This window comes from Vipera berus (genome assembly GCF_964194415.1).
Source record: "Vipera berus genome assembly, chromosome: 3".
Taxonomy (NCBI): domain Eukaryota; kingdom Metazoa; phylum Chordata; class Lepidosauria; order Squamata; family Viperidae; genus Vipera; species Vipera berus.
In genome coordinates this window covers 125,619,780-125,741,675 of record NC_138204.1, presented here as the reverse complement: position 1 = coordinate 125,741,675, position 121,896 = coordinate 125,619,780, and the positions used below count along the sequence as shown (strand labels likewise).

Genomic DNA, 121,896 nt, shown 5'->3' with positions numbered 1-121,896 from the left:
GAGTTAGAGAGATAGAGATAGAGATAGACAGAAAGACAGACAGACAGGTAGAATGGAGAGCATTTGCCTATAAAATCACGAAGAGTCAGACATGACTAAATGGTAAAAACAACAATAAATAAATAAATGATAGAGATAGAGGGATGGATAGACACAGAAAGACTACTGATGTGATTCTTTACAACAGGGGTGTCAAACTCAATTTCATTGAGGGCTGCATCAGCACAGTGGCGTAGCGTTGGGGGTGCAGGGGGGGGCCGGCCGCACCGGGCGCAACATCTGGGGGGGTGCGCTCGACGGCGCCGGGATCCGGCAGGGCGGAGGCACCGGAGCCCCAGCCGGGAAGGGCCTGACGCCCCACGGTGCGCCACACACACACACACACAAACACACAACCACACAGCGTGACTCCTCCTTCGGGCCGCTCCGCCTTCGCTCCGGCGCTGGACGGAAGCCTTCTCACCCTCCTCCCCCCCCCGCAAAGGAGAAGGCGGCTCCTGAGCGTGCACAGAGCGCGGCCCTCCTGCAAGCCCGGGGCTCCGCTGCGGAGGCTCTCCCAAGGCGCTCCCGGGGTTGCCAAAGGCGGGGGGGGCACGGCGGGGCTTGAAAGAGGGTGGATTTCCCGCGGGGGGAGGATCGCTGCAGCGTCTCTCCGGGGGTCCCTGCTCTGGAACGAAAGCTGCGTCGGCAGGTTGCCGATCCAACCATGCATGCAGACTTTGGAGGCGAGAGGACGTGGTCGGGTGCGTGTGCGTGTGTGTGTGTGTTTGTGGGCGCGCCCGTGCTGTCTCTGTTCTGCAAAAGGCGCTTTTTTAAAAATAAAAAAATAAAAAAATAAATAAATCCTGTCCTGCTGGAATGCAGAAAAGCAGCCCTCGCCCCCCCCCCATTAAAAGCTTGAACTCTTCTTCTGCCTTCAATCTCAGTTTCTGGAGCGCGAACAGGATTAAAAGACAAGGATGCGTTCGATTGGCTCAAGAGTGTGTGAATTTGACCGGACCCGGTGCGGGGAAAACGAGCGCTCAGATGCCGCCTTCCCCAAATTGGCCATAAACTGGGATTCGTTTCATGTCATTCAACCGGGGCTTCGTGAACGTCACAGAAACACACATTAACTGTGTCAAAACATTTCTCTCTCCAAACTCCCAAGCTACAGACTTTCCCTTTTATTTAAAGGGGGTTTGTTTGTTTTTTTAAAAAAAAACTGTTTTATTTAATAAACAGCGGTTTATTTAAAGACCACATTCACACAGCACCCTAATGGCAAACCAAACGTATCATTGGGGTGACATGACAGCAAAGAATGGTGTGTGTGTGTGTGTGTGAACTTATACATCCAAAGCACCAGAAGGCAGGACAAGAAACAATAGATGGAAACTAATCAAGGAGAGAAACATCCTGTAATTAAGGAGAAACTTCCTGACAGTGAGGACAATTAATTAACCAGTGGAACAGCTTGCCACCAGAAATCGTGGCTGCTCCATCACTGGAAGTTTTTAAGAGGAGACTACTCAAATTGTATAGGGTCTCCTGCTTGAGCAGGGGGTTGGACTAGAAGACCTCCAAGGTCCCTTCCAACTCTCTTATTGTTATGGATGTGGATAAAGGTACAAAGAGAAGGAATGATAGTACCTCACTCGGAAACTCAGTTAAAGTTCCCAACTTTCTCCCTTCTGTCTGCTCCTACGTCTTCGGCACCCAGCCTGGTGCTGACTTTGAATGACTGAAACTTTTGCTGGCAGGATGCTAAACCAACAGGTAAAGCTCAATTCCCTTACGTCAGACTGACTGGCAGTCAGGTAACAACTGCAGCCGCCGCACCTGCGGCTGCTTGCTGCTGCTGCTCCTCCTCCTCCTCCTGCTGTATTGACTCTCTGCGGCCACTCGGTTCCCCCTGCAGGAGGCGATCGGGACCACTCCCCCCCCCGACACACGTCGCCAGCAGCGAGAGTTTCCAGCCAGGCCGGCGAATCTTTGGGGTGAGGTGCCAAAGAGAAGGAGGCGGTTTGGCTTGGATAAGCAGCGTCTGGGCAGAAAATAGGTCGGGCGCCGCAGCAAGTATGAATTCCTGGGGTTCAGCCTAAGCAGGCAAAGCTGCAGGGTGGGTTGGTTGGCTTTTCTGGCTTTGGAATAACCTTGGGAAGCTGAGGCATTGTAAGTTGGAAGTCATTGTTTGTCGCCTAACATGTTGGGTCAACCCCACGCCACATGCTAAGCCATAAACCGTGATTGGTATCCAGGGTTTAGGACAAGATGGAGAAAACTAGCCAATTGTGGGATCATAAATCTTGATGAAGCCCATCATCGCTCCATGTGATGTATGCACTCAATCTACAAACGTAGTCCAAGCCTATTCACATCTGTTGTAAGGTCATTCTCTCGTGGGGTTTATCCTGACGTCCACTAAGAGTGGAACAAACATGCCCCATTAACCATTTTCAACGCCATGTCCTCTCTTTGTCTCATCCTAAATCACAGCTGAGGCACCTTAAAGTTGCCTTGTTTCAGTTTTAAACTAGCATTTTCCCTCTTCTCCAGAGACCCTTTTTTGCCTTGAACCTAACTCAGGGGTAGGCAACCTTGGCTCTTTTATGACTCATGGACTTCAACTCCCAGAATTCCTGAGCTAGTGGAAGAGACTCGAGTGCTAAAATCCACAGGTTAGGGGGCGCAAATTACTTGCCTTGCCCCGGGTGCTGACAACCCACGCTACGCCACTGCATCAGCATTGCGGTGTCCCTCAGGGGGCCAGGTGGGTATGGCCAGGGTGGGTGTGGCCTACTGGGTGGGCGTGGCTAGAGTGCGTATGGCCTACTGGATGGGCATGGCCAGCTCTACATAGTTTGCATCAAGGGTGCCTATGGAGGCCTGGGCAGGAGTCGGACAGATCTGAGGGTCTCTGGCAGAAGGAGGTTATCTGGGCCAGGGCTAAGGCAATGGGGGCCGTTCCCTCACTGTTTCCAGGATGGCTTCGCGGGCCACATGAAACCACTTCGCGGGCCGCATCCGGCCTCCGGGCCTTATGTTTGACATGTCTGCTTTACAATATCCCATCTTATCATATTATTGATGTTCAGTGGAATACCTTACTGTCCTACCTTGTGTTGTTGCCAATTTTTGGAGAACAACTGTCCAAAGAGCTGGAGATCATGCAACAAGGAGAAAATAGAATGTAGGAGTTTAATATCTGTACAAAATTAGGAACTCTGCAAATATATGTTATCAGCGAAGGGGCAGGAGCTGAAACAGCTTCTCCTGCACAATAGTAAGAGACATAGGAGTGTCCCTCCTCCCCATATCTGTAACTATTTCATCTTGTGTTCATTTAAACATAATTACATAGGGCAATGTTTATTCTATCACAGTTCTTATTTTGATTTGCTTGCTTCTACTTCCATAATCTCAAACATAACAGGTCATTAGAACAATAGAGACATCAAAGTTATTCTTATGCAGGTAATTTTATACTTCATATAGACACTAAGGCTCCATTTATCCCTGCAGTTCATCAAAAGCTATCTTAGAGCGACTCTAAGAATATTTCAGGCATATTTCCAACATTTTACCCCATCAAATGGAGTAATACATTTTTATTTCATTACATGAAATAAATACCATGTATTATTTCTCTGAGGTTTTGATTAATTGAACAGAGCTGCCAGTTTTTCAATTATTGCTATGAAGTATGCCACATTCACTCCGTCTGCTTCCTAATTGCAGGATTCATACTCTATTTCCAGCTCTGCAATCCCCGTCTGCTGCTGCTTACGTTGAACCTGCCATGTCCTTGCATCATTAACTCTATCGAAGTTTAAATAATGCTGCAGTGCTTTGCCACATTTTGTGCCAGCACAGTCATGTATGTAAACATAAGTCTCTTTTCCTGTAGCTTTATTTTACTGTGGCTAAAAAAATCATCAGATTTTAATACTATTAATAAATCATTTCATTTATGTTCATTCATATTTGTAGATATAGGTTTATAACAAGAAGGGATTATAAAATCTGCCAGGTTCAAAATAAATTCAAATATTAAAATTCATCTCCCATGCTGCTTTCACTTTCAATATTGCCCCATATTACGTTTCAGGCATCCATTTAACAAGAAAGAGAAGAAAGAAAGTAGGAAAGCAAGAAAGAGAAAGAAAGAAAGAAAGAAAGAAAGAAAGAAAGAAAGAAAGAAAGAAAGAAAGAAAGAAAGAAAGAAAGAAAGAAAGAAAGAAAGAAAGAAAGAAAGAAAGGAGGGAGGGAGGAAGGGAGGGAGGGAGGGAGGGAGGGAGGAAGGAGGCTGACTTTAAAGTAGACTACTCTTCAACATTTGAAAAACAAGTATCTATCAGTTTTGTTTGAAGCCACATACTTGTCTGGATCCTTAATATTGTGTGATATTTATTGAGATCATTAAGAGATGATCTCTAAATGCTGCAATATAACATTAAGGAGAATTAGAATGGACACCAAGCCTGAATGGATGAAACATCTCTTAATAGGGATTATTAGATTACCAGGACTTCTTTATAAGCATTATTTTACCTTCTTGGTGTGTTTCTAGATTGACTAGAGAAATCTGCATAAATTCATTATGTACCTTATTGGAAAAATAAAATCAGTACAGTTGTTTTTCTATTTCCAACAATCTTAAACAAGACATACCTTCAGGGTTACAGAATATAAGGAAATGACTTTCCCCTACATCAAGACAAGAACAAACTTAACAACTTTAAGATTGTTTTATGAAAGGTCATAAAATGGGGCAATATTCACTTAACAACTGTCTTGCTTAGCAACAGAAATTTTGGGATCAATTGTGATCGTGGCTAGCTAGGGAATTCTGGGAGCTGAAGTCCACAAATCTTAAAGTTGCTAAGGTTGGACACCTCTGCCTTAAAAGGACTGAAGGAAAAGTCAATGTGGGTTTACTGTAGGGACACCTGTGCATCAGCCTAGAAATTCTACAACTGGTTGTAATGTCCAAAAGACATAATTTCTCTACATAAACTGATACATTGTATATCTGCATGAGCGATACTGGCATTTCTGCAAAAATCATTTATAAAAAATCAAGCTATTGCTAGCTTTCTATTTATTTTGGCAGAACACTGTTTTATTTTTACTACAACACATTCTGCTTTATAGGAAAAGGCATCCAGCAGAATTATGTGTATAACTTGCATCTATCACCTCTTAACTTTTGAGCTTTGGCCATGAAGAGAGAATAAACTTTCAAACCCAGCATTCTGATGTTATTCTTTCCCTAGCAATAAATGAAATGTCTTGTAATTTATTTATTTCAATTGAGGCATTTTATCATAGAGTCAGACTCATAAATTCAGTGGTAGGTATTCTGCTTCTCTGCAGAAGTAAAATACTGTGGTTTCTTAAAAGCCAATCCATTACATTTTCAAGATATTTAATAAACACTGCTATGATCATACATTTTCAAATATCATAAATCTTTTAAGCACAGGAATAGACTCTGTGAAAAAGAGAGAGTAATGCAGGCTCTAGTTCCCCCCATCTTGCAGATATCTTGGACTTAGTCGATCATTTCCAAACCAGGACCCTCTTCATCTTTTGCTAGAATAGATCAACATATATAGAGGGCCCCAGATTGAAGAATGCTGGATAACAAGAAAGTCAGAAAGCCTGAACATAAACAAAATCACATGACACCTAAATTCTAAGTGGCATAAAATTTCACACTTTGTAAATCTGGTGGAGGAGAACTAGAGAAGAATGAATTAATGTAGAAACTCATCATCTATATAGGTTAAATCCATGTACTATGGCAGGGGTAGGCAACCTTGGCTCTTTTATGACTCGTGGACTTCAACTCCCTGAATTCCTGAGCCAACATGGCTCAGCTTGGAAACCTCTCCTTTTCCCCTCAGCGTGGCTGGCTCAAGAATTCTGGAAGTTGAAGTCCACAAGTCATAAAAGAGCCAAGGTTGCCTACCCCTGTATTATGGCATTAACCTCCATCTATAGGTTAACTCCATGTATTACGTTGTTATGTGAGCTACTATAAACCAACAGCTTTTTAATGCTATTCCTTTTGGTAATGTGTGGGCAGCTGTATTATGGAGAAGAGCATACAGCTTCCAGACTTGTTTCAGAACAGGAGATATGATTTCATGTGCTTCATACCCTCCTCCATAGGTGAATCTATTGTTTTCAATAGAATGGCTATGGTAATCTAGAAGGAGGGCTAATATAAATTCAGGGCACCATTGATAGAAGTAAAGGAAAGGTCTTCAAAATTTAATGTTGAAAGAGAAATTTAAAATTGAATTTGCTGCAATGGGAACTTACTGCCTGGACAAACAAGCTTACCAAAAACTATAATGGTTGGGAAACAGGAAAGGATAGCATAAAGGCAGGATGTAAGATAAATATGTAGGCAAAAATTAGCTGGGTCTTAGAGTGGGAAAGGAAGAAGACAAGCTATAAAAACATATGTAAGAGGAAATGGCTAGCCAGGAAAACTTAACTAAACTGAAAAACAGGAAAGAACCTATTGTTCTAAGGGGCCCAGAACTCAAAACCAACAATTGAATATGTCTAATATTTTATATTATTAATGTACATGTGATGTATGATAAGAGTGTAACCTCATAGTACCTCAGCCAATGGGGAAAGAGGAGGGATGTGGTGGCTGGGACAGGGCTGTATAAAGAAGGGAATATTCTGGGTTAAAACTTTGGAGAGAACCAAGCTTTGATATCTTCTCTCCCCGCTTATTGCAATAAACGAAACAAAAGGCCTTCACTGTGTCTTGGCTGGTTATTGGTCAGGTGAGCTTGCCTCTGGTCACGAAAGAAAGTGGTCAGGAGCCCACAACACCATGAATGGATCAACAGGCAACTCAGCAGAACATGAGTTATTGATATCCTCCAAGAAGGATCATATTAACCACTAGATCAAACTGGCTCTAAAGTCATCCTTTGCAGTTGGAGTGTTCAAGTCCTCTTTTCCATTTTAGGAGTACAACAAGCTATAGCAGTTTTGCTGTGGCTGCTGTCAATTTCAGCAACTTTTTAGTCAATGTCACAGTCATGGGATCCCTGGAAAGTGCAATCAGCCTAGCATGTACTCATTTAGACTCATGGACATTCATGGACACCTGATCTCTGTCCCCTGGTTCCTCAGCACTATCTTCCACGACTATTCTATTTCAGGTAATGGGGAAAATCCAATTCTTCCCACCTGGGCTCTTCTCCTGTACTTGGCTCAGCTTGAACTGTGCTCTCTTTGAAGGCACCCAAGCCAAACACTTGCATAAAACCAAAGCAAGTTTTGACAAGCAAACCTTGTCTCAGCCTACCTTAAATAGAATGCTGGATCTTTTTTGCTGGTTGATTATGTTGGGGAGGGGGAAAATAAAGCCCTAGGAACTGACCTTGAAGTGTCCTATAGCTAAAGGAAGCACCTGTGACAGGACAAAGAACACCAATGAGGGCAATAAACTTTATAGTTCTCTGAAAGGACTGGTGGATAGAATTTTAATTCAAGTCTAAGCTAAGAGCCTAAGCATCACAACTGGTAACCATTGATAGTAAGTAGCAGCCACTGAAAATGGTATCCTTCATGGTATTTATGATAAAGGGCAATTGGACCTGTAAAATGCTTATATAGGAATTTCTGTATGGGAAGCTCATAGGAATCCTGAGAATAAAGATGATGGCAAGAGATGGTGGCATCTAGGCATAAAAAAAGCACATTGGACACTCAGGGAATTGACTCTTATTTTCCTTAATGTCATATTAAGCCTATCCACATTTTATTTCTTACAACTGGGTATTATGTCACTTACACAGAGTGACATAGTTGTTAAAATAGTTTTAGTATCTCCTGCAAAAGTAATTTTGTTTGTGGAATGTCCTGGAGGAATAAGAGCAATTTGCACTGATTATGAGTCATAGTTGGAGGCCAGAGAAGGCTCTGATTCATGTGGGATTACTGAATTACCAAACTGATAGATTCAAATTGGACTGTTGTTGTATAATAATGTGAGATAGATCATCTCACAAAAGGGATACTGTTACAATATGCATTATAACATAACCTATGAAGTGTTTGCTTAGACCAGGCTGAAGAGCTGTCTTCCAGTACATTGCTCAGCGTAATCAGACCTCTTGGAGAAGTTCAAAGTCAAGAATAAAGGCATTTTTTCCTACTATATGGCCTCACATTCACAGGTACACTACTTCTGAACATATAGATGATCCATTTAGATATTATAGCTAATAGATCTCTCAACAAATATGAATAGATAACAGATCTCTCAAAAATTATGCATTTTCTGAAGAACTCAGCAGACCTTAGCCAAAAAAGCCAAAATGAGGCTTTATTGTACAATTATCTTTCTCCAGTTGAAGAATTCTAATAGGGCAGCCGGAATCGCATCATTTTCTCTTGTAACTTTCCCATATTTTACCATGTTCCTGTCTATTTTCATTGAAAAAGAAAAAAATAGCTTTTTATAATACTTTTTGCTAGTAGCACTAAAAAGTCCTATATCTGGAAATACTTTCAGGTGTATTTTCTTCCTTCTCCTGATAAATAGAAATAAATACTGGGTTATTGTTATGTCTTGAACAAACTGACCACCAAATTTCTTATTGATTTTATCACAGATTTACATTCATTTTGCCAAGGTTTGTGGGTTTTTTATTATTTTCCTCATTTGGCAAAGCTTACCTAAAAACTAATATATTTTTCTTGGCAGCTATTTAGCCAAACTAGTATTTATTCAGCTCATTCATACTTTGGTTATTTCCACACTACTAACTTACAGCATCTATAGAGCATCACCCAGCCATCGTTACAATGATATAAACCTAGTTTCATTACCGTTGTTGCTGTTGTTGTTGTCAGTTGCGAAGTCGTGTCCGACCCATCGCGACCCCATGGACAACGTTCCTCCAGGCCTTCCTGTCCTCTACCATCTTCTGGAGTCCATTTAGGCTCACGCCTACTGCTTCAGTGACTCCATCCAGCCACCATTAGGTAAAAGTAAAGGTTCCCCCGCACATGCGTGCTAATCGTTTCCGACTCTAGGGGCTGGTGCTCATCTCCGTTTCAAAGCCGAAGAGCCAGTGCTTGTCCGAGGACGTCTCCGTGGTCATGTGGCCGGCATGACTAGACGCCAAAGGCGCATGGAACGCTGTTACCTTCCCACCGTAGTGGTCCCTATTTTTCTACTTGCATTTTTACGTGCTTTCGAACTGCTAGGTTGACAGAAGCTGGGACGAGTAACAGGCGCTCAGTCTGTTACGCGGCACTCGGGATTCGACCCGCCAAACTGCCGACTTTCTGATCGACAAGCTCAGCACAAATATGGTTGGATGATTCTAGAAGATGCTACAAGTTCCTACTGAAGAAATGTCTTTCTAATAAGTAAAATATATGCTAGGACTGGACTACTGTGTGAAGATATAGGAAGACACCTCCCCCCAAATCCAGCAGCACATAAAGCAGTTGCAAAACAGTGGATCAACTTAGGCCTATGATTTTTTTTATTTTTTATTTTATTTTAATTCCATTTATATCCCGCCCTTCTCCGAAGACTCAGGGCGGCTTACAAGCTTAGCAGTAGCCTTCATTCTATGTATCTGCTATGATCCCCCTTTCCTTCTATCCTCTTCCTTCCTGAAGAAAGTAAGTTGCCTAACTGTTGCGTATCCAAACTTTTAATGAAGGAAAATTGAGACAGAAAGGATACCAAGACAGTGTCTGAAATGTAGTGAGGGAAGGGAAAAAGGGGGGGGGGGCAGAAAGAGAAATCAGGAGATGGGAATTATAGACGGGGTGCTTATGTATGCCAAGAAATCTAAGCATTGCAGAAATTTTGCCAAGACACTTTCAACTTTGGCAGCACTAATGAATACCCTAGAATTCTGGTGGTCCTCTTTCTTCTTTCTACTAATCCTGTCGTTAAAAAAAAAGGCTAAATCTGATTTCGTTGAACTTTGGGATCAGTTTTTCATGCCTCTATAGTTCAGCTTTCGTTGTATTGTATCACTGAACCAAGTGATTCTACAACCATTATATTACCATAACGCAGGGGTGCCCAATCCCCAGGTCCACTACGGGGCCTTGAGTCCTTTGAAACTGGGCAGCGGAAGTGGTGGATGAGCGCAGGCATGTGTGTGCCCTTCCCCACTTGTGCAAGCAGCCAGCAAGTGTGGGCACCCACGCTTCATTTGCATGAGCAGTAGGCAAGCAGGAGGGCACACACTCCATTTATGGGAGTAGGTGTGCATGCCTGCCACTCGTGCAGAACCATCCCTTCTCACTGCCTCATCCCCAGCCAGTCTGCAAAGCCAGAAAGGTTGGGGAACTTTGCCATGAGGTAATTTTGGCCGCAACTTAATATTAAATTGTTCTGTGCCATCTTGTCAACTCAACAACACTTCAACTGTTTTTTTCTCAAATTATGTAAATGGGGTCCAGTGACCTAAATGTACATTCAGTCAATGTGAATTCAACCGAAATCATCCATAATCACATTTTCTCTTTTGGTTACTTCCAGATTTGGGACTACAGTATAAATCCATTTTGATGTGATCTTTGATTCAGAGAACAATAATGTATCTCCAGGACTATAACATTCTATGACATTCAGTTAGTGTAATTCTGTCAGTGAATGTGTTCTTCCTGTCATTTTGGTTTATTAAATTCAATAGTCTCTTTCAGACACAGAACGTGGCAGTAAATTACCAATTGTTATCAACAACATAAATGCCTACACTTGGAAGGAGATATTTGCCAGACTACTATCAGACATAGTTATTCAGTCTTGTTAATGTTTCTTTGCTTGCTTTCTTTTCCCTTTTTCTTTTCTGTTTAAAAGGTCTTTATGTAACAGGTTTACTATCAGCATCATTTTTCCTCCATGCTAGTTAATTACTATCAGTGAATGTTTCAAATTTCCCTGCTTTAAGGGGCATATGATAAAGTCATTATGATAATACTGACAGAGATAATAATGTACAATTCTCTCTAGATACAGATTTATGAGATGAAGTAGACTGATAGGAGAACCATTATTGGGCAGCAATTTCCTGTATTACAGTTATCAGGTTCCCCCAACATTTTCTGATACTTCAACAATGCTATTATAATAATACCGAATAGGAGCTCTGGAGCAATCTTTGGTGCCATCTGCAGTATGTTGCCTGGAATTTCAAACTTTTATTGAAACTGCTACAAATAAAAAACCCATTAATTAAATGTTCTTTGTGTTTTCTTACTTTATCTGTTTCATTTGTCTCTCCCACCAGAGGCAAAAACATTAAAACAAACAAAATTTTACTATTGCAATTTCTGAATTTTTCTATTTACTAATAATTTTTTCACCTTGAAACACACACGCAGAACTTGCAAATGCTTTAATGAACTGAAAAGTAATGCCCCATGCATGCTTTCAAGCACTGAGAAGCTACATCATTGTTTTCTTGCCATTATGATATGTTATAGATGCCACTGCCTGTGGGAAACCATAGAGCAATAGCCTGGGTATCAACTAGCCCCTAGCACAATTTTCTAAATGTGGCCAAATAGAAGAGAATAGGCACACTCTCAAACAGTGTTTCTGGGTCCTATCCGCCAAACATTCCAAAAGCAAAGCATTGTGGTGTCAAAGCATGCTGAGTGGTCCTGGAAAATTAGTGGGGCACATTGTTCTGTATTATTATTTTTTTACTATGAGTAATGTGTTGCTTCTTATTGGAAACTGGAATGTAAAAGAAATAAACTTGAGAAGGAAAACAGTTGTACTGTATAGCCTAGGAAATTGAAACAAAGCAGGAGAACAACTTACACATTTCTGTCAAATCCATTATTTCTATATTGCTAACACAGTTTCTCAACAATCAAAAGGATACCTATATACACGGATAAACACAGAAGTCAAACTGACTATATTATTGGTACAAGGAAGTAGAAGAATTCAATTGTAACACCAAAGATGGAGGCAGGGGCTAACTCTACAACAGATTGTGCACTATTCACGTGCAAGTTCTAGGTTGAGCTACAATGGAAGAAGAAAGCCTGACTGTTTTCATGTTGCAATGTTGAGCACATCTATTGTTGTGATTCAGGATCAGCCTGTGGGTTCAGCAGTTGGGTCGGACGACTCAGAGGAGGAGGAGGGGGGTGTTGAAGAGCTTGCTGATGATGGCCTTGAGGATCCGCAGAGCCCTCAGCCAGGCCCCTCCCACCTGGTCGCGACAGAGACCCAGCTGTGTGAGCCTGACAGCGTGGATGAAGATGACCCACAGCTGGCCCTGTTCAAGGACACCTGACACAGGAGGCAGTCAATCAGGAGTAAACAGAGGAAGGCAATGGGGCACCTCAGAAGGAGGCAGAGAGAAGCCACGCCCTGAACTGTATAAAAGGGGAATGCGTGGGAGGGCTGGTTTGCTGAAGGCAACCGCTTGAATAGTTCCTGTTTCCTAGCTCCTGTTTCATGGTTGGTGTCTTGTTTTGCTCTGTTTTATGTTAATAAATTTGGCAGGCTTTATTCCAGCCTCTTGCCGTTTGTAAAGGGGTTGTCCCTGCTTTTTCTGCAGGGCCGGTAGCAGGCTGGTACAGAACATCTATATACATCTATAAAACACTCATATCTATTTGTAATTTTCAATTGGGTGAAATAGTGCATCATAGGGCAACAAGTTTTGAATTGACGTATCTCAAATGAACTAAATCACAGAATACCACCAAATCCATGACCCAGGACTACTGTGGAAATGAAATTCGAGACGTTGTGGTCACTTCAGCACCACCACATTGCTGTTGCTTCAGTATCGCCATGCTGCCACAGTCAACAATAGTCACATCATCCTCATTTCCAACAGTCCCCAACAGGCAGATTTAGTTTTCAAAAATTAAGCCATCCTATGGTTTATTCTGAATATATACTCTTTTTCCCCAAGAAATACCTAGTATCTCTGATCATGTGCAAAGTATCATTCTTTTAGTTACCAATATTACCATGGTATCAGACTGATAACTGCTATGTGGCAAGGCATATCTGCCCAATTTTTATTTCCAGGCTAGCGTATCCAGATAATTTGTTTTTAAAAAATGAGGAATCATTGCACCAGAAGATATTATTGTATGTCAGATCTTAAAAACAAATGCACAATATACACACCTTAAGAAATTTTTAAGTGAAGGTAAAAGAATGCAAAAATTTGTCTATAATTCAATAGTAAAAAAAGGCTTGACAATCCTGGCAAAATTACATACATCAGATCATGAAGAGTTGGAAGTAGACTGAACAACTGAATAACAATTTAATAAATTTTTGTAACAAACCTTCAGTTTCCAAAATACATTGGTTTCTCCCAAAATTCCTAAACACAGCTTGAATCTTTGAATGGGTAGATTCACCTTATGATTAAGCATCTTACACTTATCAAGAAACCCAGTTATAAAGATATTGTAAAAGATTCTGAAAGATGTGCATTTCCCCCCAGATCTTTTATTCTGCTAAAGGCAAAGTTTAAAGAGTTGGACTGGGCAATAACCTGACCATTTTTTAATTTAGCAAATTAAAAATAAGTCACAGAATACTTTTAACATCTAATTTACCAGGCAGTCAAAGAGCAACAAATTTCTGTAACTGTTGCCAACCTATGGGGCATACTATGGGTCCTTGATCATCGCAAAGTTCAATGATATGAGGCTTCCCAAGGGGTATCTCATATTATTTAGATCTCAGGATAGAAAAGGATCATGGTATGCCTGATTTCTAAAAATGTGCAAGATAGGGAAAAAAACAAGGTTCAGGTGGTCAGAAGGACACAATCACAATTCACTTCTCGATTGCTAATTGCTAACTCAGGTGCAAGAAGTAAGTACAAATGCTCAGAAAGATAACGCCTAATTGGTCTTGAAAAAAACACAGGTACCAATCAAGATAAATAAACTCTTCTCTTGATTCCAGCTGTTAGTCATTATTCATCTAAGCACAGTTTGCTGTGAACTATTGTGGTCCCAAAAACCAATGCAATATTTTTATAATGAAGAAGAGTGTTAGAGGAATCTTCTGATTCCTCTAATTCTTCTTCATTATAGAAATATTCTATGGTTTTATTGCAGCTTTCACATACAAGATGGAATTATTGGGAATGAAGCTGAAAAAACAAGGTGTGGGCAAAAATAAAAGCACTCCACTCCTATTTATGGAATTCCTTTCAAATTTCTGGAAAAAATGCAAGTAGACTGGATTTGGAGACATTGGGTGTGAGCATTCTGGAAGCATGGCTTGTATCCACCCCTTAAATTCTTCCACAGAGTCATTTCAAAAGCCTTTCTTCAACATACCTTCAAATATATTATTTTGCTTGCACAAAACATATGCATTGCAATGTATGAATCCTCACAAATTAAGGCAAATGTACATGCTCCAAGATAATGTTGTAGGGTCCAATCTGAGTCTGTCACAGGGACCACTTGAGAGAGAGAAGTTCCCTGAGGGTGGGCTGCAGCACAAACCAGAAAGTTTGAAAGTGTAAGGTTTTCCACTTAGCCTCACAATTGTCCCAGTGTTACTCAGGAATTTAAGAGCCAAAGAAACTCCTGGGCCGAGGTTTCAGCAAGCAGACAACTTTTATTTTGATCAAAATAGAGTTGGGTGACCTCATCTCTCTTCCTGGCTGACAGAGAGATGAAGGCAACAACCAGGAAAGATGTCTTCCACCTTTTATACCTTTCCAGAACAAAAAGATCAGGTCTTGGTACCAGGCATAAGATAGCACAAAAAATAATAATTCCTAGATGATGACTTATACACAGCAACCCAGGCTCCATCCGCAACTCCTTCCCCCCCCTCCCTTTACCGTGCTCTTTTCATGTAATCAATCACCTGTACCTAAAGCATGAAACAGTTGCTTTTATATAACTAATTGCCCAATATAAAACACCTACAAAGCTGCTTGCACACAAACAAAGATCAATATTACTAATATCAAGCTTAAGCATAATAAAATCCCTTCAAAAGAATAAACCTCTGGACCCAGCGACTGACTCAGATTGGATCCTGTATGAATTACGCCTGTGATTTTGTTTTGCTAAGGGTGGCCCTACAGTTTCGGTTAAAACGTACTGTCTTGCTCTGTGCTTAATGAATGAATCCAAAGCAAAATCTGTAAATCAGTTCAGAATGGGTATTACCACAGTATCTTTATTAGGCCAATCCAAAGATCACAAAACATTTGCAAGGTATTGAGATCCCCGAACTCTTCATCAAGCACGGGGAGTTTTAAAAAATGCTGAGAGCAAGGAGAGAGGAAGGGGGAAAAAACTGCACCGTTGATATCCGTATCTAACGCGCAGTCTTCCATGCCTGCTCGGGTTTCGTCTCTGCTTTTCGTTTGAAATTATTTCTCCTCCTCTAGATTGCCTCGGTATTCTTTGTCCCCTTCGCACCCCTCGTAGCAGAACATGACGTCTGTCGCTACTGGCTTTTTGTAGACTCAGGTTCCCGTTCAGATATGGTTAAAAAGTTCGCTTTTGTTTGATGCAGTTCCAGATTTCTCTTATTCTTGGCTGGAAATTGCACCTGACCCTCGAGAAGCATGGCAAGAGTCATATTCCCAAACATAGGGAACTTTAAAATTTAAAAATTACATTTACATGTGATTATAATTAAATGCAAAAGTTAAATTTTCTTCACTGGTCGTATTTCCATCCTGCTATCCGTTTGCAAAAACCAGCATGATCTGCAAGCTGCGAGAGTTTGCCACTTAGTAGAAACCCCCACTAACACCACCCATTGTGAAAACCCGCGTCTTACATTCAGCCCTAGATTTGAGAAAGAGAAAGTCAAGGTTGCATGGAAGGCTGGGAGTTGCAGTCCGCCGATTTGGCTGCAGGCACTTTTTTTTTTCCTTTTTCTCAGGCACTGCGCGGAACAGCTAATCGCAGCGGCGCGAAGGGTCTTTCTTCCCTCTTGCGTCGCACTGGCTTTTCGGGGAGGTTTCGCTACAATATTCTTGCTGGTACCGCCGTTGCCGTCACCGCCCGAGGCTTGCAACGGGCGACGGATGGGCCGCTTCCGCTGCATTGGGAATCATGATGCCCGGGGAGACCCCGCCGGCCGCCAACATGGCAGCGATCGCGGCGGCCACGGCCTGCGACAACTGCGGAACCCTTCAGCAGGTAGAGCTCTTAATTTGACTTTGCCTTTTGCAGCCCGTCGTGCTGGGGGCGTATTTACCGAATGAGGCAGACCTGGTTTAAGACGGCCTTATTCAGGGGTCTTCAAACTTGGCCCTTTTATGACTTGTGGACTTCAACTCCCAGAATTCCTCAGCCAGCTTTGCTGGCTGAGGAATTCTGGGAGTTGAAGTCCACAAGTCATAAAAGGGCCAAGTTTGAAGACCCCTGGCCTTATTGAATGAATACTCTAAAATGGTATTTTAGGGAAGGAGTGAAGTGCGCGGGGAGCAAATTCGTGTGATGAATGATTTGGTTTTCCTGGGCTCCCTTGAAGTTCCCAAACACCTTTGCATCTTCCAGCCTGGGGCCAGCTGTCCACTCACTGTCCTCTGTCCAGACATTTTTAACAGAATAACAAGAGTTGGAAGGGACTTTGGAGGTCTTCTAGTCCAACCCCGTGCTCTAGCAGGAAACTATATACCTTTTCAGACATACGGTTGTCCTATCTCTTATTAAAAACCTCCAGCGTTGGAGCACCCACCGCTTTTGGAGGCAGGTTGTTCCACTGATTAATTGTTCGAACTGTCAGGAAATTTCTCCTTAGTTCTAAGTTGCTTCTTTCCTTGATTGGTTTCCATCCGTTGCTTCTGGTTCACCCTTCAGGTGCTTTGGAGAATAGGTTAATTCCCCTCTTCTTTATGGCAGCCCCTTAGATATTGGAATACTGCTGTTCTGTCACCCCTAGTCATTCTCTTCATTAAAGAAGACATACCCAATTCCAGCCATCATTCTTAATATGTTTTAGACTCCAGTCCCCTAATTTTCTTTGTTGCACTTTTCTACACTTTTTAGAGTCTCAGAATTTTTTTTTTACATTGTGGCAAACAAAACTGGATGCAATATTCCAAGTATGGTCTTACCAAGGCATTATAAAGTGGTATTAACACTCACATAACCTTGCTACTATCCCTCTGTTGATGCAGACTAGGACTGCACTAGCTTTTTTGGCAGCTGCAGCACACTGCTAGCTCATATTTATTTATTTATTTATTTATTTATTTATTTAGATTTATATACTGCCCTTTCCCGAAGGACTCAGGGCGGTTTACAGGATATTTAAAAGAAAATCAATACAAAAGTTAAAACAAATTTTAAAAGATTAAATGAAACCCTGAGAGAAAATAAAAAGCCCAGTTAAAATTAAAAATTAAAAATTCTTAGCCTGGGCCAGAGAGCTCGAAGAGCCAGGTCTTCAGGTCCCGGCAGAATGAACGGAGGTCGGGGGCAGTCCTAAGCTCCACGGGCAGCTGTTTCCAAAGGGCAGGCGCGCCCACTGAGAAGGCCCTACCCCTGGGTGTTACCCGCCGGCAATCCTGTGGGAGCGCACTGGACGAAGGGAGCTTGATGCTGGCAGCAGGTGTTCCCTCAAATATCTCGGACCCTCACCATTTAGGGCTTTATAGGTCATCACCAGCACCTTGAATCTCACCCGAAGGGCAACCGGAAGCCAATGCAGCTCGCGGAGTAGAGGTGATTGCTCACTAGGACACTAAGATCCCTCTCACAGTTACTACTATTGAGCCAAGTACCACCTATTCTGTACTTGTGCATTCGGTTTTTCTTGACTAAACGTAAAACCTTACATTTCTCTACATTGAATTTCATTTTGTTAGATAGGTCCCAGTGTACAGGTCTGTCAAGATCCTTCTATATCTCTGTATCTTAAGCTTATCAATTTTTGATTGTTTTCTGATCTCAAGAATGCACTGATAGTTGCCCTTGTTGGATTGTGCTGAAATTTTTCGCTTGAAGTTCCTTGGAAATGTCATTTGCCTTTAAAGCCACACAAATTTCCACATATTCATTGTTGTCCTAGTATTTTGAAGGTTTTGCCAATTTAGAACAATTTAAATAATTCTAGTTGTAAATTATGTTATCCAATCTTAGAGGCAGAATGTGTATTTCAGCATTATTGTATAAGATTAAGATCTGAAGTCACCTCAGAAAAAAAGTATGTGTAATGTAACCAAGGAATAATCTATTTATATTGCTCTTTTCAGTATGATTTTCCTTTCCTGTGCTTTCTTGAGAGTAAGCTCCCTTGCCAGATTTCTATCTGATTTAATATAATGTAAATGGAATTGTACAGTAGTCTATAACTTTTACTCATTAACCTATCCCTACTGCTTTTAATAAACAATGTATCCTTAAAATATTAGAATTCATTTTTTTCAAGTGACATTGATGTCCAAATGATAAGATTGGATTCCATCATGAAGAAGTTTCATGAGTTTTACAATGGATGCTGTTCTATAAACTAAGGACAACTAAACTAAAGAAAACAGAACTGGTTCATATTCATAAAGTGTTTTTTCATCTTAAAAAGTTTTCAAAATACCGAGACAATCATTTCTTAATTATATATTTTGCTTTCATTTATTTACTTTGATGTCTATTTCTGACCAATAAATTGTTTAGAAGCTCAAACATATCTTTTTAGATGAATATTTTTTTATCCTTTCTCATTGTACTCTTCATTCTTTTTACCTTAGTCTTTGACTTTCACTTTTCCATATCATCATAAAATAATGTTCTTTCTTAAAATTATTATTAGCTTGCTTGTAGTGCTATTTATTAATTTTCTTTATCAATTTAGACCAGGGGTCGGCAACCTAAAAAAGGAAAAGAGCCACTGGGAACCGGTTCCATCACAAATTTTAAAAAGTGGGAGCCGCGTGTGTGTGTCCATGCACGCGCATGCGCAAAAAAACGTTTTGCGCATGCGCGGACGCACGCGGTTGCCATTTTTTTAAAGTGAGATGGAACCGGTTCCCGGTTGCCCGACGGCGACGGCCCGTCTGCAAAGCTGCCGCTTTCGGCAGCTTTGCAGACGGGCCATGGCAGCTTCCTCAAAGAGTGGCGCCGCTGCCCGTTCGCGCGGAGGTACGCGCGCACCTCTCCAAAGGTTTGGGGAGGTGCGTGCGCACCTCCGGTCGTTCGGAGAGGTGCACGCGCACCTCTCGGAATGGGCAGGGGCGCCGCTCTTTGAGAAAGCTGCTGTGGCCCGTCTGCAAAGCTGCCGCTTTCGGCAGCTTTGCAGACGGGCCGCGGCAGCTTCCTCAAAGAGCGGCGCCACTGCCCGTTCGCGCGGAGGTACGCGCGCACCTCTCCAAAGGTTTGGGGGGGTGCACGCGCACCTCCACCCATTCGGGGAGGTGCGCGCGCACCTCTCCAAACGGGCGGTGCCACTCTCCATTTGGAGAGGTGCGCGCGCACCACTGCCCGTTCGAAGAGGTGCGCGCGCACCGGGCGGCTGGGAGCCGCGGGTTGCCGACCCGTGATTTAGACCTTCAAGTGAAACTCTTACTCAGCAGAATTCTGTCCCTTTCTCTCTCTTTCTCTCTCTCTCTCTCTCTCTCTCACTCACTCACTCTCACTCTCTCTTCCCTACAATAAGGGTTTAATAAGTATATTGTGGTCCAGAAGCTGACTTAAATTCTGTGTGATCTTTGATTTTTACTAAAGTGCTTATTATTTACTCATGCTACATTTACAAAAGTGCATTTTCAGCTTTTCATTCTGGTTAAGGCTTTATAATTCTACTCTAGCATTCCTTGAAAGTAGTCTATAGAAATTGTAGCAATGCACCTGCTAATCTCTACAGTACTCCACTGATTTTTCACATGGTTATTGTAGGCTAATATGATGCTTGATGAATGGAAGCAAAATGTAAAAAATTAATACCATTGAAAGTAGCTTTGCTCAATATTAGATGACACAAGTGTTTTGTTTATGATTCCTCATTCACCCAAGCACATTCTATTTTACTATTAAAAATACTTAGGTCAGTTTGCCAGATAAACTGAAACAGTTGTCTTTATAGTATCTTTGCACATAATTTTTACAACGTTACAAATCCACTGAATATTGAGTAACCTGTCTTGCTCACAGAATCTTAGGCCAAACAAGTTGTAAAAGGGATTCGGCCACTTCCTAACAATTTCAATAAAGCAGTCTTGTTTAGGGGCAATTCATCCTTGTTACAACCAAGTTCAACCTGGTTATTTAGAAGCCAGCTAAACCTAAGTATTGAACTTGATTTGTAGTAGAATCCTTATCTATATTTCCTAGAATCTGAAAAATAGGCTTCTGGAGTAGGCACCTCTCTGAGCTTTCTCCATTGATTCTGGTGTTTGGATTTACATGAAAACATTGTATTAGATGGACCTAAAGCAAAAGGGTTTCCGTTTACAAGTTGAATTATGATTCCCCATCCCAGTAAGCATTATTAGGGATTCAGTACACTGCTTGCACCTTCTCATTGGTGGAATATAGGAAACAGTACAATGACTTGCAAAGTAATCCATAGATTGGAGATCTTAGCTTGCATAGAAGTGTGCTTGTGGTAAAAGTAGTATTTGGTTATGTTTGTGGAATGTGAATCAAATCTAATAGTATTGCTCTTACCAAATAATTGCCCTTACCATTAGCAGGGAATACTGTATTACTTTGACTGGCAAAGTGGTGAGACCCCTCCTCAAGAAGCCTGCCCTGGACCCGGCTGTTTTAAATAACTATTGTCCAGTCTCCAACTTTCGCTTTTTGGCGAAGGTTGTTGAGAGTGTGGTGGCGCATCAGCTTCCTCTGTTCCTGGAGGAAACTGATTATCTGGACCCGTACCAATCGGGTTTCAGGCCCGGATACAGCACGGAGACGGCATTGGTCGCGCTGGTGAATGATCTCTGGAGGGCTCGGGACAGGGGTTGTTCCTCTGTCCTGGTCCTATTAGTTCTCTCAGCGGCTTTTGATACCATCGACCATGGTATCCTACTGCGGCGTCTCAGGGCGTTGGGAGTGGGAGGCACCGTTTTACGGTGGTTCTCCTATCTCCTGGGCCGTTCGCAGTTGGTGTTGACGGGAGGGCAGAGATCCGCCCCGAGGCCTCTCATTTGTGGAGTTCCTCAGGGGTCGGTTCTCTCGCCCCGCCTGTTCAACATCTATATGAAGCCGCTGGGTGAGATCATTCGTGGTTTCGGGGTGGGGTATCATCAGTACGCTGATGATACCCAACTTTTTCTTTCCACCCCGAACCAACCCAGCGATGCCCTCGCCGTGATGTCCCGTTGCCTGGAGGCGGTCCAGATCTGGATGGGGAGAAACAGGTTTCATCTCAATCCCGCCAAGACTGAGTGGCTGTGCATATCGGCATCTCGGGTCAACCAGACTATTCCATCTCTAACGATGGGGGGTGAGGTGTTACCCCCCGTTGATAGGGCTCGCAACTTGGGCGTCCTCCTGGATTCACGACTCAATTTTGAAGACCATATACAGTAGGAGCCGTGACCAGGGGGGCTTTTGCCCAGGTTCGCCTGGTGCGCCAGTTGCGACCCTATCTGAACCGAGATGCCCTATGCACAGTCAATCATGCGCTCGTGAGCTCCCATTTAGACTACTGCAACGCTCTCTACATGGGGCTGTCCTTGAGGACCACTCGGAGGCTTCAGCTGGTGCAGAATGCGGCCGCGCGAGTTGTGATGGGGGTTTCCCGATACTCCCATGTAACACCTCTACTCCGCGAGCTGCATTGGCTCCCGGTTGCCCTCCGGGTGAGATTCAAAGTGCTGGTGATGACCTATAAAGCCCTAAATGGCTTGGGTCCGGGATATCTGAGGGAACACCTGCTGCCGGCATCAAGCTCCCTTCGTCCAGTGCGCTTCCACAGGGAGGGTCTTCTCAGGGTGCCACCGGTAAGAGATTGCCGGCGGACGACACCCAGGGATAGGGCCTTCTCAGTGGGTGCGCCTGCCCTTTGGAACCAGCTGCCAGTGGAGCTGAGGACTGCCCCCGACCTCCGTTCATTCCGCCGGGACCTGAAGACCTGGCTCTTCGAGCTCTCTGGCCCAGGCTGAGAATTCTAATTTTAGCTTTAATCTTAATTTTAACTGGGGTTTTACTTATGCAGGGACGAATATAATTTTTTAAATCTGTTTTTAACTTTTGTATCTTTGTTTTTTAATCACCCTGTAAACCGCCCTGAGTCCTTCGGGAAAGGGCGGTATATAAATGTAATAAAATAAATAAATTAAATAAATAAATCCAAACTTCAGTTTTTCTGTAGAGGTGCTTCCAAGTTGAAATGATTAGCAATGATAACACCATTGCCCAGGGCAGGGGTAGGCAACGTTGGCTCTTTTATGACTCGTGGACTTCAACTCCCAGAATTCCTGAGCCAGCATGGCTCAGCTTGGAAACCTCTCCCTTTCCCCTCAGCATGGCTGGCTCAGGAATTCTGGGAGTTGAAGTCCACCAGTCATAAAAGAGCCAAGGTTGCCTACCCCTGGCCCAGGGGATACCCAGTTGGGAACTCTTTTCATGTTCCTATTAATGAGTCCACTGAAGTGGTAGCTATTTATCTACTCACTTTTGCATGCTAGGTTAGAAGGAGCTAGAGCAAATAACAGGAGCTCACTTCGCCACACAGCAACACTTGGGTCTCGAACCTGGGTTTGCAGATTGTCAGCCCAGCATTCTAACCATGTGAACTACTGCGTTCCTAAGCATTAAGTAAAAGTTGATCAGAACGATAATGGGTCAGTAAAGTTTGATATTTCACTTCTGATTATCACTATGGTACATGAAAGACTGTAACTTTGAATATCAAAATGATAAATTCCTGACAGGATTTAGTGAGAAAAATGAACAAAAGTAAAATAGTTAAAATAGATTAGAAAATAGATAAGTTGTGTATCTGATACTTAGGGAGTGATGATTACTAAATGGAGGTAGTCTTAAGATTATAGAGTTGAATGCATGTAAAGAAGTAAATGTGGGTTTAATTACGAAAGGACAAAGTCAGAAGATAAGTGATGTCATGGTTTTAGTTCATAGGAAAGGAGAAATCTATAAGATGGCAATAGTTTTATGTTATGCTGCAGTGAATTGGTAGTAGCGGAAGCTACGAATTTGGGGGAAACTATGCACCGCCCCGAGTCCCTCGGGAGAAGGGCGGTTTATAAAAACAAATAAATAAATAAATAAATAAATAAACATTGTAAATGAATGTGATCAAGGGGGAAAAAATATAAACAGAAAAAGTGATTGCGTCATTTGGAGAAAAACTTAAGAATGAAATGTAACTGGCGAATAACTGCTTAGTTTTAAAAAGGCCTGTTTGTTTGGAATATATGGTTTAACCATAAATCTGTTTATAGATAAATATTTGTTCTTATCCTTTCTTCCCTGTATTGACATTTAGCCCCTTCCTCCTCTCTTGAAAATAGACTGCAGGGCACGGATGTCAAACTTGTGACATCACGTGATGTGTCGTGACGTATCACGACTTTTTGCCCATTGCCAGCAATGGGGTGGGCACGGTTTTGGCGTGACGCATCTGGCCCAGAGGCCAGCAGTTTGACACCCCTGCTGTAGGGGTTATGTTGGCCTTTGGAAGTAAGCTGTTACAAAATGACAGGGTAGTGACTCAAAAGGCCTGTCCCATAACTCCTCTGCTTTATTATTGTGTGTGTGGGGGGGGACTAATACTCCATCCTCGTGTCATTGTATCTTGGGCGCTTGGCAACTGGCTTGCATTTAGATCAGTTACACCGTCCCACAGACACAAGACTGCAATTTGCAACATTTTTTGCCATTTTTCTGCCCGTTGTGTATGCTGGATTTGCTGAACAACCTCATGGTTCACTTAAAGTCCATGTACATTGTATTTTATTTTATAAACTAATAAAAAAAAACTTTGCAAGCATCAAAAAAATAGTTGCAAAGTCAAATCAGATCGCATGGTGACTTGCATAATGACCGCAACTACAAAAATTACAACTTACAACTACCAAAATTCTGGGCTCAATTGTGGTTTTAAGTTGAGAACTACCTAAATATACAAGTACTGGGAGATTAATATCTTCCAGCAGTAGCATCAAAGATGAAATCCAGCACTAAACCTGAAATTTACCGTGGCTTTTATGCTCCTCCAATCAAAAATAACTTTGAACAATTACAGTGAGATCTAGAAAGTCAAGAATTGATAATGCTGAACAATAGGGTGGATAACATATCAGCAGTATACTCAGCCTGTCTGCACAAGCCAGTTTCAAATAAAGTTACTCACATCCAGTCATGTCAAGAACAGGGCACCTGATAACTATCTCCCATAATACTTGTCCCAAGTTCTTTTATACTATATCCAATTTGGTGGGTTCAAGACACCAGAAGAGCTAATCACAACCCACGTTCCTAGACAACACACACAAGCACTCACATAACTATTGGTATTTTTCATTCTTCCCCACTGCTACTACAACTTCTGCTACTCTGCCTACTACTCCTTGTGAGTAGTGCTAGAGAAAAACACCCCTTTCTAGCTGCTTTAGACTGTTTTACTTTTTTACACACTCCTCCCTTTCTCTCCCCCACACACTCAATTATTTCACAGCAAAGCTTTTATGATTAACCTTGCCATGCTGTCCTTGGGGACAGGGCTTAAAGAGAAGGGAAGAAAGCAACAGCACAGATGCTGGCAATTTTCTGGGCAACCTGTTCTCAAATTACTATAGCCTCCACCATCCCAGCATTACATCAAAGCTGCTAAACTACCAAAAGTGAGACAGATGTCAGATATGGCACTTCTTTATTCTTGCCCAAACAGTTCTCGATTACACGTGCAAAATCTTCATAATGATCCCTAAGCAAGTATTTTGAACAAGGTTTTATTACACATGAATTCACTAAAAGCGGCCTGAGGCCAAATACTGGGAATTCGGCTTCCCGTATTCTAGGAGGCAGGTGTACTAAAAGATGGGATAAGTAACAGCCAATATTCTGTAATCTGACCCCCGTCATACCTCCTCCTTCCTATTACTATAGTAATAAACCTTCCCATATCATTTTTTTTCTTCCTGAGCACTTAATCCTCCCCTCACAATCCAACTGGGATTGATTACTATGAGAATGGAGTCCTTAAGCATGTGTAGGAAAGTAAGAAGAAATAGGATGAACAGTAAATGGATGCTGAATGACTGAAAATGCTGAATAGAGAAGTCAATAACTAGTGTGAAAGAAGTACATCGAGGTGATTTGGTAATATAGAGAGAATGAACAAGGATTAAATTACAAAATAAATAGATGAAGAAAGAATGAATGAAAGAACCAAGAAGAGACCAGGAAAGTTGTGGTGATAGATAGTTTTAGAAAAAGAGCTCACACTTGTTCACAAATTCATTCATGTTTCTTCTATAGCAGACATGTCAAACTCACGACGTCACGGGACGTCGCGCAACAAATCGGGACAGTTTTGCCATTGCCGTCAGTGGGGTGGGTGTGGCTTCTGGATGACGTATCCGGCCCATGGGCCAGGAGTTTGACACCCCTGTCCTATAGCATTTTTTGGTTTAGTTTACCTTATTTTTCTAATATAATCTTACCTATAATGGTGTTAAATCTTTCTAGCTTTTCTTTATAAAATTACTGCAGCAGATTAAAACTTGCTGTGGATTAAAGCAGCCCATCAAGGTCTGAAACACTTCCTCTAAATCATTTTCAAAGTGTGACAGCTCTAATAAATATTCTTAATAATTTGTCATCTTTTTTTTGCAGAATTTGAATGAATATATTGCTGCCTTAATAGCTTTAAAACAAAAAATAATTGATGCTGAGTAAGTACCTTTTCATCCATTTTTGCAAGCGTTCATTTATTTTTGTAGTCCTAAACCATTTATTGAATATAATTAGGGACTAGATGGGAGGCTAGGAGTATGTGACAGTACAAATAAATTGGGCATGATGTGCATAAGGAGTCTAACATGGAATATAATCCACGCTATAATCTATAAGGTTCTGGTAAAATACTTTGGGGTATATCTTTAATACAGTTTGGGAGTTCTGTTATGTCGAACACTACTGTGGAAGATGGTATGGCAAAGATGTCAACCTGGTATACTTTGCCACTATGATAATGTTTTTCACATGGAATACCTGTGACTTTTCAAAAAGTGTTTGGAAACACTTTCACAGGAATTACTCATTGGAAATCATTTTATAAAGGTAAAGGTAAAGGTTCCCCCGCACATGCATGCTAGTCGTTTCCGACTCAAGGGGCCGGTGCTCATCTCCGTTTCAAAGCCAAAGTCCCATTTTATACCAACCACTAATTGACTTTCACTGAAATCATTTACTTTCAAGCACAACTGATGTGCTGGTTTTCCCCTCCTGAGGCCTAAAACATAAGTAGGCAACTTTTTGTCAATCATGGGATAGAACGGTGCTCATCTCTGTTTCAAAGCCGAAGAGCCAGCGCTTGTCCGAGGACGTCTCTGTGGTCATGTGGCCGGCATGACTAGATGCCAAAGGCGCACGGAACGCTGTTACCTTCCCACCGTAGTGGTCCCTATTTTTCTGCTTGCATTTTTACGTGTTTTCGAACTGCTAGGTTGGCAGAAGCTGGGACGAGTAACAGGCGCTCACTCTGCTACGCAGCACTCGGGATTCGACCCACCAAACTGCCGACCATCTGATCGACAAGCTCAGCGTCCTAACCCACTGAGCCACCGCGTCCCATATATGTGTGTGTGTGTGTATAAATATGTATGTGTATATGTGTGTGTGTGTGTGTGTGTGTGTGTGGCGTCCTGTCTCATCACAGATTAAAAAAAGTAAAAAACAGTAATACAAAAACAATCAGAAGTATTAGAATTATGATTGATTGAAAGGCAAGGAGAGGCACAGATATTAACCTCAGCAGAGCCACCTCAACAATAATGATATGTAGGTAGGTAGATAGTAGGGAGGGAGGGAGATGTTATGAGCATAGTATGTGCTCACTTAAGCACGTGGGGAGCAGTTCCCCACAATTGTGTGGCTCACCCCTCTACTGTTTACAGCCCTTGATATACTTTTCTGGAGGCAGTGTAGTCAACAGGGTGAAACAGATCCACATCCCCACTTTGGGGGATACATTTATGAAAACAAAAATGTGTTCTGTGAGAAATCAGATCTCAGATATTGTGTAAAAGATCTTACATTTGCTCAGAAGGAAAAGAGAATGCCTTCCTTTGTCTTCTTCTAAATATAAGAGAACATTTCCTGTAACCATCAGACACAACCATCAGACACAATTCAAGGTATTCAGTTTAGATTTTGGTCTCTATGAGTTATTTTTTTCCCCTTTGCCAGTCAGCACTCTGTCTTGTTTGTTTGTTTGTCATGTGTGGACTTTCATCTAATCCTTCTCCTGTTCTTTTCTTACAGCCACGTACTCGCAGAATACCAACAAAAGTGCAATGATATCCTTTTTTGCATTAAAAAAAAACCCCGCAGGGCCTTGCTTTATTATTGGAAATCTGAATTCTAGCATTTTCAACAGTGGCGTCGGAAGCTTCTAATAAGCAATGAGCAGTATTTTGATGCAATACTGAAGTGCATATACTATGCGTTTTATTTATTCACTATGTATTTTATTCAGACTTCTGAAATCTTGCTGGTGTAATCTGCCTGGGCTTTGATTGCCCAGAGTTGCATCAGGGAGCAGCAGCCACAACAACTTTAGTAGAAAGCATAGGCCTTGTTTCCATGACAATGAGAGTGTGTGGTGTTTCTGTGGGGAGGGGGTATTTGATACAAGGCATCCATAAAGTGAGAGCCCCTAATTATTGTAGTGTTCTGGCTCTTCAGTCATCAAGCTAGATGATGACTCCAAGATCACTTTTTAAAAAACATTGAATGCTGATACTTTTATACCAAATTTAAAATGCAGGTCTGCTAGTACAAAAGCAGGGATTAAGGGAAATAACCCACCCTTTATCCATTCACAAATCCATGAATCACTAATAGATATCCAGATGTCGGCCAAAAGTCCCTGAAGGGATTTCAGAATTTTATAAATAAACGTTGAACCTAATCAAACCAGTCAACTTTGATGGCTTCTAACAGTCATGATCCTTAATTCATTCTGTACTGTCATAGGATTTAATCTCCCTTCAATTTTTCTCTCTCCCATTTCTTTTAAGATTTTAACAACCTTTAACAACCTTCATTTCTTAATTCAGGCATCACCCCAAGTTTCTCATTATGTTTTCTCTCTCATTATTATGGATTCACACTTTCAAGAAACCTGTTCTCTTTTAAGAGAATTTATTTTTTCCCCTTTTCCCTGCTCTAGCATATGTAGCAAAGATAATTCTGTATGTCCTGTTTTCTTTAATAAGTCAGCACAGCTTCAGTTTGCTAAAAGGTAAGAATTTATTCTAGTTCAATTTCCCATTGTTCGGAGTTGTATGAATTTCTGGGTATTAATAGTTGTATGTTAAATTTGAATTTACCAATAAAGAATTAAAAGAAGACCGGGAAAAACAATAATTGTTATAGTGTGACTCTTGCCCAAGCAAAACAGCATGACAAAATACCATGTCATAGCATGACAATCATGTCATAGCATGACAATTAATCTTTGAATATAGTGTAGGATATTCTGGCTTATTGCTTCTTTGGGCCTTTGACAAAACAAATGCACAAAACAGAATTTCAGTTGAGTTTTAAGTTTTGTTTTGTTTTGTTTTTTTCCTAATATTTTTAAAGCCATGTTTTCTTTCTGTAAAGTTTTCTGTGTCCCTTTCAGAGAAAACAGTACACTTCATCACCAAGTGGAACAAATGTTCCAGAAAATATCACCTATGAAAAAGTGTCAAGAAGAACTGGGATCTGTAAAAGCAGAGCTGGAAGAGAAAAAGGTAGCTTTCTCTTTTTGAAACAGAGATCCATATTATTTAGAGGCACTGCATTTTTGTTTGTTCTTTTAAAAATTGTAACAGACTGTGATTTGTACCTGGAAATCTATGCATAAAGTTTTGGTTAAAAAAAATACTTAGGAATTTGTATCCCTTGGTACCATAGGTAAGTCATGTTTAGTAAGGAAGACTAGGACTTTTTTTTAAAAAAAATCCCATTTATATCCCGCCCTTCTCCGAAGACTCAGGGCGGCTTACAATCTAAAGCACAAATCAATGTGCTTAGCAATAGCCTTCATTCTATGTATATGCCTGCTTATTAGGGCTTTCACACACACACCCCCAAGCGGCATTATTACAAAGTCAGCTTAATTGACCCCAACAATCTGGGTCCTCATTTTACCTACCTCGGAAGGATGGAAGGCTGAGTTAACCTTGAGCCTGGTGGGACTCGAACCTGCACTAATTGCAGGCAGCTGGTGTTACTTAAGGAGGCATTAGCCCACTGCTCCACCAACTACTAGGAATTGGGCGGCTAATATATCTAAAATATTTGCTATTCAATGACCAGCGAAACTCTGGGATTTGTTTGAAATAAAACGCCGTCTTCCAGGTGACCATTTCCTACAACTCCAGCCCCCCCCCAACCCGGCTTTGGAAAAAAGATTTGGGAATCCCGAGGGAGAAGGAGACGCGAGGGAGGGAAGCTCACAGTTTCTGGCTGAGTCCCGCTTGGCTGCTAGGCTGGAAGTCGCTGACAATGATGCCCAGCTGCCGGATGTTTTCCACAAACTTTTCCAAGTGCTCCTCCAGCGAGTCGAACTTCTCCGCCATCCCTCGGAACCAGAGAGAGCAAGTTGAAGCCCCTCCGCGACAACCCCTTTCGCTACACCGGGCTCTGCGTTGCTAAAGAGCGCGGCCATCAACGTTTATCTACCATTTCCTCTTCCGGCTCAAGGAAGGCCTGTCTTTTTTTTTTTCCCTCTTCTTCTGTTTCTTTGAATGGACTATAACAGGATTCGAAAGCAGATGTTGTAGACTCCGCCCATACAAGAAAGACAACCTTCGCCTGCCCTCATGCGCATGCGTAGTTCCGTCTCCTGTTTAGTTCTCCGTTTGGGGGACCTGGAGCTTGCCTTCTGGTTTCGGTCGGGCGAATTAAGGACTCAGTCAAGAAAGTTATACAGTAGAGTCTCTTTCTCAGCTAAAGCCGTTGTATGATTGACAAGCACAAATGGGGTGTGAAACTTTTACAGGAAAAAGGAAATCATAGGCAAATGTATGTGTTTGCTATACATGACTCTGGGTATGTCTATCAGAAAAACACACCATAAAAGTTCTATCCCTTGACCCATGCAGTTATTTTAGTGGACCCTCTTGAAAAAGTACCAAAACAAAATAACTTTTCAGGGTTCTTGACTTTATTATGAAACAATTAGAAAGGTCCTCAAACATGCTGGGATTTGATGGCTCAGTATGTCTATTTGTACAGTATATGTGGAATAGTCTTCCATAAATATTTGGGATGTTCTTAAAGACACTGCCTGTTGATATCACAAAAGAAGGCTTTTGTTTACCTACCTCGGAAGGATGGAAGGCTGAGTCAACCTTGAGCCTGGTGGGATGCGAACCTGCACTAATTGCAGGCAGCTGGTGTTACTTAAGGAGGCATTAGCCCACTGCTCCACCAAGGCTTGAAAAATTAGCTTGCACTCATCTGTTGGCTAGCAGCTTTAAATTATAAATCTGTAATTATGACTGTATATTATTTGTATCGTCTCATGCCTAGTACATTGTTGGACTTCTGGTGAGGAACATACAGGCTATTCCATGAGGACTGTTACCAGTGAACATTAGTGAGTGGATGGTTGACTTTAGTCATGGATTTTTACTTCATTAGCAGTTCCACAGGCCTCCTTTTGCCCCATCCTTAAATGTAGCACAAACACTTCAATGCTTTTGGGATGCACATTGACAAACTAATATGGGTCACCATAGGCACCAAATAAAAAAATAAACATGTTAATTAATGCCTTTGGCTGATTATTATACAGTAATGGGAGGTTTTGCAGGGCCATGGTATTAATTAATAAACATAGATGAATTGTCCAAAAGATACATGAACACAGAAACTTCCATCTATATAGATCAACAATGTATTCCTATCGTCTTTTTTTAGAGTTCACTTAAGATATACCAAGAGACTCATCTGGAATATGTTCGAGTGAGAGAAGAAATGGATAAAAGTGACAGTGTGTGAGTCATTATAATGGAACTAACTAATGGATGTAGACTGCATTTGCCTTCTTTTTAATTAAAACATTCAAATAATCATCCAAGGTCTTCCTATAATTTTAGAGGTAAAAAGAAAGACAGACACAGAGAGAGTGAGAGAGATAAGGATCTTTGGGCAAAGCGGGTTATTAACTTCCTTGGCAGATTAGATAGAGGGAAGGTTAATATTCTTTCACATTAGCAAGACCAGAATATATTCCAATTTTTTATAGAAAAAGAAATGCAATTCCTATAAAGGGAAGCATAGCACTTAGGGAACTATTCCATGCAAAATGGAGACTTTCTGATGACTCATTCCCTTTTTGCGTAGATTTCCTCCTCTTCTGTGATGATAGTGTAACCAAATAGTTTTTGCTTGGTGAGAGAAGTAGATTTAACTCTGTACCCTCCACTAGTTCAGAGAAGCAAATATCTCAGGCTGGTTGCCAACCAGGTTAGCAAGTTTTCTCCTCAATTTTCCTTCCTGTTTCTCTTGATGAGTTTATTGTATGCTGTGAGCAGTCTTTAATAGGGATGTGCAAAATATTTGAAAGGGGACCTCAATAAAGCATGCTAACACATGCAAATCATCTGTCCTTGAAGTGTGTCTCTGAGCATGCACAGACAACACTTCCAGTAGTACCACCAGAGTAACAAAGTGAGTATGCATATGCAAGACATGCAGATAGCTCAGAGTAGCTTTTGAAAATTTTCAAATGACGTGGCCGCTTTGCTGCTAAAAGAATAGGTACTTCACTCATCCTTACAGAACAACACCCCCTTTTTAATGGTTCCGCAAATCCAGTTGTTGTTATCCATAAAGACTGTGGGCAGCCAACAGCTCACCATAAAACTAACCAAATTGTGAAATAGAATTAAATCTAAAATGCAACAAAAAATTATATTGAAGAAGTTCTTTGCTCATTTTCCACATATGTATTTTAAAATGTTTATTTTATACTTTCAGGAAGAAAAAATTAGAAATGAAAGTGAAAAAGCTTGAAGGTATTTTAGTCTTTATTATTGTTGTGGGGTTATGTTTCATAATCACAACACAAATGTACAATTGGGAAAAGATATTTGAATACACAAAAAGAGATTTTGGCCATAAAATTGAACTTGCTTCTCAAACTGTCATCTCATCTTCATCCCTGTAAACTAGGTAAATATATTTAATGCAATGCCATGCACTATATAGAGGGTTAAAGCATCCATTTACTAATGTTATCCATTGTCTTAATTATCAACATTAATAAAGGAAAAACATGGAAAGCTAAAAAGCTCTTATATTCTTTGGGAAGAAGAAAGTGGAACATTATCTCACTGCTTTGTCTCTGGCAAAAAACTGAAGCATTGCCATAGATAGCTGCAAAGACAAATCCACAACAATTGTCTTCAACTTAGTTCTTCCTTCTTTACTTTAAATTGAAAAAGTAGGTATGAAATAAGGTGGGATTCACTGTAACCCAGTGTGTCCCATATCTGGGCAAATTATCCAAAATCAGATAAAAGGTTTTTTTTCTTTAATGACACACGAACCAATTACCCAAACACCACAAAATATTTAAATTAACTTAAAGTGTTTTGCCTGCATTGAGGAAAAAAAACAACTTTCTGATAAATGGTTTTGGGTAATAAAGAAAAAAGTTTGGGAAACACTCCTTTAACCCACATGTAAGGAAATAAATTTAAATGGTCTAGAAGTCATAAAAGAGAATTCCCTTTTTGTGGAGTTCTTGGTATTCTCTAAACTTGGTTATTTGCTTGCAGACATTTCATTACCTAATTAACTAACATCAGTGCGAGTACATGTAGGGTTTGCTCCCTGTTTATACACAGTAGCTTCCCCTGCCAACAATACCCTAATCAAGGTACAAGCAGAAAAACCACACCCCCATCCAAACTCGTTGTGAGAACCCATTGGGTTCAAGAGTAGGAGATCAGGCGACGCACCCCTTAAAAGATAGATGGCTGCAGCAGGAAGTGCCAAGGCAATGCCCAAACTTACAGGGTGAAGCCAAGGTGTGAAGAAGGTTTCTGGGTGATGAGGTTTGAAAACCTCTAGTTGTGTGGTTCAGCCAAGCCACTGTGAGCAGTAATTTCAAATTGGGTTATCCCTGGAGATCCAGTACAGAGTCTGGATACTAAATGCTTTTTTTCTCTGGTACATATTTGGAAAGCATCATTACTTTTATGTGGAAACAGATTGCAATATTTGCAGAACTTAAATTAATAACCGTTAGTAATTAATTTTGTGTATATGTCAGCAGACATTTAACACCAAATTTCAGGTTCATTTATTTGTAATTCAGCTCCTATTCACCGAGTGTCTTGCATGCAATACATATCTGCTTGAAAGTTAAGGAGCAAACTAAGATTGTTTACCAAGTTCCATTTATGCTGTTGAGAAACCGCAAGGTGCTTGAGATTGAACTTACAACAATTATGACAGTGCTGAAAAAGGAAGTTTATGACAGTCCTTAAACTTGTGGCCCTTGTCACGTCCCCGTGACCAGGTGATTGCAATTCAGGCCCTTGACAACTGTCACAGCTGGCTTCCAAGAAGCAAAGTCATTGGGGAAGCCAGCAGGAATTCACAGATCATAGTTACATGATCTTGCATTTAATGACTGCAGTGATTTGCTTAACAATCACAGCCAGTAGGTCATGCACAGTCACATGGTGCTTGCTTTACGACCGAATCACTTAACAACAGAGTTGCTGGTCCCAATTGTGGTCACTAGATATTTGCATATTTGAGTTATATTTTAATGAATTTGATTAGGTAGTGACTAACCTGAAATCTCAATCTACATATTGCATTCTGAAAATGTATAATGTAAACATTATGACCAATATTTGTATTTTATGGTCTGTCAGGAAACTTTGAAGAAGTGATGTACAAGAAATATTCTGGATATGTATTTTGCATATTTATCATATATAACCTTTTATATGGAAGCGGTTTCTTTCAGATACTTTTATTCACTAAGAATTATTTTGTTTAGTGAGACCACCAAAAAGGCATTCCAAGCACATGCAGTTTTTTGTTTATACATTTGGAGAAAAGCTGTGGAACTGGTGTCTGCTGTTCATGTTTTACTGTGACTCTAACAAAGCAAAACTGTACACACATCCAGTGTGATGAAATCCTAATGAAATACATACTGGTACAGAGCTCAGTGTTGCAAACCGTGAATAAATATTAGAAGGCTAAACCAAAGCGAAAGGTACTAACATCCAGGTGCACTGATAGACTGTTGCCATAATTTTGAAAGCCGTCTCTGTTGTTTAATGCATTTTTATTACTTTGTGTTCCTTAAATGAAGAAGCTGCAGCAAAGCAGACTCAGGAATTTAAGCAACTGAAAGCAGAGAAGAAAGTACTCGAGAAGGAATTGAAGAAGGCACAGGTAACTTTTTAAAGCAATAATTTACATGTACAGTTTTCTTTTTTTTTTAAAAAAAAAAGACTAAAGTTTGTAGTATTGTTAAGTTGTAAGTAGTCACTTAATGTGACAGGGGGATTTAAGGTGTTCTAAGATAAGGAATGAATGTTGTCAGGAGTCATTTGAGACATAAGGTTTTTGTACCCTCTTGGGCACAATTCCCAGAACTGAAGGACACCTTCCATTGCTCCTCACATTTGTATTAGCCGTGCATATTATTTTGATAAGTTGACTAATGCAAGAAGGGGACTGAAAGTGCGGAACTGAACTGTTGGATTTATAGCTTCTTATTTTTGCGGTCAGTGTGGCAAGAGAAATACCATCTGCAGAAATGATGGTCATTCCAACTAACTGCTTTGTGATGATAATGGTAATACTTGAAACAATATCCAGGATGCAGGGTACCCTTGTGTGCATGGAGGGGAGAGGTTTGCCCCAACCACAGCCTTAAATTTGGAGGGGCAAAGGAAGAAGCAAAATGCATGACAAACTAGAGGGAGGTGGGAGCCAAAGACCAGGGTCGCAAACACCAACTGTTTAACCATTTAAACAATTGTAAGAATAAATTGTCCTAAACTGGATGTTTCCAATCTGATATTATTCGTGTAAAGGAGCATTCTTTTAACACAATGTTTCCCAGATATGTTGTGATTACAACTCCCAGAATTCCTTCCCAGCATAGCTTATTGCCATTCTGGTGGAAATTCTGAGAAGTATATTTCAAAGGCATCTGAAGACTGACAAAGGCCACTTTGATGTTTTTAAGTAGTTCACGGGGAAAACAAAATAGGACATCGTTTTCAGCGTCACTACTGCAGATTGTGTACGTCCATTAGTTTAAATTGCTTTTCTCCCCTTTTTTTTGATTAATAGGAAAAGATCGATGGCTTCCCTAACACAAAGCAAAAGAAAGGTGACCTTTTTGTGATTTGTTCCTCTTTTGGTGGGGGAGGGAGGAGATACTTTATTTTGATTCGCAGTTTAAATTTTTAATCTGATGTAGCTGGTTCTCTTTCCTCTCAGTGTTGAAAAATGCAGAGACCCAGAGCGAGAGTGAGAATTTGGTAGCAAATGTCGACAAAGGTTAGTATATGTAAGTCTTGCATATATTGCCGTTGATTATTCTTCTGTTCTTTGGTAACTGGTATAGTTGGATTATTCAGTAGAACAGGGGTGTCAAACTCAATTTCATTGAGGGCCGCATCAGCATTGCGGTTGCCCTCAGGGGGCCAGGTGGGTATGGCCAGGGTGGGTGTGGCCTACTGGGGTGGGTGTGGCTAGAGTGCATATGGCCTACTGGGTGGGCGTGGCCAGCTCTACATCGTTCGCATCAAGGGTGCCTATGGGGGCCTGGGCAGGAGTGGGACAGATCTGAGGGTCTCTGGCAGAAGGAGGGTCTCTGGGCCAGGGCCAAGGCAGTGGGGGCCGTTCCCTCACTGTTTCCAGGATGGCTTCGCGGGCCACATGAAACCACTTCGCGGGCCGCATCCGGCCCCCGGGCCTTGTGTTTGACATGTCTGCAGTAGAAGGTTTTGATGCTTTGGTATGTATGGATTGTCAGGTTTTCAGTCAGCCTATATATTTACGCTCTCCAGACACTTAATCCCCTTATTTAGGAGACAGTCTCTTTATCACAGGCATGATGAAACCATTAACACACAGAGATGATTTGCTCAGAACACAAATCTTTCTGATCCACAGAGTGAATGCTAGGGCCTTTCCTCCCAGTTTTCAAACTCCGTGGTTACTTAGCCATTTTCCTGATGACCCTTGAAATCACCTAACCTATGATGATATAGTGGTTCTCTTTAGCATGAGAACCATTGGTTCCTGCCTGGCCAGATTAATTCTTTGCAGGAGGAGCACAAATTGGAGATTTCTCCAAAGGCTGCAAAGGATTCCTTGACGTAACATTTATTGTGTATTCCACCACAATGTTGAAATTATTGAAACATTGAGAGAGAGATGCAGGATAAAAAGATTGTCCCACTGTTCACCTGAAAGCAAGAGCACAAGTGTACAGATTGTGAAGATAATGAAGAGTTCAAAGCATTGGAACAGAAAGAGAAATCAGTACTTTACCCCATTTTAGAAAAAAAAACACCAGTGTAATGGTAGAGAACTGGATGATATCGTAAATAACAAGCATAGCAAAGAAGCAAAGTTTGGAGATTGGTTATGAAGCTAGTGGAGAAATTTGGGAAGGAAGAATGTAAGGAAGTGGAAGATAGAAATTATTTGGTGTTTTAGGAATGAAATCATTGGTCCTATCAACTTTTCACACAAAATCAGTTATTTGAGATTTTTAACAAGTGGCAATGTGATGATTGGACATTCTATGCTGAGTTTGCTCTGTTTGAATTTAACAAATTAATAAAAAAAATGTCTGCGAGAGGCAGCAAGCTATAGAATTAATTAAAAATAATAAAACTATTTGAGGATTAATTTCTTGCCTTTTATAAGTGCAAATCATTACCTATGAAAGCAAACACATAAAAGCTGCCAGTTTTTAAAAATTCTGCTAGCGCATCTACCAAAACAAGTATCTTTTATGTACATGATAATGTCAGAGAGGGAAGATGAAGGAAAATGTGCTCTTTCAAATGCTTTCCTGCTTAGTCAACTTAAAAAGTGATTTTTTTTCCTTATCCCAGGTGATATGTTTTAAATTTATGTGTTTTTTTATATGCAGGTAGTACAGAACATAGTAATTTGAATGCTAAGGGGGGGGAAATTATATTTTGTTAACATTTTTGGGTTCGTTATTTAATTAATGAAGAGACTAGCAGAAATTACAAGGAAATGATGCAATTTAAATTGATGTGTTTGACTTCTTGGTATTGTTTATCATACCAATAGCCTGAATTCTCTAAGGAGGTGCAAAACTCAGGAGAGTTGTAGGAAAGGAAAGAGAGTCTTATGACTTAACACTTAGATAAAACCAAAATTATACAGGAATATGTGTGTGTGTGTAATTATATATATATGTATGTATGTATGTATATGATTGAATTCTGATTTTGTGTTTAAATATTTATTTTGATATCTATTTTGGACTTCTCTAGGATCTCTTAATTAAGTCTTATTATGTTCTGCAAACAGATCTATATTCCACGATGCTATCGCTAATGGAAATCTCTTGTTTCTTATACCCATCTTCATTGCTGATTAAACTGTGTAAAAGAAAAACAATATTTTATTTGTGACAATGACTTTTATATCTCCATCAATTATATATGCAAGACAGTTCAGTAGAAAGAACTCAGTGGAGTCCAGGATATCTATGATTTTCCATTCTTTTTGTTAATGTGTTGTACTTTAGGCCTTGGGCATTGACTTTTTGATGACCAACATCTTTTTTTTTCCAAACTTCAAAAAGTGGCTTTCCTGAATTGTGTATATTCTACACATACGCCCCTTGTCTGGCGTATTTACTGTATAACTTAACATTTTGAAGATATGCTTCATATTTTTGTTTAGAGACACAGCACAATTATCCCCCTGAATTTTTCTTTTTATCTATGTCTTGGATTGCCTATATGCCATGTCCCAGCACATCAAACCACATGTAAACATTATAATGATGTGGATTTCTTTTACAGAAAAAATTAAATTTCTGTTGGAAGAGCTTTGGCAGTGTATAGAAAGCTCTACAGGAAAAAAACAGATCAACAAATGTGAGCATGCATTAGGTGAGATCAAATAACAGTGTTTTAAAGGAAATTTAAAGTAACTTAAAAAAAACTTCTCATTTTTAATCTTAAGTAACACTCACTCTTTTTTTCCCTCCCTCTCTAATTGCTGGTTTTCATGTTCCTTCAGAAACACGTGGAAAGTCAAGTAAGTAATTTCCAAATGTATTTATTTATTATTAAAGAAACCTATATAGCCTCCCAACTCAAACACAGCTTAGAGTAAGAGACTAAAATGCAATATTCTCCCTGTTCATTTTTACATTTGTTTATCTGTTTCCTTTGCCTTTGTCTGACCTTCTTCTGTCTTCCCTTCTTTCTCTCCAACCTACTCATCTTTGTGTTTTGTTCTTTCCATGTATTTGGTATCAGTTTTTCATTGTGTGCCAGTCATGTGTATCTGTGTCTGACTGCATTGTAATCTGCCCCTCTTTCTTTGTCTGAAAGAGAAAAGCAGAGACAGAAATAAAAGAAAATACGGCCACCCTCCCTTAAGAATATGGGATTATGCCAAGATACCCTTTGAACATGCCCTACATACCCACAGTTCCCCCCCACAGCTATCAATAGTTAAGAAAGATCAGCACTTACACACTCTTCCTTGTCACTTCTGGGAGAAACAATCATATTAAAGGATTCCATCCTACTTGGTTAGAGTTCTTTTGATCTGTGGAGATAGAACTCTGGAGTAGAGATAATAATAATGTGATCCTCAGGCTTGATCTCTGCAGAAATGGGATTTTATTTTGTTTACAGTCAAAAATGCCTCTTTGCTCGAAGGATGTTTTCTAGTGAGCTTGTATATTGCAGTAGCTTTATAGTGCTACTATAGTGTGCATATGTTAACATGAGACAGGCTCCCCAGTGTGGGAGGAATGGGCAGTCCTTTCATTTTTCTTCACAGGAGTAAGGAGTGGGAAATGAAAGAGTTTATTTGGAGACAACACAGGAATGCTTCCTTCTATAGGTGACACTAACCTTAACATCTACTCCTATATATAATTTGCTCTTGGAATTCAAAGGGGGAAGGGAAGGGAAATACCTTTTAGCTAACAGTCTTTAACAACTGGCACAAATTATTTTGAAAAGTATCTTTGTGCTATCTTAAACTTCCAGGGAATGGAAATAAAATGCATCACAGAATTATTATTATTTTTGGTCTTCTAGAAAGAGGGCAGAATCCTGAAAAAGCGAAGAAATCTGAAGGAGCATGGATTTCTGTTTTTTCATCAGAGCCCTCTACAGTGCGAACATCCCCAGCATCACTGAAGATACAGGTGGACAAAAAAAATGCTGGAAATAGTCACCCAATAGAAAACAAATTTATGGAGACTACTAAAGCAAACAACCGTGATGTTTCTGATGAAAACAGATGTCTCGACGGTTTTGCTGAAGCAGATTTTGCAACAAGTAACATGGAACTTCTCAGCAAGGAGCAGGAAGAGTTTGGTGAAAGTCTGCAAGATGTTTTGAAATGGATTAGTCCTCTTCCTCCTCTATTGTCACCCTTACAGTTTTCACCTGCTACTACTCCAGTAAGTTCCAAAAGGGGAATGAAATTAAATATTTAACTTATTTAACTTCAGAAATCATGTCAAGACTGCTCTGGTTGGAGATAATTGTTGACTAAAAGTAACATGAAAAAGACATTGATGTCTCCGATGAGCTTCTAGCCAGCAGTTGTAAAGAAGAAGTAAAGAAGTTTTATAAGTTTCAAGAATGAACTTCTTTCTTGGGGGAAAAAAATCTTTTTCAAAGACAAGAATTTTAGAATTTGAATAGATACTTTTTTATGGAAATAAGTGATGAAATTGATACAACAGAATTAGTGTATGTGGAACAAAACATATTTCAGTTATATCATTTGCAACTATCCAAGCAAAATTTGTTGACATGTGGCTAGATTGTTTCAGAGAACTCCAAAATGTTCCTTTTTTTCTATGGACTCTGCTGAAATTCTCCCAGATTATGTTACTCAGGAGGCAGATCATATTTTCCAAAATAAAATGTTGTTCCATCAGAAATGGTTTAAAGTATTTTGGACACAATATTCCAGATGAAATAAGCCTGTTCCAGTGCTATATCAGCCCGGAATATTTCTAAGCAATTCTGATATTTAAGCAATATACTTTTCAGGCTAATTTTTGTAGCAACTATACATTATTTATTTATTTATTTATTTATTTATTTATTTTTTATTTATTTATTTATTAAATTTTTATACCGCCCTTCTCCCGAAGGACTCAGGGTGGTGTACAGGGCAATAAGTATTAAAAGACAAAATACAAAAGTTAAAAAACAATTAAATGTTATGCCCGATATATACAATAATTAAAAATCATATTTAAACCCCAACCCCATCAAACCAGGCCAGATTGCTCAAATAAATAAGTTTTTAGATCCCGCCGGAAGGAGCGAAGGTCGGGGGCCATCCGGAGCTCAACCGGCAAGCGGTTCCACAGGTCTGGCGTGCCCACAGAGAACGCTCTCCCCCTGGGGGCCACCAGTCGACATTCTTTGATCGGAGGCACCCTGAGGAGGCCCTCTCTGTGGGAGCGCACTGGACGGAGGGAAGTTGACGCCGGCAGCAGGTGTTGCCGTAGGTAATCCAGACCCATGCCATGTAGGGCTTTGTAAGTCATTACCAACACCTTGAATCTCACCCGGAGGGCAACCGGCAGCCAATTATTACTACATTAATATTTACATTTTTTTTCTCTTTAAGGACACTTTATTTGGAGACATCACAGACTCCAGTGATGATGAAATGGAGCAGAATGCACAAACACTTGAAAATATTATAGACAAATATGATGAGGACAAACCAGCACCTAAAACTTTGCATTTGACAGAATTTTGCTCACAAGTTTTAAAAAAGACTCATCTACAGGTATCACATGAAAGATCAAAAAAAATAGAAAATGAAGCATCAGTGCTTTCATCTGACTCTATGCTCAGAGCATCAGAGTACCTTAATGAGAACAATGCTAAATCAAAGACTGAAGAAAAGCACCTAAAAGAAGATTCTGACTTTGAACAAGTACACACAGCCTCTGAAATAATATCTCCCAGTACAGAGAAACTCAGTGAAAACATGATTAGCAAAATAGAAACAGAAGGGCAAATCGTCATTGGACATGTGCTGGAAGAAACTAATGATTTCATTCAAAAGGAGGAAAAGAAAATGTTAATTGAAACAGAAGATGATTGGAGTCAAGAACCCAAAGGCAGTGAAGAACAGCAAACCAAAGAACCGATTTTAACTGCTGAAAAAACACCAGTGGCTTCTAAACAGACAAAGGATCCTTCTAATGGTAAAGAAGGAAGAGTGATGGAAAGTGTTTTTGAGGACCTCCAGACAGAATCTTACTCAGGAAAAGCGAGCCTACTCTGTGAAAAGCACATCGAACATATAACAGTAAAAGAACAAAATGCGACAACTGAAAGAAATAATGAACCATTAATAGAGGGGAAAAAGAATGACAGTAATTCTGAATTCCTCCCCGAAACAAATCTTTGTGAAAGAGTCCAGCAACCAGCTGCCACCGTAACATGTACAGAATCTATTGAAAAGAACATTGATTCTTCGGAACCTCATTCTGAAGCTGAGATACGCAACCAACAAAATGGAAGCGAGGTAAATGGAAAGAATGAACAGGTTTTGAGATCAAATTCAGATATTGCAACATTAATTGAGGATTTGAAACAATCATATCATGGCAGCAAAATAATTAAGGCCATGAATGATAGTCCCAGAGAAAATGTGTCTGATGGAGCTAGTGAGGGAACAAAGTTAAAAGATTTACCAAAGGAGGGACAATTAGAATGGTTACTTGATGAGAAAAAATCTATTAAATCACCACAAGGGGAATTAACTTGCAAAAGCAATACCAACAAGTTGCCAACCCAAGCCTCTACTGCTGAAGACTCTTCATTGACATCTGAGGGAATTATTGAAGCAAGTCAGGTGTCCTTTGAATTACACAATGTCACTGAAAATGCTTCACAAGTGGGGCATGTTGAAAATGCAAACATTACACCCAAGAACATGTCCACAGTAGAAAGAATTGGGAACAGTTTAAATAGTAACATGGAAGAATTAAATCTGCTAAGAAAAAGGCTCACAGATATAAATTGTGAAGCAAGGAAACTCACTGAAATGGAAACTGTACAATCTCTTAAAGCAGGATTATGTGAAAAGGATTCACCTACTTTAATGCATGGACATTCACAAATTGAAAAAAATAGTGCAATGATCATAAATGAGCTACCTGATACAAAAAAGTATGCCAAGGAAGAAAAAGGGCTGAATTATGATTTTTCTGCATCAAATGAAGTAGCTTCAGTACAGAACATGAGCAGTGATACAGTTCAACCGATGCAAAATGTGTCACAAAGAAAAAATGGAGAAATTGAATCAGCCTTTTCTGTTGTTAAGACAGGTGATTCTGAGGCAAATATGGGATCTGTGGATGTTGCTCTTTCCTCCCCTGACAAGGAAAATGCTGATTACATTGATCAACATAATTCTGAGGAAAATTGGAAGGATAAAAAGTCAAAAACTGTGGAATCTGAGGGAGACAAGCTGTGGAATCTGAGAGATATAAACTGTGATTATCACAATCCTAGTAATAAGAAAGATGAAATAGACTTTGAACAAGACAGAAATCATGACACTTTCAACAAGCCCCAGGCATTAATTACTATTAAAAGTTGCAGTAGAGAAAATTCTGAAATGCTGTCTTCTGATACATATTGTTCAAACAATATTAACAGCGCAGATACTTCTACAGAAAACAAATTACTGCTGAATCATGAGGAACTTCTTATTCTCAGGGATCAGAGTTTAGACACACGGTCAAGAAATGATACTGTGAAAAATATCAATGAAAAAACAGCTAAGAAAGCAGATACTGTATCGAGTACCGAAATAAAGTCTAGAGGAATAGATGAAATAAGTATGTTAGAAAATTCTGTTTCAGTGGGAAATTCCTCTGTCTCAGATTCATCAGAGGAAGAATTTCATCCATTAAGAAAAGTGAATTTCACAAAAACACACCCAGGGTGTGCAGTGTCCAGAGGTATACCTTGTTCAACCAAAAACAGTGAAGATAGTCTTCCACCCAGTATGACTTCTTCAGATGACACCAGACATGAGATGTTCCCTGTGGTCAAAGGAGAGGAATTCTCTAAAGATAGAAAAGCTGAAATAGGTGACACTGGCTCCTCTACAAATGAAGTGATTGAAAAGACATGGGAACATTCGTATGCATCAATGTGGCGCTGCACTAATGAAAATACAACCTTAAAAATAGAAGCATCCACAGCAATAGAAAAGTTAGAAGAGAACCAAGCAGAAGGAAATGCTTCAGTAATTACTTTATTGCCAAGTCAGGATTTATATAACAAGAAAGCTATCTCTGGGAAGTCATCTGTGCGTGATCCAGATGTTAATGATGACACAGTTGTACTGCATACAAAATACCCTAATGATAGACAAGTCGACTCTTATTTACTTGTAGAAAAATCCATCGTGGAACTAAAATGGAGCGTTTCCACTTCAGAATCCAGCTCAGGTACAGACCAAAGTTGCATCGTGGCTTGTCACATTGATGATGGTAGTGATACATCCCATTACAAGAGGCATGATATAAATAATGATAAAGGAAGTGTTGCATCTAAGACCAACAGGACATCCATATCACCTATCTCTGAGTCTTCCAACTCTAGTAATAAACTACAAAAAGTGGTATCGGAAAAATTGGACCTGCCAGTTGTTTCTGCAAAGAATAGAGAAGAGCAGACATTCAGCACTTCAGAGCCTGTCATGATTAAAGCAAAGGAAGAGGTTAATGATAGTGATGGTGGCCATTTCCAGAGCATATCTATCTGTAAGAGAAAAAGGGAAAATCAGCCCACCCTACCAGCTGAAACCATTCTAGCTAATGTAGATACTTCTACACCAACTATGTATTATCCAAAAACTTTATCAAAAATTATGCAAGAGATGGGTCCACCGTTACCTCCATTGCTTCCACCTTTGCTAGCTACCCCTCCAAGAACTGCTCAGCGCATTTCCCCTGTAACATCAATTTCAAGCCAATCTTCCTTACCATCTCCACTTGATGAATTGATTTCTCCTTTACATAAAACCCCAGTTCCTCCTCTAACATCAACACTGTCAGAGACCCCAAAATGCAAGTCTTCATCATCATCGTCATCTTCTACTTTGTCACCCTCTGAAATGTCAATAGGTCAGAGAAGTTTATCATCCCCTCTTCGGTTTTGTTCCAACACTCCTAAACATGCCCTTCCCGTTCCAGGTAGACTGCCTTCATCTGCACCTAGTAATTCTGTTCCATCTGTGCCTCAGGAAAACTCAGTGAAAATTTTGGACAGTATGTATCCAGAATTATCTGCTCGGGCAAGAACACTCAATATCCTGAAAGGTAACATTCAGTTTAATAGGTCATCTTCTGTAGATGGGAAGGGTAGCCATCAAATCGGTGGCTTTAAAGCAATTGCTTCCACATCAACTGCTTTTGTAAAAACAAGGATCAGATTTAAATCTGATCCAGAGAAGCTGCTCTCCAATGTCAATGAGACTGGGAAAAGGAAGTTGCCATCTGTGACTATGCCAAAGAGTGTCAAAAGACCATGTTTAGATAGCAGCAGTTCATCAACACTGAACCCCTGCTCAGAAGACCTCTCAGATGGTGACCTACAGTGCATTCCTGGTGGTGACTCTCTGGACAGTGGGAATGCTACTAAGTCAACAGCTGACTATAATTCAGAATCACTTTTGGAAATGGAGAAAACAGTGGATCCTGATATGTCGGTTGCGATTCTAGCATTGGAAAAAATTTCCGAAGCTTGTTTTGACCTGTTGCCTGTTATTCGTAGCCGTGTTCTTGTTGGTAATACATCAAAAGTTCCAATAATGAGAGATGAAGAGAAAGAAGTTGTTTATGAACTTGCTGTTAAAAAGAAGGTCAGCTTTATATTTAAATGTGTGTGTGTGTGTATACACATGTTTTCATTTACTAAAGGAAATAGTGAAAAAAAACTTAAATACAGAGCCTTAGTCATGCTAAAAGAGGCATTTAAGAGCTCATTGATTTTTAATTGAAGATAAGTATTGCTTCAGTTAATGATATGGAGATTTTTTTTTAATCAGTCATAGCTACTATACATAGATATTTAGGTCCCAATGGTTCTTTTTCAAAAGGCAACTGGACTTTGTTTTTCTTCGAAGACGTTTCTTCAAGGAAGTTTCTTGGACAAGAAACGAAACATGTTCAAGGAAAAACAAAGTCCAGTTGCCTTTTGACAAATCACCTTTGGGACGACCATGACCTGGATGACTGAGAATCTCTATAGACATAGAGGTTTAGGGGTTTTGCCTAAATCAACATTTCTCTTTCTCTCATTACTACCTCAGAGAATCTATGGGTTGAGGTCCTAATCCAACATTAGCATTAGCTTGTCAATTACCTTTTTACTACAAAAGGAAATAATACTTTCTTGGAGGCACTGAGGTTATAGATGTCCCCATAAATCCAGTCTGCATTAAAGAGTGCTGTGCAGAGCAGCTTTCCGTCCATGAAAATTTCAGTTAGAGAAAGGAAGTGCTTTGCTTAAAATGCCTATCCCTCCTTTGAATATTTTGCCCTCCTTTTGGCTATATCACACGTATCAATTGTTTGAGAGCTACTGTGTAACCTAAAGGTCAAAACCTTGGTGTGGGTTATTGTTTTATAGATCTTAATTAGTTTAACTTTTTCATTTTTGTTGATGCATAGTTCTTTGGAATGTATTTTGAATGAATTCCATATTGTTTAGGTGGCAGGACTGCAGTCGTTCAATTAGACGTATGTTTCAGTTTCAGTTTCAGTTTTATTAAATTTTTATACCGCCCTTCTCCCGAGGGACTCAGGGCGGTGAACAGGGCATATGATAAAAATACAAAACTACAAAAGTTAAAATAGAATTAAATTAATGCCCAAGATAAAACAATAAAATATACAAATATTTAAAACCCAAATTAACTCCCCATCAGGCCAGGCCAGCTTGTTCAAACAGGTGGGTCTTTAACCCGCGCCGGAAGGAGCGGAGATCCGGTGCCATCCGGAGCTCCACCGGCAGTTGATTCCACAAAGCCGGGGCGCCCACAGAGAAGGCCCTCCCCCTGGGGGCCACCAGCCGGCATTCTCTGACCGGAGGCACCCTGAGGAGGCCCTCTCTGTGGGAACGCACAGGGCGGAGGGGAGTTGACGCCGGCAGCAGGTGGTCCCCGAGGTATTCCGGACCCATGCCATGTAGGGACTTAAAAACCATCACTAAGACCTTGAACCTCACCCGGAAGACAACTGGTAACCAATGTAGCTCGCGGAGCAAAGGTGTAACATGGGAGTACCGGGAAACTCCCAAGACAACTCTCGCGGCCGCATTCTGTACCAGTTGGAGCCTCCGAGTGGTCTTCAAGGGAAGCCCCATGTAGAGAGCATTACAGTAGTCAAGGCGAGAGGTCACGAGCGCATGAGTGACCGTACACAGGGCATCCCGGTCCAGATAGGGCCGCAACTGGCGCACCAGGCGAACCTGGGCGAAAGCCCCCCTAGTCACAGCTGCTACATGATCTTCCAAGGTAAGTCGTGAATCTAGGAGGACTCCCAAGTTGCGAGCCCTATCCACGGGGGGTAACAGCTCACCCCCCATAGAAAGGGATGGAACATTTTGAATGTCCCGGGATGCCGGAATGTACAGCCACTCAGTCTTGTCCGGGTTGAGTTGAAGTCTGTTCCTCCCCATCCAGACCCGAACCGCCTCCAGGCAACGGGACATCACAGCGAGGGCATCACTGGGGTGGTTTGGGGTAGAAATAAAAAGTTGGGTATCATCAGCATATTGATGATACCCAACTCCAAAACCACGAATGATCTCACCCAGCGGTTTCATGTAGATGTTGAACAGGAGAGGCGAGAGAACCGACCCCTGAGGAACTCCACAAACGAGAGACCTAGGGGCCGATCTCTGCCCCCCTGCCAACACCGACTGCGAACGTCCCAGGAGATAGGAGGAGAACCACCGAAGAACTGTGCCTCCCACTCCCAATCCCCTGAGACGCCGCAGCAGGATACCATGGTCGATGGTATCGAAAGCCGCTGAGAGGTCTAATAGGACTAGGACAGAGGAACATCCCCTATCCCGAGCCCTCCAGAGATCATTCACCAGAGCGACCAATGCCGTCTCCGTGCTGTACCCGGGCCTGAAACCCGATTGGTACGGATCCAGATAATCCGCTTCATCCAGGACCAGAGGGAGCTGATGCGCCACCACACTCTCAACAACCTTCGCAAGAAAGCGAAGGTTGGAGACTGGACGAAAGTTGTTCAACACAGCTGGGTCCAAGGCAGGCTTCTTGAGGAGGGGTCTCACCACCGCCTCCTTCAAGACGGTGGGGAAATTACCCTCACTCAAAGAAGCAGATATCACCGCCTGGAACCAGCCTCGTGTCCTCTCCCTAGCTGCATAAACCAGCCAGGAAGGGCACGGGTCCAATAAACATGTGGTGGAGCTCAGCCTCCCCATAATCCTGTCCACTTCATCAGGGGTCACAGAATCAAACTCCTCCCAGATAACATTGACAAGACCGCCCGTGTCCTGATCGTCAGACTCTGCCCAGCTGGAGTCCAAACCGGTCCGAATCCGAGCGATTTTATCCGACAGATGCTGACCAAACTCCTCGGCACGACCCTGTAAGGGATCCCCCCTCACCTCCTGATTAAGAAGTGAGCGAGTCACCCTAAACAGGGCGGCCGGGCGATTATCTGCGGACGCGATGAGGGTGGAGAAGTAATTACACCTCGCCACCCTCATCGCAGCGAGATAAGACCTAATATAGGTTCTTAACCGCAATCGGTCGGATTCGGATCGGCTGGACCTCCAGCAGCTCTCTAGGCCCCGTTTCCGACGCTTCATCTCCCGGAGCTCCGCGGAGAACCATGGAGCTCGTTGGGATCTGCACCGGGTCAGGGGCCGCAAGGGTACAACTCGGTCCAGTGCCTCAGTGGCCGCCCTTTCCCAGGCTTCCACTAAGGCATCCGCCGAGTTGTGAGCGACGGAGGCAGGTGGGGATCCCAGCGCTGCCTGGAACCCATCGGGGTCCATTAAGCGCCTGGGGCGGTACCATCTAATTGGTTCCGTATCCCCACGGCGGGGGGTGGTAAAACGGAAGACCAGCCGCAGGAGGTGATGATCCGTCCATGACAGGGGCATGATAAATGGAGAGCCCCCACCAAGATCATCCAACCATCGTCCAGATAAAAAAACTAGGTCCAGGGTGTGGCCTCCCTCATGAGTTGGTTCAGAAATTACCTGCGTCAGGTCCATGGCCGTCATGGAAGCCATGAACTCCCGAGCCAACTCAGATGACCCTCCCAGGGATGGTAGATTGAAGTCACCCAAAACTAAAAGTTTGGGGAACTCAATCACCAAACCGGAGAGGACATCGAGTAGCTCAGGCAGGGCTGCCGCTGTGTGACTAGGCGAAACGTACACCAGCAGCAAGCCCAACTGCGCCCCCGAACCAAACCTCAAAAAGAGAGACTCACACCCGACTATCTGAGGGACGGTGGTCTCCCGCGGACATAAGGTCTCCCTGATAACTACCGCCACTCCCCCGCCCCTACCTTGAGCCCGGGGCCGGTGTAACGCTCGGAAACCTGGTGGGCAAAGATCAACCAAAGGGACCCCACCCTCTGGGCCCAACCAGGTTTCGGTAATACAAGCCAGGTCCGCATGCTCACCCTCCACCAAATCCCGCACAAGGGGAGCCTTATTAACCACGGACCTGGCATTCAGGTACACCAGCCGGAGCTCAGGAGGCTGCGCATCCTCGCTCCCGGCACCTCGGGGAAGAAACAGAGGGTCGGAGCGCCTCACCGCTTGTAAACAGCGGGGACGGCCCTCCCGGTATGTGAAGGGTTTCCTACAGAATCAGATTCATAGAGCACGTAATCTAGCTTGATCTATTCTGAAAAACAGCGGCTTTTCAACCCCCCCAGGCAGAAATCACTTCTAACTGGAGATGTTTGGGAATGGACCACCCAGAGCCCCCTTCACAACATCCAGAGCCCCTCCCTGAGAAAGATGAGCGGTTAAGAAGTATGAAATATAAATCAATCAATCTTTTGCATATAATGTTTATACAGTACTACTGAGATATGGCATTCCCTAGAACCATCTCTCTTTTTTTCGGTTTCTTACTCGTATACAGTATCCCACCCATGTCCAGCACAAATTGCGTCAGTTTGGAACCAAATTATCCAGAAAGGGCTCATTTTTTTTATAATCAAAGACTTGATGTAAAAACAAGAATTAGAAGCTAAAGATCATAACGGGAATAGGAGATGATACAATAATAGCCCTTAAGTAGGCATAGCCAAAGTTCATGGGAATCATTTTTGAGGGCCTGCGGTATTTTTAGGTGAGTTGATCTTGAGCTTGAATTAAGGTTTGCCCAGCAGATTTTTTTTTTCTTCCCCTTTGGGAAATCACAGCCCCATTTCTCAATTGTTTGCCATAGTTTCTGAGGGCTGCGGGTAAAGGTTTTAAAGGGTCAAACAGTGGCACAATTTGTCAGTAGAACTAGGACACCAGTTGACCTGACAGGAACCAACTAGTGTTGAATTGCTACCCAACTCAGCCTATCAAACTTCCCTGTATAAACAGCATATCTTGTTCAATCAACCATTCAAAAAACATTTTGCAATGGTGGTGTCAATGTGATAACGGATTTTAAAAAGTTGCAATTTTCAGACAGTTATTAACCAATTCCTGAAAGGAAATAATTGATGGCCTAAAACTGACTCAGAAAAGGATGCAGTTATTTTTTTTTATTTTTTTATTTTAATTCCATTTATATCCCGCCCTTCTCCAAAGACTCAGGGCGGCTTACAAGCTTAGCAGTAGCCTTCATTCTATGTATATGCCTGCTTATTAGGGCTTTCACACACACCCCAAGCGGCATTATTACAAAGTCAGCTTAATTGCCCCCAACAAGAACTATAGCGAAAATTTATTTTATTTATTTATTTATTTATTTTATTATATTTGTATACCGCCCTTCTCCCGAGGGACTCAGGGCGGTGAACAGGGCACATATAAATAGAGAATACAAAAATTAAAAAGAATTAAATAATCACCCAGATAAGAACAATAACAGTATAAAAACCCCATTAAAAACCCTAACATCCCCCATCAGGCCAGGCCAGCTTGTTCAAATAAATGGGTCTTCAGACCGCGTCGGAAGGAGCGAAGGTCCGGTGCCATCCGGAGCTCGACCAGCAGCTGGTTCCATAAAGCCGGAGCGCCCACAGAGAAGGCCCTCCCCCTGGGGGCCACCAGCCGACATTCTCTGACCGGAGGCACCCTGAGGAGGCCCTCTCTGTGGGAACGCACAGGGCGGAGGGAAGTTGACGCCGGCAGCAGGTGATCCCTGCAGTACAGTGCCAGATATTTTATGGATTCAGTGTCACCTGACTTTCATGGATGATGTCTTTCCACAAATAGGCAATTTTAAAGCTGCCTCCAGCAATGTATAGAAAATAAGTTTGAACCTTGTCATTTAAAATACTTTCCCATCTTTGGTGCCCTGATAAAATGGAAATAGGAAGCACCAATTGCTATATTTGAAACTCATGATACTGTAATTGATAGAAGCAAAAGAAGAGGGCTACTGAATTCTGCTTATTTAAGACCCTTACATCACCCTAGATAGCGCTCAGACAGTTGACACTGGATCTAAGTAAAAAGGCAGGAGAAAAGTCCGAGCAATGGGTTCTTCCGTATTGTATTTAGTGAGAGATACAAAAGGACAGTGCAGTGCTTTGGATTCAAAGAGGAAAAGATGCTGTGGGGCACAGAGGGACATTGCTGTAGCATCTGTCAAGAACTCTTTACAGCAGCTGTATCTTTTCTCAGCACTGAGGCTATTCTTCCTTGTTTTTGATAACTTGCTAGTTCTGAAGATCATTGTGGTATCTGTTCATTTTACTATTGCTTTCTCGTTATGGTGACACTTTTTGAAATAAACTCAAAAGCACATACTGTTTTGCATTTATAGTCCTTGGCCGAGCCAGCTTTACTGGCTATTCTTAATAAGCTGAAAAAGCAGAAGGCGTCCTTGGGCCACAATTATATTCAGTCCCTTTGCAGAGTCTATGTTGGAATATGCCATCAACTTGGAGACTTAGAAAAAGCACGTCTCTTCTGCTACACTCTACTTAAGGAAGGTATAGTATAACTTGGAGTTTATATGTTCTTATAAACTACCATATATCTAGAAGATTCAGAAGCATAACCAATTAGATAACTATTGCAGTTAGAGAGCATTAAAAAAAACCTGTGAATAACACTCTTTATCCCTCCCAAACATACAGTTTACTGCTTCAGAACATTTGACTGGCATTCATTTAAAACATTCTCAACCCTGAACTATATTTTTCAGGCAGGAACAGTCTTTTGATCCTAATTGCAAACTATTAGGTTGGAATAATTTCCTACCTTTCTTCTGCTGGTTTGTTATGGGACGTGATGGGAAGTTGAGGCCATTCAGAGGTACAAACTGAGGCGCCTGCTTTTATTTATTTTAATTATTTAAATCTGGGTGAGCAACCCTTGGTGAGTTTTTTTTTAAAAAAAAATGTTTAGGCTCTGACAGCCATAGGGATAGTTGGTGGTGACTGCAAAGGATGGAGCTGGAATTTTGGCCTTTATTAAAATGTTTCAGGATTGTAGGGAAGAGGATTTGAATAGTTGCAGAGCTTAATTTACTTTATCCCTTATTTTAATAAAATGGGATTGTCGGGGGAAAAAATTAGCAGATTGATCTGGAATGCTTTAGGGACCACAGCCATTGCACTAACGGCTACAGATCACCCAGTTCTCTTTTAAACCTTCAGTTTTATGTTATCTTTTAAGGGAGGGAGGGCTGGCTGCCAACAATGTGAACAGAACCGTTTCTCTTTGAGAGTGAAGATGCTCTGTACCATTTTGGGGGAGACATCATTTGTATCATTATTATATTATTTTTTATTAAATATTTTTATCCCACCTTTTATATGTAACCCAAGATGGCAAATGTACCTAGCTTTTATGCTTAAGGGAGGCCTAGAACTCGCAGTCTCCTGGTATTAAAGGGTTTGCCCCCGCTCAGTTGGGAAGTCATTTTTTTCCCCTTTTGCTTTAATTTTTCTTTCTCCCTTCCAGATTTCCCAAGGTCTGACCAGTTGATATTGTTTATTGCAAACATATGGAGTGAAGTGTTCTCCTCTGAAAGTGTGATCAACAAAGCAATCCATTTAGTAGCTAGAAAGCGTGCAAAAGGAGATGTCTTGAAGTGCCTGAAAACCTACCTCAGTTGGGAAGAGGTACAGATATTTGATGTTTTCTTTGTGTGTAATGAAAGGACAGACTCCACTTTCATTTCTTAGTGATTATCTAAGATCGGAACCACATTTGATTTATCTTTTAAGATATAAAGGGCATTGTTGCAAACTTCTTCGATGGTCTGTTGCTCAAATACCAGTTTCTGAAAAGTAACACGAATGGACTTATCCCCCCTAAGTTAGAAATGCAGATTTGATATTTGACAAAGCATTTATCTCTATAGTACTTAATTTTTGCAGGGTTTTTGTGTGTGTTATTGTTCATTTATTGGGGGATTTTTACATGTTTTCCAAAGCAAACACAAGCATATCTTTTATCTCCTGAGGTCAGAATTCCCCAAAACTACTTCCATATATTTTTCTGTCATGGAAATTTAATTTAAGCTAAATTCATGCTTTTATTGTCTTCTAGAGTGCACCAGCAGATATTAGCATGATGATCTCCAGCCTACTTTGGGCAATACAGTTGTGTCCACAAATGGAATTTCAGCTGAGTGAAAAATATGGAGAAGATCTGAAAGAGAATATGTGGCAGTATGTGTTTGCTATTGACCTCTTATGCTCATATCAAAAGTGGTGCTGGACCCATGATAATATCATAAGGTACCGTGATTAATTTTGTATTTCTAGATACCGTACCACTCTAGAGCAGTGTTTTCAAACTTAGCAACTTTAAAACGTTTGGACTTCAGCTCCCAGAATTCCCCGTTAACTTACCTCCGTGGCCATCTTCCCACCTGTGGCAGCCAAGCAGCTAGTTGCAGATGCCAACCTTTTTATTGAAGTGAAGATGTACAAAGGCTTCGGAGGAATGTTCCCTTTATTGTGCACCTCAACAGTTCACTCCAGACCTCAAGTGGCAAACTCTTCAATTCCACTTTGCCCAATGCTAAGAATGGAAGGCCATCTACCGTTACGGCCCCAGACAACATGAACATCAGCCAGTGTAACTGACTGTATGTTAAAAGGAAGGAATGGAACAGAGAGGCTTTCTAACATCTTGGCTCTGTGTTAGATGCCTAACAGCAGGGAGGATGAAGTGAGGTGGGGGAAGGCTTACTGTTTCACGCTAGCTGTAGCTGAAATTATCTCAAGCCAAAGCTTTTTGTCTTTTTTGTCAGAAGAATTTGGCAGGCCGTGCTAGCTTTGAACAAGAATGCGCCTATAATTCTCCGTTTTGTTCCATAGCAAAGAGCTGTGGCCAATCATGGATAATTGGATAAAGAACAGGAATGGCAATGGAAGCTCTTCCTCCTCTTCGGATATAATCATTGCAACTGTGCTGAGACTGATAGGTGAGCGGGTGAGGTTTTCACTGCAGCTCTCAGGCTCTTGAACACCTTCCCCTTCTATCTACCCCTCCTTAGGAGAACTGACGAAATACCGTAATCAGCTTTAGGTGATGCTGATTTCTGTATCCTTAATACAATTTCCTAGTATTAAGGAGTAGAGGTAATAAGTCTTTTTCCCCCCTATCTTTAATAATGATAGAATGGTCCTTAGATTCCAAAGACTGAATATATTAAAGTTCACCACCACCATGTTTTTTTTGTGTGTATGTGTGTACGTGTGTGTGTACGTGTGTGTGTGTGTGTGTGTTTTAGTTGCACAGTTCTCATTGATCTTGAGGGATATCCAGGATGAGTGAACTCGGGGTTTGTGCTCAGATTTGATAGATGATACAAGTTCTGTTCCTTCCCAACAAAAGTTCCATTTTTTTTCAAAGGCAAACTAATTGCAAAAGGGCCCTCATTTGCAGAACTCCTTTCTGCCAATTCCGTTTTTTGGGAGGGTGGGGGGGTGTCTCTTTCCTCTCATTTCTTGCCTCTGACTTTCATAGCACCAAAAAGGAAGTATGTGTTCAGGAAAACATCCAAGGAGGAAAGGCAAAGCAGGTCAGTCATGAGAGGAAAAGGAAGAAATAGACCCTCATTGGATCTTCTGTGTTATATTGCATGACTGGCGCACTATTAAGCTAGCACACCTGTTCCCCTGCCATTTTCCCCGGGCAGACTCACAGCCATGTCAACACCTTATGAGCTGTAGTTTGCCTAAACAAGGGGTAGGCAACCTCGGCTCTTTTGTGACTCGTGGACTTCAACTCCCAGAATTCCTGAGCCAGCATGGCTGGCTCAGGAATTCTGGGAGTTGAAGTCCACGAGTCATAAAAGTGCCAAGGTTGCCTACGCCTGGCCTAAACTATCGGGGGGTGGGACTTGGAAATGGGACTTTTTTAAACAGAATACCATTTCAGCATCTCCTCATCTATGGTACCATGTGCGACCATTCAGTTACATAAGCCCCCAACTGCAACCTACAGCAGTATAACTACACTGTGTGCACAATTATTAGGCAAGTGAGTATTTTGACCCTATTATCGTTGTCATGCATATTTTCCGCCTCCAAGCTGTATAAACCTGAATGCTTAGTGGATATAAGCATATCAGGGGATGTGTATTTGTGTAATGAGGGAGGGTGTGGCCTAAGGAGATCAACACCCTATATCAAGGTGTGCATAATTATTAGGCGGCTTCTTTTCCTCAGGCAAAATGGGCCAAAAAAAGAGTTAACTGACTCTGAAAATTAAAAAATTGTCAGAGGGATGCAGCACTCTTGAAATTGCTAAGATATTGGGGTGTGATCACAGAACCATCAAACATTTAGTTGCAAATAGTCATCAGGGTCGCAAGAAACGTGTTGAGAAAAAAAAACACACATTAACAGCCAAAGAGTTGAGAAGAATCACAAACGTGAAGCTACCAGGAACCCATTATCCTCCAGTGCTGTCATATCAGTAACGGGCAGAGCTCCACTTCGACTCAGATGCCAGCACGGTGGAGGTGGGGTACTGATATGGGCTGGTATTATTAAAGATCAGCTAGTTGGACCTTTTCGGGTTGAAGATGGACTCAAAATCACCTCCCAAACCTGCTGCCAGTTTTTAGAAGACACTTTCTTCAAACAGTGGTACAGGAAAAAGTCTGAATCTTTGATGAAGACCATGTATTTTATGCGGGACTTTGCTCCATCGCATGCATTGAAGTACTCCACTGCATGACTAGCCAGTAAAGGCCTTAAAGATGAAATGGTAACATGGCTCTCTTCCTCACCTGACCTATTGAGAACTTGTGGGCCCTTAAATGGGAGATTTATGGTGAAGGAAAACAGTACACCTCTCTGAGCAGTATCTGGGAGGCTGTGGTTGCTGCTGCACAAAATCGTCAACAGATCAAGAAACTGATAAGACTCCATGAATGGAAGGCTTATGACTGTTATTGAAAATAAGGGTGGCTATATTGGTCACTGATTTTTTTTTAATGTCAGAAATGTTTATTTGTACATTTTGAGTTGTTGGTTTATTATTCTCACTTTAACGGATGCAAATAAACAAGTGAGATGGGCAAATTTTCATTTTTCATTTACCGTATTTTTCGGAGCATAAGACGCACTTTCCCCCCCCCAAAAGTGAGGGGGAATACGAGGGTGCGTCTTATGGTCCGAAGGTGATCGGTATGGCCAGCCCCAACCTCCGCAAGTGGAAAGCAAGGGAGATTGCCAGGAGCACAAATCAGCACGTGCTGAGAAACGCCGATCTCACGCTCCTGCAATCTCCCTCGCTCAGTTTCAGTTTCCCTTGCTACAAGAGAAAGCAGGCTGAAACGGAGCGAGGGAGATTGCCAGGAATGCGATCTCGCACTGCTGCAACCTCCCTTGTTCTCTTTCAGCCTGCTTTCTCTTGTAGCAAGGGAAACTGAAACTGCACGAGATCACGTTCCTGGCAATCTCCCTCGCTCCGTTTCAGCTTGCTTTCTGCAAGAGAAAGCCGGGCTGCAGGGCCGCCTCCGTGGGTACTGCTCTAACACAGACAGGAAAGGACAAAGAGGGAGAGAAGGAAGGAAGGAAGGGACAATGGGAGAGGGAGGGAGAGAGAAATAGAGAGAGAGAAAGATAGGGAGAGAAGGAAAAAGAAATGGAGGGAGAGAAAGGGAGAGAGAGAAGGAGAAAGAAAGGAGAGAGAAATAGAGGGAGAGAGAGGAAGGGGGAAAGGGAGAGAAAGGGAGAGGGAGAAATAGAGGGAAAGAGAAAAATAGAGAGGGAGAGAAAGGAGAAAGAAAGGGAGGGAAATAGAGGGAGAGAAAGAGGGAGAAATAGAGGAAAAGAGAAAAATAGAAAGAAGGAGAGGAAGAGAAAGGGAGAGAGAAAGAAAGGGGGAGAGAGGGAGAGAAAGAGAAGGAGAGAGAAAAATTAAATTAGTAACATGATTGTTAGTGAATCTGGTTTCCCCACTAACTTTGCTTGTCAGAAGGTTGCAAAAGGCGATCACATGACCCTGGAGCAATGTGACCATCATAAATATAAATCGATTGCCAAGCATCCAAATGTAAATCACATGACCCTGGGGATGCTGCAACGGTCATAAGTGTGAAAAATGGTCATAAGTCACTTTTTTCAGTACCATCGTAACTTTGAACAGTCACTAAGTAAATTGTTGTAAGTTGAGGACTACCTGTACTTTTTTTGGGGGGGTGTCAAGTTTTTGACACCTTGCTGGGCGACTGGTGGTACTCAGACATTGCCTTGTCCTAAAAGTGGTACAACGGATGAAAAAGTTGAAAAGCCCTGTTTTAGTATACTGATACTATTTGGTTCAGAATATTTTTTTTCTTGTTTTCCTGCTCTAAAAACTGGGTGCGTCTTATGGTCAGGTGCGTCTTATGGTCCGAAAAATACGGTAGTTGCATAATAATTCTGCACACTAATACCGTAGATTCCGGCGTATAAGACTAATTTTTAACCCATGAAAATCTTCTCAAAAGTCAGGGGTCGTCTTATACGCCGGGTGCTGAAACTTTAGGGACAGGGCTGGCTGGAAAACCTGGAGCAGATCTTCCATTTAGTCTGCGCAGGGAAAGCGGGACCAATTGGAGTAGAAGCTGCAGTCTGTGATTTTTTACAGGCTGGGGTCTGGGCTTCTTTCCTTCTAAAGTTGAAGAGCAGCTGTAGGCAGGTGGGGAATGCAAGAGCAATTTGAAAGGCAGGTGGGGAATGCATAGCAGAGCAGCAGCTTAGCTCTAATGACACATTTGACTCAGGAACTGGGCAGGCTGGCTGGAAAACCTGGAGCGGATCTCCCATTTGGTCTTTTTTTTTAATCTCATTTATATCCCACCCTTCTCCGAAGACTCAGGGCGGCTTACAATTTAAAGCACAAATCAATGTGCTTAGCAATAGCCTTCATTCTATGTATATGCCTGCCTATTAGAGCTTTCACCCCACCCACCCCCCACAAGCAGCATTATTACAAAGTCAGCTTATTGCTCCCAACAATCTGAGTCCTCATTTTACCTACCTCGGAAGGATGGAAGGCTGACTCAACCTTGAGCCTGGTGGGATGAGAACCTGCACTAATTGCAGGCAGCTGGTGTTACATAAGGCTCTGCGCAGGGAAAGCTTTAGAGTGAATTAGGAAAAGTGAAAAAGTGAATTAGGAAAATAGGAAACGGTTGCTGGAATTGGGTATGTGTAGTTTAATGAAGAGAAGGGTGAGGGATGACATGATAGCAGTGTTCCAATATCTCAGGGGCTGCCACAAAGAAGAGGGAGCCAAGCTATTCTCCAAAGCACCTGAAAGCAGGACAAGAAGCAATGGATGGAAACTACTCAAGGAGAGAAGCAACCTAGAACTAAGGAGAAACTTCCTGACAGTTAGAACAATTAACCAGTGGAACAACCTGCCTCCAGAAGTGGTGAATGCTCCAACACTGGAAGTTTTTAAGAAGAGACTGGACAGCCATTTGTCTGAAATGGTATAGGGTTTCCTGCCTTAGCAGGGGGTTGGACTAGATGACCTCCAAGGTCCCTTCCAACTTCTTCTTCTTCTTCTTCTTCTTCTTCTTCTTCTTCTTCTTCTTCTTCTTCTTCTTCTTCTTCTTCTTCTTCTTCTTCTTCTTATTATTATTATTATTATTATTATTATTATTATTATTATATTAAGTTTAATCCACTTGCACTGTTTTATGTTTACATGTTTAATGACAACAGCCTTATGTTTATAAGTGACAGTTTTCCTACTAAGTACCTGCATGTCATAAGCATTTGAATTAAAATTACCATATTAAAATCAAATCTGATGTTTTTTAATTTTTATTTGGTGTGCGTTGGAAGAGGGGTAGTCTTATACAGCGAGTATAGCCCAAACCCTATAATTTAACAAGAAATGTAGGGGGTCGTCTTATACGCCCAGTCGTCTTATACTCCGGAAAATACGGTATTTGCCCAATAATTGTGCGCACATAGATATTCTCCTAAGAAAGCCAAAACCTCACTTCTACTTCCTTAAATATTCAGGTTTGAGATTTATTAACATTTTGGATTGACCGAGAGCACTGTAGTTGTTCAATAAGAAAATTAACCCTCCAAAATACAACTTGCCTAGTAATTGTGCACACGGTGTATATAAGGCAGGTTGAGCAGATAATTGAGAAATAAATTTCAGTTACTTCTTTCTTTTGACACTTTATAGGTCGTCTAGGACAAATAGGTCTGAGAGAAGGATTTTTTCTTGCTGTGGAAAATATCAGTTCTGTTATTGGAATCTTTCTCCAGCACGCAAAAGAAAAAGGTAATAATCTTATGTATTGTAGTTAGCAAAAATGAATTGTCCATCAGCCACCCCGGTAAGTGGTTTTTCCTTTAAGTAAGGAGAATCGGAAAATGAGTTGGATTGGGATATAACAGTAGGCCTACACAAGAATCACATAGCCGGTTTGGGGGCTAGATTCTCATCTGCGCTGTGCTGAAAGCAGTGAGGGTGGCAGGTGTCTGTCTTATTTCCTGTTCAGTAGTGTTGCTCAGAAAGTTATGCCAATGTTACCTGTAACATGAATACATACAAAATGTTTGTCATAAGAAAGAATTTGGTAGGGGGAGGGCACTGTTCAAAATGGTAAAAGACAAGAAAAAAAGGCCAGCAGAGAAAATGAAAGAGAAATTAATACAGTAGGAGGCGTTGGGGTGGGGAAATGAAAAAAAAATAGTTTTAAGGAAACTTAAGAAATTGAACAGTGTTGTAGAGAGGAGAAAAATGGAAAGCTGGATAAACGAATGAATTGACAGAGGATAAAGTGAAAATGCAAATGAGGATGGTGAAACACAGCAGCAGCAAACAGCTGGTTATTCCCAGAAGACTGCTGGAGAGTGTTTACTCAATCCCACAAGCTTTCTCCAACCAGACAAGGCAGCTCAGGCTGCCATGTTTCTCTCTGGCACCAAGTAGGGACTCAAAAAAGCAAAACCAAAAATAATCTAATTGAAAAGCACATGGGCAGCTTAAAGTCAATAACCGATGGTGCATCTCCGGGGTTTAAGCTTATTGAGTCATATCATCCCAAGGCCACAAAGTGACACCAAATATACCTGCTGAAACTGGTATGTATTTAATTAGGAAACAGCAGCAAAGGAAACACAGTTCGATGTAGGGCTTAGAGAAGAAGGCTTAGAGCAGAGGTAGGCAACCTGGCTCAGGAATTCTGGGAGTTGAAGTCCATGAGTCACAAAAGAGCCAAGGTTGCCTACCCCTGGCTTAGAGCAAAGGGACAATGGGTATAGTTCTCCGAATGGAGACTGAGCTTCAGCTGCAAAAAGTTGGGCAAAGGCTCAAGTACATTAAAAATGAAATATATGTCTGCATATGATTTACCTTATTAAAATCTGGGGGAAATAATATTTCCTAACCTGTTCTAACTCTGTTCCCAGCAAGATCCAAAAAACAAAGCCTCCCAACAAGTTGTTTCCTGTTGAGTGAGGGAAGCCCTGCTTGTCCAGGGCTTTTTGCAAATGGAGTTTCTTACTAGAAGTACAAGATATAAGTTACAGTTTACAGTTACCTTTATGTATTCCAATCCAGTTGAGTGATCCTTACTGGCTTTCCTGGTGTCAATTTTATTTATTTATTTAAAAGATTTATATAGCCGTTGCATCTTACAACCAACCGTGAGCGGCTGCCAACTGAAAGCATACCAAAGATAAACACCATAATAAAACTCTAAAACTAAACACTTTCAGAACAGTAAAAACAACAAAAACCTGTCGCCAGATCATACAGTTTCTTCTCCCAGGACTTGGGGGAAGAGCCGGGTCATCAAAGCTTTACCGAAGGTGTCGCATCATGTCCTTTATACTCATTCCTTCCTAAATGAAACTTCATGTCAAAGATTTCATACCAGATTTCATTTCACACTAGGCATTTTGTATGTTGATGTGTACGGGTGTACATACACCCACACTATGGAAATATCCTCAGAGTGTGCAAAGTTCTGGTTTTTGGAACAAGGTGCAAAACTCCCTATTTTTTCTAGCACACTAAATTCCCAGCATGCGTATTAAGAGACCCAGCTCTCGGAAGAGAAGTTGGACTTGCAAGATCTTGCAAGTTACAGGATGTCCATTCTATAGTGTACAAGTAAAAAAAGGTTATCCTGAATCACCTCATTCCTCATCAGGCTTGAACGTCCCACAAGTCCTAGGATAGTGGTCCTACTTTGGAATCCTGGTAGCAGGACCAATATTTATGTGAATAATTGCATGTTGCCCCAGTGGTTTAAAATTCCTTTTGGTCAAGGTTACTATTGATTGTTATATTTCCATCTTTTCCAGATGTGGCCTGGGGTGTCCAGTTAGCAGCCACATATGCCCTCTTTGATTTGGGGCCTAGCAATCCATCAAAAATCCTGGAGGCCATCCATGCATGGAAAGCAGTAAACCCCATCGGCCTTCCCTCTGCTGTTCTAAATGGCATAACTGAAGTCAACAGTCTGCTAACGTGCACAGAAGAACGGAAGAATGTTCATTAGCATCATGTTTCCAATTGAAAATGGAGGCAGCTCCTCTGAAAGAAGTTTCTTCGAAGCAAGAGAGGCCTTTGAGAGACAGCAGAACATAGGAACTCTTTCTTAGGTGCATTCAGAACATCTTGGCCCATGTAGCGTGAAATAGGCTGCGTTGCAGATGAGTCTGTCCTTATATACTAGGAGAGAAAAGGCAAATTGTCTTGTGTACTAGCTCTCTTTAAATCGGAAAACAAAATCATTTATGGCAATAGAAGTGTTCTCTTAGATACGGTCTTCCAAATTGGGAGTCATAAGCTTTTATATGCCAAAAGGTCTCCAAATTGCCTTCATTGGAAATTAGTTGAAACCTTTTTTAAGCAAAGTGAGTTTGTCCATTTGTCCATTGATTAGCATGCTAACTTCAGAGAATTGAATATGTTAAAGAAGGCTATTCCTAATAGTGTGCACATTCGTCCCGCTTCTTTCTTTAAACGGATTCAGTAAATCCCCGGTGTTTCAAAATACCACCTATTTTCTCACTAGAAAACAGTACTGGGACAAAAGAGGGATATTTGTGCCATGGGAAGTGATGTACCTCTCAACTTTAACTACATTAAAAATAGATTTGCTTCTACTGTAAATTTCTTAATCTTGACCAAAGCATGACTTAAAAAAAAAATGCTAGCAATAGCCACCGTCCTTTTAATTATTTAAAGGAGCCATAATGTGTTTCCTGCAATATTTAACATCCACATTATATAGACGATTGAGAAGACTTCTCTATGAGAATTTGTATATATGTTATATTCAAATAATGTGTTTCACATTTCACTTTGTTCCAGTTTGGGAATTTTATTATCTGTATATAGAAATTGGAAAGAAAGACACTTGCACTATTCAATGATATTTTACTTATTTTCAGTTATATATAAAAGTATAAACTCTTTTTCCTAATAAATATGGTTTGTGTCTTTTATAGTTGCATAGTTTCCATGCCAAGTGTTGCTAGTCCTAACTGCCAAAGCATAAAATCATAAAACTACTGTCCAAATTTGAATATAGAGAGAGAACATTTCCTTTCCTGCACATGAAAAAAGTATTATTTTTGTCTCAATAAATATTTCAGTAATTGATAATGAATTACTCAATCTCTGCTTTTGAATGTACTTGAAGCATCTAACACTCAACCAATTATACATCAGTCCAAAGAATCTAATTTTTTTTAAAAAGTTAAAACTAATCGCACTGTGAATGTCAGCATCAAAAGATCATTACCGTATATACTTGAGTATAAGCCGACTCGAGTATAAGCCGAGACCCCCAATTTCACCCCAAAAAACTGAAAAAAGTTATTGACTCGAGTATAAGCCGATCCGCCGTTCTGCAAGCCTCCGCCACCGGCGGAGGCTGGATCCGCGCTCTGCAAGCCTCTGCCGCCAGCAAGGCTCGATCCGCCATTTTGCAAGCCTGAATACACAGGAATACCCTGTGTGGCCGCGGCTCTCGGGGAAGCCCTGGCTGTCCGCTTCCTCGCTCCACACTGCCATTCGGGGCCCGCGCGTTCCCCAGGCAAATCGCGGCGCCCAGCAGGCGAGGAAACACGCCTGCTCCAGTCGCCCCCCCTTCCCTCAGGAGACGCGAAGCAAGTGACCGCCCGGAGCTTACCGAGGACTTGCGCGCGGCCGAGGCTTCGGTGCTTCCAGGATCGCGCGCACCTCTCCCAAGCCGCCGCCGTCCGGAGACCTGCCGAAGTTTGGGGAGGTTTGGGGAGGTGCGCGCGCACCTCCCCAAACCTCCCCAAACGTCGGCAGGTCTCCGGACCTCCGCGCCCTGCCTGCCTGCTTCTTTCCGCAGCGAAAAGAAGCAGGCAGGCAGGGTGCGGAGGTCCGGAGACCTGCAGAGGTTTGGGGAGGCGCCCAAACCTCCCCAAACGTCGGCAGGTCTCCGGACCTCCGCGCCCTTCCGGACCTCCGCGCCCTGCCTGCCTGCCTGCTTCTTTCCGCTGCGGAAAGAAGCAGGCAGGCAGGGCGCGGAGGTCCGGAGACCTGCCGACGTTTGGGGAGGTTTGGGCGCCTCCGCAAACGTCGGCAGGTCTCCGGACCTCCGCGCCCTGCCGACGTTTGGGGAACCTCCCCAAACGTCGGCAGGTCTCCGGACGGCGGTGGCTTGGGAGAGGTGCGCGCGATCCCGGAAGCACCAAAGCCTCGGCCGCGCACAAGTCCTCGGTAAGTTTTTTTGTTGACTGGAGTATAAGCCGAAGTGGAATTTTTCAGCCCAAAAAGTGGGCTGAAAAATTCGGCTTATACTCAAGTATATACGGTAATTAGCAAATGTCCTAAGTAACCGTGTTTTAAATAAAACTATAGTGGGGAAATTGATCCTTTTTTACAATAGGATTTCAAATTAGTAGCAGCAGTAATACCACTACAGAAGGGCTAAAACTGCCTTTATGAGAATAACATTATTACCCCTTTTTCTTTATTCCTTGGTTGTTGTTGTTTTTAAAGCTGCAAGGTAGATTCATGAATCTGTGGAATAATGAGAGAAAATGTGAACAGAAGTAACGAGGAATAATTTAGGAAGTGACAAAATGCAATAAATTATTCAACATTTTGACAATGCTTTATGCTTGATCAAATACCCTTCTTTAAATGTTGTTTGGGTAGTTTGTGCAAAGGCCACCGTTCATTTATTAGTCCAGTCTAACTCAACCAGAGCCTCAAGATAGTCCATTGTGATTTATTCCTGATTCTGGAGTGCTATTTGTGAAAAATAGTTCTTAACTGAGAGGTTTCTTTTAAAATGGATTTTTCTCTTAGAACTATGCAAAGCCTTTCAATTTAGAAAGGTGGTTTGTATCTCACTGAAAATGTTCTTAGACTTTTGTGGAAGAGTCTGAATAGAATTTGAAACAAGATTGTTTTGAGCCCATAACACCTTTGGTGTAGTTTGAACAATTGCAGTATGATTGGAACAGTTCCTTTCAGTTTGAAACATACATTTCAAATATGTTTTCATACTTTTAAATTCTTTCTGTTCTTTATCAGAAAAAAAACGGTGGCAGCATTCCCTACTTGGCCGTCAGTGGGGGCAGAAGGTCTGTAGATAAACATCTCTTCATGTTCATCAGGGCTCCTGACTTCAAGTTTTCTAAGAGAGGTTGTGCAATTTTTTTTGTTTGCATAAAGAGATGGATGACAAGTGATCTCAGCATGACATCTTGCAGCCATTTCAATTCATTCCTTTTGTTTTTGTACTTTAGCAGTCCCTAGCTCAGACTGCTTCCATAACATTTCAAAAAGCTTCCCGTCAACCTTTGAGTATGCATCAGAGATTTGCTTCTGCTAACCTTTGGCTGCTCAGAGAATTTTTTATTTTTATTCTCCACTGACATGCCCCTCATCCAAAGGCAGAAATCCAAGTCCTGCGTTGGATATCTCGAGGCAAAAAAAAATCACCAATGTGTTGATCCCTGAATTCAGTTCTCTTAATCCGTTTTCTCCCCTTTCCCATCAAGGGATTTTATATAACCAAGTGGCAAGAAGTGTTTGTTGCATTTTGCAACCATAAAATGGAAAAAGTAATTCTGCAACAACTTTTATATATGTTGATACAGTTTTGATTTGATTTTGTATTCTTACATTGTTAAGCTGATTTTAAAAAATGTGAGGTACACCACTCAGAGTCATCAGCAATTGGAGTGTCCAGTAAGTCAAACATAGAAATAAATCGTACCACTGGATCAATAGGTTTTCCCCAAGAATGAATGAATGAATACCAGTGGATCGATAGTCTTGCATTAAAAAGTAACAACAAAAATGGAAGTGCAACACTACCTTACCAGGTACAATTTATGGTCCATGGCACAGAGTGAGCCATAGAAGGTGCAGGATTTTATAGCTGTATCACAGAAAGGAAGCAGATTGATTTTGCAAGTGATAATAGTTACTTAGAAACTGTTGATACAGTTTTATGGAGGAACTGCTGAGTCTGTCATTTGTACTTCTATACCAGGGGTCTTCAAACTTGGCCCTTTTATGACTTGTGGACTTCAACTCCCAGAATTCCTCTCCAGGCCCGCGTGACTGGCTGAGGAATTCTGGGAGTTGAAGTCCACAAGTCATAGAAGGGCCAAGTTTGAAGATCCCTGTTCTATACTGTCTGGTTTGTACTTCTATAACTGTCTGGTTTGGTACTGCAACTAAACGGGATAGGTACAGACTCCAAAAGATAAGACTGTAAGACTAGAAAGAACAATAGCAACCAGTCTGCCTTCCATAGAAGACCAGTATATCGCACAGGTCAGAAGGAGGTTTGAGAAGATATCTGTATACCCCTGACATCCTGGACATAAACTGTTTCAACTCCTCCCCTTGGGATGCGGATATAGGGTATTCCATGCCAAAACAACTAGACAGAAACTTTTTTTCTTTCATGACATCACTGCTGAACACTTAATTCTCACAGGGCTATCTAATGTCTACATAGTCTTGGCTGTAGTATTATTTATCCTTCTTACCTTCTTTACTCCCCTTTTTCTTGGGATGATGATAATGATTCTGTTGCTTTGCATATGCTAATCAAGGAGAGACACAACCTGGAATTAAGGAGAAACTTTCTAACAGGACAGTTAACCAGTGGAACAGCTTGCCTTCAGACATTGTGGGTTCTTCATCAGTGGAGGTTTTTAAGAAGAGACTGGACAATCACTTGTCTGAAATAGTATAGGGTTCTCTGCTTGAGCAGGGTGTTGGAGGGTTGGGCTAGAAGACCCCCAAGGTCTCTTCCACCACTATTCTGCATCATGATGATGATGATGATGCTTTGCATATAAACTAAGATCTTCAGCACCAGAGACAATTTCCCTGTGTGCCTAATCACACTTGGTCAAATACTGTAAAGTATTTGAATTTGAATTCAAAACTCACAATGGGCCTATTCCTCTCCCTGGCTTCTATCAGCTCCACAATCATACTCCTCTTTGGGCTTAGCCTGAATGGAATAATCACCCTTGAAACAGAATTTCAGCTTCCAGTCTCACTAAGTTCAAAAGAAAAGTAGAAATGAAGAAGCAGCTGAATCCTAAATTGCGAAAGTCAAGAGCATAATATAAAGATGCACAGATGCAAGGGACCTGGGAAGTGTCAGCCAAGGGAAGGTGGCCACCAGTAGGCAAACTGCTAACTGCTAACCAGTAGGCCACCAACGTGACCACCAGTAGGCAAACTGCTAAGTTTAAAATCTACAATCTTTCCAAGCCTATTTCCCAGCTAGGAGGCAGAGTTAAGAAGGAAGTAGGTAATCGGCATTATGCTGTGATGAGTATTATAACCCACAGATGCTGACCTCATGGTTGGATTTTGATTTAGATCTTTCCCTTACCTGTGTGTATGAAGTCATTGTGTGACTTAAATCATATTGCAAAGAGATGAGCAGCAAACACATTTAATAATAAACAAATAAATAAATCAACAAGTTGTAGCATTACTATGTTTCCAAGTAGGACCTACCCCAAAAATAAGCCCTAGCTTGATTTTTGGGGGTGGGCCTAATATAAGTACTACCCCAAAAATAAGTTTGGGGACAAGGCACACACCTACAAATCAAGCTAGGGCAGGGTGTGGCGATGGAGCTGCCCCACGTGCCCCACACCCACTTACCTCGCAGCCAAGCCTCTCCTTGCTGGCCCACTTCTGCAGTGTCCCCCAGCCTGTATTTCACAGTCAGGCCTTTCCGGAAGGCCTCTGCAGCCAAGAACCAAGCTATGGATTGAAACCATAGCTCAGTTATCAGCTGCAGAGGCCTTCTGGAAAGGCCTGACTGTGAAATGCAGGCCAAAGCTCCATTCTCACCTGCAGAATGAAGCTGCTCCTTCGGCGGTAGAGGAACTAGGCCAGCTGGGTGCAGCTGTCTGGGCCAGAGTGGAAAAGACACACACACAAAAAAAACCCCCCACAAACATGAAAATAAGGCCTGGTGCCTCTTGGAGGAAAAAAAATAAGGCCTGGTCTTATTTTCAGGGAAACATGATAGCATTGCTATTTATTGATTTAATAGGGTTTGATTAAGTAGATAACTTGGTAGTATTTCACCTATATTATAGATATAGAAATAAATCACCTACCATCAGAATGCTTCATTTGTTAAATGACAGGTATTGACAGCCAAGTGTGACTTGAAAGGTGCATGCCTCAATGTGCTGGACCCCAATTAGGCAATAGAGACAAGGAAGATTGTTTAATTTATGATTGAAAACGTTTCAATTATAAAGGATTCCCTTTAGCGGAAGGAACCTGGAACATGGCTTACATTTATCTTTGTAGTTTGCATGACAAAGAGACTTCAAAGTAAAAGTTGATTGGTTTAGAACAGGGGTAGGCAACCTCGGCTCTTTTATGACTCATGGACTCATGGAGTCAGCATAGCTGACTCAGGAATTTTGGGAGTTGAAGTCCATGAATCATAAAAGAGCCGAGATTGCCTACCCCTGGTTTAGAATAAATCATCTGTCCAATCCCATCATGAAAAATTCAATAATATGTAAGCATAAGGATTGGAAAGAGTGTTGTATTCTGAATAAAAGTAAAAGAAACATTTGCAAGGAGAAAAAAATTCTCAGCACTATCCCAGCGCTGGGCTCAAAAATGTTTATTTACAATGTACCAAATATTTCTGAAAGATCCTGGTTTCTAGAAGAAGGGCTTTTTACATTCTTCTTGCTTGGCCATAGCAAATGGTTTGCGGCCAATTATTAACAATACATTTTAAAAAGAAAGAAAAAGAGAAATAAGGCAAATTAAAATACAAGAAAACCCAAGTTACTTAGCCAGTGTAACAGTACTACAAAACCCATATTGTGAGTATTACAAAGTCCATTCTACATGGCCCCTCACACTTTCCAGTAGGCAATAGATAGAGCATAGAAATGTAGACTCAGACTCAGATAAAAGATTAGAGCAGGAAAGAAGAATTACAAGGAACAGCCATAAGCAATAGCACCTAGAGTTTTATACTGCTTTTACAGCTATCTCAGAGTCAGCATATTGCCCCCAACAATCTGGGTCCTCATTTTACTGACCTCAGAAGGATGGAACCTTGAACCGGTCAGGATTGAACTCCTGGCAATAGTCAGAGTTAGCCTGTGATACTGCATTCGTAACCATTGTGCCACTACAGCTCAGGCAATGAATTGCATTAAGCCAGACAGATCCTATAATCATTAGAACATCTTCCCATGCTAGACCCTCAATCAACAGCTGAGCTGCTGGTTGAGCTCAAAGACAGTAAGACCAGAGGGCTCAAGCGACAAAATAACAAAAACAAAACAATATTTAACAGTGTTATTACAAATCAGCAATGTTACTACATAGCAGCATTTGTTCAGACAAAGGCCTTGATTACAAAAACTGTAATCAAGAGATAGTCAAGCAGAATTACTTAAAACAGAAAAGATGATGGGGTGATAAATTTCTCTGTTATATATTCAAGATGGACAGTATTTAATATTTTATTGTTATGTATAGGTAGGGGTGTGGGTCTATACATATGTTGTATATAGTATGTTTTAAGTGTGTGTCATGTATGTGTTTCACTTTTGAGAGCGGGCAACTAAATTTCATTTTTGATGTGTGCCGTTGTGCCCCCAGTAAAAAATGACAATAAAGATTATCTTATCTGTGGGCTGTAAAAGCCTTAAATTGACTGATCCAATTGCGTGGCTAAGAGGTGATGCCAATGAAATGTCAAAGTAATTGCCAAGCTTCTAGTTAATAAAGATCATATATTTCATCAGCAAACAGGACATTTTCCTATATGCACTATATAAACTAGTTCACTTCCATGTTTTTCTCTCTAAACTCAGAGCCCCCAAATTTATACTTTGTACCAGCAGAGGGCACTTGTGAACTGTGTTCAGGGTTTTTGAGGGAGGAAAGGGGTCTTCCACACTGCAAAAACCCAACATAGGAAATTTAGCCAAAGGCAAGCTCATCTGATTTGTTAAGGATACAGTGTGAGAAAGAATTGAGAAATTCAAGTATGTAGCCTCATGAAAGATGCAAAAGAGAATTGGAAAAGAGAGTTCAAATAGTTACCAACCTAAAGAAAATTGGCTTTAAGTAAGATTTGATCCAAATTGTACCAAAAAAGGCAGAAAAAAACTGATTAAAATAGAGGCATGAATTTCACAGACAGGAAATAAGACCCTCCCAAAAAATGTGACAAGGGACAATGTTGCTTGAACCTGTATTTGCAGATGCTATCTTTTGATTACTTGGATCTGACACTACTCTTGAGGGTGAAGGAGTATAAGATTTGTTGAGAAAGGCGTTCTGTTTCAAGGTCATTCAATGAATGTCATGGATGAGAGAGGATTTAACTCTTGGTTGTCTATTCTCCAATCTATCATTCTAATCAATTTATTACAAATGAACCATATTTTACTGCCTTTCAGTCTGATTAGGGTGTTCCGATACTATGACTTTACAATACAATGCAGCAGAACATTGCTATTGCTATGCTTGACACTGAAAACCATCTCATCCCCAGTGAGATCTTTTTATGATTTATACACGTTTATTGTATCCATCATTTGTGCCTATTCCTGGACTGGAAGGGCTTCAGACAGTCATCTCTCAATTGGACTAGTGCAGGGGTAGGCAACCTCGGCTCTTTTATGATTCATGGACTTCAACTCCCATAGCTGGCTCAGGAATTCTGGGAGTTGAAATCCACGAGTCATAAAAGAGCCGAGGTTGCCTACCCCTGCAATAATGTAATGCATGCCACATAGGACGACCCTTGGTGATCACATGAAAGCTATAACTACTTCAGAAAGCAGCAGGCATCAGACATGGGTGTGTCATAGCTCAGGGCTTTTCAACCAGTGGTACGCGTACCACTTGTGGTACATTAAAGAGTGGCAGGTGGTATGCAGCCCTGCCTAGCCAAGCGTAGTGGGGGAGGGAAAGAGCCAGTGCAGGCAAGGACTTACTCTGAGGGAGTCCTCTGCATAGTGGCTGGAGTGAGGCAAAGGCCCCAGGCTCACTTCTGGCTCACCCTCCCCCATGAGAAAGAAGGAGAGAGGGGCGGAGACAGGAGAGGCTATAAAAGGAGGCAGTTTCGGCTGGAGAAGGAGAGAGAGAAAAAGAAGCTGCTTTGGGTGGAGGTGGAGTCAGCTTTAGCTGCACCGAAGGAGGAGGGGGGAGGGGGGAGAGATCAAGCAGGCCAAGCAGGCCGGCCATGAGCCGATCTACAACTGCTGTGGCTGGCAGCAACAAACAGGCAAGAAATGCAGCAGAGGAGGGGTTGCCCTCCAGGAGGAATGAAGAAAGGTAGCATCAGCTGGAGGTGAGGCAGAGAGGGATGGAGATGGAGAGTGGAAGGATTCTTACGGTATATGCTTTTGTGACTTTGAAGTTCTGGGATTTGTGCAATGGGAGCTATGTGTTCTTAAGGAGTGTTTGGCAATTTCTATTTGGCTGATGGCTCGTGTTAGCTTCTATTGCTCTGCTATCGTTAGCTGTAAGTTTTGCTGCAAGGGATTTTGAAATATTTTTCTCCTGAATGGATTTTGCCTGTAACATTCCTTTACTTATGAATGAAGCCATTTGGGAAGGCTGCCTTTTTTTTCTTCCTTAAGTGCTGGCTGCACTCCTTAACTTTCCTTTCTAGCCAGTAGCTAATTCTTAAAGGGGAATGTGCCTTTTTAAGCTAGTTCACTCAACAGCTTGTCTTTTCTGTCTCTGGAGGCTTTTCCTTGTTTGATGTATATATGAAAGAGAGAAAATATGGGTTTTTTTTTCCAAATTCTTCCTTCAGAAGGAGTGGGCATGAGAAAGAGGGAGGGAGGGAAGGAGGGAGGGAGGGAGGGAAGTCCCGCCTTGGCACTTGACCACCAGCAGCCCTGCCATTGACTTTGCTTGTCAAAAGGTTGCAAAAGAGGATCACATGACCCTGGGACACTGTGACCATCATAAATATGAATCAGTTGCCAAGCATCCAAATATTAATCACATGACCCTGGGCATGCTCAATGGTCATAAGTGTGAAAAATGGTCATAAGTCATTTCAGTGCAATTGCAACTTTGAACGGGGGGGGGGGGGGGGTTGGTCAAGTTTTTGACACCTTGCTAGGTGGTACACGAATATTGCCATATCCTAAAAGTGGTACAATCAGTGAAAAGGTTGAAAAGCCCTGTCATAGAGTGCACAAACATTCCTGCTGCTTCACAAACTGTATTGGTTACCTGTTGGCTTCCAAGTGGAATTCATGTTGCCTAATATCACTTTGAAAGCCCTTCATGGCATAAGATCTGGCTAACTGAGGGACCATCATGCTGGCTGGGGAATTCTGGGAGTTGAGTTCACACATCGTAAAGTTGCCGAATTTGAAAAATACAGATCTAATTGGACACAGCCATCCTTCCTGCACTTGGAAGGAGTTACAATCCTCTTACAAATCTGAATTTCCTGTTCCTTGTTGGAGAAAGGTAGCACCTTCATTAACTAATTTCTCCAATTATTACACCATTCGTTTGCTTGCTTCCCTAGTAGTTGGCAGGTGAAGTTTAAATTTTAATCAAGGCAGTTGCACATTATTGAAGAACAGTGGAGAAAATATTTGTTTTTTTAATTTATTTTTTATAAATATTTTATTAGTTTTTCTCTTACATAGATATGTTAGTTTTTTAACCAGCATGCTGTCTGGATTCAAAAGTGCTAATATATAGTCAATTCCTAATCCTTGATTCTTTCCTCTAGCCATTTGTAGAATGATCCCAGTAGTATTCTGTTTCTTCTTTATCTTTCAATCTCATCTGTCCATTTCTGCACATTCCAATATTTTTTTAATTACTTCTTCCTCTGGTGGTGCTCCTTCATTTTTCCAGTATTACGCAAAGACTATTCTTGCTGCTGTTGTGACATGTAGAACCAAATACAAACTTTGTTTATTAATCTTTTCTGGCATTATACCTAATAGAAAAAGTTCAGGATTAAATTCTATGTGTTCTCCCAACATTTTTTCTAACCAGGCATGTATCTTTTTCCAATAAGCCTTTGTTTTACCACATGTCCACCAAATATAATAATACATGCCTGAGTTATGTTTACATTTCCAACATCTATCTGACATATTTTTAAACATTTTTGCTAACCTTGCTGGTGGCAAGTGCCATCTATAAAACATTTTATATAGATTTTCTTTGTATGAAGTTGAAAATGTCAATTTATAATTTCTCTCCCATAATTTTTGCCATTTTTCTAGTTCTATATTATAACCAAAATTTTTCGCCCACCTTGTCATTCTTTCTTTGGCTTGTTCACTTTCCATCTCCAAAATTAACAAAAAATTATACATTTTTTAAAATTAATTTCTCATCAGAGGTTAATGAAGGAAATAAATAAAGGTTATTCTTTTATAAATTGTACCAAATATACCAAATGTACCACCAAGGTGTGAGGCTGTTTCCTGTCCATGAAAAGTGACTCACAAATGGCAAACAGTAAAAACAATGTATTATGACTTGCTAAAAGGTCCCCAGGACACAGGAACCTACGCCTTAAATCACTATCAGTAAGAGAGGAACGGCCCAAGGTGAAAATTACAAGTAAACAAGATAAGATAGTGCCGGATGTACGGAAATTGTCAGGATAACCCTTTAGAAATGTGAAGCAACTTCAAACAATGACTTAAGAGAATACAGGAGTTGGGAGTGATTCTTAGGTGTGGCGTATATCATGAAAGAGTATAAAATGTATAGCTTGAAAACTCCTTTTTGCACTCTTAGAACTCAATCCATTTGGGAAGGGTCTAAGAGGCCGCACTTGCAATCGCTCTTCTTTTTTATTTTCAATAAATCTTTGTTTTTGTTAACCAGACTTGTCTTTGAGTTGTGAGTATAAAATTTAGGATTTTAAATCTCACATTAACAATATCTTATCAAATACAGTTGGTTCTTTATAAAACCCATACAGTTTCACATCTTTTTCATTTCTATTTTGCATTTGTAGGTGCGGCCACCAGGACAGGTTGATACCCTGATTTTCCAGTTCTTGTCTTGATTTTAATGTCCCATCAGTATTTAGAATATCTCTATATGTCCATTTTTTTCAAAGTCTACCAAGTTTGGATGTAAAAAAGCTTCCATCATTGATAGCCACCCTGGAATTTTTACATATATTTTAGTTTTATTTTTTCCTCATACTTATTTATCAATGTCTGATATTCTTTAAAAAGAGCACTTTCCCCTCTTTATAATTGTTGTTGTTAGTTGCGAAGTGGTGTCCGACCCATTGCGACCCATGGACAACGTTCCTCCAGGCCTTCCTGTCCTCTACCATCTTCTGGAGTCCATTTAGGCTCACGCCTACTGCTTCAGTGACTCCATCCAGCCACCTCATTCTCTGTCGTTCCCTTCTTCTCTTGCCCACAACCTTGCCCTCTTTATAATTACTCACCGCTTTTAAATTTAGTCCTTCTGGGCGTCTTTACTTTTCAGCCCTTTCCCATCAGGGGATCAACATTTATAATCCTCAAGGAGAAGGAAAGAAAATTCTGGCTCACCCAGCCTCAGCACGCAGCTGAGAGTCAGCTGTTTTGCGGTGCTTCCCTTCCTGCTGGAGATGACTAGGCCTGCTTGGCTCACCCGGCAGCATTTCCTCCGCCTTTTCAGAGGGATCTTTAGTATGCTCCAATCGGCCACCACCTGATCTGAACTCCTGGAGTGTCCCTCCTTCTTCATTGCCCCTCCAGGTAACTTTCCGACCCTTTAAGGGTCGCTGGGTGAAGAGAAAACAGACTGGAAAGCTGAAGCACCGGATCTTTCCAGTCGTCCCATCAGTGACCAAACAGGAAGTCCCAGTGGAGAAAATATTTGATTAACAGGCTTTTGTTCTTACAGTATGCCAAAAAACATAATGGGAGGAAATGGAAGAAGGTTATATTTCAAAAAATCAGAATGGCTGCTAAGGAAAAAGGACCTGAACAGGCATGGCAAGCCATGCACCATTGGGGGCCACCAGCAACAACTTCATGCTGAAGCTGTCAATGAAATTGTAAGTGAAGTCACTGTCAAATTCACATTTAGCAAATCTTGCAAAACATGGAAAACATTGTAATACAATGCTTGAAACGTGATGCTTGAGATGCAATGAAATGTGGCATCGTCAAGCTTCTGTATGAAGAGAATGAAATCATTATATCAATTATAGAGAAAATTACTGTGTAGAAGCAGTGCTGGCTAAAAACTATATCTCAAGCAAGACATATCGGCAGTTCCCTGCTCTGGGCTGATTAAAAATATTTTTTTTATTTAAAAAGTTTTACAATACATTTTGACTTTAATCCCCCCCTCCCCCACCCCCACCCAACCCTCCCTATCCCTCTCCCCCATTCCCTCCTCCCCCCCCTGACTTCCCAGAGCTAAATACAGGGTATAAAATCAAAAAACAAACATAAGCACCCCTATGTTATCAGCACTAAACTATTAATTCTATCTCCCTCTAGCTCATATAAAATGAATACAAACAATATTAATATTACAAATAAAGTAAAAAAGAAAAAGAGGAAAACAGAAAAAGAGCTTTACTCAGAATAGATTTTCCTAATCCCAGTCCTTATTCATATTAATTTCAAAAAAAAAAAGAAAAAAAACTTTCACCTACTATTTACATTCTCCAACCTTTCTCTAATTTCTAAACAAATTCTCAGTTACGCGCCAAAAGCGCCTATCTTTATTAACCTTAATAATCTCCAACCAAACTAAACTATGATCAAAAATAGTTCTTGCATGTATCACGCCAAATGTCTCGCAGTTCCAAATCATCCTTAAGTTCAAATAAAAAGAGTAAAAAAAAAGGTTTAAGCAGTCTGTAAGACAACTTGTTGTTAATTAGGAGCTTGCATACCCATTCTTAGTTCAACACATACTTTTAGTCCATAACCCTAATATACTTTTCTAACAAGCAAATAACATCAATCTTAAATTGTGTTAAATATTTTAAAAAAACTTTCTTTCTCCTCTATGATAAATTTAATCCATTGACATTCTAATTTAAAAATTTAATCACCAATCTTAACGCTCCAAAGCTTTTGGAGCACGTCTGTCATGACCCCCAAAACTTCTTTGGACCGCGCCCCTCCCACAGCTTCACTGTAAATACACTTTGGAGATTCCATAACTTTCTGCTGGTCTTGCTCTTGCTCTCGTCTCGCTCTTCTTAGGGTGGCACACGTCATCCTCTGGCCTCCTGCAACATCCGATGAAACTGTATCTTGATCCCCTCCAACACCATTGTCCTCTATCTGTCTATCTGCAACATCTTGAAGCTTTCCCTCGCCGTATCCCTTTACAGCTTCCAAAAATGATAGGGGGGGTTGCTTTTAACACATTGCTATAAAAATCACGTGCCTGGGCCACAGTAACCAGACGATGTCTTTTACCTTCATGCGTCACCACCAGTCCAACTGGAATCTCCCATCTAAACTTAATATCACATTTCTTAAGTTCCTGTACTAGAAATGCAAAATCTTTCCTTCTCCTTAAAATCTTCGGAGGAATCTCTTTTAAAACCAAGACTTCTTGCTCAGCCACTACCAATTTAGTATCATAAGCAGCTTGAATGACTTCATCTCTAATTACTCTCTTTGTAAAATAGACCACCACATCTCTGGGTAACTTCCTCTGTCTTGCAATCCATGAATTTACACGAAAAACTTTGTCCATATTTCCCTCAATTTCAGATGCTGGCTGGCCCAATACCCCTTCCAGAGCCTCAGAAATCAGCTGCTTTAAATCTTCTTTACAATTCTCCTTTAAACCCCTGATTCTAATAGCATACTGCATCTGATGATACTGAACAAGGCTCAATTCTCCGTCCATTTTATCCCTTATATTTTCATTTTCTAATACCTTTGCTTCTAATATAGAGTTCTTTTGATTGAGATCCTTCACTTTTACATCCAGCTGTTGCACACATTCAGCTACAGATTCAATCATAGACAACATGTCCACCCTCATTGCTCTAAACTTCTCTTCCATCTTCTTCTCCAATATCTCCATTTTCTCCTCCATTTTCTCCTCCAGCTTTTTCAACTTTTCATCCATCATGTCAGACATCAATTGTGAATGCTTTCCAAGAGCATCTTGTAAATCCTTAAGCGTCAATGCCGGAGGAGGTGCAGAAGGAAGCAAAGCTTGCAATGAGGTCTGTTGCACCAGGGAAGACCCCGCACTCCGAAGAGCTTTAGAAGTTTTAGCCGCCATCTTCCCCCACTTTCACTTATTGCGCACTTTCACTTTAAAGCTATAAAATCCATTGAGCTAGAGAGTAAAGATAAGAGTCCACATCACCTTGACCTCCTGTACCGCTCTGCCTGCATCTTGACAATCAAAAGTATTTCCTTTTGGCAGGGGTGGTTGCTAACGCCTGGCTCTGCTCCATAAATCCCGGAGCAGGGGCGCTGCACAGCTCGGAGCAACCCAGGCTTCGGGGGGGCTCAATCCTTCAGCCGCCCAAACTCTCAGCTCAGGCGGCCCCGGAGAGCTCAACCCCTACCTGGGGCCTCACCCCCTCCTCTTCTCCCGAGGAGGGGGCTTCAAATCCATCTAAACAGCTGATCGGCGCTGTTTACGATGGAAAAACACAGCTGCGGAGCGGGCAGCCCGAAAACGGCTGTCTTCGGTGTCGCGTCGCCACCAGAAGTCCGCTGATTAAAAATATTTTATATGAAAAGAAACATATATTGCAATTGGTTTCCAAGGTCTCCCATAGTTTTTCATCACAAAAGCAGCGACCCTCAAAAACAGCTACTGAAATTGGTGAGTTTGAAACAATAATTAGCAGGCCTCTAGTGCTTTGTTCATGGTTTCAATGCCATCAAAAACATTCTAAAGAATAAAGTGAAGGACCTTCATTCTGCCTTCCTATTTCTCTTTCAACTGCAAATCAGTCTCTCTTTGCTGAATATGAGAACAGATGGTGATGATTTTGTTTAAATTGCTCGTTATAATAATGTATACTGCCAAGTTATCATTGGGGTTTGCCCCTTTGGAAGATACCAGAAGGAAATCTAATCAATCAAGTCTTTAGCTAAAATATGTGGCAGGTTTACAAGTTATATTTACATGGCATTTAACAGATTTTTTAAAAAGTGAAAAACATGAAGAAAACCAGATTTGGGTTCAGTGGACTTTCAGTAAATCCCATCACAGTGTCAGGAGCTTTCACGATACGTAGAGTGGTATCAGACCTTCAGTGAGACCATAAGTAGTGATGCAATAAGATAACATCAAGGGGATACAGGGCAACAATTTTAAAAGATGACAGCACAGAAACATCAAGCAGACCTTGAAAACTATCATGTCCAACCTCTAGTTGGCAAGTCAGAGCCTCCTCTATTCTGGCTGAAGGTTCATTGTCTCCATGTGAAGGTTTGGAATAAAGAGAACCCTAGCCCAGTGTAATGTATTCAGACCACTCTAACTATCAAGACAACTATCCCATAACTTAAGCCTCCTGGATTTAGTTTTACCTTTGTAGATGGCAGAAAGCATTTAAGGACTGCAGTCATGGCTCCTATTCTTCCTTTCCCTTCCTTCAACTTCATACTAATTCCATTGATTCTTGCTTCTAGTACTTGTTTGCCATATAATTATTCCAATTTTTCCATTATGCTTCACCCAAAATTTATCAAAGACAAATAAACTTATTGCTGTGTTAGCTCTCACCAAAATATTACAAATTAGTTGACAATATTTTCATTAATACCAAAATAAAGCTAAAGATACCTTTGACTGAAGCTTATCTGTTAGTCACTGCATAAAACTTTTTGGGATGCACTATAGAATTACTTTCCTTTTTCAGGAATGTTGGTTGACTTCTCAATCTACCCTACAACCAAGGAATTCCTTGGTAGTTTCTAATCCACATATCAAACATGATCAAGTTTTCAAACCCAAAGTCAGCCTGGTGCTGCCATCTGCTGAGGCAGGATCAACAAAATCCTTACACAGTAGTTTGTTACTTTATAATATTTTTGATTGAGCCTAAAAAAAACCCAATTGCTCAACTGTGAATTTTATGCATCATAACATCACTAGAGCGGGATAGGTGTAGGTGGGTGGGGGAGAAGGTGTCAATACAAACAGGACTGCTAATCAGCTTTCCTAAGAATTCACTACCATTATTGTGATTTAGATATTCCAAACAGATTTTTCCAGGAAGCTCAAAATTATAGCATGCAAGCAATGTGGCTCTACTTAAAAATTCTCTGAGGTCTAAAGTCTTGTACAGGTCAAGCTTATCACATCAAGAGGAGTTTCCAGTTGTGATATCTTTCTTGGGTGGGTTGTACAATCTGGCCAATTCTATCGTGGGCTCAGGAGCAACAATGACCCTGAAAGTAATGCTGAAAGAAGCATGAGGTCCTGATAAGACTGAAAGGAGAGGAATAATGGGGCAAATGAGGATTCCCTCTGCAGGTGTGAAGAAGCCCACTCAGGTAGGAATGCCTGGGTCAGAACCTCCGATTATTCTTTTCAGGAATATTTATAATGAGCTTTTTTATTTTATTTTATTTTATTTTATTTTATTTTATTTTATTTTATTTTATTTTATTTTGCTTTTAGAATAGTAACAGAAAAAGAAAGGTAACAACACACAAAGATAATTATGATGCAAATACATACATTCTCACAGAAAAAAGCAATGCTTTTTTTAAAAAAAATAAGAAGAGGGGGAAAAAGAACAAAGTATAATGCATCATAATACGCGGTGGCTCAGTGGGTTAGGACGCTGAACTTGTCGATCAGAAGGTTGGCAGTTTGGCGGGTCGAATCCCGAGTGCCGCGTAACAGAGTGAGCGCCTGTTACTCGTCCCAGCTTCTGCCAACCTAGCAGTTCGAAAGCACATAAAAATGCAAGTAGAAAAATAGGGACGACTACGGTGGGAAGGTAACAGCGTTCCGTGCGCCTTTGGCGTCTAGTCATGCCGGCCACATGACCACGGAGACGTCCTCGGACAAGCGCTGGCTCTTCGGCTTTGAAACGGAGATGAGCACCGACCCCTAGAGTCGGAAACGACTAGCACGCATGTGCAGGGGAACCTTTACCTTTACCTTTATATATGACTAATGTATATATATATCACACAGCCATATCATTTTAATTTATATAGGTTATAAGATATAATTTATATAGTTTACATATGTTATAAGATGTAATTGGTTGGAAACATGCAGAAGACACTTCCATCCTGGATAGACAATGGCTTAAAATGATGATATGTTATAAGAATGGCAAGTGAATGGTTGAAATATTAACACACTGGGATGCTGTATGCAAAACTTTGTTGGCTGAAAGTAAAAAAAATGCTTTAGAGAAACTCATTACAAAAATAAAATAGAAAGTAAAAAATCTGTATCAATACAAAATTTTAAGAAGAAGAAATTTCAACCAATATGCTTGATCAACTTAACATTTCACAGCACAGGAGCAAGAAAATGGAAGGGTTAGATAGGTCTGTTTTCTTGGCCGTACAAAACCATCATCTGGAAAAATAAAGATAAATCCTAAGGAAGAAGGCAACGAGAGGCAAGATCCTGAAGGAAAAGGACAGTTCAAAGATGACAAAGATCAGAATAGCTAGAGCAATGGTCCTTTTCCAGGGAAATTTACAACTGTGAAAACTGGACACTGAAGAACGGGCAAGAGAAAGAAGATGGATGTTTTTGAATTATATATTTGGAGAGAGTTAACAGTAGCATGAACTTGAAAGAAGGACGCATCACTCCATCCTGGAGAAAATAAAGTCTGACTATTCTCTTTGGGAATGTGATGCAAGTAAATAAAAGAGGGAACTATAATGGAAAGCTGGATGGATGAAACCAAAGAAATCACTTGAATGTCCAATAAAAGGTGTACATTTAAGGCTCTACAGGGATAGTGAGCAGTCACAGTCACCAGAGCTGAAGATAATTCAAACATGACCTTCAGAAAATTATTCGCATTCTCTATAGTGTTGGTCAGGATTTTATTTTATTTTTTACTTTAATGGTACACTGGGTAGATGAGCCCATGAAGGAGAAGAACAGCGATGGTGTAGAAAAACAAATTATTTATTTATTTATTTATTTATTAGTTTTTATAAACCGCCCTTCTCCCGAGGGACTCGGGGCGGTGTACAGAGGAAGGAAGGTATACAGATGAACAATAAAAATAATAAAAAACAATAGTGAAAACAAACTGGGTCCCCAATTAACGCTATCATGCCAGGCCGGACTGCTGGAACAAGAAAGTTTTTAAGTCGCGTCGGAAGGTACGGAGGTCGGGGGCCATCCGGATTTCGGTTGGTAAGCTGTTCCAGAGGGCTGGCGCACCCACTGAGAATGCCCTCCCCCTGGGGGCCACCAGCCGACATTCCTTGAGCGGTGGCACCCTGAGGAGGCCCTCTCTGTGGGAGCGCACAGGACGGTGGGGTGCTGACATTGGCAGAAGGTGCTCCCGTAGGTAGTCCGGACCCATGCCATGTAGGGCTTTGTATGTCATTGTTAGCACCTTGAACTTCACACGGAAGGCAACCGGAAGCCAGTGCAGCGCACAGAGGAGAGGTGTGATATGGGAGTATCGGGAGGCTCCCAAGAGTGTCCGTGCCGCTGCACTTTGCACCAGTTGAAGCTTCCGAGTGGATCTCAAGGGCAGCCCCATGTAGAGAGCGTTACAATAGTCTAGGCGAGAGGTCACAAGGGCATGGGTGACTGTACGTAAGGAATCCAGGTCCAGATAAGGCCGTAGTTGGCGAACTAGTCGAACCCGGGAGAAGGCCCCCTTGGTCACAGCTCCTATGTGGTCTTCTAGGGAGAGCTGCGAGTCTAGGAGGACACCCAGGTTGCGGGCCCTATCAACAGGGGGTAGTAACATGTCCCCGATGTTAAGCAATGGGACGTTCTGAATATCCTGGCTTGCCGGAACGTACAGCCATTCAGTCTTGTCCGGGTTCAGTTGAAGCCTGTTCCTCCCCATCCATTCCCGGACCGCTTTCAGGCAGCGGGACATCACGTCTAGGGCATCACTGATATTGTTTGGAGTTGAGATAAAAAGCTGGGTGTCATCAGCATACTGATGGTACCCTACTCCAAAACTGCGAATGATCTCACCCAGCGGTTTCATGTAGATGTTGAACAGGAGAGGCGAGAGGACCGACCCCTGAGGGACTCCGCAAGCGAGAGGCCTCGGGGTCGACCTCTGTCCCCCTGTCAGCACCGACTGCGAGCGACCCTGGAGAAAGGAGGAGAACCAACGCAGAACCGTGCCTCCCACTCCCAGTCCCCTGAGGCGTCGCAGCAAGATACCATGGTCGATGGTATCGAAAGCCGCCGAGAGGTCTAATAAGACTAGGACAGAGGAATGGCCCCTGTCCCGGGCTCTCCAGAGATCATTCATCAGAGCGACCAATGCTGTCTCCGTGCTGTAGCCTGGCCTGAAACCCGATTGGTACGGGTCTAGATAAACCGCTTCATCCAGGATCTGAGGAAGTTGGTGCGCCACCACACTCTCAACAACCTTCGCAAGGAAGCGAAGATTGGAGACTGGACGAAAGTTATTCAAAGAGGATGGGTCCAAGGTGGGCTTCTTGAGGAGAGGTCTCACCACCGCCTCCTTCAAGGCGGTGGGGAAGTGACCCTCACTCAGAGAAGCAGAGATGACCGCTAGGAACCAGCCTCGTGTCCCCTCTCGAGCTGCATAGGCCAGCCAGGAAGGGCACGGGTCCAGTAAGCATGTGGAGGAGCTCAACCTTCTCATAATCCTGTCCACTTCCTTAGGAGTTACAGGATCAAATTCTTCCCAGATGACGTCGACAAGACTGTCCATGTCTTGTTCTTCCATCTCAGCCCAGTTGGAGTCCAGGCCAGTTCGAATCCGAGCAATTTTATCCAGCAGATATTGACCGAATTCCTCGGCTCGACCCTGCAAGGGTTCCTCCCTCACCTCTTGGTTTAATAGGGAGCGAGTCACCCTGAACAAGGCAGCCGGGCGATTATCTGCGGACGCGATGAGGGTGGAAAAATAGTTGGATTTTGCCACCCTTATCGCAGCGAGATAAGACCTGGTGAGGATTCTTAGTCGCAATCGGTCGGATTCGGATCGACTGGATCTCCAACGGCTCTCTAGGCCCCGTCTCCGACGCTTCATCTCCCGGAGCTCCTCGGTGAACCATGGGGCTCGCTGGGATCTGCGCCGGGTCAGAGGCCGCAAATTATATCACAGTATGGAGCTTCCCTTCTTTTTATTTTATTTTAACTGCAGCAGACTAGCATAAAGAGGACCTGGGCCTTTGCCAAGCCATGCTTATTTCTCAATGACATGCAGAGAGCCCAAGGAGATTAGTTATAGTATCCATGGCCATTTAAAATCACAAATTAGAAAATGTGCTGTTGCTCCTTGACAACCTGTTCCAAACTTGGCACGTTGGCTGGGAGTAATGGGAATTGCACCAGATAGAGGAAGAAAAACAAACTGGTAGAAAGTTTCCATCCTTCAAATCCTACACTTTCTGCTTAAATTCTTTACGCCATTTTGATTCTGGACTCCTTTACAGAACAGTCAGATGCTGAGGCACAGGGTTAATATTGGTGAGGAATCTCACCATTTTTGCTTATTCTAGAGCATATTTAAAGGAATTAAAGAAATTAATAGTTGAAGCAGTGGGAATGTTCCACTAATTTTAAAAAATGTACTACATAGAACAGTCTTTGAATTGTTCTTCAGTTTCGGCAGCTAAGCAACCTGAGTCCTACTGTGTGTGATATATCTAGCAATGATAATAATCTGCTGTTTGGTTTTGCTGATCTTTACACACTGGAGACCTTAGATAATAAATTTTCTTTCCCTATTTGTGTCTGTGCTAGTCTCTCTCTGCCAAGGACAACCAACAACATTAATAGAACAAATGTGCTCATAGCCACTCTTCATCTTAATTTTTCCACCACATAAATTGTTCTAGGAAGCAGATTTTCCATAATTTTGTTTCTTCTTTCCATTAGAGTGGGCATGTGTCCAACTTTTTCAGAGGGCAGTTCTCTAGTTCAAGGACAATCAATGAATAGCCTTACATCTGAAGGCATTCTTGGCAGGAAAGCCTCTCTGATTCAAGTCCAGTTTAAAATTCAATCGAAAGACTGTGGTTGAGAGGAAGGAATGGTGACAGGGAGACTGACATCAGCCTGACATACTGCTCAAACAGTAATAATACTTGGAACAACTTACATCTTGTGGTGATAACTTTAATATTATTAAACAACAACATCTGCATAGCCCAGGACCTTGGGAAGGACTTAATAGGTGGACAAAAATGCCAAATATAGTCTAAACCTCTAGTTGGCTGCATAACTGACCACAATAATAATACTAAACATGCTTGTGATGTTTCATTCCAATCACCTCAGAGAGAGAAAAAAAGGCCTTTGAGTGTGCCACAGAAATCACAAAATTTCACTTTTGAATGCATTAAGTGTAGGGTGAAAGATAGGAAGTTCCTCAGACATCTTAACTGACAAACCCCAGACTGAGAAACACAAAACCTGTCAACACAAAAAGCAGAGGTTGTATTGTATCAATATTGCTCTCATCAATTTGCAACCTCTAGTGGACACCTCTAAGCAGGAACTCCTTCAGAGTCCATGCAGGGGCATAATTATAAATGTGTATATGAGATGAAAAGCCCTAGTTTCAGCAAAATATTAAGAGACCATCATTCTTTATAGGGTTTGTATTGTTTCTCTGGACTAGAAAGAAAACTCACTGCATTATCTCCAAAGAATGAGGCGCTAGTGGATCTGTGTTAACAACTTTTAAAGCAAATCCATCCCTATTTCTACTCCCAGAGAAATCCATTGACTTCCCATGACTCTGTCCATCATTCATCAATGTCAGTGAAAACATTATGTCTTGGGGATAAATATGGACAATTTGAACTATTGATGCAAAGTGTCCAAATATTTATAGCATCTGTCATTAATAATAATACATTAATTAATTGGTAAAAATGTTAGTTTTTTCCCTTTTTTCAATAACTTACCCAATAACTTTTATTTTTGTTATAGTAAAATTAGTAACTATTAGTATAAAGAAAGTAAATAAATTTATTTATACACTAGATAGACATATGAAATCATGCAATCCTATGAAATAAGGTTCCTGGGTAATTCTGATGGTGAAACTTTAATAATTATAAAGAATTTGTTGTTGTTAGTTGCGAAGTCGTGTCCAAACCATCGCGACCCTATGGACAATGTTCCTCCAGGCCTTCCTGTCCTGTACCATCTTCTGGAGTCCATTTAAGCTCACGCCTACTGCTTCAGTGACTCCATCCAGCCACCTCATTCTCTGTCATCCCCTTCTTCTATTGCCCTCAATCTTTCCCAGCATTAGGCTCTTCTCCAGTGAGTCCTTCCTTCTCATTAGGTGGACAAAGTATTTGAGTTTTAGCTTCAGGATCTGGCCTTCTAAAGAGCAGTCAGGGTTGATCTCCTCTAGGACTGACCGGTTTGATCACCTTGCAGTCCAAGGGACTCGCAGGAGTCTTCTCCAGCACCAGAGTTCAAAGGCCTCAATTCTTTGGCTCTCAGCCTTTCTTATGGTCCAGCTTTCACTGCCATACATTGCAACTGGGAAGACCATAGCGTTGACTATACGCACTTTTGTTGGCAGGGTGATGTCTCTGCTTTTTAGTGTGCTGTCTAGATTTGCCGTGGCTTTCCTCCCAAGGAGCAAGCGTCTTTTAATTTCTTGGCTACAGTCTCCATCTGCAGTGATCTTGGAGCCCAGGAAAATAAAATCTGTCACTACCTCCATTTCTTCCCCATCTATTTGCCAGGAATTGAGAGGGCCAGATGCCATGATCTTGGTTTTCTTAATGTTTAGTTTCAACCCAAGTTTTGCACTCTCCTTCTTCACTCGCAACAAGAGGCTCTTTAGTTCCTCTTCACTTTCTGCCATTAGAGAATTTAAGAAAGAATAAAAGCAACTTATATACGTATATGTATATATGTGTACCCGTATGTGTTTGTGTGTGTGTGGTTTGTGTGTAAATGATCACACATTTATAGGTATATATTGATTTTAACTTTGATTTCATTTATTTGATGTGAATTGGACTCTCCTGCAATATTTTAGTTGTTATTTTAAATCTACCTTATTGAAATTAGAACTTTAATTTGCATTATACTAGTAAAGGAGAATATTTGTAGCTCAGGGTTGAAAGGAGGGGTCCTTGGTGCTCCCTGAGTTTGGCTGTTTTCTTGGAGACATTTCATTAACCAGACTAGGTGACATCATCAGTCCTAGGATGTTACCTAGTTTGGGTAATGAAATGTCTGCAAGAAAACAGCCAAGCTCACAGAGCATCAAGGACCCCCTAATTTGCATTATAGTTTGGTAGTTTCCACAGATGACACCTTGGAAGATTTTCTTTCTTGAAAGATATCCTTTAAATGTTCCAAAATGTTTCTTTTTTTTAACATTTGTATTATTGTCTTTTATTGTTGTTAGCCGCCCTGAGTCCTTCGGGAGATAGGTCGGCATATAAGTCCCAATAAATAAATAAATAAATAAATAAATCCACCAAAGGAAAAAAAATCATCAACAGTGTGGCAGTGGTTTTTTTGATTTTCCTTTTGCACCACAGTAGTCTTAAAATAACTGGCCTAGAGCAGACTGAGACCAAATACATTAAGGAAAATAAGCAGGGGTTTGTTTGTTTGATTTTGTTTGTTTGTTTGCTGCACCACTTAGCCCTGAATGTACTTCTTTGGAAAGAAAATTTGAATCTTTAAGCTCGACCTTTCCTCTTATTTTATTTTATTTCCTTTTATTTCCAAAGTACACCCTATGCAAAAATAACAATGCTGTGTTAATCACGAAGATGTTATTAAGAGAATTTTATATCCATGGCAACACCATTTTCCAGTCCGCTTATCTATTCTCTCAATACTCAACCTTCAAGCTTTCTTTTACAGAAAGTAACTTTTTAATATAATACAGGAATGCCACTCAGTAACTTGAAGCCATAGCTTTCACAAGCATTTTTTTTAAAAAGCGAATAGCTCTATTCATTTGGATCATCCATGTTTACTGTAGCTATCCATCAAAGATGGAATCGAGTATCATATCTTGATCAGTTAAAAATGTACCATTCTTTAAAAAGTAATTAATCTCTTCCCAGGTATCATAGCAACTGCTGTTACAACTTATATCATTCAAATTCATGGACATTCCTTTAGACCAGTTCACACACATAGATGAGATTATAAATGTATACACCATGTTTTGGTTGGGTTGATTTTAGCTTAGAACCAGTTTGGTATACTGATTAAGGATTCAAGCTAGAAACTGGACACCATTAATTTTAGTTCTGACTTACCTGAGTAACCCTAAGCCAGTCATAATAATAATAATAATATAAAGTTGGTAGGGACCTTGGAGGTCATCTAGTCCAACCCCCTGCTCAGGCAGGAAACCCTATACCATTTCAGGCAAATGGCTGTCCAGTCTCTTCTTAAAAACCTCCAGTGTTGGAGCATTCACCACCTCTGGAGGCAGGTTGTTCCACTGGTTAATTGTTTTAACTGTCAGGAAGTTTCTCCTTAGTTCTAGGTTGCTTCTCTCCTTGACTAGTTTCCATCCATTGCTTCTTGTCCTGCTTTCAGGTGCTTTGGAGAATAGCTTGACTCCCTCTTCTTTGTGGTAGCCCCTCTCTCAAACCTAGGAAATGGGCAATGGCAAACCATTTCTGGGGAAAAAAACCTTGTCAAGAAAACTCCAAGGAATTGTCCACAAACCAAGCCATTCTGGTTTATAACTTGTGGTTAGGAATGAGAAACGGTAGATGAAAATAAAAAGTAAAACTGAAAACCTGTTCTCCCTCTGATACTTTTTTCCAGACTTCCTGTCAAGCAAAGAATGAAAAGAGCTCTTTCCAGAACTTTGAGTGATCATTTGCATGGAAATATTGATATTTGTCCAAGGCCGCATACACTTGCTGTCGTTCTAGAGCTACGTAACTCTAATACTACCTTTGGCTTAATACTATGTATTAATTATGCTACCAGGGCTTGTTCAACAATCCATAGGTGAAACAGATGCCTTGAATATGAGTTACATGGATCCATGGACAGTGGTTTAGACTTTAATAAGTCTGCCTAATGCCTGTAACACCATACAAATGTGGGGTTGAGTCATATATAAATATGGCATTATTTGATGACCATTAAAAACTGTTTTTCCCCTCTTGCATTATTTGAATGCCATAGAAGTAATTCTCACATTCAGACATAAATCAAACATGACGTACTACGGAATAGATCTTTGATCTATAGTTGAGGCCCGAGCAATCTTGGGAATCACCTCTCTCAAGAAGGAGAGTTGTCTTTGCCAACGGATACAGAAGAAACATTAGGGGAGCACCACTTAGAGAGGAAAAAAATACATCAGACTTTCATCTCCTGCCCTGACACTTTTCCAACTTCATTTAGGCAAGCTCTGAACTCCAGAAAATTGCTTATGATATTCAGTTGTATTCAAGCATTGGTTGTGGCAGGATGGAGCTCTACCAGGTACTCAGTGGCAATATTTGCAGTTACATTTGTTAACAACATTGTTTGAACCAGAAGTGTTTCCCATTTCCAAGTCAACCAAGATACAAGAACAACTTGCTAAATCGTTTAAAAATAAAAAAATAAAAAGCTATTCATTTCAAAAAATGTTTGCTATCACTAAGTCAATCTGATATACAGATGTTAAGAAGTGAGTAAAGAATTGATTGTAAAATCTAAATACAGATTTTGAAATGAAAGGCTTCCAATTTCATTTTGAATGATTTATCTCAAAAGTAAGTTTTCATAATAAGTGCTTGTTTTCTCCACAAAATGTGTGTGCTTGCTTTTACAACTAATCTCGGAAATATCTAAAATCTTGTCTTCTGAAGCAGATCAAGATTCATTTCGTCTTTCCTGTTAATTAATAAATTTGATTGTTCCCCACAATTGCAGTGATCTGCTTGAAGTAAGAAAAAGTAATGACTACCAATATTTGCATGTTTGCTTCAAAGTTTTCTCCTTTCATATATATATATATATATATATATATATATATATATATATATATATATATATATATATATATATATATATATATATATATATATATATATATATATATAAAAGGAGAAAACTTGGAAGCAAACATGCACCCAACTTAGATGGTCTACGTTAAATCCAAAATGAACATTCAAGTTTGCTATCTAATGATAAGTGAAAAATGGTGGTGGGGGGTTTATTTGTATTCAGTCTAGTACCACTGTGTAGTAATTGTTAATTGCTGTTGAAAGATAGATTGTTTTTTTGTGTGCCTTCAAGTTGATTTTTATTCCTGGCATTGCCTGGAAAGTCCCTGCAGTTTACTTGGCAAGATTTTGAATTGTTTTGTCATTGTCTCCTTCCAAGGGCTGACAGAGAGGTACTCATCAAGATCATCCAGCTGGCTTTGTGCCTAAGGCAGAATTAGAACTCACAGTCTCTCCACTTCTAGCCTTATGTCTTAATCATGCACCAAACTGGCTCTCTACTACACATTATTTCCATATCCTGAAATAAAATAACATACATTATAAAATGCCTCATGTTCAATAAATTTTCTGTTAATATTAAAATATTCAGGGAATATATCAGAAGCATTTAATATAAACATTCCCAGGACAGCAGATTTATTTTAGTTCTGTACTATTAGAGCCAAGAATGCCATTTATTCAAATATTGCATTTTGTTGGAACAATGGGAATTGCCTATAAAACCTACTGATGTGTCAAACAATAGTAATGAGACAAGATGTGAATTGTTGCCAAGCAGCAGTAACATTTCCATCTGTTCAAGCTACTGTGAATCAATATTTCCATGGGACAGAGAAGGGAACATGGTCCATTAAATTGTTAGTAGATAAAAGGAAAATTTGAAATAAAACATACAATCTTCTACAAGACTGTTTATTTCCAGAAAAGTGACTGCTTATATTCAATGTCAACCAGGCTTGCAGTTTATAAGCTATAGCAATTCAGCAAGAAGGTAAAGTTGGATTTTGAAACCCACCATTCAATACATGGAAGGAGACAGGAGATGGAATAAATGGCCAGTATTCCCCTACCTCCAGGATTATCCAAAACTAGAGATGGTGATCCTGTCTTACCTAGGGTAGCATTCATTTGAGCCCACATCCATCCAGTCCACTGGAGGTCAAATTACTGTCACTACCTTTAACTACTTGGAGGGCCATGATGAATACAGCAGTGATGCATACCGAATGAAGGTGTGTTTTTTAAAAACTGTTATTTGGGGGACTTTTTGTTATTTTGTGTTCTTTTTGTTTTGGGGAATGAGGGATATTTTGAAGGGGGAAAGGCTGCTAAGGTTTTTGTAGGACTCGCATTACAATTGTAATCAATTTCCTCCCTCCTACCTTCGCTCATTTCGCCGGGACTTTAAAACCTGGTTCTTCGAGCTGTTTGGCCCAGACTGAGGGGTTTTAACTAATTTAATTTAATTGGGTTTTAGTTTGATTTTAGGGACAGTAATTTAATTAGTTTTTAACTGCTTTTAATTTTTGTATGCTATGTATTTTAATTCTCCCTGTAAACCACCCTGAGTCCTACGGGAATAGGGCGGTATATAAATTTAAATAATAAATAAATAATAAATGATATCTCCAGTCTGTAGGAGTCCGAGAAAGCTCTGGGGCTTACCTCTAGCCCAGGCAGAGTTTTTGCTCCGTGCAACTTTTCTTGTTTCTCTTATTTTCAAAACCATAGTCAGGTGTCCTCCAGCTAGCCATGTTCATGACAAGAAAGTCAAACTCTTCCCCAAGGAAATGTACTTAGCATCATCAGGGCAGTAGACTCAGACTGCATATCATTCCTGCAGTCAGTCATGTTGGTGGCTTGAATAAAAGTTCAAAATGTGAGACTGCTGTAAAGTCTGAAAAAGTAATGACATGTAGAGAGGAGAAAGGTGGTTCCAGACTTCATAACGCCAACAGAAACAATGCCACATTCCCACTATTGTGCACAAACCTACAGAGGTATCTGTAGAGTGTGGTAAAAAAAATGTCAGGATGCTGGCCATGATGGTGCAATCAAAGGTCCACTGTTTTTATGTGTACCACACATACAAAATAGAAGCGGTTTCTAACGTATCTTCATGGTTCTGATATTGACTCTTTGGACCATACTCTACACATACCCCTGGAAACAAGACTACAAGGTTCATGATCTACAACAACCCTGTGACCTCACTATTTACTCTTAGCATGTTTGGAAAATCCAAAACAAGGAGTAAAATTATTGCATTTCTGTCCTCATCTGTCAGATTCCAAAAACCATGAAAAATACTTCATGATTCTTCTAATTCTAAGCAGAATTCTTTATTGTTCCTCACCCATGGACAGAATCTTGCCAAACTAAAGCAAACTATCGCCTCCATGAAGCATCTACTCTGGGAACTATTAGGTAGGAGCCACCTTCACCCTTTTTCTCTCACACAAGCTATCTGAAAGGAGTGGTCTCTTGCTCCTCTAAAATGCAGCCCCTCCCTCCTGAACTACATTCCACTACATCTGCTTTGGGAGTTGGATGGACAATTTGCTCCCTCTATTGGCTACACATTAATTAATGTATCTTCTATCAAAGCAATAGAAGGATGTTTACATTCCAGTAATCTATGGGGAAATTCCACCACTAAAGAGGATCAGCTGATGAGATCTTGTAACAAGACTTTTGAGTGGCAGCACCCTCATTTGATTGATTGACTGTTTGACTTATTTTAGTGTAGGACCTGCCCAGCTTCAAACCAACTTGCAATTGCCTTCCAAAGAACTGAGGTGAGTTCTCTCCCTGATAAAAGTTAGGCAAGCAGTGAAAAAAATTGTCATGCTTTCTGTCATGCTTTTCTCAGTGTCAAAACCTGACAATAAGATTTGGGGAAAATTAGTCATATCTCTAAAACCTGTGAATGCCTGGTTGTGAAAAAAAAGTTGTTAAAGATGGCCAAATGGCTTTGCCTAAGTTTAGCACCCCCACCTAGATAAGAGAATTGTGCTAATTTAGAACTATCATGCCTGAGCGGCAGAAACTGATTATCACTCAATGGCTCTAAGATATAAATAATGCCATCTGGTGATCCTCCAAATATTTTACAGCCCAGATTCACTAAGTCTGGTGAATAAAAATCAAAATAATCTGAGTGATAGGAGCTGGGTAGAACAACGCACATTACTAAAAGGGTTGTGACTTTGTAGGCATATAATTAACACACTTAAAATCATAACTTCTATGAATTATCTTGATAACAAGATGTTCATCTAATTCTCTTTGGGGTTCATTAGGATGCAGTTTATTAAGCCTGCACTGATAAATATATTCCACTGGTTTTTAAGAATCCGGTGACCTGCAGTAATTAAGGCATCTGCCTGAACATGCTTATCATTTGAAAAAAAGCACAACTTGGTGGCCCCAAGTCTCCCAATTGTTTGCTTGGTTTCAATGGACTTTTGGCAGACTAAATGTTTTGCAGAATTGCAGGCTTATGGATTTAAATGGCATAAATAGATTAAACTTTGCAAGATTATGGAAGAATAAAAATAATCTAAGCAGCTGGAAAGCAATAAGAGAAGCATTAAATTAAAGGAGTTGTGAGCTTTTTGTAATTTCTGGAATATATTTCTGCCTAAGAAATGCTTTTGGCAGTAAGCAAGCAGATTATTAAGATGAAGGAACTCTTTCATACACTGCAGTGTTGAACATTGGCAGAAAAAGCATGCCAAAGTAGCACTGAGCAGCACTCTAATGGGAGAGATTAAAATTATTTAGGAATCACAAATTATTAGTTAGGAGTAATAAACTATAACTGGCTTGCTTCCCCCAGGTACAAGTAAAATGGTATCAACCTTGCCCTCTCTGTTCAAATGGAAATAAACCATTAAAAGCTGCCCCAGGAGCTTAGGCAGGTAATGCTTACAAATTCATTTAGGGAAATAACTGAAAATCATTTTACATCGCTTAGTTGTCCCAAGGGAGATGTGTGTGTGTGTGTGTGTGTGTGTGGTGTGTGTGTGTGTGTGTGTGTGTGTGTGTGTGTGTGTGTGTGTGTGAGAGAGAGAGAGAGAGAGAGAGAGAGAGAGAGAGAGAGAGAGAGAGAGAGAGAGAGAGAGAGAGAGAATGGTAGCTATCCGTGGTGCACTATCCCAACATAGACATAATGCCCACAAGCATATGAAGAGAAAATTGGGCATACTCTCACCCAATGCAAATTCTCCCACTTACCTTGGGGAATCTATTTCGGGGGGAAAATTGAGTGAGCTGCAGAAAACTCATCTCCCAAGAGGTTTCTGAATATTCTCTGGGAAATACACCTTGAGAAATGTGCATTGCTTGAAAGCATTTTGTGCATTCGCCAAGTAATGTGGATCCTCTAACAGGCTTGGGGATGTATGAATCTCAACAGGTTTTTCCAGAGAATTTTTATATATTTAGTTAGAAATTTTCTCACTGTTTCTGACAGACTTAACTTCATGACTTTGCCTTTGTCTCATCCTGTCTACCAAGGATAAAGTTTAAATTGGTTTGCACACAGTTCATGAGATCCCTGCTAGTGGTCAATGTTCCTGAAAATACCACACAGAATATACACTGTGTGAAGCCCCCACCCCAACCAAAAAGTCACGTAAAACCCCATACATGAGATTAAGGCATATAACATCCATGCCTCTCTGGTCTGAGAGCTTAAAGAAAACCGGGCTGTACATGCCATTCTGACAGGGTTTCTATATATCGCTTCCTGCACCATTAAGCACCAAGATCAGTATAGTTCTGAAGGTGAAAGCTCGATACATGGTCATCCAGTTGGATCCAGAAGATCCAACTACTATACAATAACATCTGGATGCCCAAACCTGAGAATTCCCAATCAGGATGAAACCTGTCATATGACCCCTTCTGATTGTCAATAAAAGAAGCAATCATTCCATTTTACTTCTAGGCATAAGCCATTTTTAAAGGGTCCATTATGGAATAGATGCAACAAGATTTAACATTTTTCCTTCTAAATAAACATTCTCTGAAGTTGTTGTTTTTGAGAAACAAGCTTTTCACCCACGAATACCTGGGGTTTTTATTTATTTATGCTTTATGAAAATGAAAAATAAAGAAGAAAATGGGAAGGCTGAATGTTAAGAAATTTTAGAGCAAGACAAGCAACATCAAAATTAAATAAAGCTTTTATGACTGCTCAACAGGAACCTTGCACTTGAAAGTAATTATTCACTGAATCACATAAAGCAAAAATATTGATAGCAACTTGGACACACAAATTATAGACAGTGTCACCTTTGATAATCTATACAATCTGGTTCTCTCAAAGTCACCAGGCTTTGGATAATATTAAATTGTTTTTATTAATTGTGAAATTGAATATTAATTGCATCAACATACAAGAGTTATTAGGGGAAAGTATTTTCTCTTCACCTATCAAAACATACAGTGTCTTGTCAAAGTAGTCTTTTAGCAATTTTTATTTTTAACTTCATTTTGGAATCACTGGACTCTTCTTTTAGAAAGACAGAAAGATATTTTGGGCATAATAGTGGCTGGAGTTTAACATAAATGGCTATTATATACCTGTCAATTATACATCTTATTTATAATTATGCATTTTTGCCAAATGTACTAAACACATTGCCAAAATGCATTAAATTAATATTGTGCAACTGTTTGGCAATTTATCTAGTTATTCAGATAACTGGAAGAACTCTCATATGCTTTCTATAAATTACAATGTTTCCATGGAAACGTACAAATGCACACACAATAAGATAAATTTTGCAAAAAGACTATTATTTTAAAGCTGATATACACATATAGAAGGTCTTCTTAAGCTAATTAAGTTATTTTAAATAGACTAATAAGAAATTAAGATGTTGTATATGAAAATAAAAAAAAACTCTGATTTTTCTTTACCTAAATCATGGTTAGTTATTTATTAAGAAAATTATACAACTGCCCAATTCACTCACCGTGACTCTAGGCAGCATACAGAAATAAATTTAATCGTGTGATAGTAGGAGTTTTAACTTTTCTGATTTTCAACTTTATCATTTGGCACATATTTTAGCTTCAGGTGCTCTACAGAACTCAAATAACAGGACTACCTGGGATGTGCACAAAAGGTGTTAAGCAACTCCTTTGACATCATGAGAGTGGCTTTACTTTTAGAAGGGAAAAATTATGTCTGCTGAGCCCTCAATAAGTTGAAACAGGCCCACGTCTGTCACAATGGCCACCTCCCACCAATGAAAGGCTGGTTAAAGTCTCCAGTGCCACAAGCATAGGGAATTCCACTGCCATCCCCAAATAGGTTGAGCAGCAAAGCAGAGATGCAAGAGGAACAGCAAAACAACAACATCAGATCAAACTGTTCCCCTTGAGCCTAATTACACAAATCAACTAGAGATATAGAAGCCAGTTATCAGCAAAGTGTCTCTTGATGTCTCTTGATATCAACGGTTCGGTGGCGAACATGTGGCACGCAGAGCTCTCTCTGTGGGCACACGTGCCATCACCCAAGTCCTAGGCCTTCAGCTAGGTTTTGTAAACCCTTTTTGCTTTAGGCCTCCACTGCCATGTGCAAAAAAAGAGATTCAATCAATCAATTTCAACTTCTTGCAAGAAAAAAAAGATCTCGCAAAGTTGGAATTGATTGATTGAACTTTTTAGTCCCACCCAGTCTGCCACTACCACTGAAGCCACGCCCACCCAATGGGCCATGCCCACCCAGCACCCGATGATACATAAGTGGGTTTTGGGTTGTAGTTTAGGCACTCGGTCTCTAAAAGGTTCGCCACCACTGATTTAGGGTTTAGTGCCCAAGTTGAATTTTGACTCCTGGTGACTGCCTGGACAAGTCCTTGCAATTTTTTTGGCATGATTTTTCAGAAGTGGATTGTCATTGCCTCCTCTTTAGAGTAGAGAGAGAGTGACTGGCCCGAGGTCATCCAGCTGGCTTTGTTCCTAAAGTGGGTCTTGAACTCAGAGTTTCCCAGTTTCTGCTCTGGTGCCTTAACCACTAGATCAAATTGGCCCTCAGATCTTTTAGTAGCAGCAGCCAAAATCCTGGAGCTCCACAAATTTGATATCATAATTCTTGATATGAGGACTGAGACCCAGAAATAAATTATGGTTAAAAAAATATTCAGTTCAGGTTACTTATGTTCAGGACAGGATTCAAGCTGACAATGAAAATGAATTGGATACTAATTACAATGATGGTGGAAGAATCTAATGCAGGCATGTCAAAGTCACGACGTCACGTGATGTTGTGCAACGTATTGCAACTTTTCCCCCATTGTCGGCAATGGGGTGGGCGCGGTTTTGGCATGACCCATCCAGCCCATGCCTGATCTAATGGGAAGAATATGATTTTCCACTAGAGACTTCCATCTATTATGTGATGTTAATGATCAAAGTCTGTAGTTTTCAGCTTATGGTGGGCCTTCAGCCAAAACAAATAACTACCCTGTATAATAAAAACCCAGACACAAAACATATAATTACTTGTATGTTTGTCCAACCTTGCCTGAGTCCTTTCTTTCAGTTTATGTAACTGCTGGCAAATATAGCCTATTTTTTGCTTAAGAGGTTGTTCCAAGTTCAAGTGAAATAAAAGATCATTTTCTTATGACAAAATGTTCATGTTAGCAACAAAACCTTTTCATTATGTAGTCATAACAACTGCTATAACTTTCATGTGACATATTTTAAAAGCAGAGTGAATGAAGGGAAGAAAATGTTGGAACTAGACAATAGTTCAAAATAATTTGCTCTATAATACGTATGAATAGAAATATCCTTATTGTTCCCTTCAGCTCTCCCTCAGCTTCATCTATTTTTCTACAATTTCAGGACTCAACTAGCACCCCATATTTCAAGCCTATTCAGGTTTACAAGAAAGTGGCAGTCTTAGGACTACAGAGCCAAATATAACCTCTAAATCTTCAACATATCTCACCATGAGGGCTAGAAACTTGCTTCAAAAAAGGATACAAGTTTTGCATTCAGTGCCATCAGCCATTATCGTCATGAGCTGAACAAAACCTTTACTGAGCCAGAGAATGATTAGTTCCAGTTTTCTGATTTATCATTGCTCTGTTATTCAGGAGCTTAGTTTTTATGGTAGTATCCAAGTTGTAATGTTTTGCTATGTTTATTGAAGTTTGTTCCTTCATTTTTGGGCATATGCAAAATATACATTCCAAGACAGCACACTTACTAAGCAGAATGCCTGCTACGATTGCCAATTCTCATGATTAAGTGCCTATTATATGGTTTAAGCCCCTACACATTTTCTCATCCAACTTTTTCTGTAACAACAACAACCCTGTAGGGAGAATGCCTTAGGTTAGAGTTGAACCTCAGCCATTATACAGTCTGATCCTCTCTAATTAAAAGAGCAAAACTCAGACGATCTTTTTAAAATAATTCATATAGATTGTGAGAAATGCTGCACTGGCAAAGTGGCATCTAGCCATGTTTTGTTGATCTTTAACACGCTATGCTGTCACTTAAGGCTGAAACCCTACCGTACATCACATGTGAGCACCAGACTTTGTAATGGAATGTGAAATTTTAGAGACCTGGAAAACCTTCTAAACCGGGATCATGTAGTCTTGAAGACTGCTCTCGTCACTGGCATCTGGGTGGATGTGTCCAAGCTGTATGGACTACTGAGCAATAAATAGACCTGTTCCTTTTGTCAGTAGCAGGACTGACTTCCAAAGATGAAAGTAGCATGACTGTTATGGTGATAATTAACCTTAGGACTCAAGTAGCTACCAGGATAAGCTAGATGTCCTTAACCTTTTTTGCACCAATGCACATCTCACTTATCTTGACGCCATACAGAATTTGGGCATTTTCAGAAAATGGTTGCCCTGGGAAGGTTTATCGATTCACAAAGTCCTGATGAGATTAATTCCTCGTGTCATCATGTCTGGTCTTCTAAGATACTTCCTGTTACCTTCACATTGTATTGACTTTGTTCAGGATAAGCAGGCATAATTTTTTTAAAAAAGGTTGGGTTATATTTTCTAAAAATGTCTATTTTTCATACCAAAGCAATCTGCTTTTTCAGGATGATGTCAGGTAAGAATAGCAATAGCACTTACTTATATACTGCTCCATAGTGCTTTACAGTACCCTCTAAGCAGTTTACAGAGTCAGCATTTTGCCCCCAGCCATCTGGGTCCTCATTTTACCAACCTTTGAAGGAAGGAAGGCTGAGTCAGCCTTGAGCTGGTCAAGTTCGAACTCCTGGCAGAGAGCTGAATTAGCCTGCAATATGCATTCTAACCACTGCGCCACCATGGCTGATATTTTGCTTCTCATTAATTGGAGAGTTAGATTATATAATGGCTGAGGTTCAGCTCTAACCTACAAGGCACTCTCCTTACATGGTTGTTGTTGCAGAAAAAAGTTGGGTGAGAAAATATTACATAGACTGCCTTGAAGAAAGTCAGGATATAATCTACAAACAAACATTATTATTTAATTTTAAGGCATATCTAAAAGTCTAATGTCAAGGAAGATTGGGTACCAGTGGAAGTATCAGCAGAAACTTGGGGGTCATGATAGAAGAAGTATAGGTATGTATGTATGTATGTATGTATGTATGTATGTATGTATGTACGTACGTACGTACTTATTTATTTATTTATTTGTTTATTTGTTTGTTTATTTATTTTTATTACATTTATATGCTGCCCTCTCACCAATAAGACAACTCTATATACAGGTAACTGCCCTTGCATGAAACATTCAGACTGTTTAGTCTAAAGTAGTATAGCTAGACACAAATGTACAACTTCAATGAGAATTAAATCTCTGACTTGAGAATTTTATATTAGGCAGGAACCTCTTCCAAATCCACAGCTATAGATCTTTTGCAATTTTGTCTGCTGTGGGTTTGAGAGCATTATGGCACCATACTTGTTTCATAATTTAAAAGAGCCTTGGTGGAGCAGTGGGCTAATGCCTCCTTAAGTAACACCAGCTGCCTGCAATGAGTGCAGGTTCGCATCCCACCAGGCTCAAGGTTGACTCAGCCTTCCATCCTTCCGAGGTAGGTAAAATGAGGACCCAGATTGTTGGGGGCAATTAAGCTTTGTAATAATGCCGCTTGGGGTGTGTGTGAAAGCCCTAATAAGCAGGGATATACATAGAATGAAGGCTACTGCTAAGCTTGTAAGCCGCCCTGAGTCTTCGGAGAAGGGCGGGATATAAATGGAATTAAAATAAATAAAAATAAATAAATAATACCAATACAGCCATTCCGGCTGAGTGTAGAATAGAAAACCGGCTAAGTTAATATAAGGAAAGCATGTTCATCTATTTCATTTCATCTGATTTAATATCTGTCCAGGTCTGCTTGGCATGCTCCACAGTTTATTAGGGGTAAACAGCTCTGTTGTGCAACTCAAAGTATGAGCAAAGTGTGACATGAGCCCATATTAATTGACCAAATAAAAAAGTCAGTTCTTAACTTCATCCATTCTTTCAAGGCAAGTTGTTCCCATGAGAAATGGCCTCTTTAGAAAGCTTTTTGAGTATGCTAAATATACTATGATAATATAAGTCAGCCTACATGCATTTTTCTTGGTAAAACTCCCTAATTTATACCATCTGAATATTTAATACATTGTGCTTATTTTGGAGTACTTGGACACTGGATACGGCACACATATGGCTGTACATCTGACTGTTTTCTTTCCTATATCCCGTCATTTGACACAAAAGGATTTTCTACCTAGTACACCATTGCTTGGTCTTGTTTATTTATATGTTATTGAAGGATCCTGTAACTGGAACAAAAAGAAATTATTTAGTCTAACTATTGCTATCTTGTTTCTCTAATCAGCTTATGCATCAGGGAAAAATTTCATGCAAGCGTGGGAAACATGTACATGGATGGGATGTACTGAAGTAGGGAATCAGGGAGTGTACAGGAATGATTGATGTCTTCCTTCTGATGTAATGACTCTGTTGTCTGATTTTCATTGTCTAACAAAGTTTATAAAGCAAAGCTACTAACTTTCCAAGGTGTGGCACTTCTGAATGCAGTGCTGCCAGTGTTCAGATTGCGTTCCCACCCAGGACTTATTTTGATCGAAAATAAACTTTTAAGAGGCCTCTGCTTGGGTTTTCAGGATTGGATTTTTATGATTTCTCAAGTTTTGCCAAGGGCCAGTGACTTACATTATCAATCAATCTCAAAGTAGGGTCCACATTATATAAAACAGCAGCACCTGGGAAGAAAATGAGTGCAGATTTTTATTTTTTTTATTTTTATTTTATTTTAATTTCATTTATATTTATTTATTTATTTATTTATTTATTTATTTATTTATTTATTTATTTATTTTATTTTATTTATTTTAATTCCATTTATATCCCGCCCTTCTCCGAAGACTCAGGGCAACTTACAAACTTAGCAGTAGCCTTCATTCTATGTATATGCCTGCTTGTTAGGGCTTTCACACACACCCCAAGCGGCATTATTACAAAGTCAGCTTAATTGCCCCCAACAATCTGGCTCCTCATTTTACCTACCTCGGAAGGATGGAAGGCTGAGTCGACCTTGAGCCTGGTGGGATGCGAACCTGCATTAATTGCAGGCAGCTGGTGTTACTTAAGGAGGCATCAGCCCACTGCTCCACCAAGGCTCATTACACTACCCTCCACCAAGGCTCATTACACTACCCTCATTTTCCCTATGGAACAGGGAAGAAGTAGCTATCTGTATATTTGGCATGACATTGATGGCAAGGATCACAGCCATCTCAAGGTGCTCATGGGTACAGCTCACCCATATGTTCTGATGCTGTTTGCAATGGAGAACTGTGTTTGACTTTGGTTCCAGAAATACATGGGCACAGACCAAGTAATGTCCTGTCCTGCCCTTTAGAAATGACCATTTAATAGAAGGAAATGTTAATATCCTCCTGCACATGAAATTCCTTATTGATGCTCTGTAAAGAATGCTACTTCTCACATTCAGAAATAAACTATAAATACAGTAGCACTGAAAGGTTCTCCTGCTCCATGAATGAAATAGCCCCAGATAGAACAAACAGGGCCAAAAGAAAAGCAGTGAAAGGGATTTCCTTCATCGCAAGCTGTTCTTGAAAAAATATATCAGAAGACAGACTACATAGATGGTCATGCCAGGAGCCCAACATGGCTTACAATGCTCATAACAAGTTCAATATTTATTCAGATAGATGAAGATTCTGTGTGGAAAATAACCCTTAGGCTTCAAAGTCTCATTAGGCACTAATGATGCATATATACATAGAGAGAGAAACTAGTACAGTGGCCTTCTGCAGAATTGATTGACAATCACTAATATTTAGAAAAGAATATGTTGGTTCTTGAGACTGATGCTGTAATAGCACATGGCCGTGCTGCCATAGAGCCTAGAGACATTCTCAGTATGGAAGTACTGCATGCAGCATGGAATATTCCAATCATATAGTAAAAAAATAGACACCCAGTTGTTTGGTAGGCTGTGACAGAGGCAGGTGATGAACCTAGAAAGAAGCACTGCATCGAAAGGATCCTTAAAATAATGTTTTATACGGGCATCGTAGGTTTGGTTGTTTATTTTGGTGCCTTTACGTCAGTCAGCATTGACTCCTGGAGACTAGTCCCTGTAGTTTTACTAGCAGTAGTGGAATAAACCTGCTTAAGCATGTATTTGTTCTATACTAACTAGGGTTAAATATATGTGATCTTCATACCTAAAACTTGGATGTGCCTTCCAAATGTTTTCTTTCAAACCAGATTTTTGTAAACCTTTACTCAAGCCAAGAACTGATAACATATTAAAATATTTCACTGTCTCATCCTTCTTCTGCTACTTCATGTTTCTCAGATAGTTCAAGGTCTGCCTGATGAACCTCTCCTTTTGATCAGACCTCCATGATGAATAGGTTCCACTAAACAGATTTGGACTATATTATTTTTCTATCAGTGTCTCAAGGAGCACAAATGAAGCCTCTCATCCAGCCTTTTCTACATGGATTCATACATTCAAAGAGTGAAGCAATGGATGCAGCTGGAATACTGCATCCAGTTTTGGTCAGCACATTACAAAAAAGATGTTGAGACTTTGGAAAAAGTACAAAGAAGAGCAACTAAGATGATTAAAGGCCTGGAGACAAAAACATATGAAGAATGGTTGCAGGAATTGGGTATGCCGGTCTAGAGGAAAGAAGGACTAGGGGTGACATGATAGCAGTATTCCAGTATTTGAGGGGCTGCCACAAAGAAGGCGGGGTCAGCCTTGGTGGAGCAGTGGGCTAATGCCTCCTTAAGTAACACCAGCTGCCTGCAATTAGTACAGGTTCGAGTCCCACCAGGCTCAAGGTTGACTCAGCCTTCCATCCTTCCGAGGTAGGTAAAATGAGGACCCAGATTGTTGGGGGCAATTAAGCTGACTTTGTAATAATGCCGCTGGGGGGGGTGTATGAAAGCACTAATAAGCAGGCATATACATAGAATGAAGGCTACTGCTAAGCTTGTAAGCCGCCCTGAGTCTTCGGAGAAGGGCGGGATATAAATGGAATTAAATTTTTTTAAAAAAAACATATTCTCCAAAGCATCAGAGGGCAGGACAAGAAACAATGGATAGAAACTAATCAAGGAGAGAAGCAGCCTGGAATTAAGGAGAAACTTCCTAACAGTGAGGACAATTAACCAGTGGAAGAGCTTGCCTTCAGAAGTTGTAGATGCTTCATCACTGAAGGATTTTAAGAAAAGACTGGACAGTCACCTATCTGAAATGGTATAGGGTTTCCTGCTTGAGTATGGGGTTGGACTAGTAGACCTCCAAGGTCTCTTCCAGCTCTGTTCTGACCTGCAGAACCTTCCTTAAAATATGGACTGCTTCACAAGTGAATTCATCCATGCTTGTGGAACACATCATTCTATTCATGCATGATCACAAAACTAAATACAGCTTATTTCTCTATCCTCTCTTGCCAGCTAATTGCTTTTAATTATGCAAACATAGAGAATGTTTGCTTTCTCTTGAATGAAAGTTATTCACAGCAGGGTAACTGACATCCCAACATTTGCCTTATATTTGTCTTTCAACAAAACTGCTGCTCAAAACTTCTTCAGTAAACTTAAGAATAATGAAATAAGAGGGTAACTCCTTTACTTCCTCTGTTGCTGTCCTCTCTCATTAAAATGTGGATCATGTCCCTTCTTAGTCATCTTCTTTTAAAGGGGACAGATATTTTACCCTTTTCTTATAGTCTATGCTAGAATTATGCATGGAAGTTTACAGGAGCAGACCCAAAGGGAAAAATGAGATTTAGCCCTATCTACTCTGCAAGCATATTGTCTTCTATGCACTTTAGATGCAAACTTTCCACAGATTAGTGCAAGGCAAATCCCAATTCTGTCCCATATTTTTCTCACCGAACAACACCTCTAACATGCCAAAAATCAGTATATACTGAACCACTTTATCATATTATTTTGAAAGCAGAAATAGCAAGTAAAATGCCCTTCAATTATGTTACTGGAGTCAACGCTGCTAACATCGGAGTAAGAGTAAAACGTAAGAAGGAAAATGGTTGCATCTCCCTATGTTGTCAAAGCAAAAACATCCGATGTTAGCAGCGTGGACAACTGGTCTATGAATGAATTTGGTGTTTCCTTTGTTTGCTGAGATATTTTTCTTTAATCATAGCCTTGTTTTGTTGTTTTTTAAAAATCACTTTGACCTTTTCTTTGATAATGAATATAATGAATGTAGAAATGTAGAGATGGATTTCTACTTTATTTGAAGGTGAAATCTTATGAATTCTAGATCTGGCCTAGTAATAGGTATTTCTGGCCCTCTTTCTAATCTTAGCTCTCCAGGTTTTGTTGGAACTATGATTGCAAGTGTTCCTTGACCATTGACTATTTCTGGTTGGGACTCATGGGAGACACAATAGCTTACAGGACTGCATATTTATTTGTAGTACGGAAGGATTATAGTCATTGGGAAGCCATGTTTATTTAAGATTGAAAGATGCTAATTCAGGGAAACCAATTTTCAGACAAGTGCCATTTATCTGAGTGCCAACCCACTTCCATATGTTCAACATGCATATGTATTAATAGATGGATATTAATAAATATGACTAAAAGCCCCTAAGACTAAGGCCTTAAAAACTGCTTTTTGAACTTCCTGCTGCTTAGGTGTGCATGAAATATTGTTGTCCTTTTAACATAACACTATCTCCTACTAATCCTGCATATGATTTGTCTGGGAATATTATCTTTCAGGCATATTATCTGACTCAGCTTACTTACACCATTCCTGTTTGCACAGAGAGCAATTCATCTGCAAAGTGCTGCGCTCCAGCTACTACAAGGCAGGAGGTATCCTAGCGCTGGGCAAGAACCCCTGAGAGAAAATGGTTTTTGTGAAATCTAAAACTTGCAAGACTGTTAGGAGCTGAATCAGCTAATGAGAGCTCTTCAAGGCAGCTAAGTCTGTGGTGATATGACTGAAGACAAAGAGATATTTGAGTGGAGTAGTTGCTTCTTAGGATAATGATCAAATCATAAAGATAATGTTGGGAATATTGCAAAACTCTTTTCAGAAACACCATACATACCGGTACTTAGTAAAGGAAACCACTTTTTCTCTTAGTATTTATTTATTCATCTATCCTATGGCAACAGCATACGTTATTCACTGCCTTCTACTTCAGTACAATACATTTTGCTAGCAGCATTTCCTATCTAGAAAGCACTGAGTCTTGACTTCTTGGAGTTATGTAATCTAATATAAACCCCCAAAGAAAGAATTTTTACTGTAAAATGCAATCCTTCAAAAAAAAAAATTCCTTGAAGGTATTGATTTAAATGTCACTCGTCCCAGCTTCTGCCAACCTAGCAGTTCGAAAGCATGTAAAAATGCAAGTAGAAAAATAGGGACCACTACGGTGGGAAGGTAACAGCGTTCCGTGCACCTTTGGCGTCTAGTCATGCCGGCCACATGACCACGGAGACGTCCTCAGACAAGCGCTGGCTCTTCGGCTTTGAAACGGAGATGAGCACCGGCCCCTAGAGTCGGAAACGACTAGCACGCACGTGCGGGGGAACCTTTACCTTTACCTTTTAGTCATCATCCTCAGAGTTTTTAAAACTTTTTATTTTTTCAAATGCTTCTTTCATATAGAAATGGATCTCCATTTGACAGAAAAGCCAGGTTCCAGTTAGTGCTGCTGGGCCTTTAAAAGATTCTGAGGGGGCTGGGGAGCAGTATATTTCAGATGCTCTCACATACAGAAACTCAATGTACTAAACATACTGTTTCTACCTCCTTTTTATCCCCTAAAACAGGGCTTTTCAACCAGTGGTACACAACCACTGGTGGTACTTTGGTACCTGGCTGGTGGTGCGTGACCTAGACAAGTATAGCTGGGGGGATGAGCTGAAGCGGCAGCAGTGTTGATGTGTTGAAGCGGCAGCAGTGCCACACAGGCTTGGGAAAGAGTCAGCTAGAGCTGCGGTGTTGCCGGGGCTCTGCTGAAAGCCCGTGATTGGCACATGTGGCTCCAGCTGATCAGCACTTCTGGAGGCCTCAGGGATGGCTGGCAGCCACAGACAGTCTTCAGGAAGAGAGTCAGCTGGAACTGCAATGCTGCTGGTACTCTGCTGAGAGCCCAGGATCGGCACTTCTGGCAGCCTCTGCTATCACCAAGAGCAGCAGACAGGCCTTGGGGTGAGAGTCAGCTGGAGTTGCCACGGTTTGGCGCATGCCGTTCGGTGCTTCCAGCACACCCAGAAGACAAAAAATGGAGGAGGAGGAAAAAGAGAGTAGACAAGGAAGAGGTTTTGGCGGGAGAAGGAGCGGGATAAAAAGATGACCAGGAAAGAGAAGGGGATGGAAAAAGAGAGAGGGAGAGCTCAGCAGGCAGTGAAGAGAAAGAGACAGGAGACGGAGAGAGAAAGAAGGGCTGATCAGCCACCTGACCACCAAGGTAGTTGTGTCTTATTAATAAATATAGATAAATTCATCATATGTTTGCCAGTGCAAAGGGAAAGCGATTCAGCAAAGGAACTGCTACCGAAAAAATTAAAACCAGTATTTTTCCTTTTTTCTTTACAGTTTGTTACATTTTATTAGTGAATAGAATAGAATAGAATAGAATAGAATAGAATAGAATAGAATAGAATAGAATAGAATAGAATAGAATAGAATAGAATAGAATAGAATAGAATAGAATAGAATAATGGAATGGAACGGAACAGAACAGAACAGAATATCTTCTACTCCAGCCCCCTGCTCAAGCAGGAGAACCTATACCATCTCAGACAAGTGACTGTCTAGTGGCCTCTTCTTAAAAATCTCCAGTGATGGAGTGCCCATAATTTCTGAAGGCAAGCTCTTCCACTGGTTAATTTTCCTCACTGTCAGGAAGTTTCTCCTTAATTCCAGGTTGCTTCTCTCTTTGATCAGTTTCCAACCATTGTTTCTTGTCCCGCTCTCTGGAGCTTTGGTGAATAACGTGACCCCCTCTTCTTGGTGGCACCCCCTCAAATACTGGAATACTGCTATCGTGTCTCCCCTATTTTTCCTTTTCTTTAGACTAGCGAAACCCAAGTCCTGCAGTCGTTCTTCATATGTTTTAGTCTCCAGGTCTTTAATCATCTTAGTTGCTCTTCTCTGATTTTTTTCCAAACTCTCAACATCTTTTTTGTGGTATGGTGACCAAAATTGGCTGCAGTATTCTAGGTGTGGTCTTACTAGGGTTTTATAAAGTGGTACTAATACTATGCGTGATCTTGATTCTATGCCTCTGTTTATACAACCCTGGATTATATTAGCTTTTTTGGTGGCTGCTGCACACTGCTGGATCATGGTTAAGTGATCATTCACTAGGACTCCAAGGTCCCTCTCACAGTTACTGTTTTTAAGCCAGGTCTCACCCAATCTGTACTTGTACCTTTGATTTTTCCTGCCTAAATGTAAAACTTTTCTTTTCTCCACATTGAAGCTCATTTTGTTGGATAGGGCCCATTGTTCAAGTTTGTCAAGATCTTTTTGCATCCTGAGTTTGTCTTCTGGGGTGTTGGCTACTCCTGCCACTTTGGTATCATCTGCAAATTTGATAAGTTCCCCTTCAATTCCCTCATCTAAGTTATTTATGAAGATGTTGAAGAGTACTGGGCCTAAGATGCAACCTTGTGGTACCCCACTGCTTACTTCTCTCCATGTGGATGTAGTGCCATTGATGACTACTCGTTGAGTACGGTTTGCCAGCCAGCTACAGATCCATCTGATGGTGATGTTGTCCATTCCACCTTTTTCTAGCTAACCAAGGAGTAGGTTGTGGTCTACTTTATCAAATGCCTTACTGAAATCTAAGTATACTACGTCCACAGCATTTTGCTAGTCTACTAAAAGCAAATAGTAGGAAACAGTGGGGAGGGAAAGGGGGGGAAAGTGAGGGGGAGAAGAGAAAAAGAAAAGAAAAGGCATTGACTTTCAACTTCCTCTGTTGCAGTAGAATGAAGCATTAACATCAAACCTCAACTTTTTACTTTTCCATAATAGTATAAACTATCTATTTTTATAACAACAAATCAATCTAATCAGTAAAACCCAAAATCCCCCTTTTTTATAGTTGTCACGTTTTTGACACCTTGCTAAGCAATGGTGGTATTCGAATATTGTCATGTTCTAAAAGTGGTACAATCTGTGAAAAGTTTGAAAAGCCCTGCCCTAAAACTCTCTGAGGTAGGTTGGGCAATGAGTTTCCATGACTGAGTGAGAAGTAGCACCTCCATTTCCAACACCTTAACTACTACATTGGCTTTCTTCACATTCCTAACATTTTATATTAATGCCATTTATGTCTCCATTTTCTGGTCTTAGAATCAATGATCTACTAAACAGGTGTATTTACGTGTGCCATAAGATTGAAGTTATACTTGGGGTTATAATTTAACTGATTATATTTATTACCTACATCTATATAGGTAGATATATACCTACATATACATCAGTATAGCTACATATATAGGACATATATCTTTCTTTTAAGGCAAGTTAAAATATAATCCCAAGAATAATTTCAATTATTCAAACACTACGCCTTACTTTGGATGAGATATCTTCCAGATGTGGAGCTGAGGACTGCATTGTCCCCCTACCTAACAGCCTAAATACTGCCATTTGTGCTACATTTTAATCCAATCTGGAAGATTTCTGAATCTGCTCTTTGAAATGCCACTATGACATAGGTCAAACCAAGACTATTTCAACATTTGCTGAATCAAAACTTTGCATTCTCTTTATGTGGAAGAACTATAAGGCTATCCATAGCCATTCCTGTGTGATAGTAGGGATCTCTGTGGTATTACAGATCCCTGTAGTTCCTGTGGTAAACTGGAAAATCTTCTAAAATAGCAGGAAATTTGTTATAACTATGGACCATCCCAAATACAGAGATCTGCAATGAGAAAGGGAGAGCTGGCAAATTTTGTCCCCATCTTCATGGTCTAGTAGAGAGCTTCTGCTGGATATTAGTGCTTTCTCTTCATAAAAGAATTATTCCTTATTCAGTTCAATTTGTTTTTGAAGAGGCGCCCATGCAATCACACATAAGTATTAAATGTTAGTTAATTATGCAAAGGATTGCAGTCAGACTGAACCTAATATACATGTCCATTTATTGCTATTCTTTCCATATGTACACCAATATACACAGGCAAACCTATAGCTATCATGGTCCCTTGCACTTCAGAATTGATCACTATCTTTCTAATTGGTCAATATGCAATTAAGCTTTTTCAATATTTAATTCTTACCCCAGCAACTACAATTTCTCTTTCCTGAACAAATATTACCTGAATTGCTTCAAATTCTGAAGCTACTATGCCCCAAGTGATAAGGGAACCTGCAATTAATGTGGTAGCTAGAAGGGGGAAAAAATAAGTCGGTGTAAGAGAAAATTCCCTAATGTTCTGCTCCCTGCCAAAGGGGACACACGCCTTAAATGAAGGAGGGACACATGCCAGATGGTGCTGAAGCAAAATTTAATTACACCGGACAATCAATGACAAAACACCTCAACTGAACCGCAGAAAATTGCTTATTATTTCATTTCTGTTTTGTCACCTGAACAAATAGTGAAAGCCACTATTTGGGGGACAAGTTCTTGAACAATAGGATCTCAGAATAGCAAAATGGAACACTTCAGAAAAAGCATTACCTGATGAGAACAAAATAGTTCATTTTTTTCTCTTAGGATTTTAATGCTTCATTCAATGCAGAGATAAACATCTATTTTTATAATTGTTGTAATAATTTCTAAAGTCACTTTAAGCACCACAGGAGAAGATATTTTTTCCCAGAGGGCAAAACTCCCATGTACTTCTGAACATCAAATTCACTGCAAAGCATTCTGAAGTTGGATATGTTGAATAATTTCAGTGTCCTTAGGTGGGAGCCAAAATCAACAGTAATAGTGTCTAGCAAGGGGTTGGCAATATTTGACAATCACAATCAAATCTTCTCCTGGTTCTCCCCTAGGACCCCATGTCCTCCCTCCACTCCATGCTTTCTTTTTCTCCCTACCAATATTGAAGATGGCAGAGAGGGTATGTTTCCTCACATGCTTGGCAACATATTTAAATACAATAGCAAGAAGGAATTTTGGAAGAGAAGCTCTTTGTAATTTGAAAGTAAACATTCCCAATTGCTAATGGTGCTCTATCTTGCAAAAAAGATAGATCCCCATTTAAATTCCAAGGACCCAAATCTGAATAGCTGATTCAGACAGAAAAGAATCTCTCTCTCTCTCTCTCTCCCCCCTCCCTCCCTCCCTTTGGGGATTTTCTTGCAGACGTTTCAGTACCAAACTAGGCCACATCATCAGTGCTGATTCAGCTGGAAACACCAGCTGCCCAGTGTTATAATTACACTGGGGATCCAATACTTCTTTTGCATGTTCATTGATTGGCAATATATATATATATATATCAGTACATAGACGACTTTGAATTAAAAATGGATGACTTTTCACCACTCACACAAACTTTTCATCTTGATCTCTGGGTTAATCCAGTTTTCTCTTTTGTTAGTATTCAGATCAAGCCTTCCCACCTATTTTTAATCTTAATCATTCAAAATGGACTAAGATATTCTTTGTTACAATGTTTTACCTTCTTAATAATTGTTTTGTGTTATATATTTTTGCTGTTCCTTTTATTTTGCAAATGCAAATAAACATTTTTGAGAGAAGAAATTTAGCAATTTTTCAAGATGCTTCTTAGCAATCTCAATACAGCTAAATCAATTGCATGATTTACTTGTTATTGTATTGTGTTTGTTTATATCTGGTTTCATCAACAGTCTTGATGATGGCCATTAAACTGAAGCTCAAAATACTTTGTGCAAATTGTATTTAAAGACTTGTTCTGTGTCCCCCTAAAGAGAAGTGAGCAACCTTTCTTGGCTCAAGGGCTATAACTTCCTTACCTGCTAGAGATCTGCAGAGGATTAGAAAGATGGTTATGTTATTAGATGGGGTGGAACTTGTTGTGTAGTGAGTTCTTTGCGCAGAAAAGGAGACGTGGTAAGTGAGTTCAACAAGGCTCATGGTTTATTGCTTGCAGGATCTGAACTGAGAATTGGGCTGCAGCTTGCAGCAATTTATAGCCTGGCCCCTAGGCGGCAGCCAACAGGTTTAAAGCAACCCATTGCCGCCTAGGGGCAGCCAATAGCAGCACTGGAGACCTGGAGTCTGGGTTGCTGGAGAGCCATTAGCTGCTCCAGCTTACCACGTGGTGTTACAAGTGAGCCCAATACATAACAGAACTGATTTTTTTAGCAGAAAGAGACTGCAAAGCAAAATAAAAAGCAAAACACTCCCATCTTCATAATTATTTGACAGGGGGGTGGGGCGGGGGAGTAGGAGAACCTACAGCCGAAAACTGGTCTTTTTGCTGCCAAATATGGTGATGTGATTGTGGTGGGTGAACAGCTCAAATGCGGTGCTTGGGGTGTGCATGTCATCTGCAGTTTCCTCTCCATGATTCCAAAGGAGGGTGACTCCCTTTAGGGTTACATAGGAGCTCTGATGCATGAAAATTTCAGCTTCTGCTCTGCCTCTGATACAGAAAGCATGTCTCAGAAATCATGTCTGGATAGCCTATCCCACCAATAACTGTGATATGCTGCTGCTGAATTTTAGAGGAGATATTAGAACTGAATGTTTGGATCACATGAGGTCAGTATCTTCATTGTTTCCAGCTCATTTCTTGCCCAACTCAAAAGGCTGATACGGAGCCTGCAATTTAATCAGGCAAAAATATCTTCTGATTTAGACCCAGGCCCCAACAAATTCAGAGTCTTAGCTCTGAATGTGTGATGCATGATGAAAAATGGAAAGGAGATGTTCAGCTTAAGCTTGATCCCCCCCACACGCACACACACAAGAGGGATGGTTCCTGTCATCTCTTTTGTTTCTCCAAATCTATAGTCATTTCTAGTTTTCTGGATATTTTAATATTGATTTTCTGCATTTGATCTGCAGTGTGATTTTTAAATTGGTTTTATATGTGTTGTTTTAATCTCTGCTGGTTTAGCTTGGGATTTGATTTATTGTTTTCATTTACTATTTTGTTATGTCTTTGTATTTTAGCAGTGTGGCTAAATGACAGCAGGAGGTCTTTTGATTTCAGATCTGCATATTTTAAAATCCCTATTAAATCACATAACTAATGCATTAATATTTAATAAAACTTGTAAAAAACGGCTTCTGGAGAATGCAAACCATAGTATTTCTTTAAATGGGTTTCATAGATTCCGGAAATTAGGGATATTTTACTTATCCAATGTGACCCATAGATGAGTACTATGGTGTTCCTTGGAACTTTCTTTCTCTTAAGAGTATTTAAAGTTGGAATGTTAAACAATAAACAAGTTTCTCTCCCCAAGAGATATAATCTCACAGAAGTTACTCCTTACAGGCTGTTGCCATTTTCCTCTGCAAGTAGTACTCATCTGTGGGTAACAATGGATAAGTAAAGTATCACTAATTTCCTATGAGTTTAAAAAACAACAGCAGCAGCAGCATAAATTAGCAATTTTGGAATTTAAAAAGTGAAAGCGAATATGTAAAAATCCTGGATACCGTGCTGTCTATTCAAGTGCCTACATGCTCAGCCTATATGGGGAGGCCATGATGATCATCAAAGAGGATGCAACTCTTTGATGCTTTAAGCAGCTGGTCCCATCCAAATGGTCAGACACTATCTTATAGATACAGGTAGCTCCGGTTTAACGATTGCTGTTCGCAACTACATCACTAAGCCACAAGGTAGTAAAGTAGTAAAGTGTGGTAGTAAAGCGTGGTAGTAAAATGTGACTGTGCTGACTTACAGCAGCCATTATGGCAGGCCCATTTGTGCCATTAAGCAAGTCCCACATGCTAGCATCCTTCTGCAGACATATGATTGCCAGTGGCAACCAACTGCTGGTTTCCCCATTGACTTTGCTTGCCAGAAGCTGGCAGTGATGGTCACAAATGCAGTCATGTGACAGTGGGATGCTACAATGTAATAATTATAATTACAAGCCAGTTGCCAAGAATCACAATCATGCTGCAATTCATCCTAAGTACTCTTTCAAATGATCAGTAAGCAAGGACTACCTAAAATAAAATAATATTCACTGTGCATTCTGTTGAATCAAGATAATACAATTCAGAAGATGGCTGAATCTGCAGAGTGAAAAAAATGTTAATGCTTATATGATTTTTTTTTAATTCCCTTGGTTGCTTTTTCAGTAAAAATTTATTGGCACTGGCATTTCAGGCACTGGTATGTCTGTTACCCACACTTTTTTTGTGACCGAGGATGAAAACGTGGAGTGAGAGATTTGTTTCAAGATCCCATTGCTTTCTATGATAGAATAAATAAAATCATTTGAGTTTTGAATAGTTGAAAAGTTCCAAGAAAATATTCTGACAGACACTGACTCTAACAGACATAATCCTAATTTTTCCACCTAAGAAAAATGCTAGAATGAAGACAAGAGAAGTAAGTGAGATGTAATTACATTGATTTTTCTTCTACTAGAACTAGAACAATATCATGCCCAGTTTGTGAATTCTGCCAGTTTTCTCTTCCAGAGGAAGGAACCCTAAAACAGCCTTCATAAAATGTAAGATCCTGGGAAGTATTGTCCATTAGATGCTTGATTTTAAAATGCCAGATATTCAAGCCCTTCTATCACAGTTTGCTTGCATGTATCATCCATCCTTATCTGCAGACTTCAGGTCTAGATATTATAATCTGAAATCAATTTTTATTTCTCATATTACTTATGAGACACCCAGCACTTATCCTCTTGCAAATTTGCATATTTGTGCTCAGGGAAATCTTTGCAGTGTCTAATCTTTTTGTACAAATCCCCTCTCCTGCAAAGAAACAAAGAGAAGAGAAGTAATTTAAAATGTAAAGCTGCTTAGTTCCACTTTGCTATTTGTCTGAAATAATACTTTTTAAAAAATTCTCACCCCATTTATTGATTTCAGATTATTGCCCAAGGGAGCTATTGAAATTCAGATTTCCAAATCAAGATTTGGGTTATGACCCAAGTAAAACCAGAGAACCTGTGATTTGCTAAATTGGAGTTAATGCAGAATTGTTTGGTTCATACCTCATTCTAGTGCATGATTAAACAACACTATTTTTCCCCAAATGGACAAAAAATGTTATTTCTTTCTTGGTCAGATGTTACTAAAAGGACGTAATTTATAACTATTTGTGTATGCTTCTCTTTCTGGAACTGTCTATGCCTTTAACAATTATATTCCTTTTGTTTTGATAAAGTTTTGCATCTTCAATCAATATTATTAAAATTTTCGGGATACAATGATATGAAACTACTTTTCAGGACACATCCATACCTCATCTGTTAGCTTCCTGGCACTCCTAGCCTTTTCTGGTTATATAGCAAACAAAGAATATGCAGAACATCTTTTCCTTATGAAATCTACAGATTTTGTCCTGAGTAAGCTGTAATCATCTGTTTTAGATATGAGATATCCCCAGGACAAGACAGTCTTTAACTTTTATTATTTTCTCTCAGTGTTAGTCTAGTGTGGAGCATCAAAGGAGTAACCCAGAAAAAGAGGTTCACTCCATCTTAAAAGAGAGAGGGAGGGAGGGAAGGGGGAGACAGAGAGTTATGTCACATTTCAAAGCTAGAATATGGAACATAAATCAAATGCATGTAATCTAAATATAGAGTCTATTGTAGAGTTACTTGACCTGTTTGTTCTTTCCTGGAACTGTTAAAATATCTGCCATAAAAAGCGGACACCACAATAAGAGATTTCTGTAGTTCAATGAAAGTAATTTCATAATCTCTTCTTTGTATTAAATCTGAGAAATGTAATTTTCCAATCTTCCCTGGTCCCACAGCTAGTCAACAAAAATAACTTCGCTACTAGCCTTTATAATTTGTACACTAACCCAGTTTATATTTAAACATACTGATGTAGACTAGACTATCATTTCCATATGTATAATGCATTTTCTTCAATCACATTTCAAATGTTAAGAATGAGAGTTTTTATGTGCCTGTTCTAAGATGGTGGTGCCTGGATCGGCTGCGGTTGCATTGGCTCTCGAAAGTGAAAAGTTTTTGGAGGGATATAAGGGATATAGGCCAGATGATCAGGAAGGTTTTAATGTGTTTCAGCCACGTGGTGGGACTAAGGTAACATACGACCAACACTCTTTGCTGATATGGCGAGTTTTTAGCTGTTTCAGAACTGTTGGTAAGATTGTTAAAAGTCATTTGCATTGTTTGAAATGGCTCTGCTGGCAGCAAGATCTGGCTGCTGGCACAGCAACGGATTCTATTGCAAATCAGGACTGTTTCCGAAGGAGGCAGAGAAGTAGAGGTCCTGGGGCTTATGGAGCGAAGGAACTGGATGAGGCTGTCGGCAGGCCCAGAGAAAGAGAGAGATGCTTTTCTTTTCTTTTTTTATTGCTTTTATGAAAACATATATTTAAACAAAAAAATACATATAAAAACAAGACATAACATAAACAATACAATCAACAAAAATACAAAAAGAATACTTAACTTCCATTATTCCTAATCTTTCTAATCATTTTCAGGTGACTTCCTCAAGTCCCCCCTATCTGCGTTTCATCGTAAATCATCGTTAGCAATTTCTAATTCACAGGGAGAAGAGTCGGTGGAAGAAGATTGGAAGAAATTCAAGGACTATTTGAAGAAATATTGTCAAATTAACTACCGTATATACTTGAGTATAAGCCGACTCGAGTATAAGCCGAGACCCCCAATTTCACCCCCAAAAACTGGGAAAAGTTGTTGACTCGAGTATAAGCCGATCCGCCGTTCTGCAAGCCTCCGCCACCGGCGGAGGCTGGATCCGCGCTCTGCAAGCCTCTGCCGCCAGCAGAGGCTCGATCCGCCATTTTGCAAGCCTGAATACACAGGAATACCCTGTGTGGCCGCGGCTCTCGGGGAAGCCCTGGCTGTCCGCTTCCTCGCTCCACGCTGCCATTCGGGGCCCGCGCGTTCCCCGGGCAAATCGCGACGCCCAGCAGGCGAGGAAACACGCCCGCTCCAGTCGCCCCCCCCTTCCCTCAGGAGACGCGAAGCAAGTGACCGCCCGGAGCTTACCGAGGACTTGCGCGCGGCCGAGGCTTCGGTGCTTCCAGGATCGCGCGCACCTCTCCCAAGCCGCCGCCGTCCGGAGACCTGCCGAAGTTTGGGGAGGTTTGGGGAGGTGCGCGCGCACCTCCCCAAACCTCCCCAAACGTCGGCAGGTCTCCGTTCCTCCGCGCAGACCTGCCGACGTTTGGGGAGGTTTGGGCGCCTCCCCAAACCTCCCCAGGTCTCCGTTCCTCCGCGCAGACCTGCCGACGTTTGGGGAGGTTTGGGCGCCTCCCCAAACCTCCCCAGGTCTCCGTTCCTCCTGCCGACGTTTGGGGAGGTTTGGGCACCTCCCCAAACCTCCCCAGGTCTCCGTTCCTCCGCGCAGACCTGCCGACGTTTGGGGAGGTTTGGGCGCCTCCCCAAACCTCCCCAGGTCTCCGTTCCTCCTGCCGACGTTTGGGGAGGTTTGGGCGCCTCCCCAAACCTCCCCAGGTCTCCGTTCCTCCACGCAGACCTGCCGACGTTTGGGGAGGTTTGGGCGCCTCCCCAAACCTCCCCAGGTCTCCGTTCCTCCGCGCAGACCTGCCGACATTTGGGGAGGTTTGGGCGCCTCCCCAAACCTCCCCAAACGTCGGCAGGTCTCCGTTCCTCCTGCCGACGTTTGGGGAGGTTTGGGCACCTCCCCAAACCTCCCCAGGTCTCCGTTCCTCCGCGCATTCCAAAAACAAGCCCTGCTTCACCTACTCACCCCCCCTCACTGTACACAGCTCACTCCATGACCCAGCACTCCGACAAACAAGGGAGAAGGTCGCCTGTAATCAGCAAGCCCGACTATCAGCTGATCGTCGGTTCCTGGCTCTGCAAACCCGACGACCAGCTGCTTCACAGCGTTTGCACGCACCTGCATCGCAGGGCTTTGCTGAGGACCCCGCAGGCACTCAGGAGGACAGCCCAGTCTGCCTTGCCATACAGGGAGCCCGGGCACTACAAAACATGCCAGCTGTTCCCTTGCCTGCTGACGGACCTGTGCTGGGACTGCAAGGCGCTGGAGGCAAGGGCCGGCTGTTTTCCGTCGGTGTCAGATGGACCGGAGCCAGGGACTGCTGGAGGGCGGCCCTGGGACGTGTGGATGAGCCCGCTGGAGCCAGATACGGATGAGGGGGGGCAGTTGGTTGGAGAGGGATAGGAACACACTGGGAGCACGTTAGCTTTTTCACCCGGGTTGGGGTAGAGGGGGTTTGGAGAAGAGTCACCCAGGATACTAACAGCAGCAAGGTTTACAACGCTGAAGTTGTCGAGAGTCAAGCATGTGGAGGTTAAAGAAACGCAGGCAGGCTCTGGATGCCGGAAGTGTACTTTGTACATTGCTAAGCACATTGATTTGTGCTTTAGATTGTAAGCTGCCCTGAATCTTCGGAGAAGGGCGGGATATAAATGGGATTTTTTTAAAAAAAATATTGCGTACTACCACTCGGATCGTCTTGGAGACAGGGAGGGCTGGGCAGGCAGGGAGGGAGAGCTGACCCACCCAATCCAAGCAGACTTTGTATGCAGTGGGGTAGTCTTATACGGTGAGTATAGCCCAAACCCTATAATTTAACAGGAAAAGTAGGGAGTCGTCTTATACGCCGGAAAATACGGTAATGATATATCCTACATTTTTAGAGGAAAGTCTAAAATACATCATTAAATGTAAAAAAAAATCTGGGTTATATACATAATGATGCAGAGAACTTTAAATCTTAACTTTCAAATGAAACTGGAGCTTTTTAAAAAAAATCTAGAACTTATGGAAAGTCAACTAAAAAAAAGACTCATGGACATTTTGTTTTGTATATGGTAAACTGCAGGGAAGCCACTATGTGCACAAACAGGGGGAAATACAGAAATACCCATAAAAAAGAAAAACCCATTCCATTTCAGCAGCAAATATTGTTTTAAAAAAAAAATTAATATATCGAGTGAGAAATATAAAAACTGTACAAAAATTTTATGATCGTTCATCTCCCAAAGCCACTCGATTGAGATGGGCAGCTATAGAAATTGAATAAATAAAAACAATTCCTCAGTGGATGGAATGTATTTTTCCATTGCCACTCTCCTATCGTTTATTGACTATAAACACAACTTCATCATTTTGGAAGTTTGCTGGTGACCAAATGAGCATCTCAAAGTGTGATTTAGATTCCTGCACACAGCAGGTGCTTAGACTAGATGGCTTAAAAGTGGCCACTTCGAACTGTACAATTTAATGATTCCATGAATTATAAAATGGAAGCATTTGGGGACACAGTAGGATGAGAGTTGGAAGGGAGGAAATGAGCCTTTGAATCCGTGACCTGGAAACTGAACTTCTTATGTTTTAAAATTGATTGAGGAGTGGGGGAGGTGGCAGGGGTAGGATGTATGATTGAATATTCATTTCCTACACAGTGGAAATTAGGTGGGGCAGAGGAATTAAGGGAAAATCCTCCCTTGGGGGTGGGAATGGGGAAAAAAAGCACTTCTTAAAGAATTCAAGTATATTATCAAATGTTGGATGAGGTTCTGAGAAAAAAACTCTGCAGCAGGAAAAGGCATGGAGGGAAGGACACTTAAATATTGCCTTGTAACTTGCTGATATTACAGTACATTTTGTATAAATGGGATTTTCTGCTGGCTCAGTAAAACAATCATCTGAAAGTGTTCTTTTCTCTCAAAAACCTCACAGTGTTCAAAGCTAGGACAGATTCTATATAGTATGCTGATTTCATGGTCCAAAACACCTTGAAGTGTGATTAATGTTCATCTAGAAGAAATGCCAGCGATAAAGGCAGACTCATCAATGATAATGTTGCATCCATCCAGGGTAAGATGATCAGCAAAGACATCAGTTGAACTCAGACTTGGTTTTCCACCTAACCTGATTAAGAATTATGAGGATTTAAAAAGTTAAAACACTACTACGAGGTGATCCTCCTACTAAGGCAGCATGAATTTTGGAAATCATCAGTTTGGTTCCTTTGTTGTTGTTGTTTTGTTGTGTTTTTTGTTTTGGGGGGCTTGGGGGGGGGACATGTAAGTTTACAAACATGTAATTTAGCTCTTCAGCCATAATTATCTGCACTGGGAATCCTTTCGTCCGAATTGATACATCTATTTCAAACACCCAAAAGGATGAATCAGTTTATTTTATTAATTTATGTGGCGATCCATCTCAACTAAGTGGGTGGCTAACAATGATTAAAAACATCAAAACCAAAACAAATACATAGTTGGCAGCTGACAGGAACCACAAAAAATCCTCAGTCCAACCACTTCATGGGCTCTAACTGACATTCTGACCCACATGTCTGAACCTACAGTCATGTTTTCTGGATCTTGTGAAAGGCAAACAGTATTAGGGCCAATCTAATCTCGGGGTGGGGAGGGATGATGTTCCTAGGACAGGGACCCTTCCTGGGTTCAAGACAGCACTCTTTAATCAACGAAACCCATGGAGTACCTCTCCTGCTGGATCTTATGTGGCAGACAAACATGATCAGGGAGAGGTGGTCCCACAAATATCCTGGCCTCACACAATGCAGGGCTTTATAAGCAGCTATCAGCACCTTGAACTTAACCCAGAAGCACCAATACAGATCGTGGAGCTGAGATACAATGTGCACAAATCAAGAAGCTCCCCTAAGTGCCTGACCTGCTGCATTTTGAAGCACTTGCATCTTCTGGTTACTCTTCAAGGAGAGCCCCTTGTAAAAGATGCTGCACTACTCCATTCAGGAGGTGACTAAGAGTGGATAACTGTGATCAGCACTTCTTAGTCCAGGATGGGATGCAACTGGTACACAATATGGAGCTGTGCAAAGGCCCTCCTGACCACAGCTGCCACCCAGCAGTCACGAAACCAAAGACCCATAGACTGTGCACTTGACTGCATCAAGAACAAAAGAAGGGTGAAACTCTGGAACCAGCAGGGCTCTTAAAGCCAAATCACTTATCCTTACTAGGGCTGAGTTAAGTTCCTTCCCAATAGTTCTGCAGTAGGTGCAACCAGAAACCATTACAGGACCTAAGAGGATCTAATTGAATGTTTGTGATTTTCTCTCACTTTCCCTGTTAAAATTATCATTAAAGGAAGGCTTCTAAAACAGCAGCTTTGAGCTGCTTTTTTAAAAGTATCACTTTAAATATAAATTTCAGAATGTATCTTTGTGAACTTACTCTTTGTGGCCCCAGGTTACATAAATGAATGTATTGATTACTGCTAACATCATTTATAGAACCTGCAGTGTTAAGGTTTCCTCTCAATCCCCTCACAAAAATTCACATATGTAATAGTCTTTGTGGACCTATGACTAAGAGTAGCCTTATGGGTGCACCAAAATAATAATCCTATGTTGCTCCCACCTCTTTAGCTATACTGACTTGATCAATCAATGAACTTAAAACTTCACAATGATTTAACATTTAAGAGGTAAGGGGCATTTTTCACATTGCTTTGTCATAAGCATTTGAAATTGAGGTCGAATCTGGGTCCTTTAATGACTTAACTAAAATATAGGCTCCCCCCCCCCCATGTATAACATATTTTCAACTGTGCACAAACATAAAAAAACCCGTGGCTTTTTTTCCAATATAAATAATAATTAAAGGAGCACGATTTTCTAATTTTGCACTCCCTTTCTGTTCTTGGCATACAACAGATGTTTGAATTTATACCCCATAAATTCCTGGTGGATGCTGTCAAAATGGGAGCAGGTGGCTTGGGCTCTCACAAAACCTTGGAGACAATTTTGGGTGTGGGAACAGCCCTGCCTGCTATAGAAATATGTTAAAAATGAAAATGGAGCAACTGGTAAACTGTCTTTCCACGAGATGAAGGGTATCTAAAGTAAACCGTGTTGCAAAGATCAGATTGCCTCTTTGTTTGAAGCTTGCATCTGATTCTGTTTTAATTTGATTCATGGTCAAAAAAAATATCCCAGTATTTGTTAAAAAAAAAAAAGAAAAAAGACTGAGACGGGAGGAGAGGGTTTTATAAATGAACTCTTAATGTTCTTCCATAATACATGAAAATCCAAGCATTGCAAATAAAATTAGGTCTGAGAGCAATTTGAGTCCTAGGGTATGATATGGAGCGAAATAAAAACAAAGAGTAGGGATTCTCTTTTTCAGAAACTGACTTTACACATGGAGCGTTTCCCTGCAAGTCTCTGGCGACAGTTCCTGCCTGGAGCTGTGCCCCTATGTTTTCATGTGGCTTTCATTGGCAGTTCATTCTGACTCAGTTGTAGCTCCAGGAGCAATCAAGGAAAAAAAAAGGGGGGGGGGGGCTGGAACAATAATAGTCATGCTTCAGAATGGTTGTTTTGCTAGGATCTCCCCACTTTGCCTTTTCTTCTGGTTTCTTGGTTTCCTCCCTTTCCATAACTTATCGGCTGTCATAATGGTAGAGTATCTTCCATGCTAATCTTATTACATCAAGTGGAGGGGGTGTCTTTGCTGTTCTTTTCACAGAAGCTGCTCTTAAAATGGAGGAGGGAAAAAGAACAAGCATGGAGTAAAGAACAAGAGGGTTGAAGGCTGGCAAAATGCTAATTTTGCATCTTCTGTTGATCTTCTAGAGAAGGGTTTCCTAAACCTTTTGCCATTGCTTCTCCCTTTAGTGTAATCTTAATATCCACACCTCCCCTAGAAATTCAAATCCCAGACTGAACACAAATGAACAATACAGTAAACAATGCAGTACAAATGAAATGTTGGAAAAGAAGTTTTATTTCAACAATGCACAACTAAAAGCTTCTTCATACCTTCCTCGAACTCGGTCTGCACCTCCCCAAGGAAGGGACTCGCAGTTTGGGAAACACTGTTCTAGAGGGTGTGCAGTCAGTTCATCTAGAATAATCTCTGTATCCCAAGGATGGTGAGGTGAGGCATTGCAAAATAATTCCATGGATTTGGAGAGGGAAAGTGGATGCCTGCCTAGTAATTATAGTTTTTCCATTGAACATTATATTATATTAAAATTTTTATTCATAGTTTATAAAAAGCATAAGAACTAAAGCAAACTAATGAAAAGCAAAAGCAGAAACAGGAAAAAAGAAGAGAGATAAAAGTGCAGAAAGAAAGAACAAAAAGAAAAGAAATAGGGGGGAAAAAGAGCTTCCAATTTCCTCTGCAGCAAATACAAGTATATCTGCAAAGTTATCTCTTACTCTAACTGTACAAAAGAAAGCTCACCCTTTTCTATTATCCAGGGTTTTGTTCCTAATCATCAAAATCGTAAATCACGTGTATTTTTTTCCATTGTGCAAAAAGTCTATGAGGAGTTTCCACTCAACCATAAATGTAAATATTGTGGCTCTTGATTATCACATGTTTTGGTTGGTTACTGGGTCCTTGGATTTGCTTAAGATATTGGGGAGGGGGGAATATGTTTGGAGAGCTCCCCAGTGCTGATAAGCTGGAAAGGGGAAAAACCAAGGAACCAGAAGAGGAGAGGGGAAGAAGTAAT

General features: G+C 40.8%; 1 protein-coding gene across 1 annotated transcript; it reads left to right on the top strand.

The window, feature by feature from the left end:
- The first annotated feature begins 15,205 nt into the window (after positions 1-15,205).
- ICE1 (interactor of little elongation complex ELL subunit 1) lies at positions 15,206-62,722 on the top strand. The gene is made up of 20 exons (XM_081324023.1): positions 15,206-16,170; positions 25,777-25,835; positions 27,427-27,462; positions 28,391-28,408; positions 28,793-28,904; positions 31,081-31,157; positions 32,143-32,180; positions 34,505-34,587; positions 35,497-35,536; positions 35,647-35,706; positions 38,226-38,315; positions 38,446-38,463; positions 39,483-39,850; positions 41,041-45,306; positions 51,442-51,610; positions 52,587-52,747; positions 53,178-53,368; positions 53,954-54,060; positions 59,289-59,387; positions 61,421-62,722. The coding sequence occupies exons 1-20, from the start codon at positions 16,084-16,086 to the stop codon at positions 61,615-61,617; spliced, it is 6,276 nt and encodes a 2,091-aa protein (XP_081180149.1). The 5' UTR covers positions 15,206-16,083; the 3' UTR covers positions 61,618-62,722.
- Positions 62,723-121,896: the final 59,174 nt, after the last annotated feature.

What these genes read in the sequence shown, in the direction of transcription:
- ICE1 (XM_081324023.1), top strand. Translation starts at nt 16,084, where the DNA reads ATGATGCCCGGGGAGACCCCGCCGGCCGCCAACATGGCAGCGATCGCG. An exon ending in GGTAGCAAATGTCGACAAAG is followed by an intron (nt 35,707 to 38,225) that starts GTTAGTATATGT and finishes TTTCTTTTACAG; the next exon opens with AAAAAATTAAATTTCTGTTG. An exon ending in CTACACTCTACTTAAGGAAG is followed by an intron (nt 51,611 to 52,586) that starts GTATAGTATAAC and finishes TCTCCCTTCCAG; the next exon opens with ATTTCCCAAGGTCTGACCAG.